This window comes from Euleptes europaea, chromosome 8 (genome assembly GCF_029931775.1).
Source record: "Euleptes europaea isolate rEulEur1 chromosome 8, rEulEur1.hap1, whole genome shotgun sequence".
NCBI classification, from domain to species: domain Eukaryota; kingdom Metazoa; phylum Chordata; class Lepidosauria; order Squamata; family Sphaerodactylidae; genus Euleptes; species Euleptes europaea.
The window spans coordinates 24229796-24373974 of NC_079319.1; the positions used below are offsets into that span (position 1 = coordinate 24229796).

General features: G+C 43.9%; 1 protein-coding gene and 1 non-coding gene across 3 annotated transcripts; one reads left to right on the forward strand and one right to left on the reverse strand.

The window, feature by feature from the left end:
• Positions 1-3086: 3086 nt before the first annotated feature.
• GRHL2 (grainyhead like transcription factor 2) lies at positions 3087-97123 on the reverse strand. 2 transcript variants are annotated; one of them, XM_056854277.1, is made up of 16 exons: positions 96954-97123; positions 78126-78315; positions 73402-73469; positions 72412-72805; positions 71383-71438; positions 65895-66048; positions 64680-64791; positions 61510-61604; positions 36851-37009; positions 24622-24709; positions 24388-24524; positions 22031-22062; positions 20081-20172; positions 16008-16093; positions 4433-4497; positions 3087-3276 (listed from the first exon to the last, which is right to left on the reverse strand). In XM_056854277.1, the coding sequence occupies exons 1-16, from the start codon at positions 96971-96973 to the stop codon at positions 3162-3164; spliced, it is 1863 nt and encodes a 620-aa protein (XP_056710255.1). In that variant the 5' UTR covers positions 96974-97123; the 3' UTR covers positions 3087-3161. The 2 variants fall into 2 exon arrangements, with proteins under 2 accessions (XP_056710255.1, XP_056710254.1); XM_056854276.1 differs by having other exon boundaries at positions 72412-72808.
• Positions 97124-131453: 34330 nt separating this feature from the next.
• On the forward strand, positions 131454-131525 carry TRNAI-GAU (transfer RNA isoleucine (anticodon GAU)). The gene has a single exon. It is a non-coding gene; the product is annotated as a tRNA-Ile (tRNA).
• The last annotated feature ends 12654 nt before the right edge of the window (positions 131526-144179 follow it).

Genomic DNA, 144179 nt, shown 5'->3' on the forward strand with positions numbered 1-144179 from the left:
AGTTATATCTTATGAACATTTATTTCTTTCCTTCTTAAAAATGTACAAAAAATAAAATAAACCTATATTTATATGTTTATAGATTTCCCTCTCCCATTTACAAAACTATTAAGTTACATGAACTATTTCCTTATAATAAAACAACACACACTGTTTACAGAGTTTCCTTGCTTTCCAAAGATGGGAGCTGCTCACAGATTTTTGGTTTTTTTGGCACAAACATTCTTGTTTGTATCACATCGTCATTTTCCAGAAAAATCGTTGCAGGGTAGGGGTGGGGGGAAGAAGAGGGTCCAGATTGCGGAAGTTGCAAACCTTCTTCATGCTGTACCGTTTTCAAAAGCTGCAACGTGTCTCTTCGCTCCCAGCGCTGTGGCATTACCCCGGCCGAATCCATAACAACAGTTTTGCAGCTTCCTTTGCATAAGAAAACTGAGCTGTAGCTCTTGACCTCATCTTGGCGCTTTTCTAAAGAATCGCCAAGAAAATAAACAGGGGAAAATGCTGGGAAAACAGCTCAATTAATAAATCATACAAAAAGTTTCTGTGGTCACATCAAAGCAATTTCTATTTACTAGGAAATGTTTTGTTTGCTAAAAGAAAAGGCAAGAAAATCGCTAAGCCCGACAGAGATTCCTGCTCTTCCAAGCCCATCTAAGGGGTAACAGGTTTTTTTTTTAAATTCAGTGAGCAGACTGTGGCTGTATTCAAACTTCACAACATGCTGCAGTTAATGTCACCCTCAAAACGTTTTCTACGGTACACATTGGCACCTCTTGCTCTATCCACCTGTCCCCTCTTCTAACATTCAGAGCAACACGGAGCATTCCCCAGCGTGTGATCAAAGGGGCACGTCAACCAACGTGCATCTAAGGAGGGAGGAGGGAGGGATGGGCATGAGCACAGCACCAAATTGTATTTGTGCCCAATCCTACTTTCATTTCAGTTTACTGTGAGAATGCAGAGGGTGGGACTAGATGATCCTTGAGGTCCCTTCCAGCTCTGTTTCTGTTTCCACAAAGTTAAATCAAAATGTGACTCGCTTTAGATACATAACAGTTTTATATGACCACAAAGGATGCTTTTTCTTATATCTAAGTAAAAGGAGTATCTATTGTTCCTAACCTTTTTGCATATATTACATATTTAGGGCAACTGTTATTGGGGAAAAAAAGGATTATGATCTAAAAAGACGACCAAAGGAGGTTTCAGAAACCTCATAATTTGGGGCTCAGCAATTCTCCTGCGACAATCTGTTGTTTCACATAAATATGTTAATTTTCATTGTAAGAGCCTAAGCATTGGTAGCTCCTAAATTTTATGTCAAGCTAATTTACAGTTCATGTCCCTTTAAAAACATCTTCATAGCACCATTTCGTGTTGTCTCAGAATTCATGCAAACCCCCCTCCCAACCCTCACACATTTATGCTATTTAGATATTCTTAAGGCTATGCATGCTTTTTAGAAGTTCTTTTACATTTTTCCTTTTTGAAATTCTTGAAGGTAATGCAGTGGCTCTTTGAAGTTAATCCCAGAAGGAATTTGCAAGTTTCATTCCACATTCGGGGTTCATGGCTAAGGTTCAAGTTGAGTAAATTGTCTTAGGAAACTAATGGTTGTGTATTGCTTGCAGTATCTGCACTCTACAGGAATGCTATTGTGGTCTGTACAGACTCTGCAAACTTTATTTCATTCTCTTGGTGTGGCAAATACCAGCGGCCCCAACCATGGAAGTGCAATTAAAAAGACCCCCTGTCTGCTAGACGACAGCTTTAACAAAATCATACCAAAAACATCTATAGCCAAGACTTATATACATTTACACCCTGTCAAGTAGAGAGCATGTACATCTTTACGTTTACAGTCTAGTGTAACCAATCAGTGGACACTAGGAAGTTTCCTAAATGAATGAACGACACAGGAAAATCATTCATACCATGATGATTTTCTTCCTGCTGTTCCTGGAAAATAGCTTGTTCATTCTGGGTGGTTCTGGGGATGCACAGGGAGGAATCGAGATGTGCGGCAGAGTGATGAGAGTTAGAAGATGATGAAAGGTTGTAGCAAGAAAGGAAATGAATGGAGAGGGAGGTCAAGTTGAATCATCTTGTATGGGCGCAATCAGTACATTTGCAAGTGCACAAAAATCGCCAGTGCCCATCTGGCTTCCCAGGACTTTTGGCATGCAGCTCCCTACAGTAGTACCATGGAGAAACTCCATGGTTGCACAGAAATAATGAAGTTAAATAACAGGAAATGAGAAGACTGTGAAGAATCATTTCATAGCGAAAGGGGAGCTCGAGTGCAACCACAAGCTCTCCAAAGCTTCCCAGGCATTACACTTGTGAAGGATGGGCCAGATGTGACAATCAAGAGACACTGAACAGTCTAGTATAGATGGAGAAGCCATGGGTGAAAGGTCCAGAAACATCAACCCCTCTGCACACCGAACAGCCAATGGCAGCGCTTCTCTCCCGGATGAGAGATTCGTGCCATTTTCTCACTCCAGCATACAACAGAGGGGTAGTAAACACATCCACACAGACAGGAAGAATTTATTATTACATAATATAAACATTATATACAGCAGGTTAAAAACGGATGGAGGTTTGCTTACAAATGACATGCCCTCTGAGTGCCTGACTTAACAGTCCCCATTGCCCTGGGAGGGGGAAGCACTTGGAGATCTGTGGCTAAGCTCCACCTCATGCTCAGCACTAGGTGGAAGTTTTGTGCAGGTGGACGCCATCAGCCACTGTCCCCATCATTACCTCTGCGTGAATTGTATTACCAAACCTTCTAGCGATTTATTTCGGAGGGCGCAATTGCGCTTGTATTGTCCCAGCTGGACGAACATGATGCCTCAGATCTGTTTTTTCTTCTATATTAAACAGCTGGTTTATTTTAAGTCACTGTTTCACCCTAGCAGAGGGTGACATGGTGAAGTCCAAGGTCCAATGATTATTTACACAATGCAGAGTGAGGAGCAATAAATAAGGATTAACGAGAAGGTGTGTCAGACTTGTTCCCTGGGGCAACAAGGAATATGGTGGTTTGCCATGAAGTTCCATAATGTCCGCTTTTCTCAGCATTAGGGAGCCATCAGGGCTGTAGAGGAACTGTTCCCTTCCTTAAAATAGGAGCAAGATGCTACACAGGATTAGATCTCCGTCAATGTGACCTTGAAGCCTTCCGCCACACTCTCTATGTTCAGGATGAAAGTGTCTTCATTGGAATAATGTTCAATTATGTTATCATCCATGTTTACCAAGATCCTGGAATTGGGAAGGGATGCATTAGTAACACTTCCTGTTTCAATTATCAGAGGGTAGGTTCAAATGGACTATGGGTCCTCAACGAGGAGAGCCAGCATGGTGTAGTGGTTAAGAGGGTGGTTTGGAGCGGTGGACTCTGATCTGGAGAACCGGATTTGATTCCCCACTCCTCCACATGAGCGGTGGAGGCTAATCTGGTGAACTGGATTTGTTTTCCCACTCCTACACATGAAGCCAGCTGGGTGACCTTGGGCTAGTCACAGCTCTCTTAGAGCTCTCTCAGCCACACAGTAAGGGAAGATGATTGCAAGCCAGTTTGATTCTTCCTTAAGTGGTTGAGAAAGTCGGCATATAAAAACCAACTCTTCTTCTTTTCTGGCACCCGCCAACTGTTTTTAGGAAGTGGGTGGGGCCAGGTCAGATTTTTGCCCAGGAAGGGTTTGAAATTTGGTAACTGGAGATTGGCTGTGCTGATTTTAAAAAACGTTGCTTTGGCAGCAGCTGCCACCACAGCACTAGAGTCTTCACTGTGTGACTGAAGTAAAATTATGGCAATCATTTTGTGGCTGGCTCCTCCTCCATTTGGTGGCAGCCATTTTGTGGTTGCTGCACCCACCATGTGTCAGAATTCCAAAAGTGCCCCCAGACTCAAAAAAGTTGGAGACCCCTGAAATAGAAAGTCAAGGTTGCAAATCCCTATAGGATAAGGTTGCAAATCCCAATGGGTATCATGAATGATTTTTTGAGTGCGTAAATGCTTAGACACAGTGCAACTTCCCGCCCCCTGGAATTTCACCTTCGAACATGATTGTAAGTCGTACAGTATGCCCATTATGGGAATACCATTGCAAATGACATCCTTGTTACAAAATATTGCCTTCCCTGCCAGGACTGCGCACCAATCTGATGCAGCAATATCCACGCTTCAAACCACTGGCTGCACCTAGTGAGAAAACCCGCACCATGACATCCCTATGGGAGGCCTAATGTGAGGCCCAGTGGGGGAGGGGTGAAATAGGAGGTGGCAAACTGAGGTCACACTGCTTGTTTGAGGTATATAACAGCGTTCAGTAATCCAGATTCACTGTGAGTTTCCCAGCACAGTCTGTGCTAGCATAGCCTAGTTAAGCATGATCCAAATGTTCTAATATCTTACCCCTTTTTACTCTTCTTGTAAAGCTTTGTAATCTTCTCAGCTGGAAGGCCGTACTTCTCAGAAATCTGAAATATTTTTTTAAACGCAAACAATGGAAGGTTTTAGGAAAAGGAAGAAAGATACCCAATGCAGTATTACCATATTCAATTAACAAGTGTGGCTAACACAGGCTAAAAAGCACAGACGCTCAACAGGACTTTCAAGGCAGAATGCCAAAGCATGAACCATCATGAGATTCCATCGCCTCACAACGGTTCAACCGCCATCTCTGGTTGTCCATTGCCAGGGCAACCATCACAGGAGCCAAACACTTGTAAGCCAAACCTGTCTGTTCAAACTGACAGTGGAGGCGGCAAATCCCCATGGACCTCACGGACGAGCTTTTGTGTGCAAATAAATGCTTGGACGCAGGATTTGGCCCCGGGACCTTTCTGCCTCTTCCATCAATACAGCTTTGCTGACATAATAAGGAAAAGAGGGTGATTTGCCCCCTTTCCTCTCCCCTCTGCAGCCTGCCGACCCTCATGGGTCCATGCTGGTTTTGCAACCCAAGGAATAAACTTTCCAGGAGTTGGAAAGGACTGACAGGAGAAGGGAATGTGGGAAAGATTTGCGGTCCTTGCATCCGAGGATCAATGGAACCAACCCCTTTCAAACCAGGTGAAATGTACCTGTGCCCCTCAGAGTGCTTCATAGGGATGCTAAAGGAAAGACCTGTATTTGTGATTTTGTCCCTTATAAAAAAATCCTAAAAACGACCAACTGTTTCACAAAACATAAAACATGGATATAAGACTGAAGCAGAAACTGAAGCAAACTTGGCAACCGGGGAACAATTTGGATCCCAAGTGCAAAGCTCAGCTTCCTTGGGCGTTTCAAGCAGATATGTCCAAGCAGACGAATTACAACGACCCATTAATTGACAAACTGCAGAGGTTTTGTGTGGGTGTGTGAAATCTTGTGATTCCTATTTAGGGAGTTGAGCCTGGATCAATAAAGGTACCTGGGAGAAGTTTTGCAGACCAAAAGAAAAGCTACAAAACCATTTTTTGGAAACATTTTGCTTCTCTTTCCCTTGCCCTGTTGTCAGTATTCTTAAGACAGTTTGTTTCATGTAGATAATGCTATACCATTCATCTGTGTTTATGAAGATTTGGAGCAGATAAAGTTACTGCATACAATAGATCACCGATGTGTCCGTTTCAGGACATTGCTGCATTTATTTTGAAAATCTCTACTTTCTTCCTAATTTTGTTAAAGTAGGATGTAATAAACTTGCCTATTGCAGACAGAATATGTCAAAAGAGGTGTATTTGTCACAGATTGTCCTTGGCAAAAGGATATGGAAATTTATCAAAGCAAATATCTTTTTCCTTTACAGGTCAGAATCGAGTTACAACACAATTGAATTACAGACCTGGAAAGGATTAAAGAATCACATACTCAGAAAAATGAGTCAACAGACTGAAGCAAGGTATTTTCAAACTTATTTTTAGCTGTGGTTGGACGTGTGCTCCCCACAAAACAAGGTGTTCATGACTACGAACAGTTCCCCTTTCTCCCTACAAGTTAATAGGGAGAGATGACATTCAGGCTCAATTTTTTTATCTTATTATTTTGGACTTTATGTGTACCATATCTGTGATTTTTTCATGCATTGTAGGGAAATCTTTTTGGAAGTACCTATTACACATTTTTAATGGATGGCTATCCCAGACTTGCAAATAAAGATGTGTAGCTTCCCTACCTATATGTATATGATATATACCTCTAAGTCTCAGATTTTTAAAAAGTCATTTGGGGAATTTTGTAATTGCTGATCTTCTAGATGATACATTAAAGACAAGGCTGAATTATCCAGTCTTCAGAATCGTCTAGCAATTGGCATTTCCTGGACAATGTGGGTACAAAATTTCAGCTACCTAGAAGGTAATGTGGAAGTATGTTAACCATTCTGAGACACCCTCTAGTAAGTCCTAAGCAGTTTACTTATTATTATTAGCAATGGAACTGACAGCTTTTTATTGTTTGCATAGTTCTTATGTGTGTATCTATAAAGTGACGCCAAGTAGCATCCGACTTATTGCAACCCTGTAGGGTTTTCAAGGAAAGAGACTAGCAGAGGTGGTTGCCATTGCCTTCCTCTGAATAGCAACCCTGGTATTCCTCAGCAGTCTTCCATCCAAGTGCTAACCAGGGCTGACCTGCTTAGCTTCTGAGATCTGACGAGATCCGGCTAGTCTGGGCCATCTAAGTGAGGGAGCATAGTTCTTAAACTCAGTTTTAAAAGCAAGAATAATAAAGAACCCAGTACTGGAATGTTTCCGTTTCCTTGGACAAATGTCTCTGACTTCAGGACAACTTGGAATGGAAGACTTCAGAATTGGAATCCATAAAGAAATCAGATTGCATTTTTCAGTTTACTGATGATAATGGCGAGAGGAGATCCTGTTTTACAAAAATTAAATTGTCTCTTTTTGAGATGTACTGCAAGGATGAGATGTTTAGTACTCGGGCCCTCAGAGTGCTTTTTGAATTGTTCATGTGCGCAATCCTTCTAAACATATCTGATGGAGAACTCAGTTGCCTATGAAACCTCATGGCACAACAAACAGTTATTCTCTAAGGTGCCTGTTTGTCTCCAGGAAAAGCATAATGTGAAAGATAAACTTACTGTTCTTTCGGGAAGTGATTATAAAAGGGAGAAGAATCTTTAAAAATGAAAACATATACTCAAGTGTAATGGAAAATTTGAGGGAGGCCACAGATTAGAATGTGATAAACAAGTAAAAATGTGCAAGTTGTAAACACTGAGACTTCCTTTTAGTGGGTATGTACTTCTAAGTCTGAAATCATTAGTACTAAGTTTAAAAAAGTACAGTACTGCCAAGCTCAAGTGTTATATCCTTCTAAGCTTGTTGACGTCACTGGACTTAGAACTCTGCTTAGGATGGCAGCGCAATTGGGCTACAAGGCCAAGGCCTCAGTCCATCGTAAGCTGGTTTGAGTCTGGCCAGCCAGTGAGTGTATGGAAGACTCCTTGGGAACCCAAGAAATGACTCTCTCCATTCCGTGACAGGAGAAAGGTGGAAGAAGAAAAGTGGGCTATAAATAAAATCAATAACACTAAGAGTAATAATATTATTAATAACATTAATATTATTTATTGTTGAGTTTAATTCTGAATTTTTGAACATAAAGAGTTTTTACCAATGCACAGAGGAAGCCATTGTGGTTAAACTAGTGTAAAACTGGTCTACACATGAAGCTGCCTTATACTGAATCAGACCCTTGGTCCATCAAAGTCAGTATTGTCTACTCAGACCGGCAGCCACTCTCCAGGGTCTCAGGAAGAAGGGTTGGTTTTATATGCCGACTTTCTCTACCACTTAAGGGAGACTCAAACCGGCTTACAATCACCTTCCCTTCCCCTCTCCACAACAGACACCCTATGAGGTAGGTGGGGCTGAGAGAGCTCTAACAGCTGTGACTTGCCCAAGGTCACCCAGCTGGCTTCTTGTGTAGGAGTGGGGAAACAAATCCAGTTCACCAGATTAGTGTCTGCCGCTCATGTGGAGGAGTGGGGAATCAAACCCGGTTCTCCAGATCAGAGTCCACAGCTCCAAACCACTACACCATGCTGGCTCTTGCACATCACCTACTGCCTGGTCCCTTTACCTGGAGATGCCGGGGATTGAACCTGGGACCTTCTGCATGCCAAGAAGATGCTCTACACTAAGCCACAGTCCCTGCTCTATATAAATGAGTAGCACAGGAATGCCCGCCTTTCGTTAATTGCATTTTCATGTCTCTTAGTCACCCTTCTTCACAACACATGTACATTAACGTGCTGCCAGAAATGTACAATGAGTAGGGGGGGGGAAGTCACATATGAGATTCCTTGGTTAGTCTTCCTTCATGTTCCAGTAGTAGCCTCTAGGCAGATCTCCTGTGAAAAGTCGCTTCTCATGTTTGAATGCAGAGATCCTTGAACGCAAGGACAGACTTTGCGCCTGCTGCCGAGTGAGACAATCCACCCCCCGCCCCACCCATCAGCACATGAGCAGTGCCTTCCTCTTCACCAGTATAGCTCCTCTATTTGCTAGTGGGGGGTCTGAATCTCAGCACCTTCCTTTCCTCCTTCCTATTTCTATAGGTGATCAGCACTGTCAGAGAGGACAGCACCAGTTATAAGGTCCATGAATGTAGAAGAGGGGAAAAGCAAGAAAAGAGCTTCATGTCTAGAAGCACATACAGGGAACTCTCTTGTATCTCAGAATCTATAGGACCGGACTCAGGGTACACTCTCTGTTTATGGGTTTCCCCCGCCCACATCTACAAGTATAGAGATAGAAGCATGATATACAGCCAGCATGGTGTAGTGGTTAAGAGCGGTGGGTTGGAGCAGTGGGCTCTGATGTGGAGAACCAGGTTTGATTCCCCACTCCTCCATGTGAGCGGCGGAGGCTAATCTGGAAAACAGTGTTGGTTTCCCCACTCCTACACATGAAGCCAGCTGGGTGACCTTGGGCTAGTTACAGCTCTCTTAGAGCTCTCTCAGCTCCACCTACCTCACAAGGTGTCTGTTGTGGGGAGCGGAAGAGAAGGTGATTGTAAGCTGGTTTGTTTGTCCTTAAGTGGTAGAGAAAGTTGGCATATAAAAACCAACTCTTCTTCTTCTTCTATATGTTTAATCCTGCAACTGGCTTCCTTTTTAGTTCAATATTTATTTCACGTACTTAAATCTATGTTTGAACTGTGAAACCGTGAAGATCAGTAGCCCATCATTTTGGACATAGTTCTTTTTGGGTGGGGGGATAAGTATGCATGATAGAATAAACAGTTTCAGGGTGAAAAATCATACTATCTATGAATCCAGGGACATTTGCCAATACAAAGAAACCCAAGAATATATTTTTTCATGTTTTCAGAACTGCTTTGCTATCTCTCCTAGAATGCTCTACCATGTACTTAGAGGAAGCTTTTTCTCCCTCTTCCATAATACTAGAACTCATGCGATCCAATGAAACCGTTGGGAAATAGGTTCAGGACAGACAAAAGGAAGTACTTCTTTACTCAATGAGTAATTAAACGTATAATTCACGGCCAGTGTCCTGAGCTCTGCAGGCAGGCCCAGTCAGGTCTCTGTGGCAGTGCCTTCAGGTCTAGAAAGCATGGCTTGGGAGGGTTGGCAAAACTAGCAGCCTGGAACTGGAGGTGGCACACATGCTAGCACCCGGTGAACGGACTGATCCAGCAAGGCAGCCTTCCCAAGCCTCAGCCTAAATAGGCTGGGAGTTAATCAGGCTTAGCTGCACTGCTGGCAAGTGCGGAGCTCCTGCAGCTGCACTGAGCTGTGGTCAGGATCCTGCGAATAAGTATCATCCTCACTGCCTGGCTCTGAGATGGTGCTGTGCGCTCCCAGCCTGATCATAGTACGCCCACAACTAATGGGCTTATGAACAGCATCAACATTCATGTCATACTACTAGGTCACAGATGACCACCTGCACAGAATCTCAAAGCCAGTGTGGTGCAGTGGTTTGGAGCGGTGGACTCTGATCTTGAGAACTGGATTTGTTTCCCCACTCCTACACACAAAGCCAGCTGGGTGACCTTGGGCTAGTCACACTCTTTCAGCCCCACCTACCTCTCAGGGTGTCTGTTGTGGGGAGGGGAAGGGAAGGTGATTATAAGTTTGATTCTTCCTTAAGTGGTAGAGAAAGTCGGCATATAAAAACCAACTCTTCTTCTTCAAAGGACAAGTGATGTCTCTGGAAACTCCTAAGCATGAGAGTCTCTGGAACTTTCCCAGGCAGACCCTCAATGCCTTTCCTGTCCTCTGCTCCCTCTCTGCTCGCTCAACCTCACCTGCTGCCATTGGATGATGTGTCCTCATAACTCAGTGGGTCATTCTGACAGATTTTCTATTTGCAGGGAGTTTTCTACATAAGGGAGTATTTAAACATGCCGTCCCCTTCACCTGCAATTTGAAGGAGTTCAGCCTTCAGCCTTGAAGGAATTCAGCACCTCAGCCTTCTCCCACCAGTTGCAAATGTAAACCAGGCCTCAGGAAGTGGGCTAGGGAAAATATCTGGGGTCATACAGGAGGGCCAGCACAACCATTTCCCTCTTCTCGTAACTAGCGCAAGACGCACAAATTATGGAAATAAGCAATGCCACACAATTTTTGTTAACAGGCTTACAGGTTGCAGACTTCAGTTCCTTAGGACAGAATTTCAATATGTTTTTTAAATGTGAATGCACACAGCGCTGGTCTTGCTGCTCAGCTGATAAGCCAGTCAAGAAACACTCACGTTGAACAGTGCAATCCTACACAGAATTGAATCCTTTTAAGCCCATTGACTGCAATGGACTCAAAAGGGTGTAACTCTGTTTAGGATTGCACTTAAGGACCTCAATGCTAAAATATCAGGTTCTTCTGGATTGCTGGATTATTGGGCTGAATTAAAAAGGAAAGTTCTTCTTTGACTTGCAAAGGATAAGGGAAGAAAAAATACACTCAGTGCTAGGTTCTCTTATCACATAACCTTGCCAGTAGCCAAAACCAGCTCCTTCATCTCAGAAAGTGAGCCCACAAAGGGTTAAACACAGTTATTCTTGGCCAAAAATCAGCTAATAAAGGATAAACACATCGCTGGTGCAACAAAGAAAGGTTAACAAAGCCCTGCAATATTTTTGTCTACAGAAGTCTGCTGCAAAATTAGATCTTTCCCCACCCCCACTTCTGACATTTAAAGATGTGCACTCCTGAAGAACAAGTTTTAATAAATCAGCTCTGTGGGTCTTGGTGACCTGCAGATAACACTGGATTCAGATCCCGCTTGCCTTTTAGATAAGCAGGGTTTCCAATGCATTTTAAATAGGGTGGCTGTGAGGATGAAAGAGATAAAGAATGGTAAAATTTCCAATCCAGAAACGCTGCCAGTGTGATCTGGGCATGCGCTAGAAGGAAGTGGGTGTAAGAATAAGAGAGAGGAAGCCAAACTAGAATAATAAAATCATAGAGCTGGAGGGGCCATACAGGCCATCTAGCCCAACCGCCTGCACATTGCAGGATCAGCCTAGAGCAACCCTGACCAGCGTTCGTCCAGCCAGCCACACACTCGAAGACTGCTGGAGAGGAGGAGCTCACCACCTCCCTAGGCAACCGATTCCACTGCTGAACTACTCTTACTGTAAAAAAAATTTTTTTCTTAATATCCAGCTGGTACCTTTCTGCCCATAATTTAGACCAGATGTGACGGCATCCTTATGTCCACCCTGAGGATGCTGCTGCCAATTTAAAGTTATTTAAAAATGTTGCAAGGAAAACAGCCATGTGGGGGATGGGGGGGAGTTGTGGTCATTACAGCACTTCCTAAGGTATGGTGGAGAACAAGAGCGCCTTAGCCTGCTGCCCTGTGGGCCTGTTTGGGGGGAGGGGAGGCTACGTAGGTAAGAGCTGAAAAGTTTCACAAAAGTTAGTATCACCAAGTGGCAAGGATTATGTTTTGCCCCTGCTTAAGAGGAGTCGGAGTCCGTATATTTTCTCCCATGTGTGTGTGTGTTAAGTGCTGTCAAGTCGCTTTCGACTCATGGTCCTCCAAAATGTCCTATCATTAACAGTCTTGCTCAAGTCTTGCAAATTTAAAGGTAAAGGTCCCCTGTGCAAGCACCGGGTCATTCCTGACCCTTGGGGTGATGTCACATCCTGACATTTACAAGGCAGACTTTGTTTGCGGGGTGGTTTGCCAGTGCCTTCCCCAGTCATCTTCCCTTTACCCCCAGCAAGCTGGGTACTCATTTTACAGACCTCGGAAGGATGGAAGGCTGAGTCAACCTTGACCTGGCTACCTGAAACCAACTTCCGTCGGGATTGAACTCAGGTTGTGAGCAGAGCTTTTGACTGCAGTACTGCAGCTTAACACTCTGCACCACGGGGCTCCTCTTGCAAATTTAGGGCTTCCATGATTGAGTCAATCCATCTCTTGTTGGTTGGTTCTTGTAGGTTATCCGGGCTGTGTAACCGTGGTCTTGGAATTTTCACGGTTACACAGCCCGGATAACCTACAAGAACCAATGAACTCTGACCGTGAAAGCCTTCGACAACATCTCATGTTGGGTTTTCCTCTTTTCCTGCTGCCATCAACTTTTCCTAGTATGATTTTCTTTTCCAGTGACTCTTGTCTTCTCGTAATGTGACCAAAGTACAACAGCCTCAGTTTATTCATTTTAGCTTCTAGGGTCAGTTCAGGCTTGATTTGATCTATAACCCACTGATTTGTGTCTTTGGCAGTCCACGGTATCCGTAACACTCTCCTCCAACACCGCATTTCAAAGGAATCTACTTTCTTCTTATCAGTTTTCTTCAATGTCCAGCTTTCACACCCATACATAATAATAGGGAATACGATGGCATGAATTAACTTAATTTTGGTGGCCAGTGACACATCCTTACACTTCAGAATCTTTTCTAGCTCCTTCGTGGCTGCCCTTCCCAGTCTCAATCTCCTCCTGATTTCTTGGCTGCAGTCTACCATGTAAGTGCCTAATTGCCATTCATGCCTATGCAGAAATGTAACATGCTACTTGGTTCTCGTAGGTTATCCGGGCTGTGTAACCGTGGTCTTGGTATTTTCTTTCCTGACGTTTCGCCAGCAGCTGTGGCCGGCATCTTCAAGATGCCGGCCACAGCTCCTGGCAAAACATCAGGAAAGAAAATACCAAGACCACGGTTACACAGCCCGGATAACCTACGAGAACAAATGAATTCTGATCGTGAAAGCCTTCGACAATATTTTGTAACATGCTGCATTTGGAGAAACTGGATGCAAAACCTGCCTTCGATCCTTAACATTAGGTGACCCAATCCTCAGCAAAGGAGGTTCTGCAGAGTCATGCAATATCCATCATTGTTTATGAACATCATGATCAGCACAGCATTACCATCAACCTTCATTCTGTTGGGCTCTCTTCCCCCCTCCCCCCTCCATTCTGGTGACAGAGACAAACTTTCTTTTGCTAATCAGAAGAGACCAAGAAAATGAGTTTTAGGCCATCTGCACTGCAAAGGCCAACAGTTAGTAGACGAGGACCAGGGTCAGGTATAATCCTGCACAATCTCATTATGCCCACTGGGGACAATGGCAGCTTTAGAGATAAAGCACCTTCTCCCTTTCCTTAGCTCTCAGACCATTAACCAGGACCTCTCAGTAGTTAATCAAGAGCATTGCAATACAAAGTTTCTGGCTACTTTAGCACACCAGCCTTAAAAAGAATGAAAGCCCACATTAGCATTCTCTGCTGAAGGTTCTTCATTCAAAAGGAGCTGTGTGTGTGTGTGTGTGTGTGTGTGTGTGTGTGTGTGTGTGTGTGTGTGTGAAGTGCCGTCAAGTCGCTTCCGACTCATGGCGACCCTATGAATGAAAGTCCTCCAAAATGTCCTATCTTTGACAGCCTTGCTCAGATCTTGCAAATTGAAGGCTGTGGCTTCCTTTATTGAGTCAATCCATCTCTTGTTGGGTCTTCTCCTTCTGCCCTCAACTTTTCCTAGCATGACTGTCTTTTCCAGTGACTCTTGTCGTCTCATGATGTGACCAAAATACAATAGCCTCAGTTTAATCATTTTACCTTCTAGGGTCAGTTCAGGCTTGATTTGATCTATAACCCACTGATTTGTTTTTTTGGCAGTCCACGGAATCCGTAACACTCTCCTCCAACACCACATTTCAAAGGAATCTATTTTCTATTTTCTTCCTATCAGCTACCTCCTTCCTTATTTGGAAGTATTCCCAGGACTTTTTCTGATCAGCAGTTTATCATCAACAGCAGTTGTTAGCTCATCTGGATTCCCCTCCCCTTTCACCAAATCCAGGAAAAGAGAAATCTTTGCTTTCATTCAAACTTTGGGTCCTACACCTGGAGCCAGAATCTGCCCCTAAGTCATGCCTGCTTGGTGTTGCTATGTGCAGTGAGTTACAGGGTCTGGTTGAATTCAGTCCTGCTCTGAATTGTCTGCGGAACTGTCATCTGCTCAAGGCTATCACTGACCTTTCTTTGGACCACTGCCTTGGGCCCTGATTGTACACACGTCTGTTCTGGTGCAAACCACCTCTGATTGTGTGGGCCTAAGCCCACACACCTACCATGATATTATATGTATCTTACCTAACCTTTAGATTTATTGGCTGCCCAGATGCTTGGTACCTCTAGCACAGGACTCAGATCAGTTCCTTGTACCAGCTTGGATACATATCTGTAAGCATCTGCTACACTCTCCTGCCTCTTTGGCCTCTTGTCTCCCCTTCTTGTGTGACAGTTGTATAGCGCAGGGGGGCATATGGAATATCTGCAACTTAATACAGATTCTAAAATTTGGTATGGGTGCCGTATGTTTGATATTGTGATAACTGCTTGAGGGTGTTCTAATAGTTCCCCTTAATGTAACTATCTCTGATCTTACCATATTAATTGTCTCTGTACTTCTTTCAACGGTATACTAAGAACCTTGACACTTTGACAAATGACCCTTTGTTTGCTGCTTGTGTTAGTCATTGCTCAGGCTGGGCACACAGCCAGGTGAAAAACCTAAGCCAACAGCTCCTAGGAGTGAGTGGTCATGGAAGATTTTCTCTTGTAGACTCAAGCTGCCCTAAGCATGATTTTGGGCCCTTTCTACCACATGAGGGAACCCACACAGCCTCTTATGATTTTGAGGGGCCAGGTTGGTTTTAAATTGGTTTTGAATTGTAAACCTTTCCCTCAGTTGCAAGATGTTCTTAGGGTAGCAAGTGTCAAGGCACATACATTTAACCTAGTTATGGCTTCAGAGAATGGTTTGAATTCTTTTTTTTTTAATGCTTTAAGGTACAAACAGGCTTTCACTGACTAGCCACTAGGTTGGAACCTTTCATACACACAGAACATAAGAAAGGCCCTGCTGGATCAGACCAAGGCCCATCAAGTCCAGCAGTCTGTTCACACAGTGGCCAACCAGGCGCCTCTAGGAAGCCACAAACAAGACAGGATTTCACCCACACCAGCCTACCCTTTCCCAAGAGTCATACTAAATGGTATGAGGTCTTCTCATGACCAGAGACAGGCCTCAGAACCGGGCATTCCGTCCTCTCCCTGAGGTAGAGTTAAACCACTCTACCAGGCAAAGCGACCCTTCAATCTGCTCTCTTGCGGAGGCAGATCCAAACTATGACTGCACTTTCCTTGAGGCAGACCAGAACTCATTCCTGCTGTGCTTCCCCCCCCCCCACCAAACATTCGATCCCCCCTCAGAAAGGTGATTAGATGCTGGAGAAGCACTCCCATAGGCACAGCAATGAGCAGCTGAGCAGTTGTTCTTTTCCTTTGGGGGCAGGAAACCCTCTTCACCATTACAGGGCCAAACTGGAAAATGAGATCCATTGACACAAACACATATTCCCCTCCCTCACACTAGCAAAACTATAAAATGCTCATTTATTTGGTTTCCTGCTCTTCTTCCAGCAAAGGCAGAGTATACAGGCTTGCTTTTTTATGGCCTAAAAGATAAATGAAATAGGGATAAGCAGACACTCACAGCTTCCATGAGTCCTTTTACAGTGGGGGACTTTAACATCAAAGCATCAAACACTTCGTCAGCCTCTTTTCTCACGTATAGCAGCACTGAAAAGGAAAAGAACCAAAACACTTAAGAGCAGATACAAAACAGTCCTACAGTTGAATGATTTCCCATTTGGTCCAAAACCTATCCCTCTTAAAACAAAAGACAAGTGAAGAAAGCCAGAAACTGTTATTAAAAACAAATCTGTTCCATGTAATGGGGACATTATAGAAGCAGGGTGAGTGTCAGTTGGTTTGGGAAAAGTACAGGTAACTGTGTGTATTTTCCCCCAGGAAGGAATACCTGCATATTGGCAGTACCTGCAGCTCATTCCTAAACACCTGCATATCTGTTATAGTTAAACGGTAGGCCTAATTTATAACAAATACGTTCACCCAATTCCCTCTTCAAGTAAAGAAATCCCATATACAAAAATAGTTACTCCTATCAAAAGTCAGCATCCTCCTTTGCAGAAACAAGTATGATCAAAAAAGTATGTCAGAGCCTTACGATATTACTTGCACACGGAAATTCCCACTCCATATGCCACTTTCATTGTAAAGCTCCAAGACCAACAAACTGTACATTCTGTGACATGTGCAACAGTGCAGTTCTTAGACTGAACATGTGGTGCACTGATTAGGTAAGTCTGGAGGCAAAGCACACAATCCACAGCTTTGCGTGATGAGCCAGTGGAGTGGAGTGGTGCAGTGTTGAATTACAATTGGGGGCATCTGGGTTTAAATCCCCGACTCAGGAAGCTCACTGGTCAACTTGGATCAGACGCAGGCCTGTTTCCTACCCATTCCACTCAGCCAAGTTTGAAGACTTCTTCTAGCTTAAGGAGACTTCCTCCTTAAACCAGCATGGTTCTGGTCTCACCTTTTGGAGCGACAGAAAACAACTCGGCACCATCCTCTATATGACAGCCCTTCAAGTACTTGAAGATGGTTATCATATCCCCCTCTCAATCTTCTCTTCAGGCTAAACATACCCAGCTCCTTCAGCCTTTCCTCATAGGACTTGGTCTCCAGACTCCTCACCATCTTTGTTGCCCTCCTCTGGACACATTCGAACTTGTCTACATCTTTCTTAAATTGCGGTGCCCAAAACTGAACACAATACTCTAGGTGAGATTTGATTACTTTAGTTGGCCCTAAATTGGTTACTCTGTCACAGCTACTTGATTTTAGTCCTGACCTAGATGGCCTGGGCTAGCCCAATCGTGTCAGATCTTGGAAACTAAGCAGGGTCATCCCTGGTTATTACTTGGATGGGAGGTTAAGGAAGGAAAGTGTTGCTATGCAGAAACAGCCATTGGCAAGCCATCTCTGTTTTTCCCTTGCCTTGAAAACCCTACAGGGTCACCATAAGTTGGCAGTGACATGATGGCACTTTCCACCACCACTTGATCTTATGTATGTTTACTTGGAAGTAAATCCTGCTGACAGCATGATTCTTTGCACATTTAGTAATTCCCACAGTATTCTATTTATGGTCCACTTTAGCAGAAATGTCCATGTATTCTGTACATTTGGTTCAGTTTAGCATGACGTTTCCTTGATAGTAGAAGTCACTGTTGAATGTTCATCCTGTGCTTTGTATTTGTAGTAAGTGAAGTATTACACATTACTTCAAGAGTGGAGAGAGAGCTCCACAAAGCCATTGGGCTGGATCCTGTGGAAGATTTCCATGGACTGTAGGGGGGGTATTTATTTTTCCCCATATCATGCCAGACCTCTGATACCCTTGTCCTCCAGGAACAACATTTCAGTGGGCACTTTGAGCCACAGCAGGAGTGTGTGTGTGGGGGGGGGGGGGCAGAAGTCACAGCAATGTTTGGCCAGAGCCAAGCAAGTAAGCCCAGGGTCTAAAATTACCTGGCTGCACCACTGGAGTTCCTTCAAGTAAACAGCAGCCTGAACCTACTCACTGTTTGCTCAAGCTACACTGTAAATAACACATTTTGAGATATGCCAATGCCCCCTCATGATTGATTTCACCTGCCTTTGTTTACACTTTTCTGTGTTTGCTCTCTTCTTTCAATTGTACTCTACGTCTTTTTCTCTGCAATTATTATTGTCCGGGAAGCATATATCAAATGACAGCTCTGTTGCTAATGAGATAATAGCAAACCTGACTCACTGTTACGTTTATGAAGAACACGGATTTGTACTTCTGAATCTCTTCAGCAGGTTAAATGGACTACTGTCACCGATAAAATCACACTAATCAGATCTGATCAATCATCCAGAATGATCTGCCCCCTAGTGTGTCCTTTAGATTGCTTCCAAGCCACGGTTGCACCACAAAGTTATAGAAAGAATACATGAAGCTGCCTTATACTGAATCAGACCCTTGGTCCATCAAAGTCAGTATTGTCTACTCAGACCGGCAGCGGCTCTCCAGGGTCTCAGGCTGAGGTCTTTCACATCACATACTTGCCTAGTCCCTTTAACTGGAGATGCCAGGGACTGAACCTGGGACCTTCTGTGTGCCAAGCAGATGCTCTACCACTGAGCCACAGCCCCTCCCCAATGTAGACAATATCGAACAATAGGCCTCCTTGTAACAGACAATCCACTAACGGCTAGCTTTGTGTATCAGCTGCTATGTGACCAAACTGAGAGTGGCAGATGATTTCACATTTTTTCTGCTATACGCTTTCCATCCCCCTTCCCCTCATTAAAACTCTTCAAGATATTCCCAGGTTCAAGACAAATCATAGTGCTCTATCCACCCTTGAAAACTATGGTTTGGGCTGGCCTTTCAAGGTCAGCACAGAATTTCAAACCATGGTTTACTCCCAGCTTGGAATCATAAGAAGAGCCCAGATAAATCACCTGGTCTAGCAATCTGTTTCTCACCAGGCCCATCCAGGTGCCCCCAGAAAGCCAACAAGGAACGCATTCTGGTTCACAGGGAAAGTGAAAACCATAGGTAGTCGGTTCAGATGCTATGATTTACCACGAAATTTCCAATTAGCTGGCCATGTCTGTAAGAGCGGAGGGTAGAGAAGGGAGTTCATGAGCCTAAGGATTCCTCAGGCTTGGCCACATATGGGCAATCAATCCATGGCTTGCTATTACATCTGAACCAAGCTAATGCTTTATCTCAAGACATTTAGACTTTGAATAAACTGTGGTATCTTCCCAGCCATAGAACCAGGAGTTAATTGACCCTTGCTCAGGCTTAAACTCTGAGCCTTGTGGTATAATAAAAGGGGGGGAAAGAGTGTCTCCCCAAAAACTAATCAGATCTCTTGGGATTTTCTGGGAAGGATTTTTTAGACCAGAGTACATGATCTACAGAAAGGTACGTTCCAGCACTTCTTGGAATGCTTCCTGATTTCTAGAACTCTGTGTCTAAGTTTGCTAAAAGGTTTCCTAGAAGCAAAGTCAAACCAAGGTCCCAGGGAAGCTGAGAGAAGCTTAGCGGCTTCCTATTTTGAAATGTGGGAACAGTGTGTTGGCATTAACACACACACCATTAACAGCTCCTCAGTGTGTGCCATATGTGATCATGAAGTTAACATTTATTCTTGACAAAATGCAAATGTGTTCATAATTACATATATTGGAGTGGGCCTTCTAACCTTTATACATGTTAAAGAAAAGTTATTGGCTATAAAAAGTCTACATCCAAAAGATTTTTAAAAAAATATTAAATGGCTAGTTTTTCCCTTCCAGCGTTTTATGCATATCCTTGTGTGTGCATACAGAGGAAACCGGATGCAACAATTTGCAGCTCTCCATCTCTCAAATATTGGGGATATTCAAGACGTCCACCACCATAAATCTTTGAAACACTCCTTTATTGTTTACTTTATCATTGGTAATTGATTATAATGGTGCTCACTGAAAAAAGTAAATACTTTTGACTGATTTTATATATTCCAAGACTGGGAATTAATAATTTTATATTTAAATGCCCTGGACCATGACATCCCACAACCATGTTTCCACACAGAACCAACTATTATTTTCTCTTTCCCCAATTACCTTCAAACCAAAGAAAAAGAGACATACTGCCTGAGAATGAACAGGTACCTCTTTTGGCTCCTTCTTCTTTTATTTGTTTCAGCGGTGGTGAGCAAAACTCCTCCTCTACTGGCCGAAATATCCTTTTTGTTAAGAGACCTCTGTTGGAGGGTAAAAAGAGACATACAAGCGTTATAATACTGAATCTAATCCAGCCTTCTGCATTATAGTAACTGAGCACTTAATACAGTCTGAGCTGTTCTGTGATTGCACTGGCCCTGGCTACTTTGAGGGCGTAACTACACAATACGCCTAACACGTGCTGTCAGTCTAAGAGACAGTACTGAGCTTGATGGACGAAAGTGTCTGATTCAGTATAAGGCAGAGTCATGTGCTCATGCGTGTGTCTGGTCATGGGTGCATGACTGGACTCACCGTCAGGGAACTCACCTTAAAAAGTGCTTGTTCAGTTGGTATTATGAGGGAATGCAGCAAGGGAGAAGAAAGGAGCTTATGATTTCCCTCCCTCCCTGCTTTTGCCAGCAGAAAGGGTGGCAACAGGTGGGGGATCACCCCTTCTCACTGGCTCCACATACCCCAGGAAGGACATGTGGAACAGAGAGAAATGGTGAAAAGGCCTGCCGCCACCCTTTCCACTGGCAAAAGCGGGGTGAGAGGGAAACCAGAAACTCCTTTTCACCCTTTGCTGCCCTCCCTCATTGAACTGAGTAAACGAGCACTTTTTAAGGTGAGTTTCCCTGATGTATGTGTGAGTGGGAGTCCAGTCGTGCACCTATGACCCAGCCAATGTTGGGCATATCATGTATCTTGGTCCCGAGAGTAAACGAACATCCAATGGACCACTGTGTTTTTTGCTTTGTCAGAATCCCTGAAGGATGGAAACAGCAACCACTCACATTCTTTCTCCTCCTTCTAGCCAAATCCCAGCTAATCTGTAAGCAGTGCCAGGCACTTTTGATGGGCCTGATCTAAAAACAACGTTACTGTTTAAATTTAAGAGTCAGTGTGTTGAACTGAATCAGTATCACTGCCCTATTGTCTGATGTACTAATGCTGTGTGTATTTCTTCTGCTCTGTACAAGCACCTCATAGACACTTGCATTGGTACAAAAACTGGCAACCTGGGAGTCTAAATTAACGTCTCCCCCCCACTCCCAGAAGGCAAGTTGTGACATTAAACTCCCAGAAGCCTGAGAAAGAGGGAGGGATTAAGCAGAAATTCCGAAAGAGGGAGCCAATGGCCTACAAAGAGCAAAATGAGCAAAAAAACGCCAATTATATATAAGTTGAAGACTTCCGTTTTCCTAGCTATGCAATTTAGGCTGCTTTGCTGCAGAGTTTTGCTATTGTTTTAAAGCATAATGTACCCAGAGCCAGTTCAAAAGCACATGTAATATTCGGTATAATAAAAATCAACTTGTTTTTAAACACAAACTTGACTAAAGTTGTGAGTGTGTTAAGTGCCAATTTATGGCAACCCATAAATTGGGGAGGGGCTGTGGCTCAATGGTAGAGCATCTGCTTGGCATGCAGACAGTCCCAGGTTCAATCCCCAGCATCTCCAGTTAAGGGACCAGGCAAGTAGGTGATGTGAAAGACCTCTGCCTGAGACCCTGGAGAGCCGCAGCTGGTATGAGTAGACAATACTGACTTTGATGGACCAAGGGTCTGATTCAGTATAAGGCAGCTTCATGTGTTCATGTGTAGAGTTTTCAAAGCAAGAGACTAACAGAGGTGGTTTGCCATTGCCTTCCTCTGCATTGTGACCCTGGTATTCCTTGGTGGTTTCCCATCAAGTACTAACCAGGGCCGACTTGCTTAGCTTCCGAGATCTGACAAGATCATGCTAGCCTGGGCCATCCGTCAGGGTGACTAAAGTTACAAAAAAGCAAAGAATCCAGCTCTACCAAGATAAAAATATTCAGCTTGAAATGGCATCAAAACGTTCCCCCCAGAGCCCTCCCGGCTGCAAAGCTTGTGAAGTCATAAAGAACTTACCCTTCTCGCTCATCGTCTGTGTTGTAGTAAATCTGTAAAAGCCAAAAAAACACACACACCAAAACAGATTTATTGTCACAATATCATGAAAAGCTGATACACAGGGGATCCAAGGAAAAAATGTAGCAATTGCATGCAGTACTCCGGTTTGGTTCTCTTTTCCTTGTCAAAAAGCATCAGCTTGTTAGACCCAGAATAAACATGTCCTGCTCATCATTCTAAAGGGACTTGCACAGAAAAAGTCCTGAATGGGCTGTATCCTTTAACAGAGCCCCAAGTAAACTGTATGGAATTATCTCAATAAAAACTAGGCCTGCTTGGACCTGATAAAACCAGTGAGCTTCAAGCCACCCAGTTCTGTGTTGAAGTGTGGCCCACATGTTAGAGAGATTGTCCATGGTCACATGATTGTAACAGTTACCCACATTCTACTCTTTACAGTTACATACACTGGCCACTTCTACAAACGGAAGGATTTCTGCCCACACACTGCAACTGTCTTGCCCCTTCCCTCCTGCTGCAGCCTGAAATGCCCCCCATGCTGCTCCTGGGGAGACAGGGGACTCTCAGAACAGCAACTGGGGGGGGGGGCTTTGGGCTGCAGTGAGAGGGAGAAAGCAAAAAGGCCACATGCGGAAATCCTTCTGTGGAGATGTTCTGGTGGAGGCAAACCAATATTTCTTAGCTAATGCATTATTCTGGCTGAAAGGAGTTGCAGTGCAAATGAACGTCACATTTCCCATCAGAAGAGGTCAGCGGGTGGGGGGTAGGAGGAGAAACAGTGTTGAGTCTCTCCTGTGCTGAGAAAATAATTTTAGGTGACAGCTATTATCAGAATGTCAAAGGTACTAACTTTCTTCTAAACGATGGCTGATTAAAAGAAATTATGGTAAACTCCTACCCCTTGTCACTTGAAGTTTCATTACTCTGAACAATCTAGTCAAAGTCTGATAATTCTGCTCATCGTTGCGACTGTCTTAATATTATTTAGCTTAATTATGTTCTCATCACACTCTGAGGCAGATAGAAGGGAACGTGCAAAGACAAAGGAAATAAAACTGCGGAAGTGAAATGCTGTTCTCTCTAGGGAAGATGTCAAACATGGTCCAAACAGCTCAACATCAATGCCAACTATTGCTGTTCACTAGTCTCTCTTGCTAGACGCACTGATCCAATCTAATATTGTCCAGCAGGAAACGTGGGTGGAAAAGGTAGAGTCATCGGGGTGGATCCAGACTAAACTAGCCGTCTCCACTCATTTCCCCTCCCCACTACAGTCCTCCTTCATGTCAGGGGTCCTCTCTCCCCTAGGAGCAGCACTTGTTGGAGATCAGCGGGCTGAAGTAGGAGGCAGGAAATTTCCATTCTCCCCACGGGGAAATTTGGTCCGGATCCAACCCTTTGCTATCTCAGCCACATAGTTGCCAGGGGCCAGGTGATGACTGAACACAGCACAGAATTGCTTCTGCACCTACGTTTCTGCTAACCATATTTAGCTCAAACTTCATGTTGAAAACAATGGTTAGAAATGGAGTTGCACACTGATTATTTCTGAAAATGAAGTGGGTGGAGTTGAGTAGGGGAGGGGATGAGAAGAGATGGGATATGAAGGTATAGGTATGTGCAACACTCCTGACCGGGCAGTGTAACATCTGCGTGGGACCACTGAATTGAGAACCTTGTTTACTGGTCTGCAACAACTGTGATATTCCTCTAGATTTTTCTTACTTTAAGCCACCTTTTGAGAAAATGAAAAAGTGCCATCCTATGAACAAAGTCAAAAATCACTAAGTGCTTCTGTGCACGCTTCTGGCTCATTAAGAATTCTTCTATATGAACAAAGTTTCGTTATGGTTCACTGTTATGGTTCTTAATGAACATCTGTCCATTCAGACTAATGTGAAGTCACAGAAGAATTTCCCAAATTCTCCTTGTTCTCTGGTTTCAAGAAAGGAAAATAGTCCTTCGCTTTATTTTAATGACATTTTCACAAAGAAATAGTTTCAAAATAGGGAGGACATTTAACTTCTGATTCTTAACAGTGTAAATAGGCAGTTAAAACTTGTTGCATATTGTTCTAACTCTTTGTCCTTCGTTATACTGAACAAATGCAGTTGTTCACTGCAACTCTTCATTCATTTCAACACTGCTTGATTCACCCAATGAAACCAACAATGCTTTGCTTCGGCTGGTTATGCTGATCCTCCTCTGAACTTCCTATGACGTATCAGGGCTGCAGATGCAAAGAGTTACCCTCCTCCAGAAGCGTCTACCAAAAAAGCCTGCAAGGATTTTATATATCACCTCATCATGCCAGTGATAAGAATCAGGCACCTGGGCTTTTAGCCGCTTCCTACCTGCCCGGTCCTTTGGAGATTCCCGAAGTGAACATCCGGTATGAAAAGAACAGGCTGGGAGTCCAGGTCAGTCATCGTTTTGAAGAAGGTGATGTCGCTCTTCTTCTGGAGAGGGACCGCAGCCAGTTTCCCTTCAGCTGTTCATGGGAATAAGAGGGCAAAATGAACAATCAGCAATAATAAACAGAGCTGAACGCAAAAGAGAATGGAGTTGGGGGGACGACTCTTCCTTACCATTGCTACACGGAGGTTGCGATAGCTGGCCTTTCACTTTCTTCCTATTTTGCTTCCTCTCTTCATCTCGAATCTTCCTCTCCGCACCCTGTCATGAGAAGGAGATCTTATGGCAAGTGCAGCTACTATGCATGGAACCGGGAGGAGAGTCCCACAGCTGCCCAATCAGGAACATGGCACGGGCTTGCACACTCATTCCCACTTCTTCTCATCCCCTCCGCACACAACTCCCCCTCAGTTTGTACATTCCATGAGATTAGCCTTGGCGCTTCTAGGTTCCAAACCTTTTATTTCTATTCCCATCTTCTCCACATTTACTTGCAAAACCTGTCAAGAAATGCAAGTCATGGCATATCAGAAACTGAAAGCTCAGGAACACATTGCATCCTGGGAGACTGCCTTGAGCTGGTTAGAACAGGTGTTAACCATGGCTGATGAAATAAGGTGAAATAGGAGCAATGACTAAGCAATGACTCAGTGTAAGCTGATAGGTTCCTGAAGCCTGTGAAATGTATAAATGTCTATTACCCTGTGACTGGATGTGGGGAGATTTTGGTGGAAGTCGAGAGTGTTGGAGATTGTTTATTTACAGTGCACAGATTATTTACAGCAAACACTGGCTTTTTGTAGCTTGGCATTTCTGGATTGTATCCTGAGGACTCTAATCTAATCCGCTAGCTCCTCGCGACAAAACTATGGGATGAATCAACTGCCAACAACAGAAAGGTGAAAGTAGACCACGGAACGCCACTAGCTATTAGAGTCAAACTTGACATGATGTTTTCTGCATAGATGCATGATGACGCCTCATTTGGCATACTGTGTGAAGTTCTAATCACTGTACCTCGAACAGGATACTGAAGAGCTGGAAAAAGTACGGAATAGAAAGAGAGCAACCAAAATGATAAATGGGTTGGAGCAGCTTTCCTATGAGGAAAGGAGAACATGTCTGGAACTTTTCAGTTTAGAAAAAGGGGGGGATGATAGTGGTTTATAAAATTACACATGGATAGGGAGAACTTTTTCTCCCTCTCTCATAGTATTAGCACTTGAGGGCACCAGATGAAGATTATGGGCAATAGATTCGGGACAGACAAAAAGAAGTACTTCTTTACTCTGTGCGTAATTAAATTGTGGCATTCACCGCCAGTGGATTAGTGATGGCCAAAAGCATGGATGATTTTATAACAAGATCAGACAGATTCATGCTGGATAGGTCCATTCATGGCTACTAGCCATGGTGACTAATGGGAACCTCCAATTTCAGAGGCACCAAACCTCTGAATTAACAGGAAGACTGTCAGGGCAAGGCCTTGGCCTCTATGCCTGGCTGTTAGACCTCCAGAGGACCTGGCTGGCCATCGTGTGAAACCCGGTGCTGGACTAGATGGACCACTGGTCTAATGAAGCAGGGCTCTTCTTATGCACTAGCAGTACATCAACTCCTGCAAAGCTGTCCTGTCGATGCAACCTCAGATGACACTGGAGGCAGAGTGATTTTGAAAACTGAGAGCTGATTACACAAACAATTTGTTCTTGGTGAAAACTCCATGGCAAAACCTACATAAAGTGTTTGTGTGTATAAGGTGCCGTCAAGTCACATCTGACTTATGGTGACCCTGTAGGGTTTTCTAGGCAAAAGACGTTGGGAGGTGGTTAGTGGTTGCCTGCCTCTGCATCCCACCCCTGAAAATCCTTGGAGGTCTCCCATCCAAATACTAACCAAAGCCGATCCTGCTTAGCTTTTGAGATCTGACGTACTGACATGTAAATTCTTATCTGGATCCTTTGTAACTTGGGGGTCGTGACAACTCTCTCTAGTTGCTAGTCACGGTAAGTGTATGAGGAGCCAAACATTTGCATGGATAAAGATCTTGCTTATTGGGAGTAATACGATGCCTGAGAATGCCAGCTTTTACTTTTTATCTTCAGATGCAGAAGACTGCAAACCAGCTTTAAGGCTAGTGCAAGCTGGAAATCAAAGCAAAACAAAATGAGGAACATCTGATCATTCTGATGTCCTTGGTTGCAGCTTAAAAGTTCTAGCCAAAATCAGGCTCATTTGTTAATGTGAAGATGGGAGAACAATCTCATCAAATTACTGCTGAATGTGGACCATAAGACCATTTTGTTTTGCTGTAAGTAAGGTCTTTGCCATAAACAGTAACATATGGCGACCCTATGAATTGAAGACCTTCAAAACGTCCTATCATTAACAGACTTGCTCAGGTCTTGTAAACTGAAGGCCATGGCTTCCTTTATTGAGTCAATTAGAGTTGCCAGGTCCCTCTTCGCCACCAGTGGAAGGTTTTTGGGGTGGAGCCTGAGGAGGGCAGGGTTTGGGGAGGGGACTTCAATGCCATAGAGTCCAATTGCCAAAGCGCCCATTTTCTCCAGGTGAACTGATCTCTATCAACTGGAGATGAGTTGCAATAGCAGGAGATCTCCAGCTAGTACCTGGAGGTTGGCAACCCTAGAGTCAAACCATCCCATATTGGGTTTTCTTCTTTTCCTAATAGTAAGAGTTTTACAGTACAGTCCTATGCAGCATTAATTCCAGGAACAAACTAGAGTAACTCAGCACAGGATTATAGTTAGTTACTCATAACACTGCAGAATCAGACCTGAAATGTTCTCCCAGTTTCATACAAAAGCCTCTATTAAACATATTTCTGTCAGGTAATCCTCCTGTCTTGCAGTTTGCTCTAATATTTAAAAGCTGGAGAGCAGCAAGTGAACAAGTATGCTGTCCTTCTTGATTAAGTATTGTTGTATTGTTCCTTAACACGGGTAGAAAGTGGAGCATAAATTCATGGGAAGTCATGCGTGATCTGAAGATTTTACGGATTTAAGATGCTAATAACAGGGGGTCACTGTGTGGATCTGCAGAACAGAGTTTCTTTCGTGCTGTGTGGCTGAACCTTTGAATGTTAATATCGGTCACGGTCTGCTAGTCATCTGAGCATTATCTTAATCATTTCAGTCCCCAGCATGGTAATGCTGAAAACCATTTTTGCAGGATGCTCATAAGCACAACACGCTGGTCACAGTGGTTACTTTTTAAATAAAAACTATCACCTGGTATTGCTATGCATCCAGACTCGGCTGAGAGGCTATTATTTATATTGACAGCGCAGTCCAACACAGAGCTACTGCGTTCTGAGCCAGCTGAAATCAAAGAGTGAAGGAACTTGGCATAGGACTGCCCTGAGAGTACGTCAAATACCTGGTTTATTTGCTTTCAGAGGGTACAAACAGGATCTAGACGTCTTGGCCTTGTGACCAGCCTGGTGTCTGCCGTTATATCCTATCCATTCTACTCAATGACACCCGCCCAACAAGGCCTTATTTTTATCACTGCTATTATGATTTTTGCTACTGGCATTTTAAAAGGGATGAATTATGAACTTGGCCGGGAGGGCAAGAAGACAGGGGTTGTTCCGCCAGGCCTACGGCTGAGGACAGCAACGGTGTCCATCATAGCTGGCCTTCCTTCCCCTTCTCCTCATTTTCCATCTTATAGAGTTTTTATTGGGGACTCTGATTGCTTCTATGATCATCTATAAGCACCAACTGATTTTACTATTAAAATTTTTATTGCACATATCTGAACTGGACTTAATCTATATTGTTGTATATGTATTGTGTTTTAGTTATTGTTATCCATTCTGAACCCGGATTCAGCCGAGATAGAGAGCGGGGTACAAGTCTAATAATAAATAAATAAATAAATACGAGCAACCAGGATAAGCCTGGTAAATAGTCTTACGCAGAATTTCACCCTCCTACACCCAGTGACTTCAACAGACTTAGAAGGGCATAACTCTGCTTAAGCTTGCCCTTAAGGGCTTTATCTCTACTGCTACAATGTGAAAGAAGCCTGTAGTCTGAGACCCTGGAGAGATGCTGCCAGTCAGAGTAGACAGTACTGACCTTGACAGACCAATGCTCTAACTCATCAGAAGGCTACTGCTGTAGACCATGTGAAATGGCGGCCACATGGAAATATGAATAATGGTGCTGCCCAGCACAAAATGGCCACAGTGACTAAGGAAAGGCCAAAGAAACTGGGGTAAGAATATCAAAGAACTCAGTAGGATAAAAACAGCTGGAGTAAAATGAGTTCCCAAATGTGTTTGGTAAGCCAGTCCTGATAGAAAGTCTAGTACACAACTAAGGTAGCTTGGTACAAATTCAGGGAGAAAAACCACACCTGTGGAGCACCTTAAATGACTGAGTAAGGTAAAGGTAGTCCCCTGTGCAAGCATCGGGTCATTACTGACTCATGGGGTGACATCACATCCCGAGGTTTACTAGACAGACTTTGTTTACGGGGTGGTTTGCCATTGCCTTCCCCAGTCGTCTATACTTTACCCCCAGCAAGCTGGATATTCATTTTACCAACCTCGGAAGGATGGAAGGCTGAGTCAACCTTGAGCCGGCTACCTGAAACCAACTTCCGTCGAGATCGAACTCAGGTTGTGAGCAGAGCTTTTGACTGCAGTACTGCAGTTTACCACTCTGCTCCACAAAGCTCCTCCTAAATGACTGAGTACACGTGACATTATTCACATGTAGCATTCCCATTTTATTTTATCTAAAGCAGCCTCTCAGGCTACAGTCTTCAATGGAAGGTAGATGTGCAGGGAAAGGCCATCTTAACCTTTTTTTCTCTGCCAGTTTTCACTCACCAGCTTGAATTGCATTGGCGGGAGTGGGAAGAGAAATAGATACGTATATCTTTCACTCACAAAGGTAAAATGAGCTTGGGGAGAATGATCTGGAGAAGCCAGAGCAGTGTAGTAGTCAAGAGTGTTGGACTAGGATTTGGAATATCTGGGCTCAATATCTCTACTCAGCCATGAAGTTCACCAGTTGGCTTTGGGCCCACTCACAGGCAAATCTACCTCATGGAATTGTTGAAGGGATAAAATGGAGGAGATGAGAACCATCCTAGGAGAACAGGCAGCATAAAAATGTGACTGATGCAGGAGAAACCAGCAGAAAGAGAAAAGGCTGAGGTGAGGTAGCAGCATATCTAGTCTGAGGGTCAGTGATGCTGAGGCTGATGGCTGTGTGTCTCGTCCTGGGCCAACTACATCAGTACCAAGCAGGGAAAGAGGAGGCCACAACGGGAACGCAGAGGCTATATCTTGAACTCTACGTTGCTTTTTTCAAAAATAGCTCTTGTGACACACATTGCCCACACAGAGTAGCTTGTGCTACAATATTTAGTGCTTATTTCAATTCACTGACCTGTTGTCCAGGTTCAAAATTAAACTCCTCAGCATTCTGTCAGAGACTCGCATGCTCCCTGTACCTCTGGCCCTTGTCGAGGACAGCCGCCCATTCCTTGGACTGGGGACCACTAGCAGATTGTTATTCATAGAGAGTAGAGATCTCTGGGGGGCATACCAGGAGAGGCGGTCCCATAGGTATAAAGGTCCCAGACCATGTAAGGCTTTAAAGGACCAGCACCTTGTACATTTGCTCTGAGCTTGCTAGTATATGTCTGCGTACCTTTCATGAGTCTGAGGGCCTGTACTGACACCAGGAACAGAACACTTTGAGTTTTTAAATGCTCTCTGCTCCATTTGTCAACAGGGTAGGGAGTGGAGGATTACTGTATTATGAGATGAAATGCTGGAGTTGCTTTGAAGAATACTGCATATCTACTATTTTAGAAAGAACGATCTAAGTGATAAAACGACTCCCCCCCACACACACATCACTAATTCTAGCCTGCTCCCTGAAATAAATTCACATTAAATTGACTGGGTATTCTGGCAGTAGTTTCCTTGACAACCTATTTAATGCTATTTAAGGCATGAAAAAAAGTTTCTATCATATTATGATAATAAGGAATAAATGTTCTTTGGAGGGTGAGAGGGCATGAGGGTGGTTAGATGTTAACTCCCCGAGGAAGCAGATCTCAGGGTCTGCCAAGTACCTGCCTAATGTGGCAGAATCACTGACATCCACAGAGTCAAGCGTGGCAGCACCTATTTTGCAAACAGATGATGTGCTTGTTTTAAAAACCGTCTCCACGGTTCTCATATACACCGATGGGTATTTCACAAACACATACATGCTTCTTCCTTCCGACTGAAGGTCATCTTATTTGACAAAACAGACCTGATTCTCATGCTACACCACTAGATGGTGCAAACAGTCTTCGGAGGTGCAAGAGGTGGGGTCAGAGTGCGCCACCAGCCCGGCATGAGCCCTCATTCTCCTCTGATGCCTCCCACCTGGAATCCAGGTTGATGTAATTCAATTGCCTTTAGCAAGTCTGCCTGGAGCCTCAAGCCTTCAAGACTTTTGTTTCTCAGCAGCCAGCTACTGGTTCCAGGGCTTCAACCAACCCATTCATCTGTCAGTGCAGCCTTGACTTATGTAGCCTGGACACTTCTCACACTGCAGCCAACCAACCAGTTCAGGGTACTGATGCATTTTGCATAAGGATCTTTCCTTTGCTTCAAGAGTCCCAGCTGAGAAATGCATAAGGACTAGGGTTGCCAACCTCCAGTTGGTGGCTGGAGATCTCCTGCTATTACAACTGATCTCCAGCCAACAGAGATTACAACAGCTATTACAACTGATCTCCAGCCAACCTGGAGAAAATGGCCGCTTTGGCAATTGGACTCTATGGCATTGAAGTCCTCCCTTCCCCAAACCCTGCCCTCCTCAGGCTCCGCCCCAAAAACCTCCCGCCAGTGGCAAAGAGGGACCTGGCAACCCTAATAAAGGCAGGGGCCAGTTCAATCTGTAGCTTGGAAATACTGTAGAATTAAGAGCAAACAAATCCATACAGGTGCCCCTTACTGTTCACGCAACATAATGCATGTCCTACGCATGTATCTCTAGGGATGTGATGCCCACAATTTTTGTTTGGTTCTAATTAAAAGTTATTTGCTCTTCTCTAATGATAAAACTGGTGCTCCACTGGAATCCTTGCTCTCCTACACAACAAGCTTTGCAAACTACAAGGCCCCCACTGGTACAGGCAAGGAAATATAGGATATACTAGGACAGGGGTCTGCAAACTGCATGCAGCTCTTTGGCCCGTTGAGTGTGGCTCTCCGAACTTGGTTGGAGCACCTGCTCTCGTGCCCACTCGCGCCGGCAGCCGGGCTGCGGAGCCGGCGCGCCTGAGAAAGAGAGAGCAAGCGCGAGAGAGCAGATGAGCGGACGTGCTGTCTCTCCCCCACCCCCGCCATGGAGAATGGCCAGGTCCCCCTTTCCCTTGTCCTCAATGGTTGGGAGGCTAAAGCCTCCCCTCCCCTCTAGCCGCGCGATTGCTGGGTGGGCAGCTTGGCGGTTCCTGCCCCCCCCCCCGCCTATCAGCTGTTGGGCAGGGTGGGCTTCCTTTGGTAGACCTGGCCTCCGGCTGAGTCCCATTGGGAGGCCGCGTCTACCCACTGGCTTTCTTGGCGGTAGACCTGGTCTCCGAGGAGGGGAAAAAGTCTCCCTTCAGAGGCCAGGTCTACCAATTGGCTTCTATGGGCCTCCGGAGGCCAGGTCTACTGCCAAGAAAGCCAATGGGTAGACCTGGCCTCCCAATGGGACTCAGCCGGAGGCCAGGTCTACCAATAGGCTTTTATGGCGGTAGACCAGGCCTCCAGACGAGGACTCCAGACGGGGAGGGGGAAATGGCAGGGACTTACAATTTAATTTTTATCAATAAATAAGATCACTATTATGTATGATATCAAGTTTTATTCAGTGTACCTATAGTTTAATTAAGACTTAAAACTTTAATTAAAGTTTATTAAGTTAATAAACAGTGTACCTACCCATACAGTTTAAGTTTAAGAAATTTGGCTCTCAAAAGAAATCTCAATCGTTGTACTGCTGTTTGGCTCTTTTGACTAATGAGTTTGCCGACCCCTGTACTAGGATAAATGCAATATGAATTCACATCTGTTGAATGTCTGGTCTTCTCAGTTTAAAAAAGAGCTGGGGACTCTCAGGACTAGAGGTACTTTGGATAATGACTGGGCATACATGGGGCTGATTCACATGATACAAAGACCTCATGGTCAGTACAAGGACTTTGTATCACACGTGCGGTGGGAACTGCGTGCTCCCACCCCAGCATATGGGGGACATATTCTGATAGTGATATGCATGGAGAAGTTGCCAAGTCCCAGGTGGTGGCGGGCAAACCCCCGCCAATCCACCTGGCTGCCCGCTGACCAGGTGAGGGTCGGCAGGCAATCTGTGCAGCCGGTGACACGTCACTTCCGGTTCACATCCAGAAGTGCTGCATTGCAAAGGGCCGGTTTCCACTCAAACTCCCAGTAAAGGCCTGTAGTGATGCAGCACTTCTGGGTGTAAAATGCATCACAAGGGGCCATTTTACACTCAAACTGGGAGTGAGTGGAAAATGCCCCCTTGTGATGCGTTTTACACCCGAAAATGCAGCATCACAACAGGCCTTTACCACTCAAACTGGGAGTTTGAGTGGAAACCGGCCCTTTGCAATGCAGCACTTCTGGGTGTAAACCGGAACTGATGGAAGAACCTCTGGGCGCACGCGACCCCCCCCCCCTCACCTCCACTCTAAAAACCTCCTGCCAAAGAAGAAGAGGGACCTGGTAAGCCTAGGCTTCAGCCTTTTCTCCCCATGCCATGTTTGTGAACTGAAATAACCCCGGAAGCCGCTGGGAAATTTATGTATAATAATGGCTACACTAAGTTTCCTAAACCAGAAAATATCAGCTCCTCAGGGCTTTTTCAGTTCGCAGAAATAGAGGGGAGTGGAGTCTGATGCCCCCTGAAGTCCATACAGGAATATGGCCCCCATGTGCCTAGGAACTGTGGAACTCCCCGTGCACATGTGATACAAAGTCTTTGTGGAGGCTACAAGGAGCCATACCGCTGTTGTACTGTGTACCTCTTGCAGCCTATGCCTAAACATGTTTACTCAGAGGCGAGTTGCACTGAGTCCACAGAGACTCACTTCCAAGAGACTTATGGAGCTGCTTTATACTGAGTCTGACTACTGGTCCGCCCACCTCAGTCTTGCCTACTCTTACTGGTAGCAGCTCTCTAGCATCTCAGGCAGAGAAAGGTCTTTCCCAGCGTCTGTTTCCTGAGATCCTTTTAAGTGGAGATGCCAAGGATGGGACCTGGGACCTTCTCCACACCAAGCATGGTACTGTTTAATTTTCAAAGCAGTAAATACTAGAACATGCTCTTTCTCATGGCAAAGCCTGTCAATCTAGGCACTACTATAATCTCCGAGAAACTGAATCCCAGGGCAGACAGAAATGAACTCTGGATCGGTGTTCATCACTGTTAATGCTCGGGGACCAGCAAATATTCGACCTAAAAATTACCATTACCTTTCCTTTCCTTTATCCCTTAGAAGCTCCTTGATCCATTGATCTTGAGCAGCATATATCTAACGTTTGAGGGATATAAGGACTGAAACAAATCTTGCCACTGACAATGTAGCCTTGGGATCCCTGTCACTTAGTTGAAAAGGCATTATGTCAGACACAGAGGCATTAGATTTATATGTTAAAAGGGGAGATATATAATGTGATAGAAGTTCCACATAAAAGCAGCAAACTTACCATTACAGCACTCAAGATTCATGACTGGTGGCCTACTGACTGCATGCTTCAGAAATTCTTGTTATAAATGATATTTTACAGCAATGTTCTTTTAAGCAATGTTTCCCACAAAGGCTTTCTGCCTTGGTCCCTAGTGGACAGCATGAGCTACAGGTATAAATAATGATGGGCCACAAAACACATTTCAGGTAAAAATAATCCCTGACCGCTGGCTGCCTCCAGGCCAACATGAGCCATCCAGGCTTGATAAGGGTAACATTTTAACTACCTTTGTGCTTCCCCCACCTCCTACTTTTAAGATGGCTTTGATTAGATGTGTCAACACTCATTTCCTGCTCCCCAGCCACGAAATGAGAAGTATCAATTAAGCAGAGAGATAGTCAAAGCCACAAATATGTATAATTTCAAAGGTTCAGCTCCTTGTCTTCTATAGGTCACTCTTGACAAAGCCCATGCTCGAAGATATTCGCCCCCCTTCCACTCATTACTTCTCAAAAAATGGCAAACGGGGAAAAAAGCAAGCAGCGTGTACTCATTCCTTTGATATTTACTGAGCTTTGAAAAGGTTCCTGTATCTTCAGATCTCTGCAAATATTTGACCTAAAAATTACCATTACAGCACTCAAGATTCATGATTTGCAACATTTTTATTTTTAAAAATGGGTTGCTGATCATTGATAATTTTTGTCTCCACAGCTTCCTAATCTGTTTGGTTGACCCACAGAAAAGGCACACCCTAGATGCTGTATTTTTTTAAAAAATGGGCTGTTAACCACAGCTGGTATTTCTTTTCTTTTTTTAATCCCCTAATCTGTTTAGTTGCCTCTAAGCAAAGGGATCCCCTAAAAATGAAGTGGGCAGATCAAAGGGGGAAATTCTGAGATTCCCAAACCTTTCTCTTCCACTGCTCTAGCATTTGTCCCTGGTCCCCACAATTGCATTTCAGCACCTTACAGTTACTTAGCAACCAGAAAACGACAGCTTCCTTTTCTTATAAGCACAGTAAAAGGGCTGAATGGGAAGAAGAAGAAGAAAAAGAGTTGGTTTTTATATGCCGACTTTCTCTACCACTTAAGGAAGAATCAAACCGGCTTACAATCACCTTCCCTTCTTCTCCCACAACAAACACCCTGTGAGGTAGGCAGAGTTGAGAGAGTGTGACTAGCCCAATGTCACCCAGCTGGCTTCTTGTGTAGGAGTGGGGAAACAAATCCAGTTCACCAGATTAGCCTCCGCCACTCATGTGTAGGAGTGGGGAATCAAACTCAGTTCTCCAGATCAGAGTCCACCGCTTCAAACCACTGCTCTTAACCACTACACCACGCTGGCCCTCAGAGGTGGCATCTGATAGTATTGTGGCTTTTGCAAGTTCCTATGGCTAGAACATCCCTTCCAATTAAGCTATTTCAAAGCTGGGCTTCAGACTGTCAGCCCTCCTTGGAAAATACAAAAAACAGAGCTGCACTGGCAGGTTGGTTTGACATAATGGAAATACCAGATGTCTTGAAATACTTAAAATATAATTTAAATTCTACACAATATTTTAAATTCATGTTCTCCTGTCTCTGAAGAAATGTTAAAGGAAATATACACCATAAAATAACCCTATTGCATGACTTGTGTTATTTAAGAGAAGATGCATCATTTTTGTCTTTTGGTTTTATCCAGTGGGAGTCAGACCATCATGTATAACTAACAGCTCAAAAACCAACAAGCCTACTGCAAAATGTTCAGAAATGTTTCACTTGTAAAAATAAAAAAAACTTCAGTAAAAGCTGTCTTTTAAGATCTTCTACAATGTCACCAATTTGGGAAATAGACCATTGTGAAATTCTGTTTCTAAACTGGTTGGAACTGATGGGTTGGATCCATGCAACTATTTCACTCAATCTCACTTAATTACTCCATACCCCATCCCACATGCAGGTCCCATGATCCACAGCATAGCTTTTTGGTGATCAAAGGAGACCCCTTTCTCACCAGCAAAAAAATCTGAGGGGATCCAACAATGGACCTTACAATGATAAAAAAAAAATAATATCTTTCTGAACTGGAATGACACTTTTTAAAATGGCTCCAATTATAACCTGAACAAACCAACATTTCTGAATACGTAGTGCAAGACATGGACCTCCACAATTATGAATTACATGGCAGTAGATGTCATATGTAAAGAGCAACGCTTCCCTCTTTCCCCGCACGATTCCTGAAATTCCTGTCATAACATTTAACCAAACATGGAAGTGTAAAGAATCATCACAATCACCAAAAGATACTGCCTCCATTCTCTTGTACCTCTCTTTCTTTTCTTGTATAGCGGTCCTCTCCATCTTGCTTCCTTCAGTCCTCAGGAACCAATCCCTCTTCGAATCCTTGATCTCCTTTTTATTATTAGTGGAAGCTTCCTGTCAAGATTCACTGTTCCCTAATATCTGGGCAGCATCCTTCCTCTTAATCTTAACAGATTAACACCGACTGGTTCTCTTGGACTTTTCCTGAAATCTTTTTTTACTTCCCACTCCCTTTGCCCCTCTATTTCATGTCCTTTTAAGCCTTAGCCCAGGATTCTCTTGTTTTGATTTTATTGCTGTGTCCAGTACACAAGCTCTTTAGTTCTTAACGAATTAGTTAACATCATCACTTACCTTGTCACAGAAAACCTTGATCTGGCAGAAGGCACGGTGGATGGGCTTGTTACTGCGGTTGTTGTAGCTGTAGGTGTCAATCTGGATCATCAAAGGAAGTCCCTTCACTCCTTTTTGAGAAGAGAAGTCTGTGCTCAGGCAGTTCACAGTGATGAAAATCTGATTAAGAAAGAAAGAAGTTAGAATTGGGCACTGCTACAGACATGGCTTTTCCCTTGCAAATAACATTTTGAGAAGTTCAACCTTTAATGAATATTTATACATTCAGCTCTGGAACCCCTGGAGAAATTCATCTCTGTGAAATGTGAAGAAGTATAAGTTACCTAATTAATCTTTTTTTTTTCATTTTAGAGTTTTACATCAATGTAAATCAATCTGACAAAACCACCACTGCTCATAAACATAAAGGTCCCCTGTGCAAGCACTGGGTCATTCCTGACCCATGGGGTGACGTCACATCCCGACGTTTCCTAGGCAGACTTTGTTTACAGGGTGGTTTGCCAGTGCCTTCCCCAGTCGTCTTCCCTTTACCCCCAGCAAGCTGGGTACTCATTTTTCCGACCTCGGAAGGATGGAAGGCTGAGTCAACCTTGAGCCGGCCACCTGAAACCGACTTCCGTCGGGATCGAACTCAGGACATGAGCAGAGCTTGGACTGCAGTACTGCAGCTTACCACTCTGCGCCACAGGGATCTAAACCACTGCTCATCCACTTAGGTAATCTGACTGCTACTACCTGATGCATCACAATCAATAAAGAATTTACTAGACACATGGCCAAAAACTGGCTAGTTGGTTCAACATGTAAAGTTCAGCTTTCCTCCCTTTTTCTCAACCAACGATGTCCCCCAAATCAGTCCACAACTAGCCACATTCCTTTTCTATGCAATCCTTGAAAGTACAATATAGTAATATTTCTAATAGCTATTGTCTTTATAAATAAATATAGACAATATAAATACAAATAAATAAAGATGATATAAAGATGATAGATATTACAAATATTATTAGCATAATAATGCTATAATAATAAGAACTCCCCCCCTGAGTTAGTAAGACAGAATCCTAACAAACTCCTGAATGCTCATCTGAATGCTGTGACAAAATAAACACATATTAGTAAATTCTAGTAAATTATTTCTTAACATAGAACATTTACATGCTGCCTCCCCAGAGGACTACTCTAGGCTGCTCATGAAGTAAAACACGATAAAATAATGAAGCATAAAAAATAATTAAAATTAACAAACCATTAAAAAACTCAGCAGTTAAAAACCCAGCTATAAAAAAGTAGAATCATCATATGGCTCTGCAGTTATGTAATTGTTACAGTACTAATATAAATATTGTTGATGTACAAATATTTAAATATAAAACACAGACAAGACAGGAATCAAATAATATTAAGAATATAATTAATTAATACTAACCTAAGATGCACATAAAACATAATGCAATTAACCATTCCTGTCAGCAGCTAGAATATAAAATGTCTATCCTACTATCTCAGCAAACAATTCTAGTCCTTCCTCCAGCCTAAGGAGTCTTTCTTCCGTTAGAGGAAAACCCACCTAAGTTGGAGGAAAGTTCCTTAGCTGAAGGATGGCTCCTTGAAGGATGGTTGGATCCACCCCAGTATTTCCATGGAAGCCATAACTGCAGTCACATCAATTTGCTCCATCCCGTTGACATCCCAGAAAAGAGCAATAATAGCATGATTTAACTTGGAGAGTTTAGCAGTTTCATCTGATTACAAAATTTAATATTATGGCCCAGTATTTTATGGTGGAGCTTTGTTTGCTCAGTTACGCTAATGGCACAGCAGCCTTTCTGTACTTGATGGTATCACAGTGTGGTACTTACAATAAAACACAGTTGAACTTTAACTGGTATAAGAGGAGAGCGGTTGGAAGAATTCTACTTTAACCTGATTTGGAAACTGATACCACTTCCTGTTTTAACAGGCAGAAAAACCTATCCCTCCTCACTAACAAAAGATGGCAGTCCTTCATTTTAATCTCTGAGTAGTATACACATCTGTGGACATCAGTCAGTGGATGTAAATGAAGTTTAATTTCTCTCTGAGCAGGAAAAGGAGAAAATCCAGTCACTAGGTCCTTGACAATTCCTACAAATGAAAGTGTCGGGAATTATTTGACAAATAACGTATTTGATGAGATTCCCCCATACTGACAAGAGTATGTTCTGTAGAGGACAGAAAGAGAATGAATCCCTTCCTCAGTATGAAGCATAAGACCATATAAATAGTAATAATTCCTGTCACTATGAAGTAAAAAGTGTATAGGCAGGGAAAAGCTGAGAACATGTTCTTCTTTTTAAAGAAAATTATTCATTCCCATTCAAAAGCTATGACAAATGTGAGCACCTGGCATAAGAAGGCAAGTGATAGGCAGCCCCAGAGTTGCCCATTTAGAATCATAGAGTTGGAAGGGACCACCAGGGTCATCTAGTCCGACCCCCTGCACAATGCAAGAAACTCACAGCTACCTCCCCCACACACACCCAGTGCCCAGATGGCCAAGACGCCCCCCCCCCCATGAACTGCCCAGGTTCATAGAATCAGCATTGCTGACAGATGGCCATCTAGCCTCTGCTTAAAAACCTCCATGGAAGGAGTGCTTACCACCTCCCGAGGAAGCCTGTTCCACTGAGGAACTGCTCTAACTGTTAGAAAAAATTTCCTAAAGTCTAGATGAAAACTCTTTCTGATTTAATTTCAACCCGTTGGTTCTGGTCCGACCTTCTCTAGGTGATGACTACTAATTCAACAGAAGAGCTTTTGTCCAATGAACGTCTTATACATGTTGTTCTATTTCAGTGGGCATGTTTTCTGAAAATTAGAGGATGACGTTTTTGTGAACATGTAAATCAGCCAGCATTCTTCTAAAATTCAGCACAAGCTAATGGACCTTCACACTCTGACCAGAGCTTTTCATCTTTCTATTGAACCCACTATTCATCTCCAAGTACCATAAAACACAGGTACGCAGGATATAAGCATTGGTCCATCAAATCATGTGAAAGTGGCATGGTTTGCTACTTAAATCTAAGGGGCATAAACAAGAAGAAAATCCAAGTGGGAAAACTTGAATTAGCTGCCCTGAGCTCGGGAAGGGAAAGATACAAATTGGCTAAATAAACTCAATTGCAACAACATTATCTTGAGAGAGATGCAGGGACAGGATAATTCAATGAGGCTCACAGACTATCATTTTACAAGATTGAATATCCTCATTTTGACACTTTAATATACTGTGTCTGTTTAACAATCAATAATTGTACGCTCCCGACACACATATATGCAAAGGTGAAAGCTGTCAAAGCTGGACTGAAATGCTGTGTTATTTTGCACTGTACATGGAGGTGACTGGATTAGAATTAAAGGTGATCAATGGTGTTTGGGAAGCTTTCATGCCTGAGTACCCAGTTCTATTAGTCTCTTTTCAAACAGAAGGCCAAGCATTTAAATAGAAAAAGCAATTTACGATGATGACTCTAAAGCTATGAAACTAGAACACACTTTTAATTTTAATTTTAGCTTCACGGTTAGGATGACAGCAACGCTGGGATGTATGTGCTGCTCAAAAACAAACGACTGATTGTCAATTATTTGGATGCTCGGGAGTCTTTCAGTGATGTGTCAGAGCATCCTTTGTTTTCATAGGGCTTTTTAAAAAAACTCCAGCCAGAGGCCGCAGTGATAGATACTCTGGAATGAGAGAGGCTGATGGGAAGGCAGCAAAGACCACAACAAGAAGACGTCAAGCTGTGCTCCCGCTCACTCCTCAGTAAATGTTAGAAAGCAAACTAAAGGTGAATGCCACTCAGGTTGCAAAAACGTGACCCTTAAATAATTACATGTCCTGAAGCTAATGACTTTTCTCCTTTATTCTACAGCAAATGAAATCTGTTCTCATAATTGCTTTTATCTACCAAAACTGCAATTCACGAGGGGGAGGGAGCTAAAAGAAACAGTAGGGTAATGTCTTTATTAGAACAAATGAAGCTGCCTTATACTGCATCAGACCACTGGTCCATCAAAGTCAGAAGTATCTACTCAGATTGGCTCATCCACTGGTCTATCAAGATCAGCATTGACTGCTCAGACTGGCTCATCCAGTGGTCCATCAGGGCCAGCAGCATCTAGTCAGACTGGCTCATCCACTGGTCAATCAAAATCAGCATTGACTACTCAGGCTGGCTCATCCACTGGTCAATCAAGGTCAGCACTGTCTACTCAGACTGGCTCACCCACTGGTCAATCAAAATCAGCATTGACTACTCAGATTGGCTCATCCACTGGTCAATCAAGGTTAGCACTGTCTACTCAGACTGGCTCATCCACTGGTCTATCAAAATCAGCACTGTCTACTCAGACTGGCTCATCCACTGGTCCACCAAAATCAGAACTGTCTACTCAGACTGGCTCATCCAGTGGTCCATCAGGGCCAGCAGCATCTAGTCAGACTGGCTCATCCACTGGTCAATCAAAATCAGCATTGACTACTCAGGCTCGCTCATCCACTGGTCAATCAAGGTCAGCACTGTCTACTCAGACTGGCTCATCCACTGGTCAATCAAGATCAGCATTGACTACTCAGACTGGCTCATCCACTGGTCAATCAATGTCAGCACTGTCTACTCAGACTGGCTCATCCACTGGTCCACCAAAATCAGAACTGTCTACTCAGACTGGCTCATCCACTGGTCCATCAGGGCCAGCAGCATCTACTCAGACTGGCTCATCCACTGGTCAATCAATGTCAGCACTGTCTACTCAGACTGGCTCATCCACTGGTCCACCAAAATCAGAACTGTCTACTCAGACTGGCTCATCCACTGGTCCATCAGGGCCAGCAGCATCTACTCAGACTGGCTCATCCACTGGTCAATCAATGTCAGCACTGTCTACTCAGACTGGCTCATCCACTGGTCCACCAAAATCAGAACTGTCTACTCAAACTGGCTCATCTACTGGTCCATCCGGGTCAGCACTGCCTACTCAGACTGGCTCATCAGCCTGCGCCAACCAATGACTATTAGGCCACAGATGCAATAGTAGCTCTCTTTAAAAATGTAAAACCCAGCATTAACTCAGATTTGTCTCCTGTGCTGACTGAAACACAATGGTCCCTTTTAAGACAAACAGCAGAAGTGAAGAAAAACTTAGTAGTCCTTACATTAGCAAACCTGCCTTTTGGGGGTTTGATCTATAGAAGAGCAACAAAGAGGCCCTTTGCTCAAAGAGAACTGTTGTCATCCATTCAACAATTACGACAGAGAATTACAGCATTTTCTTACTAGTTTTTTTCCAGAAGGCCTCCTTCTACTATATAGAGAGGAGAGGAAGACAAATAGGGAAATACTTTCTCAGGGCATGTGTAGTACTAGTATACCTCCAGCTATGTTGCTCCTACCATAGATCTTGTCACTAGGTTAGCTCTAATATGGGTTCACAGTGTAATATAGCCCTTCCATTCACAACTGTGAACTGAACTGAAGTGGGAATTGGAGATGGATTTGTCTTCGAGTGCACCATGACAAGTGATGGCATCCCAGTTAGCAATGGTGATGGAAGGCAACATCTGATACCAAGGTGAGCAACAGGAAGCATATTGAATATGAGTGAAAAGAGAGTCTTCTGATTGGCTAGAGAGGCTGCTTAGCTCTCTAGCTCTCCAACTAAATGTCTGACAACCTCTAACTGACTTCTTTGTTACTGAAGAATCTTGCCTTGTATTCTTGGCTAAGACTTATATGAAGCTCTTTTTATTTTCTTGTCATCTGTACAGAATTAACTATTAGTGTTTTCATATTCTTTTAAGTTAGTCAATTATGAACTTGCTATACCTATGTGTTAACGAAGGATAAAATGAATCCAAAGATTTTCTATTAGTATTTGTGTGTTATACCTACAACAAACTAGGTACGTTGTTGGTGCATCACTTGCCAGAAGGTTAAGAGTCTGACACTGGAATACTAACTAGAAGTCTATGGCTCCTTAAGAGTAAATAAAGCCTGGCAAGAGATATCTGGAACAAAACAATCTTGGGTTTATGCAGACAATTCCTCATCCTCATTTTAATTTGTACATTTAGACTATTCAGAGCCCTTTAAATAAATGACGGCAATTATATTATCACATCAAAAACGGCATCTTCCACAAGGACATAAGAAAAACCATGCTGAATCAGACCATGGGTCGCCTGTTTTTCATAGTGGTCCACCAGACGCTCTTAAGAAAGCTTACAAGCAGGATGCAGGTTGTAATAGCCCTCCAGCTCCAACTTTTAAGCATCTTAGGTTTTAATATTTAATATTTTAATCTACCATCACAGTATGGCTTTGAACTAGCTTTTACGTAGAAAGTCTGTGGTTATGGACATGTACAAGGGTATGTCTGAAGCAACCATTTCTGGCAATTTGTACCATTGCTGTTTTAATGCATGTGTAAGCTACTTTAAACTTGTTTTCAGAGTTAAGTGCCTTGAACATGTACTCGTGAGATTAGTAAAGAGCATTTAAATACCAGAACCTACATGTGGAGTCACTGGTAGAAATAACAAAAATAATCAGGCTCTGGGTTTACCAGTTTTCTTAGCACATTTCAGAATACTAGAGTGTTTATGTATTATGTCTTTATCCTCCAAGGAGCCGCTCCACCATTTTCCCACACAACAACCCTGTAAGGCAGGTTAAGCTGACAGAGTGTGGCTGTTCCACATCCCCCAATGCCAGGATGGGCATTTGAACCCAGGTCTCTCCAGCACTTGTCAAACATCCTAAGAACTAAATCACCACACCAGATCTCCAGTGTGTTTCCTCCTTCATTTGTAACAATCTAGACAACTATGATGAAGGTAGCATCTGTGACTAAAAATATAGTATTCTCTTGTTCTTGTTTGGTTCAATTGTTCTTACAGTTAGTGTTTTGAGGATTACATGCTTGACAGGTGACCCTAGACAGAAAAACTCTGAACTGCAGGGAACATCTTCTCTGTCAGAATGCACTCCAGCCAGAGGGTCTCCTGCCTGTTTTTAATATTTTATAGACCAGATGAAAACCTTCTAAATTTTGTATTATCTTTCTTAAATCAGCAATTACCTTTCAAAACACAAAATTAAAAATATAGCAGGCTGTGTTTAAACAGTCAGGATTAGCAGTTTCCTGACAGGGATACTTGTTTAGACCCAGTCATCAGTAAATATGTTTGTTTTTTACTCTTAAAAAATAATTACAAACATCAGACAGAAAAACTAAAACAACAACAACAATGGTGAACAATGGAGGCAAATCTACACATAAGCATCAATAAACATTTTCCAAATATCTACAAATATGTCAGTGTGCAGCTGTCATCTATATGCCATATGTTCAAATCTGATAAGGTTGTAAAGTCCTCAATCCATTGCATTATGGGAGGTGGGCATTTATCTCTGCAGTGTTGTAATGTGAGTCTTTTAGCTGTAGTAAGAGCATGGAGGGTCCATTTTTGTTGATCATCACTTAGACTCCAAGAGACAGGCAAATAGTTTAAAAGTACATAAGCATCCTCAAGGATCAGGTTTTTAAGCAGAGGCTAGATGGCCATCTGTCAGCAATGCTGATTCTATGACCTTAGGCAGATCATGAGAGGGAGGTCTCCTTGGCCACCTTCTGGGCATGGAGTATGGATCACTGGGGGTGGGGGTGGGGAGATAGTTTGGAATTTCCTGCATTGTGCAGGGGGTTGGACTAGATGACCCTGCTGCTCCCTTCCAACTCTATGATTCTATGATTCTATGATCAAAGAACATCCTCCAAGATCAATTAATATCCGAACACATAATTGATATATTACTTCCTCCCATCAATAAATATGGACAAGTAGCTTCCTGTGCTTGAGAGAGGGTTCTCTAACACGGCCTTTGTCCTGTCAAAACAGTGTTTAAACAGAAAGGCAGTGATAGGCTGCCCTTGTTATAATGTTCTAAATTTCAAAAACCTGAGGAAATACATGTGCATCCAAATCAGCATTATCAGTTGCATATGCACGATAATGGAGAGGCTCTGATCTGCTCCCAAAAAACAATTTCACGCATTTACAAAGCTCTTTAGAAATATTAAATTATGCTGAAACCAATTTAGAAAAGAATTACCTTTTAACTTGAAATACACCCATTCAAAGTTGAACAGGCTTGTTCTGGAATAACGTAGGAATTGCATGTTAAGGTTCAACGTGACCCTACACTCTCAGCTTGCTGGAAATCTGACAAAATTGCCTTATTCTGGAAGGTTTTTCGTATTTGATCTTCCTGTTGTCATAGGGCTTTAACTTGCATTGCCACTTTTGTCTGTTGACTGCTGGATTTATTGATCGCTCACTTTCATGCTTTTATGAGTCTTATTTGTATGCCATTTTGAATCTACCACTATTTTATTGTTGTTTCATTTACGTTATGCTACTGCCTTTCTGATGCAATCTTTTAGAGCCTTTTTGTTTTAGACATCATGTGAATATTTACAAGCTTTTAAAACTATACTTTTGCAAGCAGTACTGACTGTCGTTTTAATGGCAGAATATTAAAGTTTTGAAATACCATAAATGAATGCTACAACCACTGGACACTACAAAACTGAACCTCTGCTTTACTGGATTTTCAAATGTTTACTGGATTTCAAAATGCATTATTTTTAAACTGGTCAAAAGTTAGATGCAGAAGTTATCCAAACACTCTGGTCCCCCAGGCGTGAAGAACATCCTGAGCAGCAATTTCCAGTGTAGTATCTGTGTTAAAGTGCAATCCTTCTAAGTTGGCTAAAGTCAATGGGTTGGATTCAGACTAAATTAGCAATTACCATTAATTTCCTCTTCCTACTGTAGACCCCCATCCAGTGTCAGACCTACATTTTTGGGACCCTGAAGCTTGGAACTGTTATGGAGGCCCCTTCGCAACCAGCAACAAGGTCTGGGTAACTGTTGTTATCTTCTTCAGTGGGGTTATTCTATGGCAGATGTATTGGTTCATTCTCTAATAGAGAGGTAGAAGGTCATCAGAGGGGGCTCGTTAGGATAAAGAGGTGAAAATCTCATTTTTGGTGTTAAAATGCACAAGCAAGATGAGTGCAGCCTGAATTGAGAATTCAGATGTCTTTTTATGGTTCCGATTGGCTCTAGCCTAACGGCTAAGCTATAGAACTATTAAGCTGTGCACCAACGAAGGATTCGACGATCCAGCTGCCAAAATGTAGGCTATGAATAGATTCTGGCGAGTTCAGCGAGCCCATACAGCTGGGGGTTCGGACGCTGAAAACCCCCACAAAAATTTTGAAATTTGACCAAATACAGGGACATTTTGAGCCCATATGAAATGGGTATTACAGCATATTCTAAGGTCAATATTAAATACTTCAACCCATTGGCTTATGATTCTATCACTAAAATAACCTTATTTTAATAACAAACACTTAAAAAAACTCCATCGAGTTTGTTGAAAAATTCACTCATTAAAAAAAAAGTTGCTTCAGGGCCCCTCTGGGATTAGGGGCCCTGAAGCTTCAACTTCATTAGTTTCATAGTAGATCCACCACTGGCCCCATCATATCTGGGTCCTCATCCCCCTTGAGCAGCATTTTGTGGAGATCAATAGACTGCAGTGGGATGGGGGAGGCAGGAAATTACCACTCTGCTATTGGAACATATAGTGTGGATCCAACCCAACGGGTTCAGAAGGGCTTAAAAAGGCACTGGATGTACATCTTCTGTACCCACAAAAGAGTCTCATGGCACCTTAAAGACGAACAAATTTATTTCGGCATAAGCTTACCGAATATAACACTTCACACATCTGACAGGAGTAGGCTTTAGCTCATGAAAGCATAATACATTTGTTAATAATATAATAATTAAGTGCCGTCAAGTTCCAACCAATTTATGGTGACCTCCTTTGTGGTTTTAAAGGGAAGAGATGAGCAGAGATGGTTTGTCATTGCCTTTCTCTGCACAGCAACCCTGGTTTTCCATGGTGTTCTCCCATTAAAGTACTAACCAGGGCCAACCCTGCTTAGCTTCTGAGCTCTGACAAGCTTAGGCTAATCTGGGCTATTCAGGCTGCTACATATATTTATTAGTCTTTATTTATTTAGCTCTTTGTCCTCAGCTTTTTCCCCCACTGGGAACCCAAAGCAGCTTACATTCTCCTTTCCTTCATTTTATCCATTTAATCTTTAAGGTGCCTTTATTATTTAAGCAGCAAGGAACTGGATAAATAGCAGATATGAGGACTAAAAGAGAAGATAGAATTTGCCTTCACAAGTGACTTTTAATATGTTTAATGCACACTTTTTTCTAGAATTTGGATAATAGGAGGCAAACCGCTATTTTTATTCAAGATGCCTACCTAATGTAAATAACCTGAGAAATGCCCATTTTCCTGTTTTTTTGAACAATGGAGAAAAATTGCATCTAAACAACGGCACAGCAGTGGATGAAGTGAGTCACACTTCCAGAGCAGCGCATCTGTACTTGAATAGACTAGCACTTTTCCCGCTGCATGGAAACCCAAGAGTGATTTCCACAGCTGCAACTCATGCATCCTCTCCCTTAGTGGGTGGTGGTAGAGGAGGAGGAGGAGTTGGTTTTTATACGTTGACTTTCTCTACCACTTAAGGGAAACTCAAACTGACTTACAACCACCTTCCCTTCGCCTCCCCACAACAGACACCCTGTGAGGTAAATGGGGCTGAGAGATTGTGACTAGCCCAAGGTCACCCAGCTGGCTTCATGTGCAGGAGTGGGGAAACCAACCCAGTTCACCAGATTAGCCTCCACCGCTCATGTGGAGGAGTGGGGAATCAAACTTGGTTCTCCAGATCAGAGTCCACCTCTCCAAACCACTGTTCTTAACCACTACACCACACTGGCTCTCATAGAATAGGGGCTTTATAAGTCATTTTCACTTCCCTGAGTGGTAAAAAAAATTTTTTCCCCAAGGATAGCAATTGCTGGATTGGTTTCCTTTGGAGGAGAGTGATGGAGACCTATGATGCTTGTGTTGTTTTTGCTTCTACAAATATGTAAGCAGAGCATAGGTGGCAGCAAAGAGGACACTCCTACAAAGAGCAGAGAGAGAGATCCCGCACCCTCAAAGTACTTTAGTCAACTCGCAGCTGCTTGTCTGCACCTCTCTCTATCACTGCCAAACACACAAAAACTGTTAGGGGAGGGGTTGCAGCTGCCCAGTCATAGAGGTCCTGCTTTGTATGCAGAAGGTCCTAGGTTCAGTTCCTGTCATCTCCAGTTTAAAGGATCTGGAGAACCAGGTTTGATTCCTCGCTCCTCCACATGAAGCCTGCTGGGTGACCTCGGGCTAGCCACAGTTTTCTCAGAACTCTCTCAGCCTCACCTACCTCACAAGGTGCCTACTGTGGGGAAGGCAATTGTAAGCTGCTTTGAAACTCCTTAAAGGTAGAGAAAAGTGAGGTATAAAAACCAACAGTCTTCTCTAGGTAGTAGGTGATGTGACTCTGACTTAAGTGGCCCTGGCTAGCCCAATCTCATAAGATGTTGGAAGCTAAGCAGGGTTAGCCCTGGTTAGTACTTGAATGGGAGACCATCCAGGAAGTCCAGGGCTGCTATGCAGAGGCAGGCAATGGGAAACCACCTCTGTTCGTCTCTTGCCTTTGAAAACTCCACGAGGAGGTCACCATAAGTGGATGTGACTTGATGGCAACAACAACAACAAAAGTAGGGGCATGACTGACTTCTGCCTGAGACTCTGCCAGTCAAAGCAGACAAGCTGTAGCATGAGTTTTCTGATGGCCAAAGGGGACCCTCTCATCCCTTTTTCACCAGCCAAAATGCTAGTTGGATCCAGCCCACTGCCTGTGTCTAGTATGTTTCTGCCTTGAAAGTCTTGACAGAAACTGCTCAAGAAGCAGCTACAGCTGCTTTTTCTGCTTTGTATAGGTGTAAATCCCTTTGATAAAGGTTTGGTATAAGACAGCTTCGTGTGTTCCTGTGCCCCCTTCTTCTTAGTCCTGATGTGTACTTGAATAGAGCCCCATTGAGGAAACATTGCTAAGGAATGTTAACATTTTTGTGACAGCATCCGATTTCAGTTCCACTCACATTGATAGATGGGGGGGGGGGGAAACAGATCTCTGGGAACAGCTTTGGATGCTGGATTTAGCCTGGGAAATCCAATTAGAATTCTACTGGAAAGTGGTTGTGTATTTCTATCTTCTTGCGGTGCGGACTTTGTGGTGTTTATCCTTCATAGCAATATTAAAAGCAGCAGCAACTTATAACACTATGTACAGTATCCGAGGGACATTTCATACAATGTTTCTGAATGTACATATTTAAAATGTTGTAGTGGATGGCCCAGGCTAGCCTGATCTCGTCAGATCTCAGAAGCTAAGCAGGGTCAGCCCTGGTTAGTATTTGGATGGGAGACCACCAAGGAATACCAGGGTTGCTGTGCAGAGGAAGGCACTGGCAAACCACCTCTGATGGTCTCTTGCCATGAAAACCCCCAAAGGAGTCGCCATAAGTCGGCTGCGACTTGACGGCACTTTACACACACACACATGTAGTGCTTAGGAGCCCCGTGGCGCAGAGTGTTAAGCTGCAGCACTGCAGTCCAAGCTCTGCTCACGACCTGAGTTCGATCCCGAAGGAAGTCAGTTTCAGATAGCCGCCTCAAGGTTGACTCAGCCTGCCATCCTTCTGAGGTCAGTGAAATGAGTACCCAGCTTGCAGGGGGTAAAGGGAAGACCACTGGGGAAGGCATTGGCAAACCACCCCGTAAACACAGTCTGCCTAGGAAACGTCGGGATGTGACGTCACCCCATGGGTCAGTAATGACCTGGTGTTTGCACAGGGGACTACTTTTAGCTTTTTAAATGTAGTGCTTACAAATTTAATTTACAAGCTGTTCCCCTGGCAAAGGAGGGAAGGGGGCACCTTTGAGCCACTGTACAGGTAATGCTGGGGATTATGGGATACACAGGGATCAAACCCACATGGAATGAGGGAAGAATTGGGCAAGATTGAATAGAAAAGCTGGTTAAGATTCAAGCTCTGATCCCCTCAGTCGCCCTCACTGCCTAAAACGTGCTTCTGTTGAGATCTTTGAGACATAGGGCACTTTCACACACACTGAATAATGCACTTTCAATCCACTTTCAATGCACTAATGATCATTTGCAGGTGGATTTTGCCATTTCACACAGTTAAATCCAGCTGCAAAGTGCATTATTCAGAGCATGTGAAAGCATCCATAATGTATTAGCAGCGCCCAGTGTAATACAACTAGCACTGCAAATTATCAGCTCTGTTTGAACAGAAATAATCTATTCCCAACACTTCAAGCAGTTCTACTAAGAGAAGGATATATTTTAAACAAAATCACACTCTTAGAAAGAAATGTAGGCAACTCTGGAGAGATACATCATCACATCACAAAAAGAAATTCAGAGGTTCAACACTATAATTTCATTTTTTTAAAAAAAACACACTCTGTACTAATATTTTTATCTCTTTTGTTTCTTTTTAAGAAAAATGTTGTAGCCTGTTTTAAGCATCAGGAATAGTGCAGCACAGAGCTTTGAATAAATAAAACTATTTTGTGCAGCGTAACTACAGCTTTTATAGTTTCTTTTGACATCAGCTGCCTTATAAATTCCATACAAAGGCAAGGCCTTTGTTTCAGCTCCACACCAATGTCTCCAGCAAATGTTTACATTTCCCTTTAAGAAGCTTCCTCAACCCTGTACCACGCCCCAGCAACTACATAAAAACTCAATTTGCTGTGAATGCCAGCTGCACCTGTTTAACCATTGGTATACATGGCAGTTTCCAGAAGCGTCACAACCATGGTGTTTCATTTCAAACTCCTCAATTAGACACGTGATTTAAAGAGCTCTTGCTCTCAGCAAAGTCCACTTCATCAAATGCATGAGATGTGCATCCTTAATTGGCAAATATATATACAACAAAGGTACAGACTGAAGCACTGGGCAGGGGGTCAGAAAGCCCAGTAATGCAAGAGGTAGGTGTGACACACTATTTAAGTACAGAATAAAAGAAAATGAGATCCAATCAAAATAGCAAAAGATTCCATTATAATAGAGAACTCATAAAGTACAGGAAGTCGGAATGCAATTGAAATTTAACCATCTTGAAGAGCCACCAATCGATTCAGAAACCTGGTACCAGTGCATTTAAAATTTCCTTTCCGTTTTTCACACAAGCACATCAACAGCAGGAGAAGGGATAAAAAGCACTAAGTGACAAATGAGAATTCTGCCTCTGAGTGTCAATTCCACCCTTCAAAACATACACACAGGTTCCAATTTTCCTTCCTTAACACTTGATAGGGATCGCCCTCTTTTCCTTGGAGCTATTTCCCTCATGGAAGGACTACCGGTTTCACAGCCCTACCTCTAGATCCTCCTTAATCCTGCACTACTCTCCTCCTTCCACTCCCTCTGCCATAAACTAACTGCCACTCTCCCAGATCAATAGTAGAATTCTTTTTTTGAGCCCCCTGTCAATTAGGGCTCTCAGACCGGTACAAGGCATCTGTAGTTAGCTGTCCGTCACAACTCGCTATCCCAAAACCCACTCAATATAAATGTAGCTGCTTTGGGTGGACACTCCATACATCTGATGAAGCGAGATCTGACACACAAAAACGTATGTTGAAATAAATTCTTAAGGAGCTACTAGACTTCTGTTTTATTTTGCTATGACAGACTAACATGTGGTTACTCCTCTGGAATACCTGATGAAAGATACATTTGCACACTTTTTGAATGCTGCCAGAGGGCAGTGTGCAGTTGCTAAATCTAGAAGCCCATGTGATCAGCTCTGCCCACATGACATCCCCTTTGCTGTGGTTTTGTCCTATTTGACTGTGGAAGGAGAACAATTGGATAGGAAAGACCAATGTGATTAGGTTCGTGTGCAGTGGGACAGCCATCAAGTACACAAGTACATGCTGTTACCACTGGGAAGATCCATCAGGTTTTTATACCCCTTCTCTTGGAAAATGCATTATGATAAAATTTGAGAACTCTGGTGCAAGAAAGGGTTTCTTCCACTGCCCCACCAAACCCCAGACAATGCTCTGTTGCATTCTACCTTGATTTCAGTAAGAGAGGTCTTTGGATAAGTGGAATTTATTTTAATCAGTACTGAGGGGGGAAAGAGCCAGCGTGGTGTAATGGTTAAGAATGGTGGACTCTAAATCTGGAGCGCTGTGTTCGATTCCCCACTCCTCCACATGAAGCCTGCTGGGTGACCTCGGGCCAGTCACAGTTCTCTCAGAACTCTCTCAGCCCACGTAGAGTCAGGCAGGCAATGGTAACTTGCCTTGAAAACTCTACGGGATCGCCATAAGTCAGTTATGATGTGATGGCGTGCACACACACACACATACTGTGTGGCCTTGGTAGAGAGACACAATGGAGCCAGTTTAAAAAATTCTCCTTAGCTGAGTCAGTCACGAGAGCTTCTGTCTCTGGAGTGAGACAATGGCTGAGGGTAAAGCAGGCTTCATCGGCAGGACACTGAGTTTCAGTATGAATAGGTTATTAGGAAACAAATTGATGTCCACACATGGAAACTGCTCACCAGGTAGCTTTTCAAGGTTTCCACACCATGTGCATGTATGTGCTGGTAACACCATTGCAATGCAGAGAGGTGAACTGGCTGGCACACACGGATGGGAGTTTTCCTCCTCCCTGCCACCGGCAACCACAAATTACTAGCAACAAGTTTATTCTTGCCGAAATGCCTGTGCTGTTAACGCACCACCTGGGGTCAAAGATCTTTGATAACCACAGAAAAAATGCATTCTCATACATTTCCATGCAAAGCTACTGCACTAACCGTTGGGCTCTAGATTGCCCCAATTAGCATGTCAACATGAGCAAAGGGTATATTGGTCAGAAAATGTGCCTAGCTTTTTTTTATAATAACTCCCCAAGTGAGTTCAATTTACAGAGAACTTTTTCAATAGGCAACTACCGCCACCAGAATTGTATATGCAACATATTGGAAAACTTCTACGGTTCCAGAAATGGCTGAATGGATCAGTAAATTATTTGACTTTGGTTTGATGTCAAAACTAACATGATGAAAATGAAATCAATAGACGACTTCACGTTGAAATGGAAGCCACTATATGACAAATGATCAAGTGTCTCAAGTGCCTCAGTTCTTTAGAGTGAAGAAAGGTAAAATGTTAAATCAGTATCTAGTAATTGAAGTTTGTAGTCTCAGTTTAATGGAAATAGAAATGTTTATATATGCATTTTGTTGGAACAGTTATTACCTGACTACAAATTAAGTGCTTTCAATTTGCCAGCCCTCTATTTTGTACTTTAGAAGAATGATAAATTAACAACTAGGATTAGAAACCAATAATTTAAATTTTAAGTTGATGAAGGGTGCATGTATCATTATTATTATATTGAAGCTTGGGCACAGACTTCTTCTTTTTTTCAATTTCCCCCCATCTTTTTTCTCCAGTTGTTCTTTTCTGTAGCCCTATATATAAAAATAAAAATTGTTTAAAAAAAGAAAGAAAATGTGCCTAGCTTTTTTAAATTGATGGACAGTTTAAAGAAGCTGGGTAGGGATCTAACTGTTGAAGGAAGCAAAATGGCACCTTCTATTATGGGGGCTGTTGGCCCTCGTGTCCCTTCTTCATTCATCCTATCAGCCTTGGCGTGGAATTTTCCAAAGGATTCTCTATGAATCTGAATGTGTCACTGGGTCACCCACTGGTTCCTTGCTGCAAATTCCAGCTCCACTCTCTTTATCTTTGCATCATACAGGAGAATTCAGACGAGAAGCCGAAATGGAGACAGAAGTGAAGCTATCAAGGGTTGGCCACATGCGTGCCTTAAAACAGCTCCACCACATAATGAAATTACACGTTGCCACTTCTGTGCTCCCTCAACATTTCAAAGGAATCCTAAGGATGTACTATTATCACTTCCCAGATGAAGGACCAGTCCGTTCTCATAATGGCTGTGTCATCACATCAGTTTTTCCTCTGGATTCGTCTTTAGCATGCTCCAACCATAATTTCAAGAGGGTCGGCCACTATGAATTACTTCCCATTCCAGAAGCCACTGGGCTAGGGTTGCCAACCTCCGGGTAGTACCTGGAGATTTCCTGCTATTACAACTGATCTCCAGCCGATAAAGATCAGTTCACCTGGAGAAAATGACCGCTTTAGCCATTGGACTCTATGGCATTGAAGTCCCTCCCCTCTCCAAACCCCACCTTCCTCAGGCTCCGCCCCCAAAATCTCCAGGTATTTCCCAACCTGGAGCTGGCAACCCAACACTGGGCTCCGGTCTAGAGTTTCAGCACTTAAGTGGAGGGCACTGACTCAGTGAATCTCCACACTGCACAGGCAGGGTCTCTTGGGGCATTTGGCCAACAGGCCACAGCCCTCCTGGCTTGGTTAACCAGGTGACACTAGAGAGCCAATCCAATATGCTGCTGGCTCGTACTGAAGACTCACAGCTCTGCTGCCTTATCCCTGTGGGTAATTTGTTAATGAGAGAGAGGAATAGTTAGGGAACATCTTGCCCCAGCGGCACTACATCTCAGCTGTGCTTCAATCGCCTTCCTGTTTGCAGATATAAAGGCCACAGCTGTGGCCTCCTAGCTCATGGCTCACAACCTGTGGCCAGTGATCAAGCCGGCCACTAGATTCAGAATCTGCACAAGCTGTGATGCGGTGATTTTTCTCCTTTGTCTTTTCATTGTATTTTGCTCGTTTACATTGTTGTTTATTTAAATTAGGTACTGTGGTGAACTGCTCATTTCAAGGAGGAAAGTGAGGCAATACGTTACTTAAATGCACAAATCTGAGCCACAGTCCAGTCAATGTACTTATACACCCAAAGGCCTGAGCCCCTGACAGCTTCCTGTTTACCCTCTCTAGCTGCCTTGCTAGTTTCTTTTTACTATATATATATATATATATATATATATATATATATATATATATATATATATATATATATATATATATATATATATATATATTCATGACTTTTGTCTCTCCTTCACAATGTACCTCTTGTAGTGAAGGACACACATACTGGAGTGCCAGTGGGAAGGCGAAGACTCAGAAGCACTGCCACTTGCAGAGTTACCCTAAGGGATTGCCTGTGGTCAACCTTGTGGACAGGCTAGTCTTGGGAAAGGCCTTCTAATTTTCCCTTTTTTCTGCACTGCTAATATAACATGGGAGCCAGTGTGGAGTAGTGGTTAAGGCATTGGATTAGGACCTGGGAAACCCAGGTTCAAATCTCCATTCACGCCATGGAAGCTTGTTGGGTGACCCTGGGCCAGTCACACACTCTCAGCCCTGACCCTGGCTAGTATCTGGATGGGAGACCTTCAAGGAATACTAGGGTCATGATGCAGAGGCAGCCAATGGCAAACCACCTTCGAATGTCTCTTGCCTTGAAACCCCCACCAGGGGTCGCCATAAGTCAGCTGTGACTTGACAACAAAAATATATATAACATAAAATTTTTTACCAACTGATAGTCTTAAACACCTCCAGTTTATTCCCCTGGATCAGACTGCCTTTTCAAACCAACCAAATATGTTAATAGCAACTGCCTCGGGACATAAGCATACAAATTATGTAGTGAGCAGTCAAACAACCTGTGCTTGAACATGTTAACTTTTGCAAGTGTCAACACGGTTACTCATAAGACTGAGGTTCTAGCTCTCCTAGCATTTTGTCTCTACACCATGTCAACCTGACCTGGTCTGCCGCTTCACGCTGCTTGTTGGACTAATTGGAATAGTGTATCTTGCAGAGCAAAATTAAAGAGGTAGTTGTTGGAAAGCTAGCAAAGGAAGAAAGAAGAGCAGGATTTTTCCAACAGTGCAACTTGTCTATAAAAAAACGGTAAAGCTGCAAGCACCAGATCATTCCTGACCCTTGGGGTGACGTCATATCCCGACGTTTACTAGGCGGACTATGTTTATGGGGTGGTTTGCCAGTGCCTTCCCCACTCATCTTCCCTTTACCCTCAGCAAGCTGGGGACTTATTTTACCGACCTCGGAAGGATGGAAGGCCGAATCAACCTTGACCCAGCTACCTGAAACCAACTTCTGTTGGGATCGAACTCAGGTTGTGAGCAGAGCTTGGACTGCAGTACTGCAGCTTACCACTCTGCGCCACGGGGCTCCTACAACTAGTCTATAGAAACAACATTAGCCTTTTAATTTTCTCCCCCTAAAAGCATGCAACAGAAATGTAGTCCAGGTATCTGACAAAGGCCTTTCCCAATCCTGCCACTTTTTATTGGAGATACCAGATGGTACATCTGAGCTCTGTTAACATACAACATAAGTGCTTCATTACTAAGCCACAGCTTTTCTCTGGCACTAGTTTGAGCAGCAAACTAGCCATTTGCAGTTAAGAACTCCTTGTGCAGAACAGCTGTTCTATCCACCTAGATCAGGGGAGACAGCAGCCTGTCTCCTTGTTCCTCCTTGCTTTATTATCGAAGTTGCCATCAGTGAGTTGCAGGATCTACTCCTTAGGGACATGTAACTATAAGGAAATGGGCTGGAACAGAAGAAACGTTTCCTGCTGCAAATCCTCAGGAAAACAGGATTACACTAATAGAACAGTTTATTTATGGGTTTCTTTTATTTGATACTGTAGAGAATACTGTACTCCATGCTATGACTGAATGGCCATAAACAGGAGTCTACATATTCACTCATTATGTCCTAGTAAGTGTAACAAGGCCTCTTCTTCTCCAGGCATGAAGAGGGGAAGGCCACTGGAGTAAGTGCTGCATTTCAGAGACCCTCTGAGCATCTCCAGATCCTGGCATAACCCAGATCTGTATCCACCCTCCTCCTGGGGAGGGGAGGTGGTTTTTTTTAATTTTACGTGGTTCTAGTTTAAGCTTCAAACGTGACAGGTGTTTGCTGGAAAATTAGGCATGTTAAAGTATACATCAGCATCATCGTCTAAGACTGGCATGCAAAAGTCACAGAGGGACAAACAGAGATGCAGCAGTAACAAAACAGGTCCAACACATTCCCAGAAAGTTATGTCTTACTGTCATGCAATAAAAACAAATAAACTATTTTTTGCTGCTTTTCATTATACACTTACAGTGTAGCCTGAAATATTTTAAAAGTTTACAGGTACAGCCACCTTCTTACCTGCATTAAGGTGTTTGGCTCACTACCTGTGATCTTGGAATATGGGTATTATTTCATATTTATCATTTTTAAGTCTTTCTAAATGAGCCCCAGGGGGAGGGAAGGTAGCATGGTATAGCCTGATCTTGTCAGATCTCAGAAGCTAAGCAGGGTCAGTACTTGGAAGGGAGACCACCAAGGAAGGCTCTGCAAAGAAAGGCAATGGCAAACCACCTCTGCTTCTCACTTGCCTTGAAAGCCCCTTCTTGGGGTCGCCATAAGTCAACTGCGGTTTGATGGCACTTTACACACACACACATATACACACACACAAATGAGCCCCAAAAGGCTTACTACACTGATCTTCTACTTTACATACTGTATCCTTCAACAATCCCACAATCCCACAGATCCTAAATACCTCTCAGGATTATCTCCTCTAAGTGTTTCCACATCAATTTCATACATTAGTATGAAATGGGGAAACCCTGACAATGCCCATTTGACCCCAGCCAAGATGGTCAAGTAGCTAAGCTTAGGAATTCCTATCTGAACTTCTACCATGCAGCGGGCTGCTAACCCCAGTGCAAAATTTCTGCTTTTGCCTGAGCTCTTGTTTAAGCAGAACCATAAGAAAAAGATCACAGCAGCCACTTACACTAAATCAAACTTACTGTATCCCCACTTGCATTTGCACAACATCTTGTGCAACCAATTTCTGAGCCCTATACTATATAAGGCGGAAAGTGCTAGGTGTTGCACAAGATCTTGCACCAGTGGAGCTGTGCAAGTCTGTTTATGTTTCCACTTGTGCATCGCTGGATCCAAGCCAATGCCTCCTATGACGTCTTGAATCAGCCAGGAGGTACCTACAGACAGAAGTAATCTGAACTGAAACCCAGTAGACAAACACTGACAATCTGAAGTCAGGCTGATAAAGCTGTGAAGATGGAAGAGAAAGGAGGGGTTGCTTCCACTGTGCATTTTGTCCCACTTTAAAATTATGGGCTTTTAGATCACATATTTAGGGAGGAGCCAGATTTTACTAATAGATGAATAAATAAAAATGAGGAAGCTGTGGAATATGATAGCCCATGTTCAACTGTCTCGGGTGCAACCTTAACATCTAATAAAATCTACTCCATGGCCCGACATCATTGTACTCTATTTTCCTCGGAGCATTTCAGGAACTATGCTCTATGCATATCCTGAACCTCACCAGCAATGATACAGGGAGAGGAAATGCACAATGTAATGATGTCAGGAAAGAAAGAATGGGGAAATTTTACTGTTTTCAGTAGCATTCCTGTGGGTTTTTGGGTTTTTTTTAGATGTTTCATCCTACCCTTACAAATTTCTTCAGAGGAACTAGTGGAGGATGGAAAAATATTAGTGGGGACTATCAGTGGTACTGCCAGGGCCAGGCTTTGCGACATAACTTCAGGGCCCCAGCTCAGAAGGGGAACTCAAAAGTAAGAGTTTGCATTTGAAGTATATGAAGCTCAAAGTCTAAAATAATCTAACTGCACCATTTTTTTTGGTGCATTTTTTGCTGTCAAGTCACAGCTGTCATATGGCGGCCCCGTAGGGTTTTCAAGGCAAGAGACGTTGGAGGTGGTTTGCCATTGCCTTGGAGGTCTCCCATCCAAATACTCACCAGGGTCAGGGCTGAGAGTGTGTGACTGGCCCAAGGTCACCCAGCAAGCTACCATGGCGCAAATGGAGATTCTAACCTGGGTTTTCCAGGTCCTAGTCTCACACCTTAACCACTACAGCATGCTGGCTCTCAACTACACCACTAGGGTCTAGGATTTAGTCTTGGTTCCTGTAGTTCATGTAAATGTGCTAACGCTATCTTGATCTAGTTCTCTGGCCAGAAAAAGCAAATCCTAAAGGTAGTCTAGAGCCCTGTGGCACAGAGTGGTAAGCTGCAGTACTGAAGTCAAAAGCTCTGCTCACGACCTTTCAATCCTGACAGAAGTCAGTTTCAGGTAGCCAGCTCACGGTTGACTCAGCCTTCTATCCTTCCGAGGTCGGTAAAATGAGTACCCAGCTTGCTGGGGGTAAAGGGAAGATGACTGGGGAAGGCACTGGCAAACCACCCCGTAAACAAAGTCTGCCTAGTAAACGTCGGGATCTGATGTCACCCCATGGGTCAGTAATGACCCGGTGCTTGCACCTTTACCTTTAAAGGTAGTCTAGAGAGCAGCGGGAAATCAAATACCATACTATATGCATTAGAGTTTCTATGCCTACACCATCATTCATAGATTTTGGTGTGGGGGGAATTCTGATTGAGAGTCACAGTACCTTCTCCTTAGCCTACTTTAAAAGAACCCATCAGAAATAAAAGTAGATATAAAGTGAATAGCCACAATGGGTCAGTAGAAGAAAATCCACAGGGACACTTTATCTATAATACAATATGACAGCTTTCAAATTAAGCTTTCGAAGTCTCCTTCTTTCCGTGCTTTCAGCCCTTCCTCTCCTTTTCACAATGCAGACCCTTCGAAACACAATCAGAATAAATCACTGTAAGTATGTATCATTTTGAGTGCAGAATTTAGAGGGTTTTGTTAAAAACAGATTTAAATGTTTGGGTGCAATGGACACACTGCACTGTTAACTCTTCCCTCCTTAACATCTTTTAATGAAATTCATCCTCAGGCAAACGGCTCATTGCACAATGAGGGGATTTGTCTCACTAAGCCCTGCCAGGATGTGGTCTTTCATCAGCAAACATCAATAGCCCCAAATCACACAGGCTATTGATGAAAGCCTTTCTAAACTCTTCAACAAATGGACTTCCTTCTTGCAGTATTAAAGTAGTCCTTCTATTCCTGGTACCATAATGGACTGTCTTCTCTCCTGAGCCAGGAAATCCCATAAAGATACACAGCCATATCATGTCACATTTAGCACAGTGACCCTTTGAGAGGTTTGTATCATTGCACTGAGGGTAGTTTTCTCCTCTGGCTTCACCCTGCTCTATAGAAACATAACAGCAGCCTGCAGCCCCAAGTCACCCTTTATTAGGAACCTTGTCTGAATCCTCACATTCGTAGCAATAATTGTGGCAAACCGTTTGAGATCCTTGGATAAAAGCAGCCAAAGCAATGCGAACATCTTTACAAACATTAATCAAAGAGTCACACCACTGTTAATCAGAGTTGGAAGGGACCACCAGGGTCATCTAGTCCAACCCCCTGCACAATGCAGGAAATTCACAACTACCTCCCCCAACATCCCCAGTGACCCCAACCCTCCCCCCGTCATGCAGGATCCCACAATCAAAACACTCCCGACAGATGGCCATCTAGCCTCTGCTTAAAGACCTCCAAAGACGGGGATTCCACCATCCTCCAAGGCAGCACATTCCACCGTTGAACAGCCCTCACCATCAGAAAGTTCTTCCTAATGTTTAGGTGGAATCGCTTTGCTATTAGTTTAAATCCATTGCTCTGTGTCCTAGTCTCTGGAGCAACAGAGAACAAGCTAGTTCCCTCACTAACATGACATCCATTCAAATATGTAAACATGGCTATCATGTCTCCCCTCAACCTTCTCTTCTCCAAACTAAACAAACCCAACTCCCTAAGTCTCTCCTCATAGGGCATGGATTCCAGACCTTTGACCATTCTGGTCCCCCTCCTCTGGACACGCTCCAACTTGTCAACATCCTTCTTAAATTGAGGAGCCCAAAACTGGACACAGTATTCCAAGTGAGGTCTGACCAATGCAGAATACAGTGGTAGAATTACTTCCCTTGATCTAGACACAATACTCCTATTGATGCAGGCCAGAATTGCATTGGCCTTCTTAGCCGCCATATCACACCGTTGACTCATGTTCAGTTTGTGGTCCACTAAGACTCCCAGATCTCTTTCACATGTACTGTTGTCAAGCCAACTATCTCCCATCCTGTACCTGTGCCTTACGTTGTTTCTGCCTAGGTGAAGTACTTTACACTTCTCCCTACTGAAATCCATTTTATTGCTTATGGCCCAGCTCTCCAGTCTATCAAGGTCATTCTGAACTCTGAACCTACCCTCCAGGGTATTAACTACCCCTCCTAACTTGTTGCCATCTGCAAATTTGATTAGCATGCTGTCATACCACTCACTCAATGCTGGATGTAACGTGAAAGAAGAGCCAAACCATGATTTTCACTAACAATGCCCTGTACCACCCATTCCCAACTCCTAGGAAACATCAGTTGCTATGCCCTGACCTGGATAGCCCCAGGCTAGCCTGATCTCATCAGATCTTGGAAGCTAAGCAGGGTCAGCCCTGGTTGGTACCTGGTTGGTACTCTTAAAGCATCCACAATTTTTTATTTATTTGGAATATATATGGCATTACCAGTTCACTCTTCTTTGCAAACCAACTCTGAATACTGCAGCACAAATATGTGTTTAACAAGTATATTGCAAGCTGATGCCTTACCTTTGCTTCTTCGTTGACATCCCAAGTAAACGACACTGCATTATAGGCAATTTCTTCAATATTCCCAATTGTGTTGAAGCTCTCTTTGTAATCAGCTGCAAGAAACAGAGAGACAAAAAAGCCCATTGATGCTTTTGTTAAAAATAAGGCTGCAGCATGCAGTTGAACTGTTAATTACATTAACGGAAAAGAACACAGTTTAAGAAGGTAACCCTGTACATTTTTTATACATGCATATGAAAGCATATTTATAAACAGGTCGTATTTATATTTATGCAGGTAGAAAGCATATTTATAAACAGAGGCATTCCAAAGCTGTGCAAAACAAAGCAGAGAATGCTTGGAAGATGATTTGTGAACCATATGAACATGGAGAAAGCATTTTTTTTACTTTTCTCATATACAAATTTATGCAGACTTGATTAATCAACTAAAATTCACATGACTAAATTGAGCAATTTAGCAATTCCAATGAAATCATAAACAGAGTTGCATTCTACTTCATTGTATTTAGGTGTTATTCTGTTTGTGATGGCACTGTAAGATATCTTTAATTGGGTGACAAAGCAAGTAAGAATGTATTTTCCCCTTTTCACCCAGGCATATTTTCATGTTACACCCCACTGGTTTTTGCTATTACTGATATAATTTGCCGTTTCTACCCATTGGTGTAGTTAACCATGCCAGATGCTTATTTCATTCACTGTATTAAATTAGCCAACGTCTTATTGGAGATTTGATTTGGTGGGGGCTGGTTTTCAGTACAGGCAATTATTACATGGAATTCATGGAAAATAGCAAACACTGAAAAGTTATCAAAGTTAATGGCATTGTTCATGGTTGCTAACTTTGGTTAGCTTTAACTAAGGTTTGAAAAACAGTGTCTAACCCTTGTTTAAAAAGTTAACCATGGTTAGTGCCAGGGGTAATGTAATTGTACACCACGGTTATCAGTAACTGGAGAAGGGAATGGGGAATTCATATGAGTGAGGGATGTAAGGAGTTTGTGAGCCTCTGGCATTCTGGTTAAAGGACTGCTAGCTTTATGCTTATACTATGCTTCTACATTCAGGGGGTTTTCTTTTCAGATGAGTTGTTCACAGAACTGGATTCATATGGATTTCAGCTCCCTGTGCAATGATACAAGTACTACAAACCACCAAGGCAATTTTTTTCTTTAAAAAAATAACTTTCAAAATAAACCCAGGAAAAATTCATCACTATATATCTAAGTCTGAACTGGTTCTAGAATGCGGATCAAAAATTCATACAATGGGGACAAGGTCAGACAAGAGGGATTTTCCCTTCAAGCCTGGGACAAGCTTCCACAGACTCTTCCAGTCTGTGCTATGAGGAGAAATAGTAGATAGGTGAGTGAGAGAGAAGGAAAGGGATGGGGTTGTGAGGGGAAAATAAAGCTGTAGAGAGAACAGGTGGGGGAAGCAGCTGCAGGAGCTGCTGGAGGAGAAAAAAGAGGAAAAGGAGAGAGGTTATTGGGAAATGAGATCCTCCCATACATCCTCATGGGTCCCCCACTTGTAATTTACCTATTAGCCAACAGGACATTAAATGACATGACTAAGAATTATGCTAATGTCATCAGTAGACAAAGACACCTCGTACATGTGACCAGGAAGGTATTTATTCTGTGTCGACACATGGAAAATGCCTCTCCCATTCTCTTGCCATCTGCCTCTCGCTCTCGCTCTTTTTTTTGCAAACCAAACACATTAACTGGAATTAAGTGACGATTTAATAATTTCAATGATATTTACGTGACAGAAATCTGACTGACATAACTAAAAGCATTCATCGGTTTGCCTGTTTCAGAGAGCTGGGATGCTGTCAGGACAAGTGAAACAATGCTGCTGGAATGTCTGAAACACTGCAGGGCCCAGAAATCTGTGGAATTTTCAAACAGGAGAAAGCCACTTTTCACAGGATACCTACTACAGGAACATGAAACAAGACTAGCCAAGGAAGTTAATGTATGACACCCACTCCTCACCCCCCCACATACATTTCTTACCAGACAATAATATACACGTGTCGTGGAAAAGGTTGACTCAGAGAAATGAAAATGAGGGCATACCTACACTACTCATTTATACCAGTTTTACCCTAGTTTAATCACACTTGATAGTGCTTTGCATTCTATATCCAGTTTAGTCTTAAGGACGGAGTCAGGTGAAAGATGGTTGAGTTAAAATATGACACAAAGGTTTTACAATGAACACTATGAGAGTAAAGGCTGACAATACATGATAAAAACCACTTACTATACTGAGAATACTTGATAACCTGGGAAAAAGGTGATTATGGGAGGGTACCATATGACAGCATGGCTCACATATTTTAAAAAATTGCTCTAAATGCCATCGGGTAACTCTGACTCTGAAAGGCAGAAAGTGTGCAATTCTGGTCAGCTGCTAAGTGTCACAAACTGGCATGGGAAATGGATATTGGATGAAGAGGGAGAGGTAATGGAAAGCAAGTGAATAGGAGGAGGATTACTCTGTTGCCCAGAGCAATCCCAAATTCTTAGCCTATTTCTACGGAGAACAGTGCTGATCCTTGCATTGTTGCTAGAACAAGAGACCGCAGGTAGAAGTGGCAGGAAAGAACAAGCAGGCTGAATATTACAAATCTCTTCTAAGAAAACAGAACTTGCTCGAGTGTTAATGGTAAGGCAAGACTCATAACTGTGTCATTCAATGATGTAAAGTAAATCATACCACCACCACTTTCTTTTTTTGCTTTTGAAGGCTACTATACTAGAGCACAGTGCTGTCAACAACCAGATTAGGGTCCAGTATGAGATCCAGTTAGGTACCCCTGCTCTAGAACAGAATCCACTTCAGGTAGGGTTGCCAGCTCCAGGCTGGGAAATAACTGGAGATTTTTGGGGTGGAACCTGAGAAGGGCAGGGTTTGGAGAGGGGAGGGACTTCAATGTGGTATAATGCCATGGAATCCACCTTCCACAGCGGCCATTTTCTCCAGGTGAACTGATCTCTATCAGCTGGACATCAGTGGTAATTCCAGGAAATATCCAGCTACTACCTGGAGGTTGGCGATCCTAACTTCAGGAAGTCCCCTTCCTTGTTCCTCTGCAATGGACCACAAAGTACCAGTAATCATGTATGCTTACTGGGCTCTTTACTTACTCACCAATGTCAAGAACCCTTTGCTTAGCCGTGTGTTGCCGGGAATGCCAGTATTTCCAGTGCTTCAGCTGTTCATCTCGGTTTTTATCTTCACTGAAGACAACCATGACCACACTCTGCAAGGACCACAGAACAATCATTAGATGGGTTAATGGGACTGGCTAAGCCTAATTGCTAAGAGAAATACTCTTTGCTCATTTTAAGTTTTGGTGTTGAATCACACCTACAGTGCATTTTGTTGCATTTCTGATGGGAAGCAAGAGGTGGCAGCACTGCAGGTAGCAACTCATTATTATTATTATAAATATTATTTTTGCTGCCAAGGCACAGCTGACTTATGGTGACCCCGTGGGGTTTTCAAGGCAAGAGACGTTCAGAGGTGGTTTGCCATTGCCTGCCCCCGCGTCATGACCCTGGTATTCCTGGAGGTCTCCTATCCAAATACTAGCCAGGGCCAGCCCTGCTTAGATTATAAGATCTGGTGAGATCAGGCTAGCCTGGGGCAACTCCACAGGTTTAGCAAAATCTTGCTGAGGCAGACATGATGTCCGTCTGCTAAAGCACCAACATCTGTAGTGTCTTTTGAGAAAATTCAAGGTGTAAAACTTTTAAAGGGACCAACACACCTCCTCTTCATCCTTGTAACCTAATAAAATCTCTAAGAGCACGTAGTATCAAGAGGCATCATCAGGAACTGGGAACAGAGTTAGGGCAGCAAGTGCATACAAAGCAGTTTCCTTGCTTCTCAGAACCACAGTGATAATATATGCAAAAGGCATTATACAAGCAGTAAGTATTACTAATATAATTATTGTACCCCAAATTTTGAACTCCTTTCCCCAGAATGCTTTCCAAAGGGACAAAGCTAGGCACTTTGAATCCTTTTATATAGTGACACTGAACACTGAACCTGGGGCTTTATACATACAAAACATGCTGCTGCTGCTGCTACAGCATGAATCTATAGTAACTCTCCAGCGTCTACTGTAATTTCTGCCAGAGACAAGTGTCACACAGCAACTACAGATCTGGCACGAACTCTTCTAAATAACAGTTAACCACTGTTGTAACTTTTCCTTAGAAGGTGCATTTAATTAAACAGCTCGAGCGTGTGTTGGAACACAAGTCACTGAACCAAACTCTGCTCCAAAGAAGAGTGCAGCAAGCAAAAACCAATAAGCCATGAGCAAACTAATATTCTCAGGAAATGCAACCATACCCTGACTTTGCTGATTGGGTGTCTGAAACACTTGTTGTCTCCAGTCTCGCTCAATGTGATGGCATAAAATTGCCCTTTGTTTAAGTAGGTCATTGGTCCCTCTCCTTGCTTTTGGCGCAGAGATTTGGTAGCTTCCAAAGTATATCGAAATGTGCTGTTGCTAAAGAGAGGGGCGAATGGACAAATAATTACATTTTCATTCAACACAGCCTCCGTGATCAAAAATTCAGTTACAAAAGTGGCTTGACATATTTGGTCCATATCTTACATAAAACCACGTGAATGGAGCACAATGACAAAGACAGGCCGGTGCAGTGGTTAGGGTGCTGGGCTTGCAAAGGAAAATGTGAAGCTCGGTTGGGAGCCTGCATTTATAACAGAGTAGTCCTAAGGAGGGCTACTCACAATACTAATCGGGACTACTCAATGAGGCTTACTTCCAGGAAAAATGTTCCTAGGATTGTACAGTAATTTCTCTCAGTCTAATTTATCCCACTGTGGGTTATGCAACTAAAAAGCACCACTCCGAGCTCTTGGGAGCTAGTGCAACAAAAATAAATAAAACCTCTAAGTAAACACCACTACATTTACAACTGAGCTTGAATATACAGACTTTCAAGATTTTCTCACAATGAGACTCCTGAGAGGGTTTGCTGACAGCCGAGCAAACACACCACACCCTTTCTCCAAAGGCCAGACATTTGGCAAAATGGCATTATTGTCCCCCAATCCCAGCATTGGCAAACCTGCCCCTAGGATTTGGACAACTACAATTCTAATACTGTGTGGTAGATTGAACTGAATGTGAATAATAGCCATTGACGGAGTTGTTAAAAATAATGAAGAGTAAAGTATATGGGTGGATTCATTAGTAATATATAAATTGGTTAACCTATATGTATTAGTTAAGAATGATAGCCTTTATATGTATTAGTTAAGAATGATTTTAAGCAAACAAATGTTTTAGAACACAGTCTTAAGAATGACATGTTATTGCTTAGCTCTTATTAAGGCTGTTGGGAAATGGCACCCTTTGGTTCTTTGTAGAACCAAAAGTTCTTTGTAGAACACCCCAACTATGAATATACAAGGTCTTACAAACACAAAACACATAGGTTGTATTCAGACATCATGACAAACCCTCTGGTCGTGAAGGGCATGAGTGTAGCTTGTTGCCATGCTTATATGCTCCCATTGCTCCCCTCTTTCCTTCATGCACAGTCATAAGCCTTCCTGGCTTTGAAAACTGTGACTCAAACACCAATTTGACTAGGCATCTACATTTGGACTTCATGGCAAACAGGAGTTTGATTCAAGCCTTCCAAACCCAGATTTTCGATCAGGCTTGAAGAAAAGAGGAATGTGGCAGGACAAGAGCTCAGCAAACAATTTTCAATTTCAATACCTTTATTGGCATACCAACAAGCAGTCAATAGCTCAGCAAACAAGCTCTGCTTTGTTGGGATGTCTGAATGCAGCCATGTTTGTTATCTCTTACATTTACAAGCTTGACAACCACCCTCAATGAGTTATCAGAGCTGAGATGGGATTTGAACCCATAGCCAAATCCAACATGTCAGCCACTGTGTACACCACATTGGCTAATATACATCTTGGAGACATACAAGCTTACAGTTCGGCATGCTCTCAATATAGATAAAAGCACCCGTTCTCTGTTTAAAATACAGTCCAATAAAGAACAGGCTCTAAAGGAACCGGTATTTGTTAATCATTTATTTTACACCCCCAGTCCTAGGCGCAAGTGCATGTATTCATTATGCCATTATGACATCTCTGGAACACCAAACAGCATGACTTTTTTGATATTATATCACCCACTTAGTTGTTGGCATACCCCATTCTAAGATCTGATGCGCTGGCACAGCATGTCTTAAAACTGGGCAGCGGGAGTACAATGAACAGAGAATTTACACAATTCTGCTCTAGCTATCAGTCTCCAAAGATTTCTTTTTATATTTTGGCGTCTCCTGGAAAGCCGGCTTTTGTGTCATTAGATCACCAACTGGTAGGAGGCTGCTACTGGCAGGAGAGTAACAAGTAACTCCAGCTGTCAGAAGCTGGAGAAGGCATCGAACTACTCTCTTCTACAGTGGTTTGCTGTCGTCCTGCCAGGAGATGACCGAACACTGGACAGATTATCTTGATGCTGCTACAAAAAAGGAACGCTAAAGATGCTACCATGTGGTGACAAATAGTATCAGGTAGGCCACTCGGTATTGTGGGCTTCCACCCTGGGTGCCACTGATGTTCGGTGGAGCACCAGGAGCAATGGGGGGGGGGACGGACCGGTGTTGCATCAACGCCATGATGCCACTCCTGGTGTAAACCAGAAAGTGATATCACCATGTTGGAGTGACTCTCTAGAATTCATCCAAAGGTTTTGGGTGAATCCTAGAGAAATGCCCTGACGCAGTGATGACATTTCCAGGTTAGCACCAGAAGTGACATTGTGGTGTCGTGGTGATGCCCATTTCATTGTCCCCATACCCCAGCATCTCCTGCTGGTTAAGAAGAGCCAGTGGTCCATCTAGTCCAGCATCTGGTTTCACAGAGTGGCCAAGCAGTTGCCCCAGAGAGCACACAGGGCACAGAGGCCCTCTGCTGATGTTGCCTCCTAGCACTGGTGTTCAGAGGATTACTGCCTCTGAATGTGGAGGTTACCTTTGGTCACCATGGCTAGTAGCCATTGAGGGTCCCTCTCCTCCATGAATCTGTCTATCCCCCTTTTAAAGTTACCTATGCTTGTGGCCATCACTACCTCTACTGGCAGTGGATTCCATAGTTTAATTAAAAATTGAGTAAAGAAGTATTTTCATTGGTCTGCTCTGAATCTGTTTCCTAACAATTTCATTGGGTGACCCTGAGTATTCTGGGAGAGGAAGAACAAAGCTCCTTCTATCCACTTCCTCCACCCCATGCATAATTTTACAAACCTCTTTCATGTCTCCCTTTATCCATCTTTTTTTCTAGACTAAAAAGCCCCAGACTCTCCAGCCTTTCCTCAAAGGAAAGGTACACCAATCCCATAATCACCTTGGTTGTCCTCTGTACTTCTTCCAATTCTGCAATGTCCTTTTTGAGATGCACTAACAAGAACTGCACACAGTATTCCAAATGAGGCTACAACATGGCTGTATACAAGGGGATTACTAGATTGGCTGTTTTATTTTCAATACCTTTCCTAATAATTCCTCGCATGCAGTTTTGCCTTTTTCACTGCTGCCACCCACTGGGTCGACATTTTCATTGAGCTTTCCACAACAACCCCAAAGTCTCTTTCAATCTCAGTTTCAGCCAGTTCTGACAAAGTATGAAGCAGCACCTCATTCACAGAGCATAGACAACATGGGAGGGTAAGGGAGAAGTGGTCTCTAAGATGGATCCTGTCAAGAGACAAGCCATCTTAAAGGAATTTTCCAGCTTAGTTCACTGTTCCCTGACTCTCTGCTGGTGTTAGTCACCCCTACACTGGTGGCTACTCATCAAGGACATCTTCTCAGGTCTGTTAATAAGCTCACACAATTCAGCTGTGAATCTTGTATGGGAGGGGGAACTCACCCTGGAAAGTACCATGGATACTGCCCAATGATTGGTTAAGGTGGTCAGGAGGTTACAGTCAGCAATTTTCTATAAGTGTAGCTAGAGAGACAAATCCTTATTCTGTTACCTTTTCCTTCCTATCCCCTCCTTGCAGCCAAGAAAGTATTTGCATTAAGCTCTGGAAACTCTTTGCCTTAAGAACCAACTGCGCTGTTAGGACTCCAGTAACTAAGACAGCTAGTTAGTTGTATTGTTTTGGTGCATTACATTGTCACTGAACTATATACCTTGTTTTAAAATCAGGCTGAAAAGTAATTCCTTTGTGCTGGTCCATCAATAGCAATGCAGCATTCCGTTTATGAATAGAGACTACTGCAAAATTCAAACATAATATACCTAACCTATTTTGCAATCTCTTTCCTAGACCACAGGGGAAATTTTTTTCCAAGCAATCAAATTGTGCCCTGGAGCAGAAATAAAATGTAGTTATTATTAAAATGCAGTTATTATACAGACCAGCTTCTAATTTATATTTTTTTACTCTGGCTGAATCAACAGAAATAACTCCACTGATCTTAGTGAGTACTGGATTCAGACTTTGGCTCCATGACATCCATATTTTTAAAGCGAGGAATACGTTTGAATTTAGGAGACAGTAAAATCGAAAGCTTTAAATTTCAGTTTTTTGTCTTGCAATATTGTAGTAGCCCCTTTGAGTTCAACATAAACTCAATGCAGATCTAATTTTGGTGGCTTGGTAACCAATGAAAAACTACTCTTCTAGGGTACAGCTCTGCGTCACACAGGTAATGTATGAAAGGGTGGATATCATGGGGGTTGTCCTTCTCAACTTGGCAGGCTCCATTGTTTTCCCATCACATGATACAAACGTCCAGGGAATATATGTACATCTTGCAACAGTGTGTGTGACGCCAATCTCAAGGGCCTTTTCCACATAAATGCAACAGTTGCTTCTGCCACACTAATTCTGCCAGTGATCCATCCAGCTCAATACTGTCTGTTTTGATAGACAGTGTCCTCCCTGCCACAAATCTTCTCCTGTACAACTAGAAGCTGGCACACTCTCATCAAACTTTGTCCCTCTCCCCTTTAAAGGCAGCACTACAAATAGCACATGTCTTGTTGCAGCTTCCCTCCTCTCACTAGGATGACCAGAAATGTCTTGGGAGAAAGGAGGCCCATATGCAGATCAGTGTGGCCAGCCCCTGCTCTCTGAACCCCCAACCAATCAGCTGTTACTTGGGCACTGACTTTTTAAAGGGGGAGCTTGAGGGGGTCCTGGTAGGACTACCAGCCAGTGGCAGCCATAGAGTTTCTGACGATTCCTAGAATGACATGACATCACTTCTGGTCCGTCCCCCCCCCAGAAGTGATATAATGTCATCACCTGTTGGTAATTTTTTCCCTTCCTGCTGGTTGCCAGAGAACCAGAGGTGAGAGATTTCCCACCCCAGAGGGTACATGGCAATCCTTCCTCCTGGCCAGAGTGAGGGTCTGCTCTGTCCATGACAGTATGTATCAAAAATAATGAAAAAGTGCTAGCCACTCTGACAATATAGATTTCATGTCTGGAATTTCAAGGGAGAACAATAAAAACGCTCAGTTTTCAGGGTTTGATTTTGCAATTACTTTGCCTTGAGCTGCGCTTGTACTGTATTTCAGCTTTCTGTAAGTTTGGGGAAGTACGTGAGCAGTTCTGACACCCTAAGTTCTTAGTGACTCACTGGGAGATGAATGAATGAAAGATGTGGAGAAGAAATGTCAAAGGATGAATCAGTGGTAGGGCTGCCACTAAGTATGGTTCTAACAAAATGGTGGCTAATCTGGAGTCTGTAATCCATATATTTTAACCTAAGGCCTGTCAGGAGTGCTGTGTTTCCATTTCCCATCCATCATTCCTACCTACCTGGCTGTTTGTTCGTAAATGTATTCCTCAGGCCCCACAGAGCCACTGCGAAATTTCTGGGGGGAAACAAGAGAAAATACGTATCAAAAAGTATCATTCAGTGAGTGGATTCAAATTATTCATGATAGGACACTGAACATTCATTTTAAAAGAAGGACAAGGCAACAAAGAAGTAAACATTAGTATCCCACATGCTAACCTCCACTTTTCTTGTATGGTTTTTACCTTAAAGGCTGACTGAGAGAAAAACCGAGAGCCCCTTCCCTTTTCCTTCCCTTCCTTTCTCCCTGTCTCTACTCCTGGAGGACCTACAAATCTGGGGTCATTTTGGTAATCTGTCTGCAAATATTATTGACCAACCCATCATTAGGACAAATCAGTATAATCAGATAGGACAGTAGATGGCCATCTTTTAACTTAACATTAGTGACTATAGTTTTAATTCCATGTTTAAACCTATATTATATTGCATATATTGTTGTTGGAAGCCGCCCTGAGCCCGACTTGCTTGGAAAAGGGCAGGGTATAAATAATTTTTTTAAAAATTACTCTAGTTCTCACAGAACTCAGGTTGTATCTCGGTCCACCGGAAGGATTTTCAATCAGATGAGGGCTGCTAGTTCCATACTCAATTCCAAAGCATGCTGGCACAATTTGGATTGGGCTAGTGGAGTGTGGAACGAAGGTGCATAAGCTTTCTCCCTCACACTGTTTTCCTGACCTGAGATGGTCTAGAAAGCCACTATTTGCCTCATAGCAGGTCTGAGGAAAACCCGATGGTGCGCACAGAGGTTTATGCAATGGGGTAAATAACGGCCTCCAGCTTGTTTCAGGTCAGGAAAACAAGCTTCAGCATCCTCTTTTTCATAATCTACCCTACAGGATTATTGTGAGGGGGAAATAGCATTATCCCATTCATAAATACCATCCTGTGCTCCTTGAAGATATAAATGTAGGGATATAAAATGTGAGCAATGAATAAAACCTGACAAACTTCCGAATTCATAGTGTTCCCATTAATAGACATACCTCTGCACTGCCATCTTTGAAGGTATCACTGTAAGTACTATCAGGAGTACTGCGTTGGTCATCTTTCATGTAAGTCGTATGGGGTGTGATGCTGGGCACTTCATAATGTGCATGTTCAAATATAACCCCCCGATGCTCTTCATTTTCACCCCTTGCATAATGCACTGATGGAGCCATGTAAACAGGGGTGTAGTCTTCTGCTTTTACCACCATGACTCCCGTCACAGAAATTGAGGTTGGGCTTCCAGACACACCGGTGCTGAACGGCTCCCTTTTGGACGTCTCCAGCTGCTCCTGATTCAAAGAGAGATTCACAGGGACCGTTTTCAGTACCTGCACTCTATTTTCATCACTGTTGTTCAAGTTATTCTGAGCTTCACTGGTGACAAGACAGCTTCTGAAAAAAGCAAACAAAACATCATGAATTGAAACTGTTTCTGTTTTTTTTTGGGAAGAAATCCCACAGTGATTATCTTCAGAAACCATTTTCACCCAAATTCACCAATCTCAATCCTGAGATTGATATCCCAACCTTGAGCACATTTATTCAAATATCCCACTGATTTCAATGAGACTTGTGCGCTAAAGATTGCAGACTTAAGATTTACTATGTGCCTTCATATGGAGCACCAACCAGGAAAAATGTTCGCAGCCTTGCCATCGAAGTGAACATGAATGAATAGCCGCTTTTGTTACACGCTACCAGAATCCTCCTGGGAGCCTCATCTACAAATGGCTGCACTATTTTACGCTGTCAATTACTTTAATGTCGGGATCTTGAGACCACTTCTTAAAGCTTTGCAAATCTTACTTTTCTCTCTCTCTCCCCCTTTCTTTTTAGCATATATCACAGCTGCTTTCTTTAGCAATCTCCTTTCATGGTGTTTTATTTTGTTTTCTGGAGGCAAGAAAGAAAACCACCAAGCTGTTCTGCTTCTTCCATGTAGACATCCAGTAAAATTTTCTGTACGCTGTTATAAAATACTGTACCTTTTTTCTTGGTCTTCTTGACTGTCACTCACTTTGTTAACAGGCAACAGCCTCTTATCTCTTGGAACCTGAAACAACAGAACAGACACTGTATGGCTTCAGGATAGTACAGTCTTTTTTTATCAATATTTCACTGAGGTTTGGGATGGTGGATCTAGATTACAAAAGGAAACGGTGGCCAAAATTCCAGACCCAGCTTTCAAAACAAGCTTTATCTGGTCTTTGGTTGCCTGCAGAACTTTAAATCGAGGTCTCATAAAAAGTTTGCTCAGGGTGTTGCTTGTAAGGAAAAGTATTCAAGATGTAAAAGAGAGAGAATGAGTCCATATGTCCATGGTTCCTTCTCTCTTTGAAAAATGGGTAATAGTGTAGTACACCAAGTTCAAGTTAATTCATGCCATCATATTCCCTATTACTATGTATGGGTGTGAAAGCTGGACATGTTTTACTTAATCAAAATGTATATGCAATGAAGAAAAAATATCAACTAATGTATGACATGAAAGATACATTTTCCAGGGTCAGCTCTTGTTTTGCAAAATACAAAAGAGAGCAATAGAACAGGCAGGTGTGGACATTACGGAGGGCTGGCCCACAACCCACTGTCAGAGGCTTCACGACCCACTTTTGGGCCCCGACCCACAGGGTGGGAAACACTGCACTAGTGGGTCTGAGAGCAAAGTGATAAATTACAGGTGTGGCAGCAGAGAAGCTTATCCAGCAGTATGGCAGTTTCAGGGTTGTTGTTTTTCTGGAGAAATCATATCTTGGAGGCTGGCATGGCAGAGGTAGAAAGGATCACCTCCAGAGCAATTTTCAGTTCACAAAACACTTTGTATAATTGTAATTGCCTTCCATGTGATATTCCTATATATGCAAACAAAACACTGCTGTGCCGAGTTGTCATGAGCTGGCTGTGCAAGGAGAGAATAAAGTCCATACAGGTCATGCTGCCTTAGGAAAGAAATTGAATTTCTTTATTGTTAAAGAAATCCATACCGTGATAACAAAGGAGAGATGGGCATTCTAGCTATCTAACTCAAGGACAAAGAATTCAGAGATATCACTCCCTTGAAGGTCGGAGAGAGAAAGAGTTGGCTGGAAGGAAGTCCCTGAGAATAGCAATCTGGGATCAAAGAGATAGGAGCAGAACCAGCAAGAGGAAAGGATACAGAAGGATCTGACCTGTCTACCTTACTAACTCTACTGCTCCCTCTACAGTACTGGTGTACTTGAAGAAGAAGAAGAGTTAGTTTTTATATGCCGACTTTCTCTACCACTTAAGGGAGAATCAAACTGGTTTACAATCACCTTCCCTTCCCCTCCCCCCACAACAGACATCTTGTGAGGTAGGTGGGGCTGAGAGAGTGTGACTAGTCCAAGGTCACCCAGCTGTAGGAGCGGGGAAACAAATCCAGTTCACCAGATTAGCCTCCGCCGCTAATGTGGAGGAGTGGGGAATTTAACCTGGCTCTCCAGATTAGAGTCCACCGTTCCAAACCACCGCTCTTAAGCACTACACCTTGCTGGTGCAAAGAGAGGGTGCACTGTCATACTCTTCCAACAGAGTCTACATAGCCCCTTTCATCTGGGACCTTTGGCTCCAGAGGAACTGGGACATGCGCTCATTGGATTTCATCTTTTGCATTTTTAAAAATCTTTCAGTTTTGCTGCACTTACACCCCCGATTTCCAGATGAACACCATAGAGTCTGGCTTACTCAGAAACCCTGCATATGCCCCACTGAAAACAATGAAGGATGACCTCTAATAGAAGTTAATTGATGGCACCAATGCCTATTGTGTGAAATAATTAGGGTACGATTAGAGCTTACTTGAACCCTAAACTAAGAAAAGATGGAAATGCATGATGGCAATAGTTTATTAATTCCCTATCTCTACTCTGCCATTACTGGACATTCAGAAACAGGATGGGGGTGATACTTGCTCCACCTATGACACAACAGGAGTCAATGCCACTCATCTGGGAGGAGACAATTTGGGCAGTATAGGGATGAGCAAGTGAGATGCATAGAAAGGCCAAGGGTCTGCTGGTCTGGACAACGACAGAATGGAATGAGTACCAGGTAGAAAAGAAGTGTGGTCAACAAGGAGTACAACACAGGGGTGAGGCAGCCAATGGCCAAAAAGAGGAATATGTGGGAACAAAAATGGCGTCACCATGCTTGGGGGGCTCCTGCACAATGACTGCTGAGGCCAGAGCTGGGCAGTGAAATGAGAACTAACCAGTGGCCAAGTCGGTCCTTTGCTTCCTTCTTTCTGGCACAGCACCTGCGTCCATCAATGAGTGGACAAGGTGGAATGGCAGCAAGGTGAGTGGCAGCGCCTAAGCAATGGAAAGATATGCCCTCTCCTGCCCACACATATCTGCACTTTTCATTTCTCCCCCCCCCCCCCAGCATGGTGTAGTGGTTAACAGCGGTGGTTTGGAGCGGTGGACTCTAATCTGGAGAACCAGGTTTGATTTCCCACTCCTCCACATGAGCGGCGCATGCTAATCTGGTGAACCGGGTTGGTTTCCCCACTCCTCCACATGAAGCCAGCTTGGTGACTTTGGGCTAGTCACAGCTCTTAGATCTCTCTCAGCCCCACCTACCTCACAGGGTGTCTGCTGTGGGGAGGGGAAGGTGATTGTAAGACGGTTTGATTCTCCCTTAAGTGGTAGAGAAAGTCAGCATATAAAAACCAACTCTTCTTCTTCTCCCTGCTTTTATCCCCCCTTTCACAAACAGTAATTGAAGATCAAGTATGACATTTGACTCCCAACTGCAAGGAGGCAAGTTCTCTGGTGAAACCCCAATCCTCCCTAAATTCCCCAAGCTTGCTCCTTCTGAGCCACGGAATCAGGTAGTAGAAAATATGACTAATCATTCCCTAAAAGGATAACATGTGAACTGGTCCTCAGTGCGGAATGACCTGAACTCTTGGAGTGCTCTTCCCTCCATCTGCAGAGGGAAACTGTCCCGGCTACTAGATCATGGATGGATCCAGATATTGACCATGCCTTGTGAAGGATGTAGGCAAGAAATGGGGCAGCTGGAGGGACAATCAATGTATATGGGGAGCCAGCTTTTGCCCACAGGCCCCATCCTTGCCATGCACTGTCTGGCTCTTCTGCACAGAAGCTATGCATGTACAAGTTCAGTTTCAGTTATATTTCGGAATATTCATCAGTAGCTTTTCTCCCTAACAAGACCAAAAGCAGCTTACAACAACAAGAAAAACCTAGATATGATACAAGAAATAAAACTGAAATATACAAAACAAGCAAAAACTGGGGTATGCTGGGGTCAGCCCAGAATCCAATAGGTAATTTGCCCAAGCCATAGGCCTTAAACCACAGGCTAAAGCCAAGGCCAAGAGCTCTTGCATACGAGCTTATTGTGTGCACAGGAGTACTTTATAACATAAGCTTGTTGGATGTGTATTTTATTTATTTATTAGTTCAACTTATACCCCTCAGTTCCCATCCAAAAACACATGAAGCTGGCTTATACTGAATCAGACCCTTGGTCCATCAAAGACAGTATTGTCTACTCAGACCGGTAGCGGCTCTCCAGGGTCTCAGGCAGGGGTCTTTCACATAACCTACTTTCCTAGTCCCTCTGCATGCCAAGCAGATGCTCTACCACTGAGCCACAGCCCCTCCCCAACGGGGCTCAAGGCAGCTCACAAGATATAAAAACATATACGTTCATTAAAACAATAAAACAATCTCCATAAAACATACAAGATCAGAAAAATTTAAAATCAGAAAACTAACTCTGTGTGTGTTAAGTGCCGTCAAGTCGCTTCCAACTCATAGTGACCCTATGAATCAATGTCCTCCAAAATGTCCTATCCTTGAAAAAATGTCTTTTCCTTGTAGAAAACTAACTGTGTGTGTGTGTGTGTAAAGTTCCGTCAAGTCACAGCCGACTTATGGCGACCCCTTTTGGGGTTTTCATGGCAAGAGACTAACAGAGGTGGTTTGCCAGTGCCTTCCTCTGCCCAGCAACCCTAGTATTCCTTGGTGGTCTCCCATCCAAATACTAACCAGGGCTGACCCTGCTTAGCTTCTGAGATCTGACGAGATCAGGCTAGCCTGGGCCATCCAGGTCAGGGCAGAAAACTAACTACAGATGGCTAAAATCGTAGTAGCTGCAGCACTCAGACAACCAAAGCCCCAGTTCTATTGAAATGCCATTAAAATAGAGAACTGGGGGGGGCAGCTTAGATAAAAACCCATAGCTGTCTTCAACCATAGGCCTGGTGGAACAACTCTGTCTTACAGGCCCTGCATAATTGTTTATGATCCGCAGGGCCCTGATCTCACTTGGAAGAGAGTTCCCTGTGGCCCTGCCCGAGGACAGCTGGACATTCTATGACATGTAACTGGAATTGCAGGGTACAGCGTGTGCAAACTGGGGGTCTGTGCAGAAGAGTTGGTCAACATGTGAAGGTCGGAGTGGGTCCAGCTGGTGCAATCCCAGGTTCCCTGCTCCATGCATACATTATTCCCACATTTTAGTCATCTGCACACAGCACAGCTGACCGGTGTTTTCTCTTGTTCTAACGTTGACACTACCCAGCCATGTAAATGTAGTTGAAGAATATGAGGTTTCTCCTTGTTTGGAGGATGGAAACCTAAAATTACTCCGGTTAGTTGCAAGAATCATCTCAGCAATGTCAGGGATGCAGAAGTACATTATTGGGAGCCCCTACCTTATAATAATCGTACAGTAATCCAAGAGCAGCAGCACTGTCCTCGTCGCCATTTATGCTCATCATAGCTTTAGTGGCTGCTGTTAAGGGGTTCTCCAGGTAAGATTTCCAAGCTTCATCTTCACTTGTATAGGCTCTTCTGGAATTGAACGGAGCATCACTTGGCACTATGGTCACAAGCCGGTTTTTACTGTGGATTTAAAACAAATGTGGACTTGTGAAAGCATGCAGTGGTTCCCCGAAGGCCTTTAATTGCACATCCACAAATCACATTCTTACTTAGATAGGATGAGCAGACAATAGGACAGTCAATTAAAGGGATTTTGTTATTGTTTTTTTAAAAAAAAAACAGTGCAAAAGCAGACAGGATTTCATCAACAGAAGTTTCCTACTGAAACACAAATAGATTACCTTATAATTATATATTGTAACTGAAATCCCCAATTTGAGTCTAGAACACATACTGGCAAGCTATTAGTTTTCACCAGCTGTGAACTTATTCACCTTTCTCCCCCTGAATGAATACAGATTTAAAATAATCACATTGTTCCACACACTTTAAAAGAGATTGGTTAGAAAACCAGTATAAATTAACTCGTCTCAGAGGTAATTTTCTTTCTTTCTTTCTTTCTTTCTTTCTTTCTTTCTTTCTTTCTTTTTCTTGAAAAAAGCATCTTAGCAACCATTGTGCACATTAAAAATCACTCTGTAAAACTAGTGGAGACCATATGTAACATGAAACCATAGTTTAAATGGACAAGACTGGGAGGGCTGTTGCTCAGCATTATAGCATCTGCCTTGCATTCTGAAGGTCCCAGGTTCAATCCCTGGTATCTTCAGTTAAAAAGATCAGTTGGGAGGTGATATGAAAGACTGCTCCCTAAGGAGACCCTGGAGAGTGGCTGCCAGTTGAAGTAGACAATAGTGACCTAAACAAACCAATGGTCTGACTCCGTATAAGGCAGCTTCATGTGTTTGTACAGAGCTGCCAATCTCCTACTCTTGGTTAAAAGGTCACCAGATCTGCAACACACCAGTGAGACCTAGATAGACAGTTTTCACTAGTTTGTGGCACCCTGTAATTTAATAGCTGATAAAATAATGCCCCCTATGCATTATTGAAATTTGAAGTTTGCTTACTTGAAGTTTCCTTGCCTACAGAACTGGAACAAGAATCCACAAAAATTGACTCTCAAACTGATATCAAAATCCAAAAAAGTTGTTAACTGTTAGTGGCACACATGTAAGCCAAATGCCCTCTTACAATCTGTGTTACTCACTACATTACTGATAGCAATCCTGCACCAACGTTTTCCCCATTTTGATTTCTGGATCAAAAATGCAGCTTTTAAAAGAGCCAAAATATTTTGCCCCAACTGTGAAAATGTTCGATGACATTTGTCTCCCCTATTGGCTGCTGTTTCAACGTCATTATTTACTGGTTAGGACTTCTTTCTCCTTCCTACAATCATCCCAGCCAATCAGGGATCACATGGTGAATGTGATCATGATATCACAATGCTACATAGCCAATCAGATTTTGCTACATGCTGACATCGCTGAAAGAAAACAAAACAGATTCAGATTGACAGCACTGCTTTCTTAGAAGCAAAGCACTTTGTTCTCATCTGAAACAATCACTTAAAAATCACTGACTGGGGGTGGGGGGGAGCTGGCCAAAAATTTTAACTTGCCTCCTAGCTGATAATCAAATTTTGAGTCACACAGCAATGTGATCGCTTGAAAATACTGCCATGTGCAGGCTGTTCCATATGGCAAAATGTTTGCATGTAACAGTTCCTCATACCTATTGCTATTTTCAACATGCAATCCCTGACCCTTCTTTTTTGTGACAGCATTGTGAATAATTGCTGAAACTATATGAGGAAAACCTCATGATCTGCTCGTTACATTTAACAGCCTCCTCCATATGGCAGCATTTTCACGGGGCTGCCACACCACTCACTATAGATATAAATTAGGCCCAGAGTCACAAGGTGATGTAAGAGGGGAGGTTTTCAGGGTCAGCGAGTGGTCTGAAGGAATCACGGAAAGTAAAACTTGGCAGAACTTGTTAGCTGGCTTTGAGGTGAGTGTGCAAATAGTGGGCACAGATTCTGAGAAGCACCAGTAGCACACTGGTGGCAGTGTGGTCTTTCCTAAAAGATGAATAATTCAACCTGAGGAGCCAATTCAACCTGAGGAGCTTAATACCTGTAAATTATCATGAATACAATCATCCACAGGTCTTCCAATCCAAGCAGTCAGTGAAACATGTAAGGAGCTACCTTCCAGTTCTTGGCTGCTAAATATTTGTCAGAAATGATGCAAACAGGGTTGGAGACCTCCCAGAGTTATGACTGACCTCCAGACTACAGAGATCATTTCCTCTGGGGGAAAAAATAGCAGCTTGGGAGGATGGACTATATGGCATCACATCCCTCTGAGCTCCCTCCCCAAACCCTGTCCTCCCTGGGCTCTGATCCCAAATCTCCAGGAATTTCTCTACCCAGAGTTGGCAACCTCAGATACAAAGGATGTTCCAATGCACAGCGTCCGTTTCCATTTACAGAGCTGTGTGATCCTGTTGCAATGGTACTTACTAGTAACTGAGGATTATATTTTCAAGAAGTACAAAGGACCCTTGGAAAGGCAGTGTATTCCTTTCTATCCAGTTATCTACTTTGGGCTCTCCTTGACATTGACGAGGAAGGGCTTTTCCTTTGAGTTTCAGAGGAAACTGGAAACAAAGAACAATGAAGGGGTCTCCTACTTCGTCAGGGCCTAATATGAGAGACAAAACACTCCACACACACACTCCTGAAGCAAGTTCTAAAGATAATGGTGTCCATTCATAGGAATTGTACACCTCATACCCCTAATGAAGACCAATCACTCAAAATTCATTTGGTTATGTAATCAAACTAGACAATGAATACACTCTGCTTTTGGGAACTCTTATGTTTTTGCTGCTCACAAGAGGCTATAACTGCAGGATTGTTCTTCTAATCCTAGAAGAGCCACTTCTCTCTAGCTGAGTAGTTTTTGTTAGAATTCCTCTTTTCTCTGCAAAGGCTCTACATTAGTCTGAACAAAGGCTCTACACGTAAATATGATACAGACACCTGCACATTGTGAATGCTATATCAGAAGCACCCACTCAGTTTATTAACAAGGGCTACAGAAGTGTTCTGTTCCAGATTGTCTGATGGGAGAGTTTTATGTGCTACAAAGGACAGGCCTTAACCTGGTCCTGTGATCACCTTCAGAAACTTCCTCATCACCTGAACTTGGCCTAGCAGCATGTAGGAAGAGAGAGCCCCTGATCGTGTGCAGAGCTCCAACACGGTTCACTTGAGAAACTAATCACTAGAAAAGTGCTAAGAGCACAGTAAGCCATTTTAGAGAAGATCAATTAACACCACTCTTGGATACACAGATCAGATCCAAGCATTCAACCCTAACTTAAAAGCTGCAATTGCAGCTGGCTACCAAACTGTGATTTCTCTGAAAGTCAGCACAAGCTGATAAAAACTGCAAATGTCACAGGTTCAAAGAACCATGTGACCAGGCCCTGAATCAGCCCTCTGTTTGGCTATAACCAGGGCTGCACAGATGGCGCGACAAGCAAAAAGACCTTGGAATTACCGTGGTACACTCTACAAAAATATCTTCCTGTGCAGAGGCAGTGAAACTGCCGCATTCTACATTAAGGATTATTAGGAAAGGGGTTGAAACAAAGAAGCCAGTGACATAATGCCCTTCCATAGTATTCCAACTAGGCACAGTTGGAATACTGTGTGAGTTCTGGTTGATTTACCTCCAAACAGGGTTGTCAGGTCCCTCTTCGCCACCAGTGAGAAATTTGGGGGGCGGAGCCTGGGAAGGAAGGAAGGAAGGAAAGTGTCCAATTGCCAAAGTGGCCATTTTCTCCAGGTGAACTGATCTCTATTGGCTGGAGATCAGTTGTAATAGCAGGAGATCTCCAGCTAGTATCTGCAGGTTGGCAACCCTATCCCAAAAACATATTATAGTGCTGAAAAAGTGTAGAAAAGAGCAATCAAGATGATGAAAGGAGTCAGAACACCTTCCCTGTATGGAAAGGCTTGAGGGTGGGGGTTTAGCTTTCAGAAAAGATAAATAAGGAAGGGAACCGGACAGAGGTTATAAAATGATGCATGGGGTGAAGAAAGCAGACAAAGAAATATTTTCCTCCCTCTCCCTTAGTGCCCAATGAAGTTGATGGGCAGTAAAGTACGGCCAGTTAAAGGAAGCCCTTCTTCACTCAAAGGGCAATCTACTTGTGGGATGCACAGCCACATAGCGTAATGATGACCAGTAGAGAGCCAGTGTGGTGTATCAGACTAGGATTTGGGAAACCCAGGTTTGAATCCCCACTCTGCCATGGAAACTTGCTGGGTGACCTTGGGCCAGTCACACACTCTCAGCCTCAACCCTGGCAAGTATTTGGATAGGAGACCTCCAAGGAATATCAGGGGCATGACACGGAGGCAGGCAAAGGCAAACCACCTCTGAATGTCTCTTGCCTTGAAAACCCTACGGGGTTGCCAGAAGTCAGCTGTGACTTGATGGGGGAAAAAAGTTTAGTGGAGGGAATAGACAGATTCATGGAGGATAAGTCTATCAATAGCTATTTCGCCATAATAACTAAATGGAACCTCCACATTCAGAGGCAGAGCCCATTTGAATACCGGTGCTGCATCACAACAGTGGGGGAAGGCTTTGGCCTTCGTGCCCCGCTTGTAGGCCTCCGGGGTACATCTGTCTAGTCACTGCCAAAGCTGATGCTGGACTAGAAGGACCGTTGGTCTGATCCAGCAGAGCTGCTCATATATTCTTAATTCTGCAGGATCATAGAAAACCAGAACACTGTGTTGGGTACTGACAGCAGCTTCTTCAGGATCTTAACCTTCATGTGTGCTTTTTTAAAAATGAAGCTTCTACCCTCTGTGGGCATGAAGATATTCCTGTTAGTTTATGGACAACTCCTGCTGGAATATAGGAGTTATAGTTGAATTAAGATATGAGTGGTCGGTGCCCTTTATAATGTTTATCTTCTCTCTATGAATAGAAAAAACAGAGTAATAGCACACACCTAAGAACGTTTTCCTAGCAGCAAACTCCAGTGAATAGAAGTGAGTAGGATTGTGGATACACCCGCTTAGGATAGGGTCATATGTTACACAAACTAATTGTGTACATTGACTCCATTTACATAAGTGATATACGCTGAAAAACAGAGTTTTCCTGGGTACTGAATTAGAGTTACCTTGTTATGGAATTGTTTTATTTTTAATGCACAGGATACACCATAGCTCCACATAGCCATTTCCCCCAGAAACAATGTCCTCTTTTTCTGGTTACTACCAATTACTGAAGCTCTCCCTTGGCTATTTTGAAGAGCACTCATTGCTGCTTATCTGAACACTCCACTGAAATAACTTTTTATAGGCACCATTTCCGGAAAGTGAGTGGCAGAAGGACTATGGGGGAGGGAGATAAGGCATGGGAGGAGAGGATAAAATGTGGAGGAGAGTCTAGTGATTACATTTTAAATGGAACTCGTCAACTGTTGGGTTTAACAGCTCTGCCAACTGCAGAGAACGCACCAAGACTCTCTTCCCCTCCCCATGCTAAAAGGGCTTGCCTAGGTCTGTAGAAAAGTGTCGGCAAGACTAGCTATCTTGATGTAAATAACCTCAACCTAGCCTTGACCTTTTCCTAAGGCTAGGCTTCACTGACTTTGATGTAGCAGCTAATTGAGAATGACCCAGAAGGCAGATGCAATCTCTAAATTAAGCAACATTGAAGCAGTCAGACCTGAAGCCACTCAAACTGCAAGATGCCCCCACCCCCATGGGTTGCAAGGTACTCGCTGGATAGGGTTGCCAACCTCTAGGTAGCCCCTGGAGATCTCCTGGGATTACAACTGATCTCCAGGTGATAGAGATCACCTGGAAAAAATGACTGCTTTGGAAGGTGGACTCTATGGCATTATACTCTATTGAAGTCCCTCCCCAAACCCCATCCTCCTCAGGCTCTACCTCCAAAATCTCTAGGTATTCCTTAACCTGGAGCTGGCAACCCTGCTTCTGGGTGTTGGTGAGTACTGGGATTTTGAGTAATGGGATTTTGAGAGGGATCAAAAAGAGTTCTTTCTTGCTTCCTTCTAAGATCCTGAACAGGAATTCTGTGAACAACAGATGGAAGAAGGAAGGCTTCTACTCCTGCCCTTTGGGTCAATACTTAGAGAAGCCAGGTTGGCCTTGGAAGGAAAAGAGTAAAGGAAAATGGGGTGGTAGCCATGCTCAAAATTTTAATATCCATCTGTTCTGATCCACATTCGTGGGTGCGGTAACAAAGATATGTGCTGGCAAAACGTATTTAAAAGCAGAAGTCTTTCAAGTTGAAAATTAATCCTCTTGAAGACATAAATACGCAAGTAGTATGAGTATTATTCATAGGCTTGGATCCAGTGAATAAGTTGTGTGCACACTAGATACTCCATGCCATGGAGTGTGCTTTCTCTTCACTAAACCTTCTGTTTGCACAAGATCAATGGTTTTCAGTGGGCCCTTGAGCAAATGGAAGTGTTAGTGGAAGAAGAAGTGTGCTCCATGGTAGATACTATCTAGTGCGCGTATATCTCATTCCCAGGATCCAAGCCAATGTGTTTGAGGCCACTGGGGAGAAGACAAAGTAGAACAGCCTTGGCAAATTAATCATCGCTTATTATGTTATATACACAATTTATTTGCTTTTATAGAGCAGTACCCACTTATTAGAATATCTGTCCTCATTTAATTGGTTTGCTTATAGTCCCAACAAGAACATAGCCCATAAAATCACACCAAGCAGGCTAGAACTGACAAGGTATCCAGAACTACTCTGCTTGGACACAGTCAAGTCACTATGTTTTCATACAACGGGCTATTCTTGAAGAAACTATAAAGCAGAGAGTTAAAAAGACAGTTAAATCTATCTTATTTTCAGATTTGTAAAGATCTGCACAGATATTTCAAAAGGAAAGACTCCTCTGCTAACTTCTAGATTTAAATGTGAAGAATGTTTTGGTAATTACCATGAAAACATTTTCTGCCAGTTAAATGATTTCGAGGAGGCATAATCTGACATTTAATTGCAGAGTGAAGCTTTGAAAAACGAATTCTGTTTTTTTTTCCACCTCCTTTGTTTTCTGTCACCATAATTATTCTAGACACAGAAGAGAAGCTGAATTTATAAATAAAGTTACGTGGCATGGAAAATCTGTTAAAAGGCACCAAAAACATTTCTGCCAATGAAAATCCGAGACACCAAGATGAACACCATCCATTGCTACGCTGCTTCCAGGATAAGTTCAGAAAGAAGCAGGCTGGCTCCATCTTCTTTCTTTTATCAAACACTAGGCCTCATTTAAAATTGGTCATATGGAATGTAAACAAATGCACCTCAGACCAGTTCTTCAGATCTAATGGGCATACCTTTCTTTGATGCCAGAGCCTCATCACAGGTGAGATTGGTTACATCTCATAGCAAGCCTTAAGGCCTTCGCCTGTGGTACCCTATCTTTGGAATTCCCTAGGCAAGGGCCATTTACCCCAAGCACTTGGAAGTTTCTGATTAACAGTGAACAAGTTTTTATTTCGGAAAGATTAGTGCACCATCCCACTCTGGTCATATTATGAGAAGAGAAGACTCACTGGAAAAGACAATAATGCTAGGAAAAGTTGAGGGCAGCAGAAAAAGAGTAAGACCCAACATGAGATGTATTGACTCTATAAAGGAAGCCACGGCCCTCACTTTGCAAGATCTGAGCAAGGCTGTTAATGATAGGACATTTTGGAAATCATTAATTCATAGGGTTACCATAATTCAGAAGTGACTTGATGGTACTTAATACAATCTCAGTGTATCCTAAATGCTGACTTTATGTCACTTTTAATGGATTTGTGTAGGTTTTTTAATTTGTATATTGTCATGATAGTCCACCAAGAGTCCATGGAAATGTACAGAAAAATAGGGGAGAAATCACACCAATACAGAAATAGATAGTAATTGTATCTTCAAGGGCAACTTAGCAAGAGATGTGAGCTGAGTGTAGAGTGTGAGTATGTCATTTGGAATCTTTCAGTGTTTAGACAGATGAACAGACATACACATACCAGTGCCATCAGCATACTCAGAATCCCAGCCACCTTGAGCCACAGGGGAAAGATAAAAATGTTTTAAACGAAATATGGAAATATTTGGAATTTATTCCAAGCCTAGAGACAGAGAAAGTGACAAACTCAACCTCCACACTAATCACTTGGGTAATTGAAATAACCCCACCAGAGAGGTGCAACCTTATATAAGATTGATTCTGCTACCTGCCAAGAGCCAGCGTGGTGTAGTGGTTAAGAGCAGTGGTTTGAAGCGGTGGACTCCGACCTGGAGAAACAGGTTAGATTCCCCACTCTTCCACGTGAGCGCCGGACACTAATCTGGTGAACTGAGTTGGTTTCCCCACTCCTACACATGAAGCCAGCTGGGTGGCCTTGGGCTAGACACAACTCTCTTAGAGCTCTCTCAGCCCCACCTACTTCACAGGGTGTCTGTTGCGGGGAGGGGAAGGGAAGGTGATCGTAAGCCAGTTTGATTCTTCCTTAAGTGGTAGAGAAAGTCGGCATTTAAAAACCAACTCTTCTTCTTCTACACAAACTGGACCCAAGATTAGTCAACTAACAGTCCATCTGTGGTTCTCTAGAAGGTAAAGGTAACAAGAGTAGGATCCAATTTTCCCATAAAACATAAAGCCACTCTTGGTCTCAAACTATGATTATGTCATTGCCACTATGAATGAGAGAAATGGGGGGTTCTCCTTTTAGACAGCATGAGTGATCAACAGCACGAGTGATGAAAAGTGAAGATATTGTAAGGATGTCAATAACATTTAAGTGGTGCAAGGAATCCCAGAATCCTCTGCAATGCTGCATGGGACTATATGTTTAATAGCAAAATATACAGCGCTTGTTAAATTTGCTTCTTCCACTTTTCCTCGCTCTCTCCGATGTTGACTCCCACACTGCTCCATCTGCACGTTTTAAACAAATTGAAACTGAAAAGTCCTCAGGGCAGGGGGCTGTCATTTGTTTACATTACTTTGTCAAGCGCCATGTGCAGAGGTGGCAGAAAAGTCAGACAAGCAGTTAATAAGTACCTTGGGCTGCAGGGATTCAACAAAATACTCTTAAAACTTCAATAAGAAAAGATCTGGACTGCGGAGGTGCCAACCTCCCCCAGCAATTTGGCACTAATCCGGGATGAGGAAACAGTGGGCTTATAGCAGAGCCTTCTCCCAAGGAAAAAGCCTCTTTGGTAGGGATGCCAGCCTCCAGGTGGAGCCTGGGTATCTCCTGGAATTAAAGCTCGTCTCCAGATTACAGAGATTAGTTCTCCTGAAGAAAATGGATGCATTGAAGGGTAGGCTCTATAGCATTGTACCCCACTGAGGTCCCTGTCCTCCCCAGGCTCCATCCCCTAATTTCCAGGAGTTTCCCAACCTGGATCTGGCAACCCTACTCTTCAGCCAGAGGAATACTCTGCACTTAGCTGAATGCAGGAGTAAGATACACCCTACTACTTCAGGGGGCCAAACTAAATGTTACAGTTTTTAATGAGTTAGGTCTGGGTTCCCTGGACCCAACTTAAGTTCCCCACAGCTGGGAATAACTACCCTCCCCCCTGGTGGAATTTTAGCAAGGGGAAAAGGCTCGGGGGGGGGGGGAGGAGGCAGGAGCCCTTTCTTTTCCCCATGGCAATGTTCTGAGTTCGCTTAGGTTTTCCTTTCTCTCTCGCTCTCTTTTTTTAGGAAGCCATTCCCTGCAGCTGATGTGTGACTGCAGAGAACACAAGTTGGGTCCAGGAAACTCAGACCCAACTCTTTTAAATACCATCATGTTTAGTTTGGCCCAAGGAAGAGGTACCAAACAGAGCAGGAGTTTGGTTGATGGTTTGCGGTGGGGCCACCCACATGTGTCCAGCTAGTCGGTTTCTACTCGCAGCAATCGGGATAGGGACAGTCCCTATACGGTTTGCAATTAAGTGTGAATAACAATACACAAAGCTCTTTGTCGGGAAGCGACAAGAAGCTGGAGTCATCTCTGCTGCCTTCCTACTCTTGCTGGAGTCAGGTTTAAATCTTTAAATCTGTAGAAGGAATTCAGGCGAGACAGGTTTTTAGACAGAAGGGCTCCAGTAAAACAGATACAGTCAAAATAGCTTTAGGGATAAAATCATGTTTCCTTATTCTAATTGCGACGGAGAAGCAATTTCTCTTTTTAGGGTTAGAGGGCTTTTCCGTTGTCATCAAGCTTGTCAACTTCTATGGAAAACTGTAATAAAATATTGATTTTTAAGTGCAGGTTATTTGTGCATGTTAAAACTTCTCGGCTACAAATAAACTTTTTAACTCAAAGAAGTAAGGTGAGAAATATTTATTGGAGACTAAAAGTTTGGAAGGAGCCATCATAACATCAACATTTTCAAACTCTTCAAGTTCAGTGTATACAGCAAAGTTGTGAGATCCAGTTACCAAACAAGAGAGAGTCTATTGTGCCAGCTAAATGGATACAGTGGGGGCAGGTTAGTCCTACACATCAGAACTAGGAACACAATGCAAAACAGCTTTTCCTATTAAATAGGGGCAGTTGGAGAGCATGCCCCCGCAAAATAATCATAGTTTCACCTATTTTGTTAATTATAGTTCTTTAAAGTGACAGTCCCATACACACTTGCCTTGGAGTAACCTCTGTGAATAAAATGGAATTTACTTCTGAGCAAACGTGCCTATTTGCACAATAAACTTCTTTCCATTCACACTATTTGATGCAATTTTGGTGATGTTATACAACTGGATATTTACTGGATTACAGACTGCCTTTTTAGTTGGACCAAGCTCCTCACTACTAAGAGTAGCAAAAATACTTATGGCACAAGAAATCTGTACAGGATCTACAAAAATGAACTCTATATAAACAGAAGCTATGTGGAGTTTTTGGGTTATGTTTTTTAAATTCTACGTTAAAGAGAACATATAAAATATTTTGAAATGCTTGCAAAACCTGCCTCTATAAACCTTTTCCTAACCCAATTGCTGAATGGGGTGCAGAAATAACCTATCCTTGCATTCATAACTTTCATGATTTCTTTTCTGTGCCTGGAGTATTTCACAATGCACAAAGACACCCCAATTAAATGGACATGAACTGACATGATAGTGAACTGCTATTCCTCCTTTTCAAGTTTCAAAAATTTTGCTTGGAACTATAAAGAAAACACTGCTATTTGGAACAGAAAAAAATATCATTCTACCAAAACACAATTACTAGAATCCAGCACAAAGAAATGAAAAAATCGTTTTAATTTTTTGCTTTATTTTGATGAAACGTTTTTCTGTCTTGACAAACTTTAATGCTTCTCTTTTATTTATACTTACATGGACACAATCAGGAGAATGTTAGATCCACTTATAATCACTGTGAAACTACCTTAAATGGAGTCATACCATTGGTCCTATCTCAGTCTTCAATCTCTCCAGACCCAGGACACATTTTAATCTCTAGGTGGCAGCATGGGACCCACTAAACGCCAAAGCACATGGCATCACAGTCATGTGACAGGAAGGGGTTGGAATTATGACCTCATCAGGCTAGGCTAGGGGCAGCAGACCATAAAAACAGGACACAGGCAACACAAGCCAAAAACCAGGAGGTGTTCTATAGTGTGGAAAAAGCCAAGGGTCAGAGACATGGGGGAATCCTCTGCTCACGAGTGCTTCCCCACTGCTCCTCTCTAGTTGCATGCAAAGAGAGGCGGGGGCATGGTGGTCTTACTCTTTATGCAAGAGGTCTTTCCAAAGAGCAGCGACCCCCCCCCAAAAAAAACCAGACATGTTCCTTTTATATAAAGATTTGGGGAGGGGCTGTGGCTCAATGGTAGAGCATCTGCTTGGTATCCGGAAGGCCCCAGGTTCAATCCCCAGCATCTCCAGTTAAAGGGACTAGGCAAGTAGGTGATGTGAAAGATCTGAGACCCTGGGGAGCCGCTGCTGGTCTGAGCAAACAATACTGACTTTGATGGACCAAGGGTCTGATTCAGTATAAGCCAGCTTCATGTGTTCATGTGTTTGAATGAAATGCCACAAACTAAAGGCCGGGGATGGTCTGTAAAGAAAACAAATTAGGTGTGGCAAATCAGTGTTCCAAGTTGTCCCATCTTGAACACAGGTCTACAAGTGGAACTTGAGTCTTGCTGAAGCCAATGAAACTTCCTAACTTGACGGTGTAGCAATTGCAAAATCCCTGAGATTTTTATTGAATGCAGGTTTGACTAGGACAAGCATCCAATGATAACACCAATGACATGGCTCTCACTTCCTCTGTAAACTTTCCTTTCTCTCTCCATGATATTTATAAACAGGCTATTCCGGGAGGTCTGTGCAATTCACGCCACGACAAGTAGATACCAAATTCCACCAAAGAAATTAAATATCAAGCTGCAGCCCCCCATATAGTTAACCATAGCTGTCCATGGGTCTTCATGACAACTAAATCTAGCTGCACTGGGACCGGCAAACATACGCACTATGGGAATTTTAGCAGTCTCATATCCACAGAGGATAATATTGCGGTAGACATGCTGTGTTGTGCAATTGTCACTCTCTCACATTTCCCCCTCCATATGCAAGCATATATGACAACACTGTTCCAGTTAACGTCACAGCCTACTAAACAACGATATACTGCCAGACTTCTTGGATACTCCTCTCGCTCAGGGTCAGTTCAAAAGTAATGTTTTCCTCTGTGGAGGAGTTTTTGAAATATTTTCTGTGCTGGAAAAGCCTCTGGAACATTCTCAGAAACCCCAGGTGACATTTCTAAGGAGGGAAAAGTCACAAGCAGGGAATCAATTCCCACCAGCTCCTTCTGGTATCTGATCTTCCTGGGATTTCCAACCCAAGGCAAAGTTTTCTCGTGTGCATATCAATAGGGCCAGTGTCTGATCTATTGGGCAGAAAGCTGGAGACTTGGAGCTGGGCACCCTGAAGGCAGTTAAACATTTTAAAATCCCACTGACATCAATGGGGGGGGGAGAATTAAGCATATACTTAGCTTTAGCCATTAAAAATCAATGGGACTTCAAAGTCCTTAACTTTGGCTACATTTTCCCCCAAATTTCTTTAAAGTTTACTTTCTTTGAGTTTAACTTTTTTGAGTTTTAAGTGACATTGATAGTCAAGTCAACTTGAAGAAACAAAGGGGGGAGAGACAATTAGAATGGGTAAACAAAAAGATGTGTGTAAACGCTTCCATCCTTATGCTGATTGAAGAGCAAACAAGCCAGCAGAAGAGCCCGTTACAGACCCAACCCCTTTCTCTGTTTTTCCTTCACTGTTTTCAGGCTTGAGGTCACCAAATGTGTTGGCTCTCCCCAGCTCCTTCTCTACTACAGTTGTCATCTCAGCAATGGTAGCTCAACAGGGAATGTTGCAGGTGCCCCGTGGGGCTTCCCAGATGCCTGAGGACTTCAGTGTTGGGAAGGGCTGGGGCAACAGAGGCAGAGTTGAGGGCAACAAAAGAGCGATGGGGCAAGAGCAAGACCGTGAAGGCAGAGAATCATAGAGTTGGAAGGGACCACCAGGGTCATCCAGTCCAACCTCCTGCACAATGCAGGAAATTCACAACTACTTCCCCCCCCCTACACACACACCCAGTGACCCCTACTCCATACCCAGAAGATGGCCAAGATGCCCTTCCTCTCACAATCCGCCTAAGGTCATACAATCAGCATTGCTAACAGATGGCCATCTAGCCTCTTCTTAAAACCTCCAGGGAAGGAGAGCTTACCACCTCCCAAGGAAACCTGTTCCACTGAGGAACCGCTCTAACAGTTAGAAGATTCTTCCTAATGTCTAGACGGAAACTCTTTTGATTTAATTTCAACCCGTTGTTTCTGGTCCGACCTTCTGGGGCAACAGAAAACAACTCGGCACCATCCTCTATATGACAGTCCTTCAAGAGGGCACCATCCCACACCCCTGAAACTGCCACCTCAGCTTCTGCCTCACTATATCGTCAGCCCTGTCAATTACGGAAGCTTGGAAACCTCCAGCAAATCTCAGCACGAGATATCTCAAGCATTCTTTTAAATGCATAACATTTCAAGCATCACCATAATTGGAAACCCTTCTTTCAGATATTCCCAGAATATCACATCACCGTGGAACATCATGAGCATAACTTATTTTGTAATGCAACCATATACTCAAATAAGAGCATGCTTTCTATTCAGATGATTTAGAAAACCATAGAGCGGCTTTCTTCATCAGAGAAGCAGAAGCTGGCATTGAAGTCTCTATCAACCTGCCGTCGTCACAAGTTGCTTCTGATTGGCAAGAAGGATGTGACCATAATTAGCCACTTTTCCTGTTCCCAGGCAGATGCTTCATATTCTTTAACAGCATGTGTTTGTGATGCCAATAAAATATGTTTGCATTGAGTTGTTTTAGCCTCTTCCATTCCTCCATAGTCTGTTCAGAAGATGAAGGCAAAACAGGTGAATGTGGAAAGGTAGCTTTCCACATTTTTCCTATTAGCCCCTTCATTTCTGGATTGCCATTTTTCCCTGGCAGGGCTCCTGTGCTTTTTTAACTGCTGCATAACAAAACAGAAATTCAGCAAGTGAAACTTTGCTCAGCCTATGGACAGAACAAAGAGCAACAACAAAAACAACTTTTAGTACATCTTGTTTCAAGCTGTGTTTGGTATTGTTTATAATGGAAAGGCAAGATAAAAATCTTCTCAATAAATAACAAGTGGTATGTACACTTTGTTTGTTTCCTAGGACTTTTTGGCATGATGACAAACCATGGTTATTGTGGCTTATATATTTATATTATAATTAAGCCAGCATGCTTTGGTGGGTAGAGTCCGGTTGAGATCTGGGAGACCCAAGTTCAAATCTCCACTCTGTTATGGAAGCTCGTTTTGGTTTGTTTTGTTTTTTTGCCTTCCTCTGGGCATAGAGCAAGGGTCACTGGGAGAGTAGGGGGATAGCTGTGAATTTCCTGCATTGTGCAGGGGGTTGGACTAGATGGCCCTTGGGGATACCTTCAAGCTCTATGTTTCTATGGGTGACCTTTAGCCAGTCACTCTCTCAGCCAAATCAACTTCATGGCATTGTGAGGATAAAGACGGAAGGGGGAGAATAATGTTGTCAGCTGAACTGGGGAGAAAAATTGGGGTATAACCATCTAAAATAAACAATCCTGGAGGGAAAAGAGCGAAGTACAGTTTGTGGTTTCAAATGTAAGAACAAATACTGGTTTGTCATGAAATGAAAAGTATTAATTTCTGAGATGCGTAAAAGAGGAGCTGGATGAAAGTATGCAAACCAGAGGATCCCCCAGGCATGTTTCTGTATTGACAAACCACACCCAGTCATTCTGTCACAAACGTAGTTGGGGTTGTTTGCTACAGCAGATTAACACAGCTGACCCTCCAGAATGTACTGTATAGGTTGGAAATTTACTGGTCACATAGCATTAAAAACAGATGCAGGCAAATGGAACAATTTTCTCAGCTGGTCAGTAGCCACATGAACTGAATTCTAGCCTTATATTGAATCAGACCATTGGTCCATCTAGGTCAGTAAAGTCTAAGACTGGCAGCAGCTCTTCGGAGTCTCTTTCACATAACCTGCTACCTGATTTTTTTAAACAGAGTTGCCAGGATTGAACCTGGGATCTTCTGCATGCCAAGCAGATGCTTTACCACTGAGCCACAGCCCCTCCATAAAGGGTTGAGAGAATTGGCCTTTGTCTTCAGCCTTCTCAGTACCATGTCTCGGGTAGTTCTTTCTTTATCTGTATGTTTTCTAGGAGGTGTAACCCACTGGCAAACTTACACATGACACAGAAAGCACAGCGTGGGCAAAATAAAGACTGCGATCACAGAGTCACCTTGAAATACACTGCAGAAAAGTCTATTCTGGATTCTTCAACAGAGAACACAAGAGTAGTCCACATTACTGCAACAAGAAAATTCAGAAGGCTTTTTCAGGAGCAAACAGAGGCAAAAGGGCTGAACTAAAACAGCTTCTGCAAACAACTCAGCACGACAATAGCAGCATCACAGCTACAACCCAGCAGTGCCGACCCACCAATTTAGTTACCCTTTTCAAACTCCCTGCATTCGATGCAAATGCGTCAGAAGTTGTGTTTTGATTCAAAATGCTTTCCAACAGCTGTGCCTGAATAAGGTCATGCAAGAAAAGGCAACGGTCATCATATAAGGAAGAAGCAAACCAGAACAGTTATTGATGATTCCCTTGCAGTGGTGCAAAAAACTTAAAAGTAGGCAATGTTTATCACAGAGATTTCAGAGGGTATGGAAATGGGCTACATGAGATCTGTTCTACAACTTTTGTTGGGTTAGGAATATACAAAAAGTTCAAACTTTCTTGTTTTCCACTTATTAATTTTAAGTGCCTCATGGCCTAATTGCAAACATTTTGTGCATTCATGTCATTAAAAGAATTAATTCTGCCTGTAGAAAGAAAAAAAACTTTGCATAAGCTCTCTGTTATGTCAAATAAATTACACCTTACCTGCTTTATAGGTCCCACAGCCCCATCCTATGCATATTTATTAAGAAGCCAGTCTCACGAGTTCAGTGGGACTTAGTCCTAGGCAGGCATGGCATGGGCATCTTAACGTTGCACAAATCTGATTCAGCATTAAAACCATACCGCTTTGATCAGTAAAATTATTATTCCCTGCTTAGGTATCCTGGTAAAAGTGGCCCCTAAAACATCAGTTACTTCACTTCCTCGACAACGTGTGCAACGGCCTATGTCTAAACATGCAATAAATTTGGACTGACTAACCGACCCAGGCATACGCAATACCTCAGATACAGATCAAAACCCTTCTTTCAAACCATTGTTTTTCAACCAGAATATAATGGGCACACCTTATTTCACAAGACAGCAGCAGAGAACAAAACCTGCACCTTCCAACAATCCCAAGAGGGGATAAACAAAATCACAACGTTTCATTTTGGGTTAATCAAAGCGGAACATCTAGCCCCCTTTGCTCTGTACAAACAATTCCTAGGGTAATTCTGAACGGTCACTCTGTAGGGCATGACAATGTCCCTTGAGCCCCTTTTCTTAAAATGTATGATCTTGATACACTTCCTTATTTATTTTGATCTGAGCATCGTCTCCAGACCAGTAGTCTCTCCGCTTGGAACCTTTTTCCGATTAGTCTCTGCTCTCAACCCAATGAGTCTCTCCTCTCTGCCATCCACCTTCTCACGTTACAGAATTTTCAACTACAGCGCCCTCCATCTGTGGTCTGCTCCACCACTTTGCTTTGTAAAGCCTTCCTCTTTTCTTCTTTCCCCCTTCCCAGGTGTATGTTGTAGGTCAGCCCTAGGGCATGAAGTGCAGAGCAGGACTTCCTTGCCAGCGCACATGTGTGCAGCAGGGATTTGCACAGGCTAAGAAAAAAAGGGTCTGGTGTCGATCTCAAAAACCAACCCCCTACAAGGATTCGCCCCCTCTCCATTCTTCATGGGCATGATCTGATCTGAAACCATCAAATAAAGCTACAAGAAACGAGTAACTTCTGAAAGCAACACCAGAGGGGGGATAAGCTTCTGAAAGCCTTCCTACACTCTCACCTTCCTGCACATGTTTAGATGTGGGGAAGGGGATAAGGAAAAGTAACTGTACACAGCTAATCTACAGTGCGTACACATCAGTCCCACGATCAAGGTGTCCTTCAGCATTGGTGCATGAAGTCAGAGGCAGCTTTAACACAAAGTTAACACTGCTTGATTGGCGTGTAACTTTAAAACACACTAGGCTGCACAGCGCTTATTTCAAACCCTCCTTACAAGCACCACTATGTGTTGGGCCTTTTTTTTGGGGGGGGGGGGTAATTCGTAGTCTTTAGACACATAGCTGAAAGCCCTTTAGAAATCACCTTTCAGCTCATTGCTGATCACAAGTAAGCTGGGTTTTAAGAAATACAACCTGTTAAGGTTTCATTGGGAAGTGGAAGCCTTCACTTTCATTGCAGTTTTTCTGAACTTTTTTTTAACGGCAATCTAGTAAAAAACCAAAACATTTTGCACAAAACCATTTCCTCCTGCCAGGTATGTGTGTGGGGACTCCACATATGACCCATTTTCACATATACCCTTCAAGATCAAGATCTTTTTTCTGGTTACGGGGACAGAATTTCCCCACCGTGTTACGAAAGAAACGTGATTTCCGAGACTTATCTTCTGCCTCGTTCTGTCCCACAACGCAGGTACAGAAGTATACGGCGGAGGAGGAGAAGATGGCCGTTTCTGATCCAATATAAAAGCTCTTTTGTTGCATTCACACAAAAGCCAAGAATCGCTTTTCATCTTTAGGCCCTGAAGGAAACGGGGTAAGAAGAAGCCAAGGTCTCCCCCAAAGTTTGGGAAGGGGCACTGGGAGAGTTCAGAACCAAAGGGGACGGTGGAAAACAAGAGTGGGGAAGGAACGGGGTGGGAGAAGAAAAGCAGGCTGGGATCCAACAACTCCTCTGTGGGTGCGATTCAACCTCGCTTGACGCCTTTCATAAAGAAGGAAACGTAATCCCAGCGGGTCCGCCACCGAGATATGTTGTTCTTTTAGAGGGGGGAAAAAAGGGGGGGGAGAAAAAAACACAACCAACCAGTTGATCCGTTCAGGAGCTGAAAAGTAAGCGAGCTGGCTGTGATCACTTACTTGTCCGTCTCTTGTGACATGTTTGATCCAATGAACTCTCTCCCCTTTTCCAGGTGCCTCAGTCTCTCTGGCGAAACTGGACTTTCAAGTCTGTGCAGGTGAAGGGGGTGCGTGTGCGCGCGCGAGGGCGAGCGAGCGCCCGGGTCGGCAGAACCAGAGCTACTGGTAATTCTGCTTTTCGGTCCCCCCCTCTGCTTCTCCCTCGGCCAGACGCCGACAGGTAAAGCGGGACAGGTAAAGCCCCCTTTCTCCCCGCCCCTCGCCTGTGGAGAGGCGACTGGCTCCCTCCGCCTCCCTCCCTCCTTCCCTCCCTCCCTCCGCGGAGGGCACCGAGCAGGGAAGCGGCGCCCAAACCCTCCAGGTCACTTTCCCCACAGCAGCGGGATTCTTTCACTCAAGGAGACGAGGCCGAGGGACGAGCCGCGCGCTGATTGGGCGGCGCCGGCCCGCAGGTGAGCAGCCATTGGAAGAGGCGCGCTCAGGTAAAGGCCCTGGCTCAGAACTCCCAGCGAACTCCGCTCGGGACGGTTGCCCAGAGCCCAGCCGGCCCGGCGGGAAGGAGAGCGGCGGGAGACGCCTCAGGGCCTCGAAAAGCGCTCCGAGTCGACGCGGAGGGAGGCTGAAAGAGGCCCCAGGCCCAAGTGGAGGGTCTCCCGACTCGCCCTCCCCTTCCTCTCAGCCCTCTGGCGCAGCTCCTGGAGTCAGGCCCTGAGGGCCTGACTCCAGGAGCTGCGCCAGAGGGCTGAGAGGAAGGGGAGGGCGAGTCGGGAGACCCTCCACTTGGGCCTGGGGCACAGCCGGGGTGGTGGGGGTGCCTCTTTCAGCCTCCCTCTGCGTTGACTCGGAGCGCTTTTCAAGGCTCTGAGGCGTCTCCCGCCACTACTGCTAAACCGCGGCCTTGTCGCGAGGCGAGGGAAGGGATTGCCGCCAAGACGCCTCAGAGAGAGAGATCAATGCGCCAAGGGAAGGGATTGCCGCCAAGACCCCTCAGAGAGAGAGAGAGATCAATGCGCCAGCCCGTGTCTGGGCCTATAAAACAGGCGGCAATGGGCCGCCCAAGTCACCTACCCGCCACAACCGGCTTTCTCGTGCATACGTTGCCTCCCTCGTGGTGTTTTGGGTTCTAAGCGGTGGGTTTACAGGCCTCTCCGTCGAGGACGCCGGTTGCGCCCCTGTAAAGCGCTGTTTGTACAGTGTGTTTCCTGCGTTGAGGCCTTCAGATAACGGTGGGTGGGGCAGAGGGAAGGAGCTCGGCCTTGATTGTTGTGTGGGTGTGAAGTGCCGTCAGGTCGCCTCCGACTCAGGGCGACCCCATGGATGAAAGTCCTCCAAAATGTCCTGTCTTGGACAGCCTTGCTCAGGTCTTGCAAATTGAGGGCTGTGGCTTCCTTTATTGAGTCCGTCCATCTCTTGTTGGGTCTTCCTCTTTTCCTGCTGCCCTCCCCTTTTCCTAGCAGGACTGTCTTTTCCAGTGACTCTTGTCGTCTCATGATGTGACCAAAATACGATAGCCTCAATTTAGTCATTTTAGCTTCTAGGGTCAGTTCAGGCTTGATTTGATCTAGAACCCACTGATTGGTTTTTTTGGCAGTCCACAGAATCCGTAACACTCTCCTCCAACAACACATTTCAAAGGAATCTATTTTCTTCCTATCAGCTTTCTTCACTGTCCAGCTTTCACACCCATACATAGTAATAGGAAGTATTACTTGATTATTACCCCCCCACCTCTTTACAATCTCCCGCGTTAACACAGATTTTGAAAAAGTTGCACGTTGACTAGACCAGTGGTTCCCAAAGTGGACGGTACCACCCTCTGGGGGACGGTGGGATTCCCTAGGGGGGCACTAAGAGGCAAGGGGGACAGCAGGGGGGCGCTAGAGGTGGGCCCCTTCAACTGTGTTGTTGTTCACTAATTTACAATAGATCAAGCTAGGGCACCATGCTGGCAAATTTGGTGGAAACTATCAGAATTCTTTTCCAGACTTTGAAGACCTGGTACCACTGGATCAGGTTCATCAGTTTTGTTGAATAAATTTCAGCTAAAAAGTTTTAATTTGATTTAGAATAGATGTGCAATTATTCGTTAGTGTTTAGAAATTTTAATGTTATTAGCCTCTTTAGTGAGTCATGCAAACCCCTATTTTGAATAATGCTTTTTATAGGATAGGGTTGGGGTTGAGTTTGTGGAACCAAGGGGGCAGTGGCCCGAAAAGTTTGGGAACCACTGGAATAGATGTACGTAGGTGAAGTATGTTCTGAGGAACGCCTAGGGCATTTCTCATATTCTGTATTTGTTCCCCTTCATGGAGTGCAGATTCATTGTTTCTGCTGGCAAAGAAAACTGTTTGTTCCCCACCAAAGGTTATTTAGTGCTTGGCTGTTGGTCCTCTTTTAAAAGGTGGCCATCGGTGGCAGGCTAGTGAATAATTTGGGCTTGTAAAATAAGCTCTTCCTCACACATCTACAAGGGAAAGTCTCCCTCCCTGCCTCCAGATGATATGGGAGGGATGCTTTTGTAAATTTTACGAGGAAGGGTTCCTCCTTTTAGGCTGTTGATGTGCTGCAGATGATTGAAAATTGATTTGTGTGGTTAGATGGGCTGGTGAAACGTTTTTGTGGGCTGGTAACTTTTATGGGATTGTTTGCAAGGATCATACAATTAATTTATGGTATTAGCCAGCATAAGATGTGGTCCAGCTTTTTAAAAGGAATAAGCTTCATAGATGATAGATCAATCAACGGCTGTTGGCCATGTAGATAACTACATAGAACTGCCTTTTTCAGAGGCAGTCTTCCTTGGAGTATCCCTTTTGCTGGGGACAGTGGAATGCCCGCCCCTTTATGCCTTGCTTGTAAGTTTGAAGGGGCTTTTAGGTAGCTACTGTTAAAGGCATAATGTTGGGGTGGGTGAACTCTTAGTATGTTCTTGCAAAGTCTTATGTTCTATATGGAACTTTAGTTTGAAACATGTTTTATTTCACTGTAAGTCACAGTGACTTCCAGTAAACATGTTTCCAAAGAAGTGGGGTTGGGCCTAACACCTTAATCCTAAACAAATTGACATAAAGGAAGCAGTTAACGGTTGGCTTGAATACGCTAGCTGAATTGGCAAACAGATGACGGTGAAAATCAAGAAAGTCCAGTACAGTCCATGCCTTTCCTGACAATTGCCAAGTCTCTATAACTTTTTTAAAAAATATTTGCCACTGCGCCAAGTGTAATGTGAACTAAAAATCTTTACGCCACAACAAGTGCAGAGATAGATCAAAGCCCTTTCCCTCTATCCAAAAATGTAGGATTTGCATTTAGAACTCACAACTGCATTCTTATACAGATTTAGGTGAAAGGAAGCCCCATTCAACCCTGTATGTTTTGCTTTTAAATAAATATGCATAAGAACAGGATGCACAAGTTTTATCTGCTGTTGTAGTCCACAGACTTTGGGAGCTTTCACACGTGCTGAATAATGCACTTTCAACGCACAGCTGGATTTAACTGTGTGAAACGACAAAATCCACTTGCAAACAACTGTTAAAGTGCATTGAAAGTTCATTATTCAGCATGTGTGAAAGCGCCCTTTCAGTTTGGTAAGCCTATTTGCATTAACAGCTGTAATTCTGCTGTGATGTTATTGTGCCATAGTGAAAGGCAATAGTTTTCAGATCAGTTTACTTTATGGGTGCATATTTTGCTTCAATGCAAACTATTAGTGGCAATGTTTGGGCTTGCCAATTGAGGACAGAGAATAGTGTCTTCAGATAGGGCTTAACGAAGGTTACAAATTATAAGTGCTTAAAATTAGGTGTTATGGGAACTGCTAGGACAAATTTATGGGATGAAAGATGCTAATGGTTTGCATTTTGGGCTTGCTGCCCTGACCTGGATGGCCCAGGCTAGCCTGATCTCGTCAGATCTCAGAAGCTAAGCAGGGTCAGCCCTGGTTAGTATTTGGATGGGAGACCACCAAGGAATACCAGGATTGCTGTACAGAGGAAGGCACTGGCAAACCACCTCTGTTAGTCCCTTGCCATGAAAACCCCAAAAGGGGTCGCCATAAATCGGCTGCGACTTGAAGGCACTTTACAAACACACACGCTAACAACTGCAGCAGAGCAGATGTTGAGCAGCATGTCTTAGCAGGGGAAGGGGGGGACCATGTCTCTGTGCATTGCTATGCCACTGCTGGCTGTTATGCCAAGACTCTAGCTAGGAGACCCAGATACAAAGCCAGCTGCTAATTTTGCAACAGGTAGCACTTATTCTTAATCCTTCCTGTATGATTAAAAAACCCAGCAATAATCTTTTTTTTTTTAGGTAGGTGTGTTTTTTTTTAGGCTCATTAGGTGAAGAATAGGGGGAGTTAATCCTAGGGCAGGCAAATTTGGCTGAATTTCTTGAGTTATCTGGCCTATACCATGTTCATTATGTGCCTTGTATTTGCATTCAGAGAGCCAGCATGGTGTAGTGGTCAAGGTGTCGGACTAGGACCTAGGAAACCCAGGTTCAAATCCCCATGGAAGCTTGTTGGGTGACCACTCACACACTCAACTCTGACCCTGGCAAGTATTTGGATGGGAGACATCCAAGAAATACCCGGGTCATGATGCAGAGGCAGGCAATGACAAACCACCTCTGAACATCTCTTGCTTGAAAACCCTACAGCAGGGGTGGGGAACGTCAGGCCCGGGGGCCATTTAAGGCCCGCGAAATCATTTGGTCTTGCCCTTCATGGCAGATCTCTAGCTCAGAAGGATCTAAGACTGGTGATCCACCCCCTCCCAATAATAGGAATTGCTCTATTCAAGGCAGATGTGAGTTTGTTTTGCTGAGAAAAGGAACATATCCGCCCAAGAAACTGTGTTAATCCTTTCCCACCTGGACCATGAAGGTCCCTCTGTACTACAAGAGGGCTGTACTACATTCCCTCTATATGGGATGTACTACAAGAGGGCTGTACTACAAGAGGGTTCAATTCCCCACTACAAGAGGGCTGGGGGTGGAAGTGGTGACAATGAAGGGGTTAAAGGAGGCAGGGCCAGAATGTGCTGGGGGGGGCAGTTCTTAGCCAGTGTGTCCTCATTTCATCCCTGCAGGCAGAGGTAGCAGGAGCCCGCTGTAGAATCCGGCCCCGACCATGCGGAGCAGGAGCAACTCCAGCGTTCGGCTGGACAGCTACACCCGGCTGGTGCAACAGACCATCCTGTGCCACTAGGTGGACGAGTGCGCCACTGGTTGGATGCCTGCCTGCTTGCCCGTGTGTGTGTGGGGGGGTCATCTAGGGCAGCTGCCTGCTTGGGGCTTGGTCAGCTAATTTTTAAGTTGATAATTTTGGATGGCCCGCGAATGATGTTATAAATGTCCAAATAGCCCTTGGCAGAAAAAAGATTCCCCACCCCCGCCCTACAGGGTTTTCATAAGTCAGCTGTGACTTGATGGCAAAAAAAAAAAATCCATTTAAAAGGATCCCAGGTAGTAGGTGCCCTGACTTGGATGGCCCAGGCTAGCCCAATCTCGGAAGCTAAGCAGGGTCAGCCTTGGTTAAAGCCTTGGTCTTTAACTAAATATATGTGTATCTTTAGAACATCTGTAGGCTAGAACTGTATAAGACTAAAGGTGTTTTAGTAAAAATAAAGTGAACAACAAACAAAGCAAAGATGCCTAGATATTTATTTTTGTAAGTGAAGGCAGAGGAGGAATTGTGGAGAGTGTAAATAAACCTGCTAATTCTGAGCCCATTTGTCTTTTTGTACTGGAATAAGGAAGCAAGTCCTTCAGTACACTCCTTGTTTATTGACAAAGCAAGCTCAAGGCTTTAGACCAGGGCTGTCAAACATAAGGCCCAAGGGTCAGATCCAGCCCCTTGAGATCTTTTATCCAGCCCACGAGCCAGCTGAGGCAACCACCCCACCCCCAATATGTGCTGGTGAGGTATGGCCTGCCCTACCAAGTGATATTTATGTCCTATCCAGCCCTCTTAACAATTGAGTTTGACACCCCTGCTTTAGACAGTTAAAGGAGAAGGGTGATGTGCTTGCTGCTTAGTAACAGGGCAGTCTATTCATCCTCAGCCTGGCCCTGACCAGGATGGCCCAGGCTAGCTTGATCTCATCAGATCTCAGAAGCTTAACAGGTTCGGCCTTGGTTAGTACTTGGATGGGGGGCCACCAAGGAATACCTGGGTCACTATGCAGAGGAAGCCAGTGGCAAACCACCTCTGTTAGTCTTTGCCTTGAAAACCCTACTGGGTGGCTGTAAGTCAGCTGTGACTTGACGGCACTTTACACACAGAGACACACACACACCCTCAGCCTGACTGAAAGTTCTGAGAATTGCAATTGCCCGAGAGTGCTCAGCAAGGGTCCTATCATAGGGACGCAGTAGGCCAGCTAGCTCAGATAAGAGGTCCAGCTGCACACTGGGGAGCAGGACACACATAACTGCTCCAGGCCAGATTGGTCAGGGATCCTTGAGAGTGGGTTTTGTTTTTTTCCATCTTCTGGGCATGGAGTAGGGGTCACTGGGGGGTGTTGGGGGGAGGTAGTTGTAAATTTCCTGCATTGTGCAGGGGGTTGGACTAGATGACCCTGGTGGTCCCTTCCAACTCTTATGATTCTATTATTTTGTCTTTTCACTAACTTAAACCTCACTGTAGAAAAAGATCCTATAAAACTTGCTGTGTCATGGATAGGCAGCTACATGCTAGCTGAAAACGGTCAGTGCATCCAAATAGATAACTGCAGAATGAATCAACAGCTCCACAGTGGGCACCTCAAAGAATCATAGACTAACAAAATTTATTCCAGCGTAAGCTTTTGTGAGTCATCTTGATCCATAACAAGTGTAAATCTATCTGGCCAATTATATCTACATTACAGAAAGGAAGGGAGGGATTTTACTACAAGAGGCCAGTTTAAAACAAGATCCAATTGAAAGAGTAATAATGTTCACTCCCATCTGTTGTTAGATAGTACTTTTTATTTGTGTCTCAGCATTCTGCATGCAAGTGTGCACACTTGAATGAAAATGGCCCTCAAATGCCAGTTATTTATTATCTATTTTAATGACAATATATCTGACCAAGGGAGTGTTGACTCTCAAAAGCTCTTACCCCCAAAATCTTGTTGGTCTCTAAGGTGTTATTGGGCTCAAACCTAACTGTTTTACTGCAGACCAACACAGCTACTCTCTGAAACTATCTTTATGAACATGTTTGAATCCTGCAAAAATCTTCCAAGTGATTCAGAATCAGCAATTGAATTAGAATCATCATAAAATAACAATGTATACCAGCAAAAAACATGAAACATTAGTATTGTAACCAGAGTTGGCAAGAGACTCAATACCAGTCTTGCAATCAATGCAAAGGGGGAGGGGCCGTGGATCAGTGGTAGAGCATCTGCTTGGCATGCAGAAGATCCCAGGTTCAATCCCCAGCATCTCCAGTTAAAGGCAAGTAGGTGATGTGAAAGACCTCAGCCTGAGACCTTGGAGAGCTGCCGCCGGTCTGAATAGACAATACTGACTTTGATGGACCAAGGGTCTGGTTCAGTAAAAGGCAGCTTCATGTGTGTTCATGTGGTACATGGGCATATATATCCATGGTCCACTTTGATTGCAATAATCTTACTTTCTCTATAATAACGATGAGCTAATGCTAGGTGTGGTGTCAGCCACACTAGAACACCGTTGCCAGAACTTGGGTAGAGGGAGGAATGTTGTGGCACCTTACAAGTATGACTTGCTAATTCCACCATATCTTTACAACATGGGGGCTCCTTAAGAACTTGGTTCCAGAATCCTTTCATCTTAACAGAGGATGCGGAGAAACGTACACACACATGCCGCCTGTATTGTCAGTCCTACCTTGAGGCTGTCCACTGATTAAAGGCTTTTAAACACTAATTGGCATGCATTTAATCAATCATGTGATGACTTATTTAAAGATTATAGTGTTTCTGCAGGTAATGTTTAGCAGCAAATCTGTGTTCACCTAGTTTTTCATCTGCTTTTCTTTTAATAATACTTCTCACTTGTACTCTGCCCTTCCACCTAGGAACTGGGTGGTTACCTAGTTCTACCCCCCTTCCCCATTTTATTCTTACCATCACCTTGCGGAGTAGGTTAAGCTGACCAACTATATCATTTCAGACACTGAGGGATTTGTTTATTTGAAAATGCTCCAGTGTTTTAAAAAGTTTCAGGTGGATACCTTGCAGAAAGCTTCCAGCCCGGTTTGCTCCTTGATCTACTAGCTTTCCACCTATGGGAAGGTTTTTGACATGAGGGTGCATGCCAACCATGTACTCTGCCTAGGGTAATTCTAAAAGTGACAAAGGGAAAGGTGTTTGAGAAGCCAGCGTGAACCGTGTAAGTTATAGTCTATCAGCTGAACTGATGGAAGAAATTCTGGAACTTTCTCACAAAGGCCAGACTAAATAAGGATGATCAGATGAATGGAGCATGGTAGCAGGCACTGTTTGATCCTTTAAGACAACCCTTTTAAAAGGGCCTGGTCATATGTTTCTCGGAAATTGCTTTTCAGCCACTGTTAACAAAAGCTTGAAGCGGAGTTCAGAAGTCAAAGTTGGACCCTGTTGAATATTATTTCAGCCATCAGGGAAGATAAGTTGCCTCGATGGTGTATACATGGGAAATGAAGCTAGGAAGAGAAAGAAAGAGGGGTGATGAAGATAAGCCCACAGAGGAAACATGGGCTGGGAGGTAAGAAGAGTGATGCTGGGTGGACTTTGTGGCCAGTGTGGTGTAGTGGTTAAGAGCGGTGGTTTGGAGCGGTGGACTTTGATCTGGAGAACCAGGTTCGATCCCCCACTCCTCCACATGAGCAGCAGACGCTAATCTGGTGAACCGGGTTGGTTTTCCCACTCCTAAACATGAAGCCAGCTGGGTGACCTTGGGCTAGTCACAGTTCTCTGCAAACTCAGCCTCACAGGGTGTCTGTTGTGGGGAGAAGAGGGAAAGGTGATTGTAAGCCAGTTTGATTCTTCTGTAAGTGGTAGAGAAAGTCGGCATATAAAAAACCAACTCTTCTTTTTCTGGAGCAGAAATTAACAAATTTTGCTACCAAATTAACCAATTTTTTTACCAGCTGTCTAAAACCATCAGGATATTCTGCACTACAAGCTGCTGAGCGTGTTTGATGTCTATTTATTTAGTATAGTTCTATCCCACTTTACTGCAAGGAGCTAAGGGTGGCTTACATGGTTCTCCCCACCTCTATTTTATCTTCACAATAACCCTGTGAGGTAGCTCAGGCTGAGAGCCAGCGGGACCGATTTGAGGTCACACAAGCATCATGGCAGAGTGAGGATTTGAACCTGGGTCTCCCAGTTCGCAGTTCAGCACACTAACCATGCCACACTGCCTGTCTATGGTAGTATAGGCAGAAAAGACATGTGCTTATTTGTTTCCAGTATAGGACTCTAGTTGGATCGAGCATGTGGAATTTGCGTGGTTATTCACGAGTTGTTTCCACAACATTACTTTCTGTCTGCCACCCAAAGGCATAGTCAGACTTTTCCTTCACCTTGCCCTTTACTGAAGACATGCACGTTATGAAATACCCCCCCAAGAAAATATACTTGACGATTGGGGTGCTAGTAGCAATGACCTCTGTGGACAGCTCCCCCTTGTTGACGCTATATAAATGCAAAAAAAAGGTAACTTTGTCCCTATTGCCTTCCAACCACTTCACAGAGTGGCAAACGAAGTAAATTAAGTATTCTGGTGTAAGACGTATGTGATATCTGCTCCAAAGACGGGTTAGAGCGAATGGATGTTTTCTGCCTTGATCTGTTTCAGTTGGCTCTGGACCAATAGAACTTGGTCCTGGGAATCCATCCAAGAAAATGACTTCTAATCTGTGCAGATGAATTCTGCTAGCAACAGCAAAGAGGAAAGATGGGGCAGCGCTAGGACTTTGAGTCACTGTGGGCACCTTTGCAAAGTTTCATTGTCTTTATGCAAGCTGAATTACTGTGGATTTCTTTGGGACAGAATGTTGCCAGGGAGAGTATGTGGAGAATCCTCTCTCCCAGTTCCTCAGCCCTTCCGCTTTTAACTACCTGTTTCCTCAGGAGAGGTATAACAGTTCAACCAGTTTAAATCTATAGCATAGCTATACCTTCAAGGCCACCATTTTGAATAACCTTACTTGAGAGTAAGGGCTATTCATATCAATGAGGCTTACTTCCAAGACAAAGTGGCATGTAGTTTTTAATTATGTCGATATTTATACCCCGCTTTTCTGCCCAATGGGGGGGGGGACACACCCAAAGCGTCTTATGACATCATCCTACCTCCATTTTTTCCACATAACAACAACAACCACCATGTGAGGAAGGTCAGGCTGAGCAAGAGATTGACTGTCCCAAATTCACTCAGCAAGCTTCCAGGGCAGAATGGGTATATGAATTTGGGTCTTCCGCAGCCTAGTCTAACCACAACCCCACTCTGGAAACTTGCAGAGGTAACCAGCAGCACTGTATCATGGTTAGACAGTGACATGAGAGTAGTTTTTTTTTTTTTTAGAACAGACTAACTTAAAACCTTATTAAAAGAGCCTGGGTATTTATAAATCTGACACATTTAATTGAAAGCTCAAGGCTGAGAACTGCTATTGTTGTAGTATGTATAGTAATGCAAGGACTAATCAATTGTACACCCTGAATGCTTACCAAGAAAACGTACAGTCAGCATTTCAGACAGCTAAGGGCATTTTCACACATAAATTGTTTTAAATATATCTTTTAATACAATGTAAAATCTGCACTGTTTGCATTGTCGTTATGATTCCTCTTCTGAATTACCTCCCACGTCAGCAGTGTTTGGATGTGAGACAAAACATGCAAGAGATGCAGGGTCGCTTCAGACATCACGAACAAACCTGAGTTGAATTTTGGTTAAGAATCCTGGGAAAGGAAGAAACCTCAGATTGCTGCATTCTCATGTCACACCCATTTGGAGCTGGATCTTGGCATGACACACAAGCCCTGACCTGGATAGCTCAGGCTAGCCCAATCTCATCAGATCTCATAAGCGAAGCAGGGGCAGCCCTCCTTAGTATTTGGATGGGAGACCACCAAGGAAGTCCAGGGTCATTACACAGAAGCAGGCAATGGCAAACCACTTCTGAATGTCTCTCGCCTTGAAAACTTGACAGGGTCGCCCTAAGTCAGTTGCAACTTGACAGGGGGAAAAAATGACACACAAGGGGAGGTGGAAAGAAGACCACAAGCCCGACTGTGACCCACATCCATGCCCATTACAAACAAATTGGTTTACTTGTGACTTCTGAATGCAGGCTCCAATTCATTCCGTGTGTCCCAGTGGAAATGCCCCAGGTTTTAGCCCTGCAGCAAACAATTATCTGCCCACAGTGAGTTCAAAGCCTATGCAACCCAAGCACCTGCTTGGGGCATCAAATTGGCAGGGGTGCCAAGATGGAGTTTGGGCCAGTTGTTGCTGCATCCATGCCATTGCTGCATGGGTCCCAAACCGGTTGCAGAGGGTGACCTGGGAGGAGACATGTCCTACTCATGCTGCCGCTTGACTCTAAGATGGGGCTACAGAATCTGCCCTCCAGGCTGCAATACAGGCATCACAGCACCTCTGCAGCCCACCTTGGAGTCTGCATGGATGTGCCACCAGTTACCGCTACTCCAAGACATGGAACCCAGTGGGAGCGCTATGCTCAGGGTAACAAAATGTCTTTATTAAAACATTTATACCCCACTTTTCCTCATGGCTCAAAGTGGCTAACCTCTTTGAGCCAGTCATGACAGTTCGGTGCAGATGTAACACTCCTGATCTCCTATGCATGATTAAGAAATGTGGCATGTTTCCCTCTCGTGGATAAAGTCCCTCCTTCCCTTTTTGGAGCACAGAGTGGTAAGCTGCAGTACTGCAGTCAAAAACTCTGCTCATGACCTGAGTTCAATCCCGATGGAAGTTGGTTTCAGGTAGCCAGCTCAAGGTTGACTCAGCCTTCCATCCTTCCGAGGTCGGTAAAATGAGTCCCCAGCTTGCTGGGGGTAAAGGGAAGACGACTGGGGAAGGCACCGGCAAACCACCCCGTAAACAAAGTCTGCCTAGTAAATGTCAGGATGTGACGTTACCCCATGGGTCAGGAATGGCCCAGTGCTTGCAAAGGGGACCTTTACCTTTTTTTATGGATGTCAATATGAACCATGAGAGGGAGCAGAGTGTATGTGTGTGCTCCAGGCTACCAGTTTCCTAAACATGGTTAAGAAATTGGTAACCTTCCGTCTGCGGTGGGCCAGAGAGAAATCCAGGTCAAGAATTGCTATCAGTGGAACTGAGCAAGAAGAACCCCAAACCGCAACTGCATTTGATGAAGTGGGGTTTAGATCACAAAATCATATTCCACACTAACAGTGCAATTTATTTATTTATTCATTTACTTCATTGATATCCCACCTTTCCCCCCAGGCAAACCCAAAGTGGCTTACTTCATTCTGCTCTCCTCCATTTTATCTTCCCAACAACCCTGTGAGGTAGGCTAGGCTGGGTATGTTTGATCTGCCCAAGGTCACCCAGCAAACTTCAAAGGGATTTTTGAATCTGGATCTTCCAGATCCTAGCCTGGTGCTCTAACCACTACACCAGACTGGATCTCTGCAATCCTCTGCAGAGTTACTCTAGTCCAGGGCTTCTTAAACTTTTTTCACTCGTGACCCCTTTTTGCCTGAGAAATTTTCACACGACCCCAGGTATATAGGTCTATAGAATAGGTATATAAATCAAACATTTACTGATAATAAATCATAAAGAAATTTATTTTAAAACAATTCTTTGGTATACATATAATTTTACTGTTTACTGTTGCCAATTTTTTTCCCGGCCCCCAAATTCAGTTACGTGACCCCGTATGGACCCCATATTGCATTATTAGTCTGTTACATTTTAAGGGGCTGGTTGTTTTCTTTGCAACAGACTAACATGACAAGCCCTCTGGAATGAGCCCGGCTTTACCCAGGAGGGCGGGACATAAATTTAATAATTAAAAAACCCTCCTGCTCGCTTGACAACATTTCATGCAGATTTCGCTGGATTGGTCCATGTGGACAATTTCTAAGCAATAAATTTGTGTATATAACCAAATTGGATTAATGTACATTAGCCTAGGGAACTCAGAAAGGGAAAGAAAAACATAGACGCACTGTTCAGTGTTGGGTGTTGTGTTGCTAATCGGGAAAGTCACCCAACGATGCCTTCATGATGTGTGGGAATTTCACCCGTCAGGATTAGTCAATAATTAGTCGCTGACAGTTGATGTGAGCCCTTCCCAGTCTCCACCTAACCCAAGTGAAGCACACTCCAAGAAGCCCCATGTGACCAAATATGACTGTTGCTAAGAGCAATTAAGCAAATGTACATTGGCAACAGAAAACGATCGTGCAATTCTGTGAATATTAAACATGTGTTACAGTGCCCAGTTCGCAAAACCGTGTAATTAGGCATGGCTCTAAAAAGCTTACCCTGCCATTTTGCAAATTTGAAATCATGGGAACGTTCAGCAGGAACCTTTCTAATCTGCAAAGCAAGACCATTCTTTCCCCTCTTGCTTCAAAATAAAATATAAACAGGAAAAGTCTAAATCCCCAAGTGCAATGCATTAAAAACTTTTGCCATATTTATGAATATTCCCCATGTCTACTATGGGGCTTCTTACGCCTGAATAACTAGGTCACGTTCAAGCTTTCGTGATGCCCCATTTTAAAATGCTCGTGTGTGTACCAAATACCACAACATGCAGTCTCTTGTCATATTTAATCAGTTCACTATCCCTTCTGCGATTAGCATGCCATAGCCACTGGTGAATTCGCTGCTGGTGTGGCAGCACAGTGCACATAGAGGACTGGCAACTTGATTTAAACATGGCACTGGAATCCTGCAACATCATGTGCTTAAAACTTTTTTTTATTGTCCCACTGCACCTTTTAAATCCAGCATGTCTGTGTTGGAGCTCATGTGGCCATACCTGTCTACTCATGACCCCACAAGGCTCTACAACGTCGAACCCAGCAGGGATAGGGTTGCCAACCTCCAGGTACCAGCTGGAGATCTCCTGCTAATACAACTGATTTCCAGGCGATAGAGATCAGTTCCCCTGGAGAAAATGGCTGCTTTGGACTCAATGGCATTGAAGTCCCTCCCCTCCCCAAACCCCGCCCTCCTCAGGCTCCACCCCAAAAACCTCCCGCTGGTGGCAAAGAGGGACCTGGCAACCCTGAGCAGGGGTAATACAGAAGGATGGTGCTTGGGGCAGCCCCGTGCCAGCCCTGACTGCCTGATAAGTGTGGTACGGATGCAGCATTCCTCATTTCCTAATCTAGGAGTGTTTCAGAGCCTGATGGACTCCCTCTCTCCCCTCCCCTCCCTTTTTGGAAATAACCATTAGAGATATGCAATAGAGATGTGAGGACCCAGAAGAAGACCGGGAAATGTGGTAATGTTACCCAAGTGGTTTCCCAAGGTCTTTAAAAAAATTGTGATGGAAAAATTGAGAAATTGGGGGGGGGGGGAAGTAAAAACAAAAAAAAACAAAAAAAACTCCTGTGGACTATTTGGAATGAGTGGGATGCTTCTTAAGACAAGATTTTTTCTCACTCAAAATGTTTAGCATGAAAAAGTCAGAGGACTCTGCTCAGTTTTTCAACTGGGAAATTTGGGGGAGCACTGGGGAGAAAACTCCTACCCCCCTTTTGGAATGAATGCAGTATTTTTAAGGCAGCGTTTTACTCAAAATGTGTGGTATGAATTTTTTAATATGAGAATAGCATTATATAGTGATTGTTCCCACATACACTGTGGATCCACACAACATATTTTAAAGAATAAGTTTATTGTATAAATGTGACTAATTTGGGGGAAAGTTAATATTTAATATAGGACATTATTGAATATAAAGTTTAATATGATATCAAAATATTCTGGTAGTCCTACATAATGTGACTCTGTGTGTACGTACAAATAATACACGTGCTTTTGCTTATTACAGAATTTCTTCTCTAACATTTATTTTTATTCTTTCCTACCTCTCAGATGGCTGAAATTGAGATACATAAGCAAAGGTTTGCAATTGTCTCTGAAATATTGGGTATATTTGCATTCTTATAGAAACAAAAACATTTATACTTTTAAATTCCATAGGTATGCCAGAGATATAATAGAAATCCACATTCAATTGAAAGTGATCACTTCAAGCATCACTTACATTTGATTGAACTCCTGCTTATCTGATTTGGTTGTTTTATTTAATTATTTATTATACCTCGCCTTTTTACCCATTGGGCCTTACATTGTTCTCCTCTCCTCCATTTTGTCTTCATAACAACCCTGCTAGGTAGGTTAGGCTGAGAGTAGCCCAGCAAGCTTCTATGGCAGAGTGGGGATTTGAACCTGGGCCTCCCAGATCCTAGACCAACTACTGTACCACACAGATTCTCTTGTGTTGCCTCCAGGCTAGCTGGGTAAATACAGTTCCTCTTAGGAATATATATTAGTTATATTTAGTACATGTTTACCCCACCCTTCTTCCAAGGGATTCTCTGTGAGGTAGGTTGGCTGAACAAGAGTGACCAGTCCTAGCTCACCCAGTCAGCGTCATGGCCAAGTGGCGATTTGAAGCTGGGTCTCCCAGGTCCTTGTCTAACACTAGAATCACTACTTCCCCATGGCTCTCTCCATAGAGCTCTCACACTAGGGTTGCCAACCTCCAGGTACTAGCTGGAGATCTCCTGCTATTACAACTGATATCCAGCCGACAGAGATCAGTTCACCTGGAGAAAATGGCCGCTTTGGCCATTGGACTCTATGGCATTGAAGTCCCTCCCCAAACCCTGCCCTCCTCAGGCTCTGCCCCAAAAACCTTCCGCCGGTGGCAAAGAGGAACCAGGCAACCCTATCTCACACGCAAATACCAGCAACACTGTTCCAGGTTGCAGGGAGGGAATGCGCAGCAATGTTCAACATTAGTAAAAGAACAGAAAATTTGCTGCTGCTTCTTTTTTTTTTTACTTCTTTCCATCCCTTTTGTGTGTCAGCTGCTCCTGGTGAGGTTACTGCTGTGTCAGCAAAGGTGGTCCGCAATGTTATAAAGTGCTCTTTGTTTAAAGGAAACAAAAGCAACATTCTTGCAATAGTCTGGATCCTTAGTAAAATGGTGTGTGCAGAGGGAGTTGTGGAAGAGATGATGTTTTGTAATACCTGACTAGGCACAATTGTGCCAGCATTAGACATTTCCCATCACGTCTGATGTTTAAAAGTCTCACTTTGTCTGGTGTTCACAGTCTGATATAACCGTCCTGCACTTGTTTAAAAAAAACAACACTTCACTTAACCTACCCCAATTAAGATGCCCTTTAGAGGTTTTCCAAACTACCTGGGATCCATTTGCCTTAGAACCGGTTCAGCTCCAGTGAGAGAATATGTCAGTGGCCCCACCCGAGTCTGCACAGCTTTCCCCCACAAAATAGGCATCTTCCTTATAGCCTCGCTATGCGGGAAAGACTCATGCAAATTGGCTTTATACACGTGACTGGGTCATTTACAGTGCAATCCTAAGCAGAATTACACCCTTCTAGGGCCACTGGATGTAGAATGGTGTAACTCTGCTTCAGATTGTAACAGTCAAGTATTCTTCCTATTGCACAGGAGCTACTCTGATTTATTTACTTCCTAACTTACTGCTCTTCGTTTATAGTCTGCCTTTCTTGTTGAGACTCGGGGAAGATGAAAGAATTAGAAAACAATGCAATAAAAACACTGTAATATGTGCTACCAACAATGCAATAAAACTAGATTACACAAGTAGAAAACAATGCAATAAAACATCATCATCATAAACAATGCACAACAAACAATAATGCCGAGGGAGTAGTAACTGCCTGAAAAAATTTGAGATATTAAACTGAGAACCCTGCTGACTTTATAAAACTTTATAAAAATGCTCTCCTGAACAATTCCTGAGGCTTATTGCTTATAAAATACAGAGGCATACATGAAGCTGCCTCTTACTGAATCAGACCCTCGGCTTATCAAAATCAGGTCCAAGAGACTCACAGTGCAATTCTACACAGAGTTATTCCAGTCTAAGTCCATTGAAATGAATGGGCTTATACTGGAGTAACTCTCTTTAGGATTGCACTGTTAGGAAGGCTAGGCGAAACTATTGATGATAAGTCTCTCTCTACCCCACGCTTCCTCAGGCCAGGAAGTCTGCAAACCATTACTTTAATGGATTGGCCTTGAATAAACCATTCAAGGCCAATCCACACACAACAGTAATTTGATACTGGACAAGGGCCAGCCTATACTCTTCCATGGTGTATCTCTCTGTCTATAACAACTTCTCCCCCACAGGGATCCTCTTAGTCCATATAAATGACAAATATTCCCGTAAGTATCCTGTGCCAATAGAAAATAATCTCCCCACACAATCAGAAAGATCCATGTAGCAATCATGAATAGACATTGCAGTAGGGTTGGGCGAGTTACCATGCAGAAGCAAGTTGCAATAAGAATAAGGTTAACACATAGACCAGCTGTAAGACTGTAAGGTTGGGGGCTGCCCAAGACGTAGGGGGTTACCGCACTTGTATTCCCAGTGATGTATTAAGAGTTTGAAAATGTTATAAAAAATACTGTCCGCACTTTCTATGTATTCCCACCGATGTATTAAGAGTTTGAAAACGTTATAAAAATTACTGTTTGCACTTTGTTTGGCCCCTTTAGCTGTGAAGACATCTTCCAACCATTTATAAGCCATGGTATCCAAAAACCCTTTTAAAGCGATGTTTTTTGTAACATTTTCAAACATCGCTGGGAATACAAAGTGCGGTAACCCCCGTAGATGAAGGGGATGAAGGGAGGCGGAGCTGGGTGCCCTTCAGTAGCATCTTGGGCAGTATCCTTATACCTGTATTGAATGGGAGATGCAATGGACAGAGCTCCAAAAGAAGGCCCTGAGCCATGAATGCCCTGTCGTCCGATCATCACTTTTCCCAACTTTCCTGCCAGGAACCCCACGTTATACGATAAATATGCACAACGGTTGAAATAAGACTTTGTTGTTGTTGCTGCTGTTGTTGTGGCTCTGAGAAGAAAAATGAAGGGGGGAGCAACAACCTTAAAGATAGGGATGCCAGGTCCCCCCTCTCCTCCAGCGGGAGGTTTTTGGCCCCAGATTGCATGACGCAATCACATCACTTCTTGTTTACACCTGGAAGTGCAGCATTGCAAGGGGCCTTTTACCACTCAAACTGGTTTGAGTGGTAAAAGGTCCCTTGCGTTGCGTTTACACCCGGAAGTGCCACATCACAAGGGGCCTTTTACCACTTAAACTCCCAGTCTGAGTGGTAAAAGGCCCGTTGCAATGCAGCACTTCTGGGTGTAAACCGGAAGTGACATGCCACGGCATGCAGGTGCACGTGCATGCTTGCCTGCCGACCCTCAGCTGGTCGATGGGCACCCGGGTGGATTAGCAGGGGTTTGCCTGCCGCCACCGAGCACTTGGCAACCCTACTTAAAGGGGGGAGAACCTTAAAGAGTTGTGCAGGGCCTCTAAGACAGAGCTTTTCCACCAGGCCTATATTTGAGGACAGCCGTGGGTATCATCTTCACTGGCCTCCCTACCTTTCCCCCTTCCCATATGCTAAACTGGTATGGACTTGGAGAGGTGGCTGTTAGTTTATCTCAGCCATCACAGTGAGAACTGTATGCCATCTGCAATTTTGATTGTCGATTTTAATTATTGTTTGCTATAGGGTTTTATATTGATTGTTCATTGCTGTTATTACGATTTGTGGTATGGTTTTAGATGTTGTTACCCGCCCTGAGCTGGCTGCGGCCGGGGAGGGTGAGCTAGAAATCTGAAAAATAAATAAACAGCCACCCTGAAGTGATGATTGATTACATTACTTGTTCTTGCTAGTGGAAAGTGACTTATTAGATACGTATGTTTGCCACTAGCCTGTTTAAAAAAAAATTCAACATAAGGGAAAGATGCTATATCAAGAGGCTATGTATATGTAGCTGCTGTTTCAATCTTTTGATGTTATTTCTCTACGTTCCATTAATTTTTGTCCAGTGTTAATCTTAGTATTTTATCCGTTTTGTTTGGTTTTTCCCATCCTCTTGGTTACCTAATTATTTTTTAATCTCTCAGAGACTCTTGGCTTGTAAGGTAAAGACAATATGTACTTGTTTACATATGCATGTGGTAACGAAAAAAATGAAAGTTCTGGGGGGGGAAATCAAAGACTATCACTGCAGCATTATCGTTCACGGCATGGTAGCCTGGTCTTTCTATTGCTGCTTAAAAACTTGCTTGCTTTTATTTAGGCCTCCTAAACATAATGCAATTATCGCTCCTCTCTAGCAGTTCTGCTGCACGTGGGACCGGGACCTTCAGACCCGCAGGGGCCCACCTTGCTTTCCCCCAGTTGCTGGATAGTCTAACCATTTCCCTGAGATGAATTTCTATTTTACACATCCAATGGAAATTAGCTGCACAACAGCACTGCTATTGCATAAGCCTCGGCTTGGGGAGGCTCGGTTCTTCAGTGTATGTTGCTCCTGTTATTCTGCTGCTTTCTAAGAGGGCAAGCCTGAACAAAATCAAAAGGAACAAGTAGTGCCTGTTCTACCTGTCCCCAGCGCCACTCTAGAGCAGAAGCTGTTTAACCGCAGGAAACTTGGCCTCTTGGCATCCCCATAGGGTTGCCAACCTCCAGGTTCTAGCTGGAAATCTCCTGCTATTACACCTGATCTCCAGCCGATAGAGATCAGTTCACCTGGAGAAAATAGCCGCTTTGGCAATTGGACTCTATGGCATTGAAGTCCCTCCTCTCCCCCAACACCGCCCTCCTCAGGCTCCACCCCAAAAACCTCCTGCCAGTGGCAAAGAGGGACCAGGCAACCCTACATCCCCGCATTGACGAACCAGTGTTGAGATCAACCATCAGTAACTGCCGCCTTTATATAGACAATGAGTAGGGTTGCCAAGTCTCTCTTTGCAACCAGCAGGAGGTTTTTGGGGTGGAGCCTGAGGAGGGCAGGGTTTGAGGAGGAGAGGGGCTTCAATGCCATAGAGTCCAATTGCCAAAGCGGCCATTTTCTCCAGGTTAACTGATCTCTGTTGGCTGGAGATCAGTTGTAATAGCAGGAGATCTTCAGCTAGTACCTGGTGGTTGGCAATCCTAACAATAAGATTAAGGTTTGGAGACATCTTCCTGTTACTGGATGCAGCAAATGACCGCTCCTCTCTAGAATGCTGCAGTCCTTCATGACGGGAATTATTGCAGGCAGGATAATTTATTTATTTTATTTTATTGCCACAGAGGGAAGTGAAGCCCTTTGTGCTACTAGTGGAGAACGCAATCCTCTTTTTTCCCCCAATCAGGCCTGGTTAAAATAATTTGTGGGCTTGCACTGGGGTCAAAGGTTGGGAGGTTTAGGATTTCGTGGGAACATGCGCTTGTTTGGACTCGGTCCAAGAGCTTAGTTTACCTGTTTGACAGGTAGCAATTAGAGAGCAATCGCTTGCCAAGCTGGAATGTAGCTGCTGAGGCCCATTGCTAAGGATCTGGTTTACCTGTTCAGCAGGTGTGGGCTGTAGGACTCAGATAAGTATGTGCACACACAGCATTCCAAAGAATCAATTTTCTCTGAAAAGACACAGCAATGGCTTCGGGGCACAAAAGGGTTGGGCTCAGCCCCCTGGAAGATGGTTGGTTATTTGCACGGCAAAGAAGGAAAATAAATAGAGGCACAGAAGAGAAGCACAAGGGAATGGAGGGGGGCGGGGAGAGAGACTGACAGCAACACAAGGCGTTCTGCCCGCCCCTTCTCTTTTCCCTCTTGTCTGGGGAGAGGAACAAATGTTTGATTTAGTGAGTGGAACGAATGATAATCTCAGGCTGCTTTTCATGGACTCTGCACCGGATTTACCTGGCACTTGCTTCTTCTCCACGTCCGCCGTGGATCTGTGAATGTCTTCTCTCAACCTGCAGCCTTTCATATATAAGGGAAACTTGTCGTAATAATTTGGGAAGGTTACTCAAACGAGCCTTTGAAATGAGGGGTGAGAACTGAAATGTATGCCAGGGAATACATAGTCTATCAAGCGTTCCTTTTGCAAACCGGCTTGCAAACATGCAATGTCCCATATTTTTGTAATGCCATATTTTTGTAATGCCATTTTTCATATTTCTACTTACGACTATTGCTGGTTTAAGGGCTGTAGGAAAAATGCAGGCTGATGCTGAAAATTCGTAAATAAAACATACAATTTGAAAAGGGCTTTTCAAGCCTCCCATTCGTTGATGGAATGAGGCTCCTTCCTACAAAAGCTCACGCCACAATCAATTTGCTAAAATGTAAGGCACTACTAGAACCTTTGTTGTGTCTTCCCTTCAAAGGGTGCAGCATCTGAAGATCTTTCAAGTTCAAAAGGTTGAGTCTCTGAAGTTCTGCCAGACTTGCAGTTTTGTTGCTGGTCTAGCTGGAATCCAGTTTTACTAGAAATCCCAACCGTCAGCCAAACCAGGTTTGGGAGGTTTCATGGTAAGGGTGGTAGATGAAGCCCTTGGAGACAGTATAAAAATCCCAGACTGGAGAAACTGTTATGTCAACCAGCTGAGCCAGTAAGACTTGCAGGTTTTGTCCATATAGATTTTCTAGGCTTTAAAGAAGCTTCTTCCATGGGTTCATTGATGTGCAGTGCATCAGGGAATATACATTCAGCCGGGGATGCAGCTAGATCTTAGGGGACTAGAGCAACTGCCCTGTGAGGAATGGTTAAAATGCTTAGGGCTATTTAGCTTGGAAAGAAGGCAGTTAAGGGAAGACATGATAGAGGTCTATAAAATTATGCATGGTATGGAGAGAGTGGACAAGGAGAAGCTTTTCTCCCTCTCTCATAATACTAGAACGCGGGGGTCATCTGCTGAAGCTGGAGGGTGAGAGTTTCAGAACTGATAAAAGGAAGTATTTCTTCACACAACGCATAGTTAAATTGTGGAACTCCCTGCCCCAGGATGTGGTGATGGCTGCCAACTTGGAAGGCTTTAAGAGGGGAGTGGACATGTTCATGGAGGAGAGGGGTATTCATGGCTAATAGTAACAATAGATACTAGTCATGATGCATACCTATTCTCTCCAGGATCAGAGGAGCATGCCTATTATATTAAGTGCTTTGGAACACAGGCAGGACAATGCTGCTGCAGTCATCTTGTGGGCTTCATAGAGTCACCTGGTTGGCCACTGTGTGGACAGACTGCTGGACTTGATGGACCTTGGTCTGATCCAGCATGACCTTTCTTATGCTCGTAAAACCAGTCTGCTAACCCCCTGGTGCAGAGTGGTAAGCTGCAGTACTGCAGTCTAAGCTCTGCTCACGACCTGAGTTCGATCCCAACGGAAGTTGGTTTCAGGTAGCCGGCTCAACGTTGGCTCAGCCTTCCATCCTTCCGAGGTCGGTAAAATGAGTACCCAGCTTGCTGGGGGTAAAGGGAAGATGACTGGGGAAGGCACTGGCAAACCACCCCATAAATAAAGTCTGCCTAGGAAACGTCGGGATGTGACGTCACCCCATGGGTCAGGAATGACTCAGTGCTTGCACAAGGGACCTTTACCTTTTTAATATGTTTTATTCTGCTGATCCATGACTGTAATAAATTATTGAATCATTGATTGATTGAGTGGATGGTATCCCCCTGCATGAATGCCATCTGATAATCCTCTGTGTCACCACAGGGGTTCCAGGAGATACTCTCAAGTTTTGACCCGGTCCTTGCTAGAGAATGCACATCATTTTGTGGGGGAGATCCATGATGGATCTTGAATGTTTAGATGTTTATTTTCTGACAGATAGCCATTGTGGGGAGCATTGCCAGTTTATTGAGGTCAGCAAGGGAGGGGTGTCTAACCTTTCCCTGCGGGGGAAGTGCCCCCTCTGATTGCTTTTTGCCCCCCCTGTAAGTTGAAATAAACAGCAGTTAAAAGAGGGGAGGCATTCTGATCCGGAAATCGGTGCAAAAGGGAAGGATTAAACTTTCCTCTCCCTCCTGCTGTTCCAAAAACAAATTGGATCTCCCCCATAACTTGCAGTTGGGTCCTAAATCTTTCAGACTGGGCTGGATTAAAGAAAAAAATCCTATAATATTTTTACGTGTACATTTGAGAACGGAAGTAAACCACAGATGCATTCAATATTGCCTCTCGAAAGCCTCTTGAGACTTGTCTCCACCTTTTAATTGCCTGACAAGAAACCACAAGAGTAACTGTTTGCTTTGCTCCAGAAGAGAGAACTTTAATTGCTTCTTTTCTGACTTGAGCAAATGTTTCTTCGGGCCTCTTCTTACGGCACATTTTCTACTTGGGTTCCCAAGCTGAAGTGCAAAATGCATACACGCACATGGCATCAGTTATGAAAACACAAAGGTATCATTGGTACCTCCTCAAGGTCTAGAAGGAGGCACGGAAACAGGATAGGTAGGTTTACCAACTCTGGGTTTGTAAATGCCTGGAGATTTGGGGTGGAGCCTGGGGAGGGTGGCGTTTGGGAAGGGGAGGGTCCTCAGTGAGGTATAATGCCATATAGCTCACTCTCCATTTTCTCCTGAGGAAATTTATCTCTGTTGTCTGGAGATCAGTTATTATACTGGAAGATCTTCTGGAGGTTGGCAACCTGATTTGTGCCCTGTCGCCATCATGGTGTAGCGGTTAAGAGTGGTGGACTCTAATCTAGAGAAGTGGGTTTGATTCCTGACTCTTCCACATGAGTGGCGGACTCTAATCTGGTGAACCGGGGTTGGTTTCCCCCACTCCTCCACATGATGCCTGCTGGGTGACCTTGGGCTGGTCACAGTTCTCTCCGAACTCTCTCAGCCCCACCTACCTCACAAGTAGCAAGGAGTCACCTTCGAGGGGAAGGGCTGTGGCTCAGTGGTAGAGCATCTGCTTGGCATGCAGAAGGTCCCAGGTTCAATCCCCGGCATTTGCAATTAAAGGGACTAGGCAAGTAGGTGATGTGAAAGACCTCTGCCTGAGACCCTGGAGAGCTGCTGCCGGTCTGAGTAGACAATACTGACTTTGATAGAACAAGGGTCTGATTCAGTATAAGGCAGCTTCATGTGCTCTTCTGTTCATGTGTCTGTTGTGGGGAGAGGAAGGGAAGGAGATTGTAAACCGGTTTGATTCTCCTTATAAAAGGTAGAGAAAGTCGGCATATAAAAACCAGCTCTTCTTCTTCTGTCTCAACTGAGGTATCTCAACTCTCACCATTGATTTCAATGAAAGTTAATTCCAAGTTATGTGTGTTTAGAACTAGGATTACAGTTTGGAAACGAGTTCATTCTGATCAATGGCAGTACAATGTAAATGAATGGCAAATCAGGAGCGCTCCATTATTACCATGCCAGTAGACGGTGCATCTGGCATGCCAGCAGCAATCTGTGATCTCCGGGCTGCGCATGACACTCCATCCACAACCTAGAACTGTCTGCGCGTTGCTTAATAAAATCTTTTTTGTTCTGGTCTGGGAGTCATGAATTGGACAAGCCTGAGCCTCTCTGATGGAATAAGTGCAGAGAACAAAGTAGCAAGGAGTCACCTTGCTTTTACAATAAAGTCTTTCTTTTCTTTTGCAGAAACTGGCAAATCTGTCCAGTGCTGGTCCTGGAATCCGTGCAGTTTCAAGCGGGCTACAGTTTTACCTCTTTGAGAAAGCAAAAAAGGCTTCCCTGCATTGCTTCGCCAAACGAGAACGAGATGCATCCAATTGCTTTGGGTCCGTGTTTATTGCAGGCTACGGTTTCGCTCCATCACCGAAAGATGCCCCGGCAGAAGCAACTAAAGAATTATGTTTGCATGGAAAGATAAAAGTGGGATGATGTACAGCGAAGAGAGAAGAGAATATTTGGGGAAGTTTTGATCTGAAAAGGGTTGGTCGTGGCAAGGTGTGGCTCCTAACTCCAAGGAGGCCACAGACTCGCCTGGGGCCTGATATGCAGAAAGGCTTCACCTGGGAATCTGGAAGGAGAGACAGACACCTTTTCACTTGCAAAACCAATTTAGGATCACTGTAAATGGACAGAGTCCTTTCAAAGTGTTGTCTCAGAGAGATCAAAGGGAAAGCTTTGGAAGGAACCCTCCAGCACCTGTTGTGAAAGGGTTCAGAACTTTATTTGATGCATTTTCTGGGTGTCGCTGTACAACAGCAGAATGCTGCCCCGGTTCTGTACAATACTATCTGCACTTCTGAAGGGTACTCAGTCCTACAATCAATAGGGCTTACCTTTCAGAGATGGGAGAAAAATGCCTTCCTCACTGAGAGCAAGTTCCAAAGGTGAAGAGTCAACTAATGTTTCATGCAATAATTTTTGTACTCACCAAGTGGTGAGATTCCAGTGTAATGAGGTTATTCTAAGGGATCTGATACGCAATGTAGCGATAGCCTAGAGCATAGGGAATTAGATTAATTTATGGAAGATACGTCCATCAATAGAGTTGCCAGCTCTGGGTTGGGAAATACCTGGAGATTTTGTGGGTGGAGCCTGCGGATGGGGTTTGGAGAAGGGAGGGACTTTGATGCTATAGAGTCCAATTGCCAAAGCGACCATTTTCTCCAGGGGAACTGATCTCTGTCACCTGGGGAGCAGTTGTAATAGCGGTAGATCTCCAGCCACCACCTGGAGGTTGGCAAGCCTATCCATCAATGGCTGCTAGCCACGATGACTCAAGGGAACCTCCACATTCAGAGGCAGTAAGCTGCCGAATATCAGTGCAAGGAAGCGACAATGTCCAGGGAAGGCCTTAGTCTCTTTGACTTTTTTCTCGGCTTTACAGGGCAACTGGTTGGCTACTGTGTGATACAGGATTCTGGACCAGTTGCACAACTATGATCCAGCATGGCTCTTCCTATGTTCCTATCAATCTGGTTGAGCTTAATTCTAGCCTGCCTTTCTCACTGAGACACAAAGTGGATTACAGGATAAAGAAAGAGAAAAAATGAAATCATACAATATAAGAAGAAAGTAGTAGGACTAGGAACACAAAAAAATCAAAGAGAATGAGAGCAACATAGAGAACAGCAAACTGCCTAAGGCAAAGTATTGTGTGAGCAATGCAGAATGGGGGATTGCAAGGTATAAGGCAATGCAGTAAAAGCTGGCTGATACCTACAATGATAGGTGATGCCAGCAATAGTCACTGCAGTGGACCTATTCCTGTATGAAGGTGTCCTTCTGAACTTTCCATCTTAATATATTATAATGCCCTCCTAAACATTTATGTTTTGCACATAAGAGCTGGAGCCGGCGGAACCACTCAAGGATTCAGGTCCTCTTTGGCCTGACTCTTTCCACATGGTGAGCAAGATCCCTGCAATACCCACAAGAGCATCACAGCTGCCCTCCTTTGGAAATGCTGCAGAAACATGTTCAGCTGAACTTTAACAATGGCTGCCCTTGTGGTCTGTTAAATAGGCACTCATGTCTTGAGCCAGCGTGGTGTAGTGGTTAAGAGCAGTGGTTTGGAGCAGTGGACTCTGATCTGGAGAACCGGGTTTGATTCCCCACTCCTCCACAAGAGCAGTGGATGCTAATCTGGTGAACTGGATTTGTTTCCCCACTCCTCCACATGAAGCCAGCTGGGTGACCTTGGGCTAGTCACAGCTCTTAGAGCTCTCTCAGCCCCACCTACCTCACAGGGTGTCTGTTGTGGGGAGGGGAAGGGAAGGTGATTGAAAGCCAGTTTGATTCTTCTTTAAATGGTAGAGAAAGTCTGCTTATAAAAACCAACCTTTCTTCTTGTAGCAACTCAGACACACTCATGACAGGCTGGAGAAATGGGCTAGAACTAATAAAATGCACTTCAACAAAGACAAATGTAAAGTTCTGCATTTAGGTAGGAAAAATCAAATGCAGAATTATAGGATGGGGGAGACTTGTTTGAGCAGTAGTGTGTGTGAAAAGGATCTTGGGGTCTTAGTAGACTAAACACTGAACATGAGTCAGCAGTGTGATTCTGTAACTAAAAAAGGCAAATGCAGTCTTGGGCTGCATCAACAGAAGTATAGTGTCCAGATCACACGAAGTGATGCTATCGCTTTACTCTGCTCTGGTTAGACCTCAACTAGAGTACTGTGTTCAGTTTTGGGCACCACAATTTAAGAAAGATGTAAACAAGCTGGAACGTGTCCAGAGAAGGGCAACAAAGATGGTGAGGGGTCTGGAGACCAAGTCCTATGAGGAAAGGTTGAAGGAGCTGGGTATGTTTAGCCTGAAGAGGAGAAGACTGAGAGGGGATATAATAACCATGTTCAAGTACTTGAAGGGCTGTCATATAGAGGAGGGTGCCGAGTTGTTTTCTGTTGCTCAAGAAGTTCGGACCAGAACGAACTGGTTCAAATTAAATCAAAAGAGTTTCCGTCTAGACATTAGGAAGAATTTTCTAACAGAGCAGTTCCTCAGTGGAACAGGCTTCCTCGGGAGGTTAAGCTCTCCGTCCCTGGAGGTTTTTAAGAAGAGGTTAGATGGCTATCTGTCAGCAATGCTGATTTTGTGACCTTTTAGGCAGATGATGAGAGGGAGGGCATCTTGGCCATCTTCTGGTCACTAGGGGTGTGGAGGGGGGGAGGTAGTTGTGAATTTCCTGCATTGTGCAGGGGGTTGGACTTGATGGCCCTGGTGGTCCCTTCCAACTCTATGATTCTATGATTCTATCTGATAGGATTCGATCACAGGCTGACCATATTGCATACTAGGCAAAAACTGCTGCTTCAATTTGGGCTTTTTAGCCTAACCATGACAGCTCTTGTCCAACCTGCACATAATTTCACAAAGGTTTATGAGTCCTCAATCATTTTTACTTGCTCTACCATAAATAACTTCTCCATCTGATCATTAGGAGGTGAATTTTTACCAAAGCAACCAGCTGAATGGTGAATTTTCAATTTTGCATTAATGAACGTATGTCTCTTCCATGGCTCCATTAAGAAAGCTGGTGTAAAGGTTTATTAACTAGTGCTTTCAAGTTTATCCAAAGGACATAGAATGAAACATGTCTGGGAAGCAGAAGGAATTTCCTTGCGTGCTGCAACTTGTAGTCCACAATGCCTACGACAAACCATACTTAATACAAGCAACCTCCGTTCACAAGCAATCCACAATAGCATCCTGGTGGAAGGAACATGTGATTCTTAATGCAGGTGTGATGCATTGAGTCCCTCTATTCCATCTGGTTTTTGTTTTTTATCTACTTGCCTTGAGAGATTTATTTGTATTTTTAATGGGACAATTTGTTCCTTCTAACCCCAAAGGGTCACCATAAGTCGGCTGCGACTTGACGGCACTTTACACACACAATACTAGAAGGGCTTGTTTCCTTCCTCTGCACACCTCATGCCTGGCAAGACAGACCCCAAAAAAATTAGTTCTTCGGCACTTTAGACACACAATACTAGAAGGGCTTGTTTCCTTCCTCTGCACACCTCATGCCTGGCAAGACAGACCCCCCCAAAATTAGTTCTTCAATCCAAACTTTGCATGTGGGATTTACTGCCACAAGATGTGATGGAGGCAACAGATTTAGATGGCTTTAACAGAATTAGAGAAATGTATAAATAATATGTCTATTAATGGCTATTGACCACAACAGGTAAATGGAACCGGCTTATTATATTTATTTTAATCTGGTGTTAATTTTATGTATTTATATATTTATTGGATTTTAATCACATTTGTTATATGTTGTTCCAAGCCCCGCTGTGGCGGGGGAAGGGACGGGATAGAACGAACATAATATAAAATATTCCAAGGGTGTGTGCCCCTGATTATCAATTGCAGGGGGTGACTGTTGCATTTGTGATCTCTTGTGAATTTCCAAGAACCATATGGCTCACCACCATCAAAACCAGGATTCTGGGTCTACATTGACTCTTGGGCTGGTTCCACATGGGGTCAATTTGATATCATGTACTCATGGCCACTGTGAAAGCAGAGGCATTCGCAGCAGCAACAGAGCAGCCACTTGGGGGATTCTCCATTTTCCCTTCCCTACCCCCCTTGTGACTGCCATGTCCCCTCCCACACCACTGGTGGGCCATTTAAATTGGTAGTAGATGTGTTGCTATAACACTACAGCAATATAGCAACTACTGTTTGTTTGTTTTCTTAAACTGGCAAAAAGCCCTCTGGTGGTGGCTGAGGGAAAATAGTGGGCATGAGGGGGATACTGGGGGGAAATGACACCAATGGGGGTGGGTCCAAAAATTCATACTTTCCTAACCACACAGCATCCCAACCTGCTTTGAGTATGATCTTTCCAGAAAGATAATAACAAAGCAGGGTTGGGGGGAAGAGCACAGCAAGGCAGGGGGAAACCCGGAAGGGTAGACTATTGCATGATGATGCCATTCAAAAGCCACCCCTGCCCCCAAAAGCTGCAGGAGGTGAAGCGAAACATCCATGGAGAAGCATCCTTGATCTGATCCAACAGGCCTTTTCTTAGGATGTAACTACCGATCGCTGACAATAAAGGATGCTGGGCTGTATTTGTCCCTAGATCTTGGTGGTGTTTTCTGAGCATGATTTGCCATGAGTAATGAGTATTCTTGTGGGCTGTTATATGAGCTCTATTTTAGCTACTCAGAGGAAGTCATAAACATACATGAAAACCATTCATAGATCTTGAGTGGCTTTGCATTGTCCTCCGCAACTGATAGACCTTTCTTCCATGGATCTGTCTAACTCCCCTCATATAGCCATCTTGGATATTGGCCATTACTGCACTCTTGAGGGAGAACATTCAATACATTCATGGTGCAAAGAATTTTTGCTTATCAAAACCTGCTTATCAGCTTCAAATATAGAATGTACCATTCACACCTGTATTCCTTACAGAAAAGCTCCAAACTTTTCAGTATTTGCTTGTATGGAAGGTGCTCTAATTTAATCCAGTTTAGTAGATTATATATGTTATGCTGCAAATGGCTAAAAAAACTCTGTAAAATCAAAGGTCAGAATTGAACAGCAAGACTAGGATCTCTACAAGACTGATAGACTACCAAGTCCTCCACACTCTTGAGGTAGAATCCTCTTATACTATGAAGCTCAACCAATGAAATCTAAAGCAGAGTGGATAGTAGGCAAAGGGGGAAGAGACTGTCTATTAGGGCCCGGCAGAGAATGCAACTGGATTACAGCATCCATAGAAAGTGTTTGGAAACACCGCCCTCTCCATTAATTGAGCCTTACAACAACTATTAATTATGCAAATGAAAAATATAAATTCTGCCTTCTCAAATGTTCATCACATGAAACATTCTTGCTCAAAGCAAAGAGGCATAGGAAGTAATTCTGAATTTGATTTGTAACCCAATCAGTGCCCTCTCCTCCTGGTGGATCCATTCAAGGGGAAGACTTTTCATTTTTTGTAATACATTATAACAGTTCCATTTATATACAATATATGTGTGTATATATACAATTTATATATATTTATATATTCAAATGTTCTTTTATTATGAATTTTATGTGAAGCTATAAAATGAATGAATGATAAGATCATAGATAATTATAATGGCAACTACAACAGTAGACTTCGGTAAACAATTCTCAGCCATAAGGACAATGGGTTGGAATCTATTTATTTAGTTTATTTGCCAATGGGTTGGAATCTATTTATTTACTTTATTTGCACCCTGTCTTCTCCCCAAAGCAGTCTGCATCATTCTCCTGTCCTCCATTTTATCCTGCAAAGGCACCTTCTCACTCAGAAGAAGTTTGTGGAGAGGACCAAGCTCCATGGGCTTGGTTCCAAACCAACACGCACAGCAAAGGTTCCTCCTGTTGTAACAGGAGTTCAAAACTGTGTTTAGAAAGGAATCCTCTATAAAGGTCTTTACAATAGAAAGGTTGTTATCTTTCCATAGGATGATGTTACTACTCCTCTATGTAAGGAGATTCGCCTGGCAACTACTAAGTATCAGCCTAGGGGAGACCAGCTGCCATCAATGGGCAAGCAAGATACAGCTGCTCTTGCCAGCCTGTCTGTCAGGGTTGCCAACCTCCAGGTACTAACTGTAGATCTCCTGCTATTACAACTGATTTCCAGCAGATAGAGATCAGTTCACCTGGAGAAAAGGGCTGCTTTGGCAATTGCTCTATGGCATAGAAGTCCCTGCCCTCCTCAGGCTCCGCCCCAAAAACCTCCTGCTGGTGGCAAAGAGGGGCCTGGCAACCCTACTGTCTGATGACTGTGAGAACTCAAGCTCTTTAATGTGCAGATCTTTAAACAAATAATATAACAACAGTCAATAGGTTAGGATATGCATTTATTGCTTTTGAAAAAATAGTGCCTCAAAACAGTCTAGAATAAAAATAGAAAAATAAAAAACCCGGCTCTATAAAGCATTGAACCCGTTCCAAAGAATGCAAGGGGCTAGGGTAACAGCTAGAACATGTTCCTTGTTCCTAAGAAGGGGAGGAGGAGGAGCCAGCCCTTCTGGCAGTGGATTTTATTAGCAGAATCCTTTGAAATGACTAAATAGCTCAAGGTAAAAGGTGGCCAGGCTTTGATTTAGAAAATGAGCAAGAGGCAGCTTCTCAACATCACTCCCAGAAGGTGAGCCCTGCAGAATACTGGTCTCACGCTCAGCTCATGTACTCCAAGAAAATATCCTTACTTGCCTGTATTAGAGAATTGTCAGGGGCCCTTCCAAAGGGCTTTGTGCAAGGGAAGCTGCCATAGACAGTTGCAGTTGCCAAGTTAAGATCCATTCACAATACAAACAAGATTCAAGTCTAGTCAAACCTTAAAAACCGACAAGGTTTCCAGGGTGTAAGGTAAAGGTAGTCCCCTGTGCAAGCACCGGGTCATTCCTGACCCATGGGGTGTCATCACATCCTGACGTTTACTAGGCAGACTGTGTTTATGGGGTGGTGTGCTATTGCCTTCCCCAGTCGTCTACACTTTACCCCAGCAAGCTGGGTACTTATTTTACCGACCTCGGAAGGATGGAAGGCTGAGTCAACCTCAAGCCGGCTACCTGAAACAGACTCAGGTCGTGAGCAGAGCCTTTGACTGGTACTGCAGCTTACCACCCTGCGCCATGGGGCTCCATTTCCCGGGTATACGAGAGAGCTTTGACTCTCGAAAGTATGTACCCTGGAAATGTTGTTGGTCCTCAAGGTGCAAATGGACTCGAATCTTGCTCTACTTCTGCAGACCAACATGGCTACCCACCTGAAACTATTCACAATACAAGTGGATTCAGGTGGGCAGTGATAAGAAAGCCACCACAGGATGATTATTTATTTTGGGTATTGCAACTGTTTTGTGTGCCCTGATCTGGATGGCCCAGGCTAGCCCGGTCTCATCAGCTCCGGAAGCTAAGCAGCATCAACCCTGGTTAGTATTTGGATGGGAGACCACCAAGGAATACCAGGGTTGCTATGCAGAGGAAGGCACTGACAAACCACCTCTGTTAGTCTCTTGCCTTGAAAACCCCATAAGGGGTTGCATTAAGTTGGCTGCGACTTGACAGCACTTAATCACACACACACAACTGTTTGTGTGACTGCTGTGATGTGTTATGGACAAGTGGTGTGGTCACAGGCCACCACCTCCTTGCTGGCCCCATCAAAGGAATTAATTGCTGGAAATCTGGATGCCACAACATTCATTACATTCACCCACTGGGCCCTCCTACGGCCACAGATCACATCTCCCCCCACCCTTAATGAGGACTGGGTTCATCCATCCTTCCACTCCACAGATCCAGAAGCTAAGCAGGGTCAACCCTGATTAGTACTTGGATGGGAGACCACCAAGGAAGTCCATGGTTGCTATGAAGAGGCAGGCAATGGCAAACCGCCTCTGTTCATCTCTTGCCTTGAAAACCCCAAAAGGGGTCGCCATTAGTCGGCTGTGACTTGATGGCACTTTGCACACACACATTTGGTGGCTTTGCTGGCACAGCATTTTGCCCAAACATCTTTCAAGCAGTAATCAGAATCTAATTGTTCACCGTAATCAGACAACCAATGTCACAGCTGCACACAGCTTGTAGGCTTTTGATAGCTGTCAGTTTAGATGAGTTTTGATCTGTTGCCTGCCTTGGGTCCCAGTTGCTTGGTAGAAAGGCAGGCTTGTAAATGTTCCAAAAAATAAATATTACACAACCTTTGTGGTTTTATTTCAGGGAACCATTTAAGGTGTGCGGCAGACACCATCCAACTTCTCATGTTTCATACCATGTTTTTTTTTCCTCCTGCTGTCTCATTTCTCTAGTTCTGCACAGTGAGTATTTCAGCGAACAGCAGATCTATGACAAGTTGACCTAGATTGATAACACTGCTATAAATTTTATAATCTATTTAAAAAATGACTCAGAACAAATGTTCCTAAAATGCACTGTTGTTGTTGTTTTTACAATTTAAAGCGGACTATAACCCCAAGTGGGCCTTTCAGCCTTGCTAAGAAACTTCCCCTCCCCCCAAATAATGAACCTGTCAACTTCATAATAATAAAGCTGCCCAATGAAGACTGAAATAGCACCCCAGCTTCATGCATCTAGCAAAGTGAGCTGTAATCCACAAAAAGCCTCTACCCGATACATCTGCTACTCTTCAAGATGCACAAGACTACCTTTTGTTTCTGGAGTTATATAGTTTTCCTTTTGTTTTGCAAACAAGCATTCCAGTGGTATCAGTCTCCTCACTGCTGTAGACAAAGAAGTTAAAATAATTGATCTCCAGCCTAAGATTAGATTCAGATGAGATGGCTGACTTCTGACCCCCTGCCTGCCTGCATTCATATGCAATAGAGGGCACAATTAAAGGCCGGGGAGCCAATTCTGTGCCTTGGAGAAGTTACAGCTGGATGTGTTCTAGAGATAAAAATTCGGTTGTCTTAGCAAATCTGAATATATTGCAATCTGGCACCAGTAAGTTCCAGGACTAGGGGGGGGGGGGTGCTTGCATGTAAAACAACAAATGGATATTGGAAACACGGCCAACAGCAAAAAAAGAGAGAATTAAGATCAAAATGATATTTTGTTTGCACCTGCTTTCCCCGCACCCCCCCCCCCCGGCTGCAAAGGAGGGGGAATCAGAGTTTTCCTTCCCCAGATAACTATTTTTTTTAATGTTGTCCACATGCATATATACAATCGAAGGTAGTTCCCATCATTGATACAATTAAACTAGTACAGCAAAAATCTGTCGGGTTCATACATTGCAGCTAACCTGTCAGCCAACCCTGACTCTTAGTGAGCATTAGGTTTCTGGTTTCCAGGTAAGCCTGTGAGTTGATTCGTGAATCACCAGGTACCATTAGTTGTTTGCTTCTCAGATGATGGGGAAGTAGGAAGTGATGAGCCAGTGAGTCACACATCTTTATTATTTCCACTATCCCACATAACTTGGGAACTTCATGTACCTCCGGCCATGAGGGGCTGTGGCTCAGTGGTAGAGCATCTGCTTGATATGCAGAAGGTCCCAGGTTCAACCTCTGGCATCTCCAGTTAAAAGAACCAGGCAAGTAAATGATGGGAAGGACTCCAGCCTGAGTCCCTGGAGAGCCTCTGCCGGTCTGAGTAGACAATACTGACTTCAATGGACCAAGGGTCTGATTCAGTATAAGGCAGCTTCATGTGTTCATGTGTTCCTATTGGGGGCACACCTGTCCCATTAGGCAGATCGATACATTTGCACAAAATGCTAGAAACATGGGAAGAAGATGCCCAGCTCACCTGCCCGTCCTCTCCATGGATGTCTACATCTTGTGTGGAGGCTCAGAAAGGCTCAATCAGAAGACTGGACATCGGTATATCCCAATATTTTAGACCAGCTTTCAGCATAACAGATTGGATCCAAAGTACCATGAGCAGAGCTCTGTTCATTGAACAGAACTTTCCCTTTTCTCTTGTCTTCTGAAGCTCTCTTTGCTCCCCCCCCCCCCAAGATGTGGGGCTGCAGTGCAGGGGAGCACAGCTGAAGAGGGAAATCTACAGAAATCACAGACCTTCACTCCTTTGTGCAAGCTGAAGTAAGTAACAACAGAAGATGCATACAGAGACTGGTTCCTAGATATCTGTAGCACAGCTACTTTGCAAATGACTGTGTCCAGGAGCGCAGAATGTTATGCCCAAAGAAGTCCATGAAAAGCAGGGGTCCCCAGAGCGCCATGATGCCCACCAACTTGGGTTGCCAACATCCAGGTGGTGGCTGGAGATCTCCCACTATTGCAACTGATCTGCAGGCGACAGACCAGTTCACTTGGAGAAAATGGCCACTTTGGAAGGAGGGCTCTATCGCATTATACCCATTTTGGAAGGAGGACTCTATCACATTATACCCCAAGCCCCACCTTCCCCAGGCTCCACCCCCCAAATCTCCAGGTATTTCCCAACCTGGAGCTGGTAACCCTACCACCAACACCTTTCTTTATGCCTGCCCAGTGTTTCTAGAAAGTGGGTGGGGCCAGGTGGGGCTGCTGCCAAACAGGGCTTCTGATTGGATATGCAGATTAAAATACCATTGTTTCGGTGCAGCTTCCACGATGGTGCTTATTCTCTCTCACCCTTCTTTCCCAGGGTATTTTTAAAAATTAGCCCTCTTCTCCACTGTTCTTGGGCTTCCTCCGTGTGTGCGGCTCCGCCTCCTGTGGCCTCCATTGTGTGGTTGCGCCCACCACCCGGTGTCAGAATTCTAAAGGTGCCCCCACAGGCTCAATAAGGTTGGGGACCCCTGTAAAGGATATAGGATGGGTCTTGGAGGAGCTATCGACAGCTCTGTGATATCAAGGCCTGTAGAGACTTCAGTAGTAAATACCTGAGGGTTGCATAATTGTTCGAGTAATTGCTTCACTACTCCCAGAGGCATTCTTCACTTATGCCCTGCCCCACTTTGCCAGTTTTCCTCACCTCTCATTATGCATACCTGAGCCATGCATGTTGAATCATGATGCCCTCTACCAGGGTGTTTTTTTTTTGCTTCTGCGTGCTCTTTTCCAGATGCACTTAAAATCACCCTTCTTGCTTAAGCAGGAGCTAATGGAAAGAAAGCTCAGAGACAAGCTGGGATCTGCCTACTTAGATCCTGCTATTGAAGTCAATAAGAACTGAAGTCTGAGCACGTATGTTTTCAAAGGCCTTTTTGGAACTATCAGTTAGTTGACGGAGCAGGAAAAAAACAACCACATCCAATTGTCATTCGTTACATAATACTTACACATCTTCCATTTGGGTTGTTTTGCTAGTTTGGGGATGTTACATTTTCCTAAATCTAGGTGGTAGATGCTTTATATTTTGTACCTGGGAATATAAGATTCTTCCATCAGTAGTAGTACCTGCATTTAGACTGTGATTGTTGTGCAGAATTTTGTTGGGTGAACACCCTGAGTCCCTACTGGTTAATAAGTGTCATAAGGCTAGTAATAAGTGGGTTGGATTAGGATCCAGGAAACCTTGGTTTGAATTTCCACTCTGCCATGGATGCTTGCTGGGTGACCTGGAGCCAGTCACTCTGAGACTTGCCTTGCTCCAGGGAAGTTATTGTGAGGATAACATGGGGAGGGAGGAAGAAGAGTTGGTTTTTATACCCCGCTCTTCGGTACCTCCCACACACACACACACACACAACAGGAACCTAGTGTGGTAAGTGGGGCTGAGACGTTTGAGAGATGTGTGAGAGAACTGTGACTGGCCCAAGGTCACCCAGCAGGCTTCATGTGGAGGAGTGGGGAATCAAACCTGGTTCTCCAGATGACAGTATCCCGCTCCTAACCACTACACCACACTAATGTAAACTGCTTTGGGTCCCCATTGGGGAGAAAAGCAGTGTATAAATAAATAAATGGCACAATTCCGCCCCCTCCCTCATCTACCCCCATATCCTGACTCTTCCTTCTCATTTACTAGGACAGGGAGCAGCTTTACCCAAATGTCTGTGGTGTCCCCCAGTGGAACCATTCAAGACAATTAAAGGGACACTTGGGAACACCTGTGGGGACGGTCAAATCTGCCTTCCCAGTCCCATCATGAGCGTGACTGGTCCAGCCCTCCTCATCCTCCAAAGACCGGAATTCCCACAGGAGGTGCCAAACGTCAACTGACCTTTACTTGGGGTTGCCAACCTCCAGGTAATAGCTGGAGATCTCCTGCTATTATAACTGACCTCCAGCCGATAGAGATCTGTTCCCCTGGAGAAAATGGCCACTTTGGCCATTGGACTCTATGGCATTGAAATCCCTCCCCTCCCCAAACTCCACCCTCCTCAAGCTCCGCCCCAAAAACCTCCCACTGGTGGCGAAGAGGGGCCTGGCAACCCTACCTTTACTCCAGAGAATATTTGGTGGAGGGCAAATGATCTCAGCAGATTTGTGGCTGTCCTCATTCTACGCTTGGATGTTTGTTAACCCCTCAGTGTTTTAAATTTTGACCACTTTTAAATTTGTAATTTGTGTATTTTAATTTGTGTTGTGAAGAAATAAGAGGTTGAGCTACGGATCAGGATGTCTCATATTAGAACAGAATCAATCTTCTCAAATAGAGGACCACCTGGGTAACCTATGTATGCCACCTTATAGGAGATAGATAAGCAGGGAATAAAATGAATGTTATTCATGCCTCCTATTATTTGTAGTATTGATAGGGTTTCCAGGTGCCTGGTGGTAGCGGGCAAACCCCCAGCAATTCACCCCTCTGCCCGCCGACCAGCTGAGGGTCGGCGGGCAAATGTGCATGCGCTCATACACATGGTGGCACATCACTTCCGGTTTACAACCAGAAGTGCCGCCTCGCGAGGGGCCTTATACCACTCAAACTCCCAGTTTCAGTGGTAAAGGACCACTTGCAATGCGGCACTTCCGGGTGTAAACACATTGCAAGGAACCTTTTACCACATAAACTACCAGTGCCTGCCGGCCCTCAGCTGGTTGGTGGGCAGCTCGGTGGATTGGCAGGATTTTACCCGCCACCACCGGGCACTTGGCAACCCTACACAGAGTCCAATGGCCAAAGCGACCATTTTCTCCAGGTGATCTCTATCGGCTGGAGATCAATTGTAATAGCAGGAGATCTCCAGCTAGTACCTGGAGGTTGGCAACCCTAAGTATCAATGAGAATAGTAGCAGTTCTGGTAATCATCAACATATCAGATTTTTAAACCTGCATAAAGTTGATGGGTTCAAGCAATTGACACACTGAAAAAGAATCTCAAGTGAATCAAAGATAACTGATTGCCCAAAGCAGAACCAAATATCCGTACAGGACTGTTAGCATGCAAATTGCCAAGTGAGTCATTTTGTTCAGGTACACACACACACACACGTCAGGCAGAGTAGCCACAGGCGCCCACAGACCTTCTGTATTATCTCAGTCCAAACATCAACAGCCATTCAAATACAAACTAGATGAGAATCATGAGTCTAAATGTAACCAGAGCAACCGTTTCACACCATTTATAACTCAGCCGTGTATATGAGAATCCATGTAAATGGCATGAATTAAATCCGCAGCTCTTTCTATGCTGTCCCCACAGCGGTTTGCATCAGCGCAAACCTATGAGATCTCTGTGGGCCTCTGGCATTCTCCTGGGCAACACAGAACCCTCTTTTGTCGCCTACTTGCATGGAGGCCTTCAGGTCACACAGTATCACTGGCTTGTGCTGGTACAATATCATTCAAGGTAACCAAGAATAAAACGTGTTGATAACACTCTCTGGATTATCACCAGCAAATTCCACCCCCAAGACACTCCCTCCCCCAGCAGGACCTACTTGTGGTGTCATAGTCCAGCTAGGAAACAATAATGTAAAATGTCCCCTTCAGAAATAGAAGAATTTGCATGGACACATTGGCCGAACAACAAGGGGCAGGTCCCATTATAGAAATACACACCCCATTTCCAGCAAACATTAAGTTTATAGTGTGTATATTTGTTTTCATTAATAATCTTCTTCTGTCTCTTTGATAACAGTACAGCCGGCATCAGGTCCCGTCTGGCCACTGGCAGAAGATGGGGAGTAGGTTTGCCAGATCACATGAACACATGGAGCTGCCTTATACTGAATCAGACCCTTGGTCCATCAAAGTCAGTATTGTCTGCTCAGATCAGCAGCGGCTCTCCAGGGTCTCAGGCGGAGGTCTTTCACATCATCTACCTGCCTAGTCCCTTTAACTGGAGATGCCAGGGATTGAACCTGGGACCTTCTGCATGCCAAGCAGACGCTCTACCACTGAGCCATGGCCCCTACCCTAGGTGGGGAGTAGAGTTGCCAGGTCCCCTCTGACCACTGGCAGGGGATGGGGGTTAGAGTTGCCAGATCCAGGTTGGGAAACTCCTGGGGACATGAGGATGGAGCCTGTGGAGGGCAGGGACCTCAGTGGGGTACAATGCCACAGATTTCACCCTCCAAAGCATCCATTTTCTCCAGGGGAACCAATCTCTGTAGGCTGGAGATAAGCTGTAATTCTGGGGGATCCCCAGGCCCCACCTGGAGGCTGGCATCCCTACCTAAGGACCAATCTCATCACTCCAGCCTTGCTCCATCTGCACTGGCTTCCCATCTGATTCCAGGCCCCATTCAAGGTGCTGGTGCTGACCTTCGAAAGATTGCATGCAAACTGCACTCCCTTTCTTTTGATACTTCCTCCTCTTTACAGTTCCAGATGGGTAGCCATGTTGTTCTGCATAGAGTTTCCAACCTCCAGGTACCAGCTGGAGATCTCCTGCTATTACAACTGATCTCCAGCCGATAAGAGATCAGTTCACCTGGAGATAATGGCCGCTTTGGCAATTGGACTCTATGGCATTGAAGTCCCTCCCCAAACCCCGCCCACCTCAGGCTCCACCCAAAAAATCTCCAAGTAATTCCCAACATGGAGCTGGCAACCCTAGTTCTGCAGCAACATGATAAAACAGGAATCTTTCTCGCCGGACTCCTATTTTATTTTCCTACTGTTTACACACAATTCTAACTAGGTCAATTATTGGAATTGGCAAGAAACAGAAACTGTTTGCCTAGCTGGATGCAGGTTATGCTACCTGTGTTGAGCTGGAATTGTCTGGAAGGAGGCTTGAGTGTTAAGAAGTTGTTTGAGTTTCACATTGGTGAGAGCATCAACGCTGCCTGAATCTCTTTGTCTTAACTTCTTAAGTCTTATTAGATGATTGACTTTCAGTTGACTGAAGATTACTTCTCCCTTTCATTGTTCGGGGACAGACATTTCCATGGCCTGTGTTCTCAGGAGTCATCCTGGGTTACAGCAAATTGAAACTCAGCAAGATTCAAGCAAACTTAAAACTTAATCCAGGCAAGATGGAAATATTATGGGTTGAGAACAAGGACAAGAGCATGGATGTCTAACTTGTTCTCAATAGAACTTTATTCCCTCTTTTCTGAAACAAAGGGTTCCCAGGTCTCTCTTTGCCGCCAGTGAGAGGTTTTTGGGGCGGAGCCTGAAAAGGACGGGGTTTGGAGAGGGGAGGGACTTCAATGCATTAGAGTCCAATGGCCAAAGCGGCCATTTTCTGCAGGTGAACTGATCTCTATTGGCTGGAGATCAGTTGTAATATTGGGAGATCCCCTGCTACTACCTGGAGGTTGGCAACCCTACTGAAACATCGGGATGACAACTTGTCTTTGTCCCTAGATAAATGGGGGGGGGATGTAGCTACAAGTGCTTCTTGCCAGCTTAGATCAGTTCACCATTTTGCAGCTGTTTTTGGAGAAAGCTGACCTCCACCCACTGTCCCGCATACCTCGCCAACATCCTGATTTAGACTACTATTACACACCTTTGAAGACAGACTGGATATCGCAGCAGGTACAAGGTAAAGGGAAGACGACTGGGGAAGGCACTGGCAAACCACCCCGTAAACAAAGTCTGCCTACAAAACGTGGGGATGTGATGTCACCCCATGGGTCAGGAATGACCTGGTGCTTGCACAGGGGACCTTTACCTTTACTACAAAACAGAGAGCACATTAATAAGGGACACCATAATGAGCATGTCACACCACTGTTATATGAATTGCACTGGCTTCCAGTCTGTTCCCAGGCCTAATTAAAAGTACTTTTTAAAAGAAGACGAAGAAGAGGAGTTGATTTTTATACCCTGCTTTTTCTCTACTGAAAGGAGTCTCAAAGCGGCTTACAATCACCTTCCCTTAGCTCCCCCACAACAGGCACCCTGTGAGGTAGGTGGGTTCTGAAAGAACTTTGACTAGTCCAAGGTCACTACACCACGCTGGCTCTCAGACATTTAAAGCCCTAAACTAACTTGGATCCACAGTACTCAAAATATCATCTCTACCCATATGAACTAGCTGCTTTGGCCAGAGAAAATGGCCGCTTTGGCCATTGGACTCTATGGCATTGAAGTCCCTCCCCTCTTCAAACTCCTCCCTCCTCAGGCTCCACCCCCAAAACTTCCTGCCAGTGGCGAAGAGGGACCTGGCAACCCTAGGTTCAGTAGATGGGGACTCAACAAGAGGACTTTCTTGGCTGCTGTCCCTAGATGGCAGAAGTCCATCCTCCAGAAGATGCTCCTGGCTTCCTACTTTCAAGCTTCTGGAAAAATCTGAAGATAGATTTGTCCTTGCAGGCTTCTGAAAGAGATTGATTTTTGCCTGAGGTCTTAATTGTACTGTACTTTTGGATGTTATTGATTATTTTTATTATTCTGTTTTGTTATTTTATTGCAAGCCTCTTTAGGCATTTGTAGAATGGAAATGCAGAGCAGAAATAGATGAATAAAGGGTCAGGAATGACCCGTGCTTGCACAGGGGACCTTTACCTTTACCTTTAATGCTTTGTACCCCATGATCGCTGGAGGTCAAAGTGTGCTTTAACTTCACACTTAATTCTGTGGTAAAAACGTATACTTGAATTATTCATCTTGTTCCACCTTTAGTTTATTTAGCTTTATTCATTATAACATTTATCCCACCTTTCCTCTTCTACTTACAATGAGGTATGGGATTATTTGCCAACAAGCCAACTTCAGTAAGGTTGAAATGAGAATATCACAGAGATTGAATGTGTTATTTCAATTTTCCACCAGTTGTTGTTTCTGTCTTTTTAAGATGTTGGGCTTATGTTTCTCTTGACTTATGGATCAATTTGTTTCACCGGTATAATTTAAGTTTAGTTGCTATAGTCCAGAACAACAAACACTACAAACATCAATTCCCTCTCCTTCTGTTTCTTTTTCCCTCAAGCAGTCTTGCATTCTGAGTTTACATCTTCTTTTCCTTCAAGCAATTTGACAAAGCAATAGTCTTTTAAAACCTCATTGCCTTGCTTTCCCACCAAAGGAGCTTTAATAGTTCCCCGCTTTTGAGAAAAATTACCAGCTGATACGATGCCCCCTTTGCAGACGGTACTCCAGTACTGCAACCAGAGGAGGAGATATTCTGGATCTTTCATTAACAAAAGGAATGAAAGGGGAAGAGAATGAAGCAATCATGGCCAAAGGAAAATGGAAAATGTCCCTCACTGGCCTCTGGAAACTAGTTTACAACCAACACTACTAATTGCATTGTCTCATAATTTATGGTTTGCTACCGGTGTTTCAACCATGATCCAGAAATGGTCACATAGATCAAGATTCCCAAATGAAAGATTACATTCAAGTCCCTCAAAACTGTGTGTCACAAGTCTGACGTTTTTCAGAGTTAATGAGGTACAGTAGCTAGAATGTTGGGCCTGGCCAGGTGAGACCTGCACCTTTGAGCAAGTAGTGACTGTTCCTCATCATAACCTATCTCATACGGACAATAAAATGGAATAAGGCATAGCATGCCACCAAAAATCCTTGCAGAAAGGGAAGGTTTTCACTATGGTGTGTATGTTTCCATGTGCAACATAGGAGCAACTAGAGAGGCAGCAACAACCATGCCATGTGATGTAGTGGTTAAGAGCGGTGGTCTGGAGTGGTGGAGTCTGATCTGGAGAACCGGGTTCGATCCCTACTCCTCCACATGAGCGGTGGAGGCTTATCTGGTGAACTGGATTTGTTTCCCCACTCCTACACACAAAGCCAGCTGGGTGACCTTGGGCAAGTCACAGCTCTGTTAGACCTCTCTCAGCCTCACCTACCTCACAGGGTGTCTGTTGTGGGGAAGGGAACGTGACTGTAAGCCGGTTTGAGTCTCCCTTAAGTGGTAGAGAATGTCAGCATATAAAAACCAACTCTTCTTCTTCTAAAAATCACATCAATTATCACTTTCGATTTTACTACGTAGCAAATAGTGGCTTAGGTTGTGGGATTCTGAATTAAGTTCTGGATAGTAAAGATGACCTTCCCTTTATGGATTTCCTATTTCAAGTGCTCCCAAGATAAAACTTCTCTAGGCTGACTACTCTCCTACATTCATGTAATTGCTCAAATTTTGGACTATTTGGGTTACAGCTAGGGTTGCCAGGTCCCTCTTCATCACCGGCGGGGTTTTTTAAGGGCAGAACCTGAGGAGGATGGGGTTTGGGGAAGGGAGGGACTTCAGTGCCATAGAGTCCAATTGCCAAAGTGGCCGTTTTCTTCAGGTGAACTGATCTCTGTTGGCTGGATATCAGTTGTAATAGCAGGAGATCTCCAGTTAGTACCTGGAGGTGGGCAACCCTAGTTACAGCACAACAGACATTCAAGATGCACAGAGCTCCTCTTCCAAGGGTTTTTTTTTGGGGGGGGGATAGAAAAGACCTAGCAATAAGAACCCAACAAGAAACAAGCCTAACTCACCTTTGGATGGGAAAAAACAGTGATTGTTGAAGAAGGGTAGCAAAGCCCTTCATTTTCATTCTGTGACTCTATTGTTTTCAGAAAAGCACACCGATGATGTGGGGGGGAGCATTCCTGATGTGTTTACATGAAACCTTTGCTATTTACTGATGCTTCTAGGGGCATATTTTTCTTTAACCAGAACTGTGGGTAAAGAACCCATGATAATCTCTTCGGGGTCAGTTCATTAAGTAAACCTGCCAAATAGACTTAGTCAATACCAGAACTTCAAGGCAAATGGAAACTGAGGGGGTGGGGAGATCAACACATGAACACATGGAGCTGCTTTATACTGAATCAGACCTTTGGTCCATCAAAGTCAGTATTGTCTACTCAGACCGGCAGCGGCTCTCCAGGGTCTCAGGCAGAGGTCTATCACATCGCCTACTTGCCTAGTCCCTTTAACTGGAGCTGCCGGGGATTGAACCTGGGACCTTCTGTATGCCAAGCAGATGCTCTGCCACTGAGCCACGGATTTCGAGAAATTACTAGTAATGACTGTTTCCATAAACAAAGCTCCTTGCTAGTCTCACTGACATCTCACAGAGCTCCCTAAACCACCAGCCTGGGACCACCATCACACAAAGGGCCCAAAGCACTGAGAGTGGGCAGGGAGACTTTAATGGGGCCCAGGGGCCCAAGTGCTCCTGGCCTTGCTATATGATCTATTCATTTAAAAAGTATTAATTGTTGTATTATTGTGTATGTTCTTATTTTATGATATGTAATAATGAATACTTTTCAAAGGCAGTCTCCTAAGCAGCTTGTTACTATGGTTGTCAGTTCCCCCCTGGCCACTTCAACAGGTAAGTGTGTTGTCTGTTCATGCATAGACAACACTGTTTTTTTAAATCGGGGGGAATTTAAACTCCCTCCCCCGGTGTATTTCTTTTAAACTTTTCAAATTTTTCTGCAAATGTGAGGAGTTCCCCAAGTTTGCAGCAAAATCTGTATAGCATCCATGTGGTTCTGATCTGTGGATTTAGGTATCCGCAGATGGAGGTCACATGTTACTATTAGATATCTAGATGGGGCAATACATGTATTTCCCCACTTTACATGTATTGCTCCATCTATGTATTGCTCCATCTAGATATCTAATAGCGACATGTGACCATCTGTGGATCCCTAAATCTGCAGATCGGGATCACATGGATGCTATATAGATTTTCCTACATGTATTTCTTTTAAACTTTTCATATTTTTCTGCAAGCCTGAGGAGTACCCCAAGTTTGCAGGAAAATCTGCATAGTATCCATGTGGTCCCGATCTGTGGATTTTGGTATCTGCAGATGGGGGGGACGGGGACATGTTGCTATTAGATATATAGATGGAGCAGTACATTAATTTCCCCACTTTACATGTATGCATGTATTTTCCAACTTCAGAAAAGCAGATTTTTTAGGCCATGCATACAAGTGTACTGGAGTGAGTGAGCTGGAAAACACACCTGTTTGCATAAAATGGTGACTGCATATCAAGAGGATCACCAACAGTATGCTCTCCGCTATGCAAGATGGGAGCATTAAAATCATAACAACTGAACAGGGCTAATGAAACATGGAACTAGCAACTGGTACATAAAATAAGTGGTGGTCACCTTGGGGAAACAGGGAAGAGTTGCTTTGCACCATTAGTAGAATGCCATGGCTCTAGGAGAGCATACTTCATGTTCATGTTCCAGAACCAAAGAAGCTCCAGGTAAGTAATTGCAGAGATGGTATCTTGTATGCTTCTAGTCTTTTGCCAGTCCTGGGATGTAGCAGAATGCTAAACCTATCCATGGTTTACTAGACCATTATCCCCATCATGGAATGGTGACTAACCCATAAAAAAGCTCAAATGGAGATGGAGAGGTGAACTTAGGGTTGCCAACCTCCAGGTGGTGGCAGGAGATCTCCTGCTATTAAAACTGATCTCCAGCCAATAGAGATCAGATCACCTGGAGAAAATGGCCGCTTTGGCAATTGAACTCTTTGGCATTGAAGTCCCTCCCCTCCCCAAACCCTGCCCTCCTCAGGCTCCGCCCGAAAAACCTCCCACCGGTGGCAAAGAGGGACCTAGGTGAACTTGACATATAAGTATAATTAAGTTATAGATGTATATCTGTATATCAGATTTCATAGGTGTAAATCTGTTTATATCCACAGATGCAAAGATAATACTAAGACTCACCACTGGGAAAAGACGGATCCATTCTATCGGTTACTTTAGCGACTAATAAGGGTCAGTAGCCTGACAAATAGGTTCCATAACAGCATTAAGCAAACAGTTGTGTTTAGCGTTCTACTTTAGTTTGTACAGTGGCTTAGCCCTCTAGGCCAAGCAGGACTGAGAGACTGTAAACATCCTCTATTAAACCTGAGCCAACCTCCTGAAGCAAACGTCTTTGTTTGCATCGCGTTTTTATTTCCTAACAACTGCCCCCAACGATGCACTAAGCAAGGTGTGGCTAACGGACAGCAATCTGCCAGGGGACAACACTGGAACTGCCAGCACAGTCTTGTGCAAGCAGAGGAGGAAGCATAAGAAGAACAGAATTCCTGTTGTGAAATGAGAGAGGGTCTTTCAAGGCACTCTGGGTCTCCCAGGGGAAATGGTTCAACTGTGATTAAACAAGCTTGATAATATTGCCCTAGGAGTAATGTTTCATGGCTCAGTGGTAGTGCACCTGCTTTAGGAGCAGAAGGTCCCAGTTTCAATCCCTAGAATCTCCAGTTAATGAACACATGAAGCTGCCTTATACTGAATCAGACCCTTAGTACATCAAAGTCAGTATTGTCTATTCAGACTGGCAGTGGCTCTCCGGGGTCTCAGGCAGAGGTCTTTCACATCACCTACTTGCCTAGTCCCTTTCACTGGAGATGCCGGGGATTGAACCTGGGACCTTCTGCATGCCAAGCAGATGCTCTACCACTTGAGCCACTGCCCCTCCTCTAATGAATGTAGTACCAAAGATGTGAAAGACTGCTGCCTGATATCTGATAGAGCCGCCACCACTCAGAGTAGACAACAATGACCTTAATCTGATTCAGAAGGCATCTTCCTATGCAACAATTCCCCTTCTGGTAGGACTGCACTCTGCCAGCACTCTAATGTTCGTCCAAGTTTCTGGAGTGAGTTTTTGGATTGTGAGTAGGGTTGCCAACCTCCAGGTAGTAGCTAGAGATCTCCTGCTGCTACAACTGATCTCCAGCCGATAGAGATCAGTTCACCTGGCAATTGGACTCTATGGCAACGAAGTCCCTCCCCTCCCCAAACCCTGCCCTCCTTAGGCTCTGCCCCAAAAACCTCCCACCAGTGGTGAAGATGGACCTAGCAACCCTAATTGTGAGTATGCCTTTGATCCTTGCACGTAACGTATTTTCTTAGCTGTGCAGGAAAGGACTCTT

Excerpts from the sequence above, each read along its gene's own strand:
- GRHL2 (XM_056854276.1), bottom strand. The coding sequence starts at position 96,973 with ATGTCACAAGAGACGGACAA. Across the intron at positions 72,809-73,401 it reads CAAGAAGACCAAGAAAAAAG|AAGCTGTCTTGTCACCAGTG; the intron begins GTACAGTATTTT and ends TGCTTTTTTCAG. Across the intron at positions 16,094-20,080 it reads AGAAGAAGGAGCCAAAAGAG|TGCTGCTATACGTGAGAAAA; the intron begins GTACCTGTTCAT and ends TTTCCTTTTCAG.